The 144179-nt window shown below is 43.8% G+C and overlaps 2 protein-coding genes across 2 annotated transcripts; one reads left to right on the top strand and one right to left on the bottom strand.

Annotated features, from left to right (window-relative positions):
- The first annotated feature begins 31220 nt into the window (after positions 1-31220).
- Positions 31221-107556, top strand: SCAF4 (SR-related CTD associated factor 4). The gene is made up of 20 exons (XM_065405019.1): positions 31221-31294; positions 50683-50766; positions 51368-51412; positions 55312-55473; positions 56263-56398; positions 59500-59639; positions 60905-61081; positions 64985-65085; positions 66790-66898; positions 67489-67656; positions 72424-72509; positions 77369-77559; positions 80313-80413; positions 81512-81625; positions 82322-82478; positions 83535-83689; positions 94769-94943; positions 95071-95151; positions 95275-95463; positions 105130-107556. The coding sequence occupies exons 1-20, from the start codon at positions 31265-31267 to the stop codon at positions 105963-105965; spliced, it is 3237 nt and encodes a 1078-aa protein (XP_065261091.1). The 5' UTR covers positions 31221-31264; the 3' UTR covers positions 105966-107556.
- A 2399-nt stretch (positions 107557-109955) lies between these two features.
- On the bottom strand, positions 109956-119191 carry SOD1 (superoxide dismutase 1). The gene is made up of 5 exons (XM_065400814.1): positions 118993-119191; positions 116079-116172; positions 115259-115328; positions 112266-112383; positions 109956-110271 (listed from the first exon to the last, which is right to left on the bottom strand). Exons 1-5 carry the CDS (start codon positions 119065-119067, stop codon positions 110161-110163), a joined length of 468 nt encoding a protein of 155 aa, XP_065256886.1. The 5' UTR covers positions 119068-119191; the 3' UTR covers positions 109956-110160.
- Positions 119192-144179: the final 24988 nt, after the last annotated feature.

Genomic DNA, 144179 nt, shown 5'->3' with positions numbered 1-144179 from the left:
ACAGTCTGTTATCTCTTGAAACATACAAGGACACAGTCCAAAGCAATGAATTAACACTATATTAAAAAAGATCCTGTAGAAAATGTACTCTTCCCCAGGCAAAAGCACTGATGGATGGGTGGACTCTGAGGTATCATGAAAGGTTTGGCAGATGGGAGGTATTAGCCACAAAACCTTTGGTCTTGTCATCACTGCAAAAAAACATGTTCTTAACTCAAGCTAACTCGATTTTATTTTCTGTAGTGAAGACAAGGGGGAAGTCAGGAGGGTGGCTTATGATGGAAAGGGATTAGGAAGCTGGTCATGGTCCTGTCATAAGATTCAGAGAGGGAGGGGATCAGTCTTGTAACTGAAGTTAAGAAGTTGGTACTGTAAGAAGAGGTTGGCAATTGTGGTGAGGGCAAATGGGGTGCGGTTGGGTTTCTTTGATGGTGTGACCCTAAGAACCCTCAGTGCCAACTGGCAATGGGTTCATTGACAGGTCTGACAAACTCACTACACCTAGCACCCTGCTTTCATGGTAGTATATCCATAAATGTTGTTATGCAAGATCTTAAATGAAAGCCAGGACCATGCTGATCATTAATATCATTATGAAGTATATATACAGATACTATGTAAAAAGTTATAAATGTACAATGAAAATATGTTCCTAAAGTCTGAATCAAGGCAGGATTGACAAATAGGTTTCTGCCAGACAAAGGATGTATATTCACCTGTCTGCCTCAGTTCATATGTAAATTAAGCATTGTAAGGCAGCACCAGGGAAGCCCCATTTGCATCCAAAGTCAACATAAGGATGTGACGTCAACATGGAGTCAGCACACTAGGGAATAAACCCTGGTGGTCATCCTGACTCTGGGGACAAAACAACGAGTTTTGGGGATATAATGAGACAGCAAAAGGACACCTCTTTATCCTGCACCTGGTTGGAATCACTGTAAAGGACATGTAGGTGAGATAAGACTGCTTTTCGACAGATGGTTAGCCTGTTCAAGTTTAGTCTCTAGAAAGCATTATGGATTTTGTATAAGCTTTCTGTTTTCATAGTCCTTACTCACTATGTCTTAAATCTTAACCTTTGATAATAAACTAATGATTGTTTTCATTATAAAGGTATCTCAGTGCTGTGATGTTATGTAGGAGATGATCTTCAGTTGATTCAAACAAGCTGGTGTGCACACCATCCGGTATTTCTGTAAGTAGCCAGTGACAGGGGCTGGATATCATAGGGGAACACTACAAAGGGACTCAGGGACTGGGGTGCACCTATTGTTAACCTGCAAAGTAAAGTGAGGGCAAACATTGCACTGAAGAGATTGTCTGGGGTGGCTATGACATTCCAGGGTGCAATCCAGACCAGTGACGGGCTGTGTCCCCATTTGCCCTGTCTCACAATGCTTTGCTGCTGTAGCTCCCAATCTTGGTTCCTCACAAACCCCCAAACAGCATGCAGGCCACACCCTGAGTGTATGTGTATAGCCACAGCCTTGATCCAGCAACTCTGACTCCAGCAGCCTGTCAGCAAACACCAGCCACACTCTGGTTACTACTTGCAAGGTGACCCCAACACACTCCCAGTTCCAGATTCCCCCCCCGAAAATGTGTATCCTGCACTGTCCAGCCCTCTCCTGGACAGTCCAGATATATTAGGTCCGTAGCCCTTCTAAGGGGAATCAACTACTACCTTAAATGAAGTTACCCAAGCAATTTATAACACTGGGTTCGTTTTGATTAAAGCACAAAAAACTATAAAGAGAGAGATTTTAAGGGAGTACAAGTAATGAGACAATAAAGTCAGAAATGGTTTCACGAAAAATAAAGTTAAAATGCTTTCTACTTAACAAACCAGACTTGGTTTAAGATGAAGTCACATACCACATTTCTAGTAACACTGCTGACCAAATTCTCAAGTCCAATGGCTATTTCTTGTTTCTTTTTAGGTGAAAAGAGAGAGAAGAGAATAGGGAGAGATAACTTGGGGTGTTTTTGCCCCTCACTTTTATAGCCCAGTCCCCCTTTGAGATACGTTTTCCTGAAGGTTAACCCTCAAAGCAAAGTTTATTCAAACAATAAAGAAGGCAACATTGTCTGGTAGTGAAAAAGGATGTACGCTGTTTCTTCTCACCTCTGTTTGCTGAAGTAAAGATTTTCCTTGTCTCCTGTCTTCCTCCTTTACTATCTGAGGACCCTGTTTACAACTTATATGTAAACTGAGGTAAACACACATTCCTTTGTTCAAGACCTGCTTAACCAGTTCTGCCTAATCGTTACGACTTGGATTTGAACATGTGCCATCAACATCATTCAGGGAACATCCAAAATTTTACATATAATGTTGTTACATACATTTCATCATGATATTATTGACCAGTGAATGATTAGTTTTCAAATGACACCTCTCAAGGCATATTTTATATTAAGATTATTACAATAATGTGTAGGGTTTGATTACAGGGGTGCATTCGGTCACAGTGGCTAATAGGCTGGTGTTATCAGGAGCAGAAACCCAGTTAAGCATCAGCTAGTCTCTTTTGCAGGAGGCAGGGGGACAACAAGGTGACTCACAGTCCTGGGCACCCTGAGAACCATCACAGATTGGTCTGAACATATTGGTGTATTTGAATATCCAGTCACTAGGTACACAGGTTCTTGTTCTATATGACCCAAAATATGATGAGCCATTATAAATGTGTGAAATTTTGAATAGATATCTGGGGGAAAGTGGGGAAGGATAGATCAGCCTGGCTGCTTCTGAAAGAAGGAAGATATATGGAGGATAACAGTTCTAACCCTCCTTCCCTCCACACAACCCTTCGCCCCATATGCGCACCGCTCATATGGCAACTGAAGGAGCCTAGCAGATTTGGTGGAATTTCTGCTCACCGTCTCAGCCAAGTAATTCAGATTTCACATATTCTTAGGTGCAATGCATTCTGTAACAAATCATCAGAGCAAGCAACATTTTAGTTGAACGTGCAATATGATGATCATCAGTTTATAAAAGAAACCATAAGGAGTGATGGCTAGCCATGGTGTGAGGCAGGTCCTGTTTTTCAAGGCAGGTGCTTCCAGATAAATGCATTGTATCATGCAAAACTATTAGCCCTTCAGGCCTAGGGTTGCATGGGCTTTTAAATCACTGTTGATGAAAAGCATCACCACCATGACCTAGCTGGCTGAGTTTATAAGGAATGCTCAAATGCAGGATTCTTGGCAATTTCAGTGCCCTGCTGGCCCATAAAAATGGAGTTGGATTGGAACATGGAGATATGGTACAATGTGTGCACATGCATATTCAACATCATGAACAGGTGTACAGTTCCAGCAAACCTGAAAGCCTCTCACATAAATAGGAAGACTGTATCTGATAATCAAAATTAGTATGAAAGACCAATCACTTGTCTGACCGAGCCAGTAAAGATTATGTAGAAAGATTATGAGGAAATACCTAGTTATTAAATACACTGCAGCATTTTCAATCACTTACAGTTTTCAGTTAGTATATGTAAGCATTTTATGGAAAAGCAAGTCCCCTGAATCATTATAATAACCTACCTTAAGAACACATACAGATTAAAAAAAACATAGCCGTGGTCTACACTGGGGGGGGGGAGGGGAGAGATCGACCTAAGATACGCAACTTCAGCTACGAGAATAGCGTAGCTGAAGTCGACGTATCTTAGTTCGACTTACCACGCATCCTCACGGTCCGGGATCGACTGCCGCCGCTCCCCCGTCGACTCCGCTTCCGCCTCTCGCCGCGGTGGAGTTCCGGAGTTGACGGCAGAGCGATCGGGGATCGATTTATCCACATCTACACTAGACGCGATAAATCGATCCCCAATAGATCAATCACTACCTGCCGATTCGGCAGGTAGTGAAGACGGTAGTTTTGTCTAGAAATAAACAGAATAAGTATTCTTAAAGGAATCAAAAGCAAATATGATTATATTTAAAGGCTGATGTTCAAAATGGGCCAAATTCTACAAACCCTTACTCACGTAAGTAGCCCTGCTGAAGTAATGGGACTACAATACTTGTGTGCATAAGGACTACTGCTGTAAAGGTTTAAAGGATCCAACTCTATGGATGAAATCCTGCTTCCATTGAATTAGATGGGAGCTAGGCCATTGGCTTCAATGAGGCCAGGATTTCACCAATGTTTCTATTAATAAGGAATATAAAAAAAGATTCCAGCAAAGTTTCACAGTCAGCACAACAACAACAACAAACACAACAACAACAAAAAACAACGCTGCATTAACCTGGAGTTAAGGTTGTCAATATCCATTTCTAAATAACACATTACTAAAAATAAAGGAAATCCTGAGATAAGTTTCTCTCCCAAACTTTAGAAATAATATACTCTTACATAATATTTCAATCAATACGCTTAAGTACAAATAAGAAACCAAAAAATTACATAGCAATCTTTAACTCTGACCACAATATGAGTTCAATTTCCCAGTACATATAACTATGTTTGTATGCTTACATGAAACCTTTTCTGAAGAACTTTACATTCACAATCATAATTTTACATCATATCTCAAATTTGTAGGTAAACATTTGTTACTGAAAATAGAGCTTCACCAAAGTTATGGGTACATCAGAAGACATTCTTGCATTATATATATATATAACCACACCATGGCCAGGATTTTGTAAATACTACTAATAGTAGTAAAGTCAAGCATGTCTCTAAGGCCAGGTCTACACTACCGCGGTAGTTCGACAGCTGGCAATCGAAGTTCCGGGTTCGATTTATCGCGTCTGGTCTGGACGCGATAAATCGATCCCGGAAGCGCTCGCCGTCGACTGCGGTACTCCAGCTCGGCGAGAGGAGTACCGCGGAGTCGACGGGGAGCCTGCCTGCCGCGTGTGGACCGCGTCTGAACCGCGGTAAGTTCGAACTAAGGTATGTCGACTTCAGCTACGTTATTCACGTAGCTGAAGTTGCGTACCTTAGTTCGAATTTGGGGGTTAGTGTAGACCAGGCCTACGTGTTTTCAGGATTGGGGCCAAAATAATTATTGTAGCCAGAAGAAATGCTCTTCATAAATGTATAACAAATTAAAAGATAGAAGTATCTGATTTACATTTGTTTCATTAATTTTAAGGTAACTTTATATTTCAGATTTTTACTTCCATTTTCACACCTACATCTATGGTATTCCTACACAAAATAATGCATTAATCTTGAATTAATGACAGATTTAAGAGGCTATCCTAACAATACCTCTGACATATAAACTTCTTAATTGTTCCTTGAAATACAATATTACATCTCTGAAAATCTAGTGTCTCAAGTTGGGCACATAAAAATGAAGACACCCAAAATTAGAGCCCACTTGAAAATATGGACCCAAGTGAATTGCCCAAGTTCACAGAGCAAGTGGCAACATTGGGAATAGAACGTAGGAATCATAGACTCATAGAATTGTAGGACTGCAAGGAACCTCAAGAGGTCATCTAGTCCAGTCCCCTGCACTCATGGCAGGACTAAGTATTATCTAGACCATCCCTGACAGGTGTTTGTCTAATCTACGCTTAAAAATCTCCAATAATGGAGATTCCACAACCTCCCTGTGTAATTTATTCCAGTGCTTAAGTATCCTGACCGCTAGGAAGTTATTCCTCATGTCCAACCTAAACCGCCCTTGCTGCAATTTAAGCCCATTGCTTCTTTTCCTATCCTCAGAGGCTAAGGAGAATAGTTTTTCTACCTCCTCCTTGTAACAACCTTTTATGTACTTGAAAACTTATGTCCCCTCTTGGTCTTCTCTTCTCCAAACTAAACAAACCCAGTTTTTTCAATCTTCCCTCTTAGGTCATGTTTTCTAGACCTTTAATCATTTTTGTTGCTCTTCTCTGGACTTTCTCCAGTTTGTCCACATCTTTCCTGAAATGTGGCACCCAGAACTGGACACAATACTCCAGTTCAGGCCTAATCAGCATGGAGTAGAGTGGAAGAATTACTTTTTATGCCTTGCTTACAACACTCCTGCTAATACATCCCAGAATGCTGTTTGCTTTTTTTGCAACAGTGTTACACTGTTGGCTCATATTTAGCCATTGATCCACTATGACCCTCACATCCCTTTCTGCAGTACTCCCTCCTAGACAGTCATTTCCCATTTTGTATATGTGCAACTGATTGTTCCTTTGTAAGTGGAGTACTTTGCATTTTTCCTTATTGAATTCCATGCTATTTTCTTCAGACCATTTCTCCAGTTTGTCCAGATCATTTTGAATTTTAATCCTATCCTCAAAGGCACTTGCAACCCCTCCCAGCTTGGTATCGTCCACAAACTTTGTAAGTGTACTCTCTGTGGCATTATCTAAATATTTGATGAAGATATTGAACAGAATCCAGACCCAGAACTGATCCCTGTGGGACTCCACTTGATACAGCCTTCCAGCTTGACTGTGAACCATTGATAACTACTCTCTAGGAACGGTTTTCCAACCAGTTATGCAATGCACCCACCTTATAGTAACTCCATCTAGGTTGTATTTCCCAGTCTGTTTATTGATTGCCAATCCCCTATTCTAACCATATTTTCTAGATCTGTGTAATGTATCCTAGCCTTTTTCAAAGACAGTTTTCTGATTTGAAAAAAAATAATCCACATTAAATTATTTTATATGAAGGAGATTTTCAAAGGCACAAATGGCTGTGAGGCAGTTAATTGCCATTGGAAATCAGTGTGAGTTAGGTGCCTAACTGCCATCTATGGCTCTGAAAATCTGCCTCAATACTATCGGAAAGAAGATGGTCACCATAGCTTTGGAATCTTTCCCAGAAATGGTTTCTGTACAGGTGGCCAAACACTTTTAGATCTATCAATGGGATTGTAAATTACTAAGGCACACATTATCACAAAGATAATTTTTAACATGGCATCCTACATTTAAAATTATTGCTCATAATAATGTATCTGTCACACTAAACCTCTCACCACACTCCCTTCTCTATCCTTGAATGCTCTTCTGTTTTCAGTAAATAAAGATGATCTCAGGGTATGTAAAGTCATATTTTTCTTGGTGCTAACATTTCTACATGGTCATTTAATATTAGATAATATATAGTAGCTCACTCAGTAGCAGCTTCATGCAGCATTAGGAAATGAGGCAGACATTCAGGAGATCCTTGTTTATGATTGGTCACATTACCACACTAATGCCTGCATATTAATATAATCCAAACAATGGGTTATGCAAATTGGTATTAGTATTTAGTTGCCTAGCAACAGCAGAGTGGATACAGAAAACAAAATATTGCTATACTACTACAGTGAGCTCTCAAAAGACAGAGCACTGCAAAATAAAAAGACAAAATATACAAATACTACTCATTTTAAAATGTAAACAAAATCCTGAAAAATCAAAATTATTACTGTATTTTCATTAGACGCACAAAGCTGAGGTTAGGGGGAGCTAGATGCTTTAGGTGAGAGGAAATGGGATTATTGAGCCTTTCACTTCCAGATCTCTGTTCAAATCTAATCCAGGAGTCCTGTTCTGCATTTCTTGAACATTCTAAATTTTTATTCTAGTTATGGAGGTGTTTAGCATAAGCAATGCCAGATCAGGCCCCATGTCAGCAGTTACCAAAAACTGTTACATATCTGATGGCTATTTGGAGGTCTATGTGGTCTCAGTCCAAGTGTCCTCAGGAAAATTTTTCAAAAGCACCTAAGCATTTAGGAGCCTATGTCTCATTGAAAGTCAGTGGGATTAAGTGCTTTAGGACCAGTTTTTTTCAAAGACATTGAGGTACCTAAAATTGCAGATAGGTGGCTAGTGGGATTTTCAAAAGCAACTAAGGAGGTTAGGTACCTAACTCCCATTAAAAGGCACTTTTGAAAATCCCACTGGGCACTTAAATGCATCTTTAGGCACTTTTTTGAAAATCTGAATTTGTTGCTCTTTTGAAAATAGGATTTAGGCACCTAACTGACTTAGAAGCTTTGAAAAATTTATCCTCAAAACAAAAAACTGCCACTATCATAATTGGAACCCTACTGGCAATCTCACAAAAGGCTCAGAGACTGAACTACCATCTCACCTGTGCTGATGGGCCTTCTAGGTCAGATGTGTGGTACACTGGAAGGAAGTGTGCACGTCTGCTGACTATATTTCAGCTTTTCTGTGGAAAAATATAGGATATCACTCTATAGCAGTGTCTATCTGGCACCCTGCATGAGCATTCAATTCATATGCACACAATATTTTTTTTAAACTGAAGACCGTCTGCATATATTTTGTAGGATATTTTCTATGTCACTAATTCAAAAATTTAGCTCAAGAGCATATTGTCACTTTGACATGCCTATTTAAAGTTAATGGAACTGGAAGTTACACTTGTCCATCCTACCCACTGAGATGAAAATATATCCCTAAACCTTATATTGCTGGGCTTTCAATATATATTGGTGTTTATTAATGTTTTATACTTTATTGGATGTTTATTGGATGTTTTGCACTGAAAGATATATATTCTGATCCTTAGGTTAACAGGTCCAGAGAAAGATTATAAAACTTTGCAGTAATTTAGCACCTTCTATCTGGGGTTCTCAAAATACTTTATGAACATTGGTGAATTTAACAATACATAACCTCAAAGAGGTAAGCTATTAACCACATTTTATGGAAGGGGCACCGCGGCAGGGAGTATGTGGCAGAGCTGTGTACAGAAATCAGGTCTCCTGTCCCCCAGTCTATGCTAAACTCAGAATTCTATTCTATTCTAGTTCTTATACCACCCTCATCACTGTAGTATCTGAGCTCATTCCAGGACTGCATTAATTATAGCAGACTTGAGGACTGAAGAAGCTTGATGGCTTGACAGCAAATTGACACTTTCACTTCAATACAAAGTGCTTCACCCTTGCTGTTCTTATAAAAAGTGATGCAGTTGGGCTGAAGGAAGTCTTTGAAAATAAATCAGTGTTAAAAAACATGTGTGGTGGGGAACAGCATGGGTCACCCCATCCTGGATCCTGTACACCAGGTGAAAGGGCCAGAGCAGTGCTAAGAGGCCCTAAACACCTTGGTTCCTACCAGGGGAGAATTCCTCTGGCGCATGCACTGTGATAGACAGTAATAAATCTGCCCTACCAGCACCCTCTGGCTAACCCTGGTGTTGGAGGTGAGAGGGGCATGCCAAGAGGATACTGCAACATGCAACATTTCAGAGATTCCAGGCAGCGCTGCAGCCCACAGGGCAGTCTGGGGAGGCTACGGTAATTTAGGCAGGAATCCCTGGTTGCTTAAAGTATGCTGGGAGCCCTGGATCAGACCAGGATTGAGAGGGTGGAAAGGTGACTGCCACCATACCTTAGCTCCCCCACTATTCCTGGGTTGTGGGTTCTGTACTGGGCCTCTTAGTGCTTGTCTATACACAATAGCACTGCTTTAACTATCCCAGTATAGTTAAAGCAATACCACCCTCCTATATCTTCTTGCCATAAGCCAAGGGGAATAAACTATGTTGGTATATCTATGTCCACACTAGGGACTGTATCAGCATAATTATTTCGGTGGGGGAAAACTACACCCCTAACTGACTTAGTTGTACCAGTCCAAAATCTGTGTTTAGACCCAGGGCCGGCTCCAGCTTTTCTGCCGCCCCAAGCGGCAAAAAAAAAAAAAAAAAAAAGAAGAAGAAGAAGAAGAAAAAAAAGCCAATCGGTGGCACTTTGGCGGCAGCTCAGTCGCGCCGCTTCGTTCTTCGGCGGCAGTTCGGCGGCGGGTCCTTCACTCCCTCTCTTCCTCTTCAGCGGCAGCTCAAAGAGAAAGAGAGGGACTGAGGGACCCGCCGCCAAATTCCCACCGAAGACCTGGAGGTGCTGCCCCAATACTGAACGGAGTGCCGCCCCTTTGTATTGGCCGCCCCAAGCACCTGCTTCCTTCGCTGGTGCCTGGAGCTGGCCCTGTTTAGAACAGGCCTTACAGTTGCAGCCCAGAACCTTACCCAGGGTGGTGAAAGCACTGGAAACAGCTTTTAAATTATTTTTTTATTGACAAGATTTTGAACTGACAGTCTCCTATATAATAATTTCATTATTTAAAAAGAATAAACCTTACTGTGGAAAAGGAAAATACAAGTTTCTATGTAGAATAACACATTCCTGGACTTTGGTCAGATGGCTAAATCCCTGCTTTCAATGTACTGCAGACAGAAGTGGTCTTTTATCTTGTATTTCATTGTATGCCTGAAGTGTGTCTATCTGTAAAATGAGTAAGTATACTTACCAGACTCACAGTGCAAGTAATACACATGTTTATGGTCACACAGTGGATCATGTTTTAGGCCATGATCCTACAATTAGATCCAATACGTGGTAGACGTTTGCACTTGGTCAGAGTCCCTAAACTTCAATGGCACTTCATGTGGTGCAAAGGGCAGGCTTGCACAGATCAGCTTGCCGGTTTGGGATCTAATGCACATGTGTATAATATAGTTTATACTCATGTTCCTGTTCAAAAAGTTATTTTTGCACAGATATAAAATTTCAATCTGAAATAAATTACTTAAACCTTCAGGTCTCCTTTTCAGTGTGTACTCAAGTGCCATCTACTGGTCACCAGGGGGAATTGACTCAGTACACAGTAGTGGAAAACAAAGTTTAACACATAAGCACAACTCTTCATTAGTTTATAGAATTTAATTCTGAAAAGTTAAACCCATGTAATGACCAGAATGATTGTGCCAGTATTGTTTCCCTGTAGAAACCAAAGCAAATGTTAAAATCCCTTTCATGGCAGTTACTATGATAAGTAGAATTTCAGAAAATCTGACATTTCATTTGCTATGCTGTCACCCTGATGCGGCAACAGATCATGCTACAAAATTAAGTTGACTTAAGTTACCCACTGCAGTAATTAAATTGGCTCTTCACGTCCACACTACACTCCTTCTGCTGTGGTGTGCTTCCTCACCAGGAACGCTTGCACCGACTTGGGACACTGACACCTGGAACCCTGCCGCCCTGTGCGGGGCTGACACCCAGAGCCCCGCCATCCAGGGCTGACAGCCACAAGCCTCACTGTCAGCCCTGGGCAGCGAGGCTCCGGGTGTCAGCCCGGCTGGAATCTGGCTGTCAGACACAGCCCCTGCAACCGACAGCTGGAATAGTCAATAAACAAACACTTTGTCAACCTAAGTGCATCGACCCAAATGGTACGTCTCTCACAGAGATGGAGTTATTAGATCAGTGTAGTGAGCAACTTACATCAGCCGGAGCAACATAGTAGTGTAGATGATGTAAGCTGCCTTACATCGACCTAACTCTGTAGTATAGACCATGTGGACAAACTGCTACCGCTGCATGAAACCTGACAGGGCTCCACCTAGGACAGCAGTCTGCCCACATACACTCCACTGCAGGATTGGAGTCTATATGATAACATAAAACTTATTATTTTATATGCCCAAAACAGAGAAGAATCATTGTCAATTATCCTTTTTTTCCCAGTTATGACTTGATTTTAAATACATTGTACTGTGTGCAATTTGATTTTCATAGAACCTTGCTGATACCACCCAAGTGACGGTTACAGGCAGAGCTTTGTTCTACTGAATTGCAAAATCTTTATGTAACCAAATCAAAAGTTAATTAATTGGACATTCTCCCTTCATCTTTAATATTGGATAGCCATGTTCCCATAACAAATCCAGCATAGTTGCTAATTCTCATGATTTTATTGCAAATCTCATAATATTTGGTGTTTTTCTTAAAGTCACAGCATCTGGAGTCATAGGATTATGTGAGAATCTCAGCTCTCATTTAAAAAAAATATTTACGTTTCTAGTCTCCCTGATTGAGAGGAAAAGCTGGAATACATGATCTCTAAAGGCTCAAAAGCCAGAAGGAAAATAAAAATTACCCCAAAGTTATTATTTTAAATTATTTGTAAGCCATTCTTGTGATTTTGGGGGGGGACCTGACTCAAGAATTTTGAATGCCTGGGATTGGTAATGCTGAGTAGGGGAGTTTTTAGCACAATCCCAGCACAACAAACAATCACGTACGTAAATTACACACAGACAAAATCACTTCAAAAGTCTCCACCTGTTTTGCCCCAGAAAATAGTGTGTGTTTGTTATTGTTTTTAAGTATAATGTTCTGTGCAAATCACATCTAGACCTGAAACATGACTCTCTTTACTTATTGTTCATGATAATCACTGTGACAGGTTGTCCCCCATTCTGGGGTGCCACTTGATGTACTGGGGTTTCACTGAGCCCACCTGCTCCACCAGCCTGGGCTTCCTTACACTGTTTTGTTGAGCCAGGCTCTCCGGCATCCTCCAGCACACACACAGGTAGGGACATACCCAGCCGTAGAATCACAGAGTCTGCAATCAGCTCTCCATGGGAAGACTCAGCTAGGAAATTGCCCAGCATTCAAGTCCACACCCCCTCTGGAGAGTAAACCCCAAATTGTATTGTCTTGCGCTGCACAGAAGTCTATACAGCGTAAGCTCATGAAATTCGCTCCCTTCCTCAATGTGGAGGAAGATATACACAGCTTCCCCCCCCCCCCGTTATGAATTACACAAACTGGTTTTAGAATAAACATAAGGCAAATTTATACACTACAAAGGATAGATTTTAATTGATTATAAGGGATAGCAAACAGATCAAAAGATTACTCAGCAAATAAAACAAAACATGCAAACTAAGCTTAATACACTAAATTAACTGCTTAATAGTAGCAAATTCTTACCCTAAATGTTGTTTTATGCAGATTGCAAAGTTTCTTGAAGGTAAACTGCACCGCTAGCAGCTTAAATCTCCAGATATTCCTTTCACAGGCTAGACCTTTCTCACCTGGACTCAGCCCCTCCCCCCCAGTTTAGATCCTTTGTTTCTTCAGGTGTTTTCAGCAATCTTCCTTCTAGGGTGGGGAGGCAGTGGAGAAGAGCCTAGATTGGGGTGGGCAAACTTTTTGACCCAAGGGCCACATCTGGGTATGGAAATTGTATGGGGGGGGGAGCCATGAATGCTCATGAAATTAGGGGTTGGGATATGGGAGGGGGTCAGGGCTCCAGCTGGGGGTGTGGGCTCTGGGACGGGGCCAGAAATGAGGCGTTCAGGGAGCGGGAGGAAGCTCTGGGCTGGGGCAGGAGGCTGGGGTGCAGGGAGGGTGTGGCTCCAGCTGGGGCTGGGGACGAGGGGTTGAGGGTGCAAGGAGGGTGCTCCAGGTTGGGACTGAGGGGTTTGGAGGGTGGGAGGGGGAGCAGGCTCTGAGTGGCACTTACTTCAAGCAGCTCCCAGAAGCAGCGACATGTCCCCCCTCTGGCTCCTATGCGGAGGCGCAGTCAGGCAGCTCTGCGCCCTGCCCCGTCTGCAGGCGCCGCCCCTGCAGCTCCCATTGGCTGTGGTTCCCAGCCAATGGGAGCTGAGGAGGCAGCGCTTGAGGCAGGGACAGCGTGCAGAGCCCCTGTCTGCCCCTACGTGTAGGAGCCAGAGGGGAGACATGCTCCTGCTTCCAGGAGCCATGCGGAGCCACAGCACACGTGGAGCAGGGCAAGCCCCAGACCCCATTTCCCGGCTGGAGCGGGGAAAGCTCTGGACCCTGCTCCCCCTTGGGAACTCGAGGGCCAGATTAAAATGTCTGAAGGGCTGGATGCCACCCCCAGGCCATAGTTTGCCCACCTCTGGCCTAGATTAACTCACTTCCCAACCTTAAATAGGATTTGCATATGGCGGGAATCTTTTGTTTCCCAGTTTGACCCCCACCCCCTCTTAATGGAAAAACACTAGAAGTCCAAGATGGTGTCCAGCACTAGGTGACATGATCACCTGACCCTGCAATGTCAAAGCAGCATCCCAGGAAACTTCTCAGGAAGGAGGGAGATTAGCATCGTCAAAGACCTATTTTTCCCCCAATAGCCCATCCAGACTGTTTGCATACTGTCTGGTGGGTGGTCCCCAGATGAAAACACAGTTGTAATTGTTACATAGTCAATATTCCTAACTTCAGATACAGAAATGATACATGCATACAAACTGGATAATTATATTCAGTAAATTATAACCTTTCTAATGATATCTCACAATCCATCTTGCATAAAATACATCTTAGTTATGCCATATTTATATCATAAGCATATGTCTGTGAAGAATATGTGGCGTAATGTCACAATCACTATGGGGGAAATCCTTCTCCACTTCCTTTAATCGATGGTGTCAGTGGGAGTCAAGTACTGAGGAAAGAAATTAAGGCCTCGAATCTGCGACATCAAACCCCTGACCCTATGTGAGACCCCACTGAAGTTAATGGAGAGTCTGCCCAAATTGAAAAATCTGCAGGTTCAAAACCTTAATAAGGACCTCATGCTTTGATCCTACTAGAATCATTGGATTTTGGAGTCACGTAGGCTCTGATCCTGCCACCTACAGAAGCCAGAAGAGGTGGATTTATTGGCTATCTTTCATGTACACTTAAGGTACACTGTACAAGTTGAGAGCTAGTAACTAAACACAGAGGTCTTTTGCTTTTATTGACAAATATGATTTACTGACTATGGTGCAAGTTCCCTAATGCTTTTAATGCTTTATCTTTCTGGATATTAAGGTGTGAATATTTGATAAAAACAGTTGTTCTTAGCCTCCAAATTTAGCCCCATACTGTGTCAGGCTGAAACTATTAAGGTTAATCATTACACACTAATAAACATTTCTACATTTTCTTTCTTTCTGTGTATATCAAATTCAGAATATTTGTATTATTTATTGGTCAGTTAATTACATACTGAATTTTTTAAAAATGTTAATTGGTTCTTGCTTTATTGCTGTTTCATCTTAGCAAACCCTGTCCCCACCTTATTGATACTATGATCAGTACTATAGTTTTACGATATTTATTACAACTGCAGTTTCTAGCATTCACAGCAAGGCACATTAAAACCAGAAGGAACTGCATTCTAGTGCCAGGTAAGAAGTCAATCCTGTAAGCTATCCATGTGCAAAACCTCCATGTACTTCAGAAGGACTGGGCACACACCGAGAGCTTGCAGATCCTTATTGCAACTGAACTTACTGACATAATAAGGCAAGTCTCTTGTGCCTCACTAAATACCAGGGGTGAAATTCTGGCCCAATTGAAGTCAGTGGGAGATCTGCCATTGACTTCACTAGGGCCAGGATTTTACCCCACCTGCTATATCGGATCTGGACTTTCCTGTACAATTAACTTATGCATAGAAATCACCCCTTTTCAGATGGGATTCATGTTTTCTTTTTAATATTTGAATATCTAGGGTTTCCACTTTCTTTTATACATTAATCAATTCCAGGTAGATTCTGCCTTGCCTGAGGCCTTGTCTACACTACACATTTTTGTCAACAAGTCAGGTTTTGTCAACAAATCAGTGGAGGTGTACACACCACAGTGTTCCTCCCGCTGATTTAACTCTCCTGCTATGCCAACATAATAAAACCACCTTGACCAGCAGCATAGAGCTTTTTGCAACCAAGTTAGAATGACACACCATCAGTGTAGAGTAGACACTGTGCTTGCTTATGTCGCCTTAAGGGGACTCCAGGTGGTGTCCCACACTGCCCACCATGATCACTCTGGTAAGAGGTTTCTACTCCGCTGCCCTGCAGCCAGGTACAAAGGCCTGCACTCCTCCCCCTTTAAAGCCCTGGGAATTTTTGAAATTCCACTTCCTGTTTGACATGGACAGCTCCCAACCACATCTTCCCAGACGACCATGCTGGGTTTCCGCAGTAAACGCGCTCCTACCTGGAGTACACCAGAGGTGCTGGATCTGTTGGGTCTGTGGGGAGATGAGGCTGTGCAGTGGCAGCTCCAATCCAGCCATAGGAACTTTGATACCTACGAGCAGATTGCTCATGGCATGGATGAGAAGGGGCACAAATGGGACACACAGCAGTGCCATGCTAAGATCAAGGAGCTGAGGCAGGCATACTAGAAGGCAAGGGAGGCCAACTGTTGCTCTGGTGCAGTGCTAAAGACATGCTGCTTCTATAAGGAGCTGCATGCCATCCTTGGCGGCAATCCCACCTCTACCCCCAAGAAACCCGTGGATACTTAGAGGGGATTGGAGACAGCAGTCACTAGAGTCAACCCCGAGGACGAAGCGGTGGACAAGGTCGACTTGGAGGAGGATGTGGGACAGATGACAGGCTCGTCCGCTGGTGTGGCAAAACAGGACCTCTTTTTGATTCCAAAACGGTCTAGCCAATCCCAGCAGTCCAGCTTTGGTGTGCCTGAAGCGGGGGGGGGGGGGGGTCCGGTAAGTACTCATTTTGCTTTGATAGTGCACAGCTACATAAGACAGAAGTGTCCTTTATTTTGTTACATGGTTCACATGGGAGAAGGGATTTAAATTAACACTAGGTATCACAGGCGCCCCTCCACCCCAACTCCGCCCCCTCCCTGCCCCTATTGGACCGCTCCCCAAATCCCTGCCCCATCCCCGCCTCTTCCCCGAGCGCGCTGCGTTCCTCCTCCTCCCCCCTCTCTCCCAGCGCTCGCCGCGCAAAACAGCAAGCGCTGGGAGGGAGGGGGGAGAAGCAGAACGCGGTGGTGCGCTCAGGGGAGGAGGCGGAGCAGAGGCGACCTGGGGCGGGGAGGTGGGTCAGGGAGCTGCCGGTGGGTGGAGAGCACCCACTAATTTTTCCCCATGGGTGCTCCAGCCCTGGAGCACCCATGGAGTCGGCGCCTATGCTAGGTATTGTTTGCACCTGCTTCTCATTCACCTGTACAGCTACGCAGTGGGGGTACTGCGGAAAAGTCTGTTAAGGCACACCAAGATCTCCCGGAAATCCTCCATAGAGATCACTAGGAAACTTTCCTGCAGATACGCTGCAATCCTCTGCCGAAGGTTGATTGGCCTCTTACAATTGGTATGTGTACTTCCACCTTTTCATGTTCTCTGTATGTATAAATATCTTCTGTGTGTTTCACTCTATGCATCTGAAGAAGTGAGCTGTAGCCCACGAAAGCTTATGCTGAAATAAATTTGTTAGTCTCTAAGGTGCCACAAGTACTCCTGTTCTTTAGGCAGAACTAGTTTGTTTCCCTTCCCCCACTGTAGGAATCCTTGCTGCGCCAATCAGCAATGACTTCTGCAGGACCCAAAGTGGCACACAGGCGAGCAGCGCACAGACCCGGTCTGAAGCCGCATGCATGCAGAAGATGCCCTTGCATCTTCGGTTACTCTCAGTAGTGTGATTTCAGCTTCAGTTGCTCCCGCTTGTGAAAAACGGTGCCAGTGTTCAAAATAGTGGCCCTAGACGCTTGTACTGATCCCCTTCTGAAACCACCCTGACCCTTTGGGCGTGCGCGCACACACACATATGGGCCGAACTCACCATGTTTAGTACTCTGTCCGTGGTATGTGCTTGCCAAGGGAAAGTGAGCAAGAGGTGTATGTAACTTTTATCATTCAAGACTGAGAATGCACACACAATACTGACTCCATGTATTGTTTCTTTTGCTTCTTTCTGCAGCTGTGCCCTTGAGGGACTACACATCAGCGGAACGTCTCTGTCAGATAAGGAAGTGAACAAGGAGTAAGGAGGACATGTTTTGCAAAGGGCTGCAATCGTCAGATCAGGCCAATAGCGAGCATAGAACATGGAAAGACAAACGAAAACACTAGAAATGGATAGCCAGGAGAGGAGACAGGGGCAGAAGTGGATGAATCAGTGCTGCAGTCGGAACCCATGCATGCTCGACGCCCTCTGCAGCCCATACAAAACTGATTCCTTGCTCTCACCAAACTCCCCACACACATTCCTTGCACGTTCCCGGCCATGGGGACATTTTCTGTAATGACAGCTAGACTTACACCCAGCTGTGAGATCCTCATTTCAGAGAGTGCTGCTCACTGTCATGTCCCTTGTAAGAAATGTTAATCTGGATATTGCTGTTTAATAAAAATTTAGTCTTACATATCCAGTTATTCTTTATTTGTGACCTACACACGTTTGGTTGCAGCAGAAATTCATACACAGTGGCAATTGGCATATTTGCCAACTACAATTAGTGCTCAGGCAGGAATCATTACAAGGGTCCTTCAAGGTTGCAAGTAAACAACGCCTGGCTGAATGCATTACAGAAAGACACATTACCGGCGCTCATTGTCAAAATGCTGCTTCAAAGCCTCCCTGATTCAAATAGCCCCCCGTTGAGCCCCTCTAACAGCCCTGATCTCTGGCTCTTCAAAATCAGCCACCAGGTAGATCCATCCTGATGCTCCACTGCTAGGGAAACTTTTTCCCATTGGCTTCACAAATGTGATGCAGAGCACAGAAGGCTGCTACAATCATGGGAATATTTTCCCCAATATTATCCAAAAAGGCAATACCAGTGACCCTTTAATCTACAAAATGCACATTCTATACCTGCTGAGCCTGTTGTTGAAGTGCTCCTTGCTGTTGGTAAGATTTCCGGTGTAAGGCTGGAGTAAGGGGTAGGCTGGGTCTCCCAAGATCAGTATGGGCATTTCCACATCCCCTATTGGAATCTTCTGGTTTGGAAAGAAAGTCCCTGCATGAAACTTTCTATACAGGCCAGTGTTCCTGAAGATGCATGCATCATGCACCTTCCCTAACCACCCTGCATTGATGTCACTGAAATGACCCCATTGATCCACCAGCATCTGCAATACCATTGAGAAAAAGCCCTTTCGGCTGATGTACTCCATTGCAAGCTGGTCTGGGGCCAGAATTGGGATATGCATGCCATCTATCGCCCCGCCACGGTTAGGGAATCCCATTACCACACAGCCACCATTTCCTGCATATTGCCCAGAGTCACAGTCCTTTGTAGAGGAGGCGATTAATGGCCCTGCCCTGCATGTTTGCATCATCGCAATCCCCATGTGGACTTCCCAACTCCAAACTAATCTGTGACTGACCGGTAGCAGTCTGCCAGCGTCCACACAGCTTCCACAAAGTGTTCACCACATGCTTTTCCACAGTTAGGGCAGCTCTGATTCTGGTGTCCTTGCGCCGCAGGGTGGGGGTGAGTTCTGCACACAATTCATGGAAGGTGACTTTGTGCATATAAAAGTTCTGCAGACACTGCTCATCATCCCATACCTGCATCACAATCTGATTCCACCACTTAGTGCTTGCCTCCCAAGCCCAGTAGTGATGGTCCACCATGTGCAGCTGCTCCATGAATGCCATCATCAGTCTTGAATTCTTCCTTTCCATGGCACACAGCAGGGCAGGCAGCATGGATTCCTCTTCAGATTTGCAGCTAATGAAATGCTGCAGGATCAGCCGCATTGTGTTCATAACACTCATCACAAGACAGGTGATCAGTGCAGGATCCATGCTTTCAGGCACAGATGGTGGGCACAAAGTTTACAGGGGCAGTTGAAAAATGGCACAAAACATATTTGAAAGCCTTTGGAATTATGGGACAGAGAACACTGCCTCCTGGGGCGGTGATCCTGCCCCCATGATGTACTTCAATCCATTCCCAGAACCCCTAATGGGAGAAGGTGGCAATTTGCACAATGGGATCACTACCCACAGTGCACTGCTCCCTCTATTGGTGCTAGAGCACCAACTGTGGATGCACTCTGCCAACACAAGGAGCATTGTGTGAATATGCACAGTGGTTTATGATCGTTGACTAAATTTAAGTTGACTTAACTCTGTAGTGTAGTCATGGCTTAAGACTGTGAATTGATGCTATTTATCGGTAATCTTGATGGTGTGACATCTATGTGAGGCAAGATCAGAGGCTCAACCTTGGTTGCAAAACTTTAAAATGAACTGGTAAACTAAACATTGGATATATGTAAGCTATATGCTCAACGAATAGATACACATTAGCTGGAGTTCAGGAGACCCAAAGTTTCTTCAACAGATAAAAAGTATTAAATAGTTTGATTTCTTTCTATGTATCCATTATAGCATTATCTAGGCACACAACATAATTTAAAGTGCTCACAATAGACAACACAAACAGAATTAAGTCTCCACTGTCCCAACCAACTGTAAAAACCCAACACAGAGAGACTAAATCCTTGACCAAAAAAAGATATATTTTGCACCATGCATTTTGCAAGCAAGCAGTCTTTGGAAGACCACCAGAGGCAGCAAGTTTTGCAGTTGGAGAACCTTACATGAAAACATCACAGATCTAGGGTCTGTCCGCAAAAACAACTTCTCTGATCTCAGTCATAGTAATGGTGCATAGGGAAAGAGGCACTCTATAGGGTAGCCAGCTTCCAAACTTTACAAGGCTTTATGGATTAGAACCCAGGGCTTTAAGTAGGACTAAATATTTGGAACAGAACTTGAAAGCAGATTGAAAGCTAGTTCTGTTCACATAGCGTAGGCAGTTTACTCACATTGATCTGCTCCACTAACCAAGTAGCCAACTGCATGCTGCACTAGCTAAAGCTTTCAAGTGGCCTTCAAAACAGCCCCAATACACTGTGTTGCAGCAGTACTCCAACCTGCCAATAACAAAGGCATGGATGATTGAAGGAAGATCAGCATCAATAAAGAAATGCTATAACCTCTTAGCTAAGTGCAGACTTCTGTTGTAAGCCCTAAGGGCTTAGTCCTGCAGGGTGCTGATAAAGACCAAGAGAAAGCTGAACTCCCCTCTCACAGAGCTGCTGATAGCAGCGGTTTGATTCGCCACTGCCTTGCACCTTGTGTATTTATTTACACAGAAGGGTAATGTTTTACAACCACTTTGCACAGATGTGAATGACTACATAAGGTATAAAGTAGTACAGAATCAGGCCCAGAATATTTATTATTTGTAAACACATAAAATAATATTTGTTAGTAAAGAATACAAATCACAGTAAAATATAAAACATTGCATGCATACTGATTTTGACATTTACTTTAGAAGATAGGATTTCAGGAAATCCTGCTCAAGAACTTCAAACCCCATCAATTACACCGGTAAATGAGAATGTGACAGTGATGACAATGCCTCAGGTGATAACTGCTCTTTATCAAATGATTCATCAGAGTAACAATCAAAGGCAGATATGGAGAATCAAGGAAAAACATGTGAAAATAACATTTTTATGATTATCACCAATCATTTTGTCAATAATGACTTACAATGGTCATAATGATTTAGAAGACACGAAGGAAAGCTTAGGTTGCTCAGCACCTTGCAGCATCAGAATCTACTAATGTTACTTTGCAAAAAAAATAGATAAGAACCGTACATAATAATATATCTGTCAATGCTAATGTAAATTGAAGATCAATGAGGCAGAAAGTTGTATTATGGTAGAAAATGATAGCAAAGATGCCCAAGGCAGAGAACTATTTCAGAAATAAACAAGCTTGAGTAAAGAAGTATGGCCCTACAGCTGCTGATGAAATATGAGTAAAAGTCAAGAAGCATCAACAATTTTTCTGTTACATCAGATAACTGTGATTTATGTATAGCATACTCACGCCCAGGTATCTATACATCTTTTCTTTAGTACAGTCATCCCTGTGCTAGTAATATGAGCACACGGACTGAAACTGTGTTAAAAAAACCCATGTACAGGAGTGAATAGGGGAAAAAAAAGGGGGGGGGGAATCCTAAGCTTCCAAACAGATACAGAAACTGTATCAAAACAAAGGAAAAAAGTTAAAACTATAAAATATATGGATTAAAGCCATGTAAAATGTTCCATAAGCCATATTGTATTTCAAGCTCTTTGAGGCACAGACTGTAATTTATTATATGTTTGTATAGTACCTAACTCAGTGTGGCCCAACTGGATTATGGCCTTTAGGTGCTATCACAATATAAATGTTAAATAATAATAAAACTACAGTGAGCTTTTTACAGGCAGACTGGGTCATAAGTAATGCAGACATCCCAAACTCATGCTGATAAAACCTTTATGCTATACCATATGATCATGTATTCTATATCTGTGTAATGTATGAGACACTCTGGTTACTTTTTCCAGACCTGAAGAGCTCTGTGAAGCTCAGAAACTTGTCCCTTTGACCAACAGAAGTTAGTCTAATAAAAGATATTCCTTCACCTACCTTGTATTTCTCATATATGTATATCATCTACCATTCTTGATGTTTTACACATTTTGGTCCCGATCCTGCAAACCCTAAAGTGTATGTTTAACTTTATACACATAAGTATAAACTAGTCTCATGTGCAAAGTTGAGAATGTGCTTTAGAGTAAGCAGGAACCAGACCGTAATGTTTTGGTCTATTCATATCTTTGAAACATATAGGAGTTTTTTTCATTGTTGACTTTCTGCTATTAAATTGTACTGACAATTGTATAACTGTCAAATATATAGTTATCAATAGAACCTGATTTTATTATTCATATAATTTATATATAAACTGCCTCCTCTTCACACCAGTGTGGTTGGGGTACTGAAAAAGCAATTGCACATTTGAATTAAATCATCACAGAGCACCTGACCATTATTATAGTTGCAACAGCTCCTCCATTCTTGGGGGGCAGTGATATAAACCTAACAAAATGAGAACTTTTAAGAACATCAAAGTTTTGAGCCATTAAACTGCCTCCATGTAGCAAACAGGAGCTGCAAAAAGAGGAGTTTTAAAAGGGAGTTTGGAGAGGTAGATATACCTAACAAACATACTCTAAACGTAGACCACTAAACCCCCCACCAAAAAACAAAACAAAAAACCCTGCAAGAATAAAAATAATGCAGACTGAAGTCCAGCAGCAGAGTGGGGGGGCTATCCAGTTTGTTGCATTGAATGCATGTACAATTACCTGCCTCGTGGGCAGGTGTCTTATGTGTGCTTATGGTGAAAGCAGCTCTTGGCCCTCAGAGACACATAATGGGCTCTTTAGGCCAGAGTGGCTGAACTGGAAGAGCTAAGGGAGACAGAGAGGTATATGAGACTTTCGGGGATACAACAGAACGGGCACATCCCCAGTCTTATAATCTCTGTGCTATTAAGGGAGGATGAAAGTCTCGGGAAAGGAGAATATCAAGCTGGAGCAGAGGGAAACAATTCCATAGTTGGGACCCTCTTTCCAGATGATGTCATGGTTTTCCCTCACACTGATGCCCCTCTTGGGGAGGGAACCCCAGTTATTAGGAAGAGCCAGGTAATAGTAATGGAGGATTCAGTTATAAGAAATAGACAGTTGGGTTTGTGATGATTAGGAGAACCACATGCCTTCCGGGTGCAAAGGTTGCAGATCTCATGAGATTTCCAGACAGTGTATAGAATCACAGAAGTGTAGGACTGGAAAGGACCTCAATAGGTCATCTACTCCAGTCCCCTGCACTCAATGCAGGACTACATAATAACTAGAGAATTTCTGACAGGTATTGTTAAAAACCTCCAATGACAGAGATTCCACAACCCCAGTGCTTAACTACCCTGACAGTTAGGAAGTTTTCTCCTAAACCTCCCTTGCTTCAATTTAAGCCTATCGCTTCTTGTCCCATCCTCAGAGGTTAACAAGAACAATTGTTCATCCTCCTCTTTATAACAACCTTTTATGTACTTAAAAACTGTTATAATGTCCCGCCCCCGCTGAGTCTTCTCTCCTCCAGACTAAACAAACCAAAATTTTTTCAATCTTTCATCATGGGTCATGTTTTCTAGACCTTTAATTGTTTTTGTTGTTCTCCCCTGGACTGTCTCCAATTTTCCACATTTTTCCTGAAATGTGGCACCCAGAACTGGACACAATACTTCAGCTGAGGCCTTATCAGGGCGGACTAGAGTCTTGCTTACAACATTGCTGCTTACACATCCCAGAATGATGTTCACTTTTTTTGCAACAATTTTACACTGTTGATTCATATTTAGCTCATGAACCACTATCACCCCAAGATCCCTTTCCACATTACTCCTTCCTAGGCAGCCCTTTCCCATTTTGTATGTGTGCAATTGATTGTTCCTTCCTAAGTGGAGTACTTTGCATTTGTCTTTATTGAATTTCACCTATTTATTTCAGACCATTTCTCCAGTCTATCCAGATCATTTTGAGTTTTAATCCTATCTGCCAAAGTACTTGCAACCCCTCCCAGCTCTATATCATCCAAAACTTTGTATGTGCAGTGCTGGAGAGCAGACAATGGTCATGGTGCAGGTAGGTATCAATGACATATGAAAATGTAGGAGAGAGGCACTGGAGCAAAATTTAGGTTGCTAGGTTAGAGATTAAAGTCCAGGATCTCCATGGTAGCATTCTCTGAAATGCTTCCACCTCCAAAAGTGGGGCCTGGAAGACTGAGAGAACTGCCTGTCTCAATGTGTGGATGGGACAATGGTGTAGGGAGGAAGGATTTAGGTATATTAGGAACTTGGGAACCTTCTGGGAAAGGAGGAGCCTATACAGGAAGAAGGGCCACTACCTACACCAAAATGGAACCAGACTGCTGGCATATAAAATTACAAAGGTTGTAGAGGATTTTTTAAACTAATAGCTTGGGGAACACCCATAGGTGTGATGGAACACAGGGCTCAGGCGGAGACATCCCCTGGGGAATGAATTTATTAAAGGGGGAACTCTATATCCTAGTAAAGAGCATAGGAAATAAATTAGTAAAGTACAGGTAGGAGCCAGTGAGAAAGTCAAATGTAATAGAGTCCTATTTAAATATAACACATAAAAGCAGGCAAACGAACATTGACAAAATGTACAAGTACTTATATACAAATGCTGGAAGTCTAAATACTAAGATGGGGGAAAGTACAGTGCCTGGCATGAAATGAGGATATTGATATAATAAGCATCATGGAAATTTGGTGGAACGATGATAATCAACAGGAGATGGTAACACCAGGATACAAAATATGTAGGAATGACAATGTAGGTCATGCTGGTGGAGGAGTGGCATTATATGTGAAATAAAGTAAAAATCTTAAATGAATAAAACTGTACCATAGAATCTCTATGGACAGAAATTCCATGCTTGAACAATAGGAGTATAGCAGTAGGAATATACTACTGACCACCTGACTGGGATGGTGACATTGATTGTGAAATGCTCAGGGAGATTAGAGAGGCTATAAAGGCAGAAAATGCAACACCACCAGGGGTGTGACAGGTTGGATCACAGAAACCCTCTTGGGAGCTGCCACCTGATGTGCCAAGACTACTTCTACCCCTGCTTTCCCTGCCAGCTCAGGACCCCAGCACCCTGTCTTGCTGAGCCAGACACTCCCGTCTGCTCCAACAAAGACTCAGGGTCTGAATTACTTGCCCCAAAGCTGCAGGTTTACCTGAAAGCAGCTAACAGAAGTGTACCTGTCTTTAACACTCAGATGCCCAACTCCCAATGGGGTCTAAACCCAAATAAATCCGTTTTACCCTGTATAAGCTTTATACAGGGTAAACTCATAAATTGTTCGTCCTCTATAACACTGATAGAGAGATATGCACAGTCGTTTGCTCCCCCAGGTATTAATACATACTCTGAGTTAATTAACAAGTAAAAAGTGATTTTATTAAATACAGAAAGTAGGATTTAAGTGGTTCCAAGTAGTAATAGAGAGAGCAAAGTAAGTCACCAAGCAAAATAAAATGCGCAAATCTATGTCTAATCAAACTGAATACAGATAATCTCACCCTCAGAGATGCTTCAGTAAGTTTTTTTTCTCAGACTGGACACCTTCCAGACCTGGGCACAATTCTTTCCCCTGGTACAGCTCTTGTTCCAGCTCAGGTGGTAGCTAGGGGATTCTTCATGATGGCTCCTCTTCTTTGTTCTGTTCCACAGGGCCGCCCAGAGGGGGGGGCAAGTGCGGCAATTTGCCCCAGGCCCCACAGGGGCCCCCACAAGAATATAGTATTCTATAGTATTGCAACTTTTTTTTTAATGGAAGGGGCCCCCAAACTTGCTTTGCCCCAGGCCCCCTGAACCCTCTGGGTGGCCCTGCTGTTCCACCCCTTTATATATGTTTTTCATAAGGCAGGAATCCTTTGTCCCTCTCCCTTGAGAAGGAGGGGGTGGGAACCCAGAAAGACACCAGGTTAAAGATGGATTCCAGTTCAGGTGACATGATCACATGTCACTGCAAGACTTCATTGCCCACTTGCCAGCACACAGGTATACAGGAAGACTCACAGGTAAAACACAGCCATTTGCAGACAATTGTCCTGGTTAATGGGAGTCGTCAAGATTTCAAACCACTATTAATGGCCCACACTTTGCATAATTACAATAGGCCCTCAGAGTTATATTTCATATTTCTAGTTTCAGATACAAGAGAGTGGTACATTTATACAAATAGGATGATCACACTCAGTAGATTATAAGCTTTGTAATGATACCTTACAAGAGACCTTTTGCATGAAGCATATTCCAGTTACTTTATATTCACTCATTAGCACATTTTTATAAAACCATATAGACTGCAACATCACAAGGGGATTTCAACTATCCTCATATTGATTGGGTACGTGTCACCTCAGGAAGGGATACAGAGATAAAATTTCTAGACACATTAAATGACCACTTTTTGGAGCAGCTAGTCCTGGAACCCACAAGGGAAAGGCAATTCTTGATTTAGTCCTAAGCGAAGCACAGGATCTGGTCCAAGATGTGTGTACAGCTAATCCGTTTGGTAATAATGACCATAATGTAATTAAATTCAACATCTTTGTAGGTGAAAGAATACCAAAAAACCCATCACAGTAGCATTTAACTTTAAAAAGGGGAACTACACAAAAATGAGGACACTTGTTTGATGGAAATTAAAAGGAGCTGTCACAAGGGTTAAATGCCTGCAAGCATTGGGACTATTTAAAAACACTATAATAGAGGTGCAGACTAAATGTATACCCCAAATCTGAAGAGACAATGAGAGGACCAAAAGAATGTAACCAGGGTGAAACAGCAGAATAATGGAGGCCAGCAGAAGCAAGAAGGCATCTTCTAAAATTTGGAAGTCGAAACCTAGTGAGGATAATAGGTAGGACCACAAACTCTGGCAAGTTAAGTGTAAAAGTATAATAAGGCAGGCCAAGAAAGCATTTCAAGAGTAATTAGCTAAGGACACAAAAACTAACAGCAATTTTTTTTTAAGTGCATCAAAAGCAGGAAGCCTGACAAAGTCAGTGTGGCCACCATATGATTGAGGTGCTAAAGGAGGACTCAAGGTAGACAAGGTCATTGCTGAAAAGCTAAAGGAATTCTTTGCATTGGTCTTCGCTGCAAAAGATATGGGGAAGATCCCCACACTTGAGCCATTCATTTTAGGTGAAAAATCTGAGGTACTGTCCCAAACTGAGGTGTAAAAGCAGAGGAGGTTTTGGAACAAATTGCTAAATTAAACAGTAATAAGTCACCAGGACCAGATGGTATCCACCCAAAAATTCTGAGGGAATTCAAATATGAAATTGCAGAACTAATAACTGTAGTATGTAACATATCCTTTAAATCAGCTTCTGTACCAGATGACGGGTTTAGCTAATATAATGCCAATTTTTTAAAAAGGCTCCAGAGGTGATCCTGGCAATTACAGGCCAGTAAGCCTAACTTCAGTACAGTGCCAGTCAAATTAGCTGAAACTATAGTAAAGCACAGAATTATCACACATAGATGAATGTGTTATGTTTTGGAAGAGTCAACATGGCTAACAGGAAATCATGAATCACCAATCAATTAAAATTCTTTGAGAGTGACAACAAACATGTTGACAAGAGTGATCCAGCTGATTTAGTGTACTTGTACACCTCTACCTCGATATAACGCTGTCCTCAGGAGCCAAAAAATCTTACCGCATTATAGGTGAAACTGCGTTATATCTAACTTGCTTTGATCCACTGGAGTGCACAGCCCCCCAGAGCACGGCTTTACTGCGTTATATCCGAATTCGTGTTATATCGGGTCACGTTATATCTGGGTAGAGGTGTACTTTCAGAAAGTTTTTGACAAGGTCTCTCACCAAAGACTCTTAAACAAAGAAGGCAGCCATGGGATAAGAGGGAAAGTCTTCTTGAATCAGTAACTGATTAAAAAATAGGGAACAAAGGGTAGGAATAAGTGGTTCATTTTCACAAAAGAGAGAGATCTGGAAAAGGGGGGTGAACAGTGAACTGGCAAAATTTGCAGATGATACAAAATTACTTAAGTATCAGAAGGGTAGCCGTGTTAGTCTGGATCTGTAAAAAGCAACAAAGAGTCCTGTGGCACCTTAAAGACTAACAGATGTATTGGAGCATAAGCTTTCGTGGGTGAATGCCCACTTCGTTAGATGCATGTAATGGAAATTTCCAGAGGCAGGTATAAATATGCAGGCAAGAATCAGTCTGGAGATAACTAGGTTAGTTCAATCAGGGAGGGTGAGGCCCTCTTCTAGCAGTTGAGGTGTGAACACCAAGGGAGGAGAAACTGCTTTTGTAGTTGGCTAGCCATTCACAGTCTTTGTTTAATCCTGAGCTGATGGTGTCAAATTTGCAAATGAACTGAAGCTCAGCAGTTTCTCTTTGAAGTCTGGTCCTGAAGTTTTTTTTTGCTGTAAGATGGCTACCTTTACATCTGCTATTGTGTGGCCAGGGAGGTTGAAGTGTTCTCCTACAGGTTTTTGTATATTGCCATTCCAAATATCTGACTTGTGTCCATTTATCCTTTTACGTAGGGACTGTCCAGTTTGGCCGATGTACATAGCAGAGGGGCATTGCTGGCACATGATGGCGTATATAACATTGGTGGACGTGCAGGTGAATGAACCAGTGATGTTGTAGCTGATCTGGTTAGGTCCTGTGATGGTGTCGCTGGTGTAGACATGTGGGCAGAGTTGGCATCGATGTTTGTTGCATGAACTGGTTCCTCTTACTTACACATATAATTGGAAAAGTTGCAGAGAAGGGCAATCAAAATGATTAGGGGTGTGAAACAGCTTTCATACCAGGAAAATTTAAGAAGACTGGGACTGATCAGCTGAGAAAAGACAGGACTGAAGGGGATATGATAGAAATCTATAAAATCACAAATGGCATGAAGACAGCAAATCGGGAAATGTTATTTAGCCTTTCGCATAACACAAGAACTAGGGGTCACCCAATGATAATAATAGGCAGCAGGTTTGAAACAAACAAAAGAAAGTATTTCTTTACACAATGCACAGTCAACCTATGAAACTCATTGCCAGGGGATGTTGTGAGGCCAAAAGTATAACTATTTTAAAAAAGAATTAGATAAGTTCCTGGACAATAGGCTCATCAATGGCTATTAGCCAAGATGGTCAGGGACACAAACCCATGCTCCAGGAGTTCCTAAACCTCTGACTGCCAGAAGCTGGGACTGGATTTTAAATTGCCCTATTCTCTTTATTCCCTCTGAAGCATCTGGCATCATCCACTGTCAGAGACGGGATACTGAGATAGACAGACCACTGGTCTAACCCAGTATGGCCATTCAAATGTTATCATCCTTCCTTCACTCTCCCCAGACTGGTGGTGGCCTGCCTCCTTCACAATCCAAATCTGACCCAAGCCAAAGAATGTCAAGGTATTTTCATACCAGACCTGAACCCAATACCTGTAGTTGGGTTCTACAGGGTTTGGCACAGGTTGCAAACTTCTAGCACCCTGTTTTGATTTGAAAACTTCAAGAAATGGGAATCTACCATTTCCCTTGATAGTTTGTTCTAATTTTGAATCACCTTTCCCTTTGCCCTATGCCTTTCAAATGTACATTCCACACTTGCTGAATCTGTAGATGAACTACTATCCCTCAAGGTCTGTACAGACAAGGTGGATGAGGTAATAACTTTTACCGGACCAACTTCTGTTGATGAAAGAGACAAGCTTTTGACCTTACACAGATCTCTTCTTCAAGTGTGGGAAAGATTTGTAGTCAGGGTATGACTTTACAATCCAAAATAGCAATGGGTACACAGGGGTCTCAGGGAATCACTACTGCTCAACCAAGCATTCAAAAAATCGTAGGTCAGTCCCTCCACCTCCAAATGATGAGACTAATTATTTTAACTCATGATTTTTAAGCCAATGTTGGGTTCTATTTATTTTCCTTCTGGCTGATGAGCTCTTAGGGTGCTCAGAGTCAGCTTTTCTCTTCAACTTTGAGGGCTAGAAAGTTGCTTAAAGAAAAAAAAACTGAGCTTCTCCTGTAATCCACTGACTATTATGAGCTGGGGTGTTAAGAAAACACCAAATATCATGGAACTCACAATAAAAATCATGATATTTAGCAACACCAGAGCATCATGATGGGTGGGGGGGGGGGGGGAAGAAAAAAAAAGGCCCCCATTAAAAAGAATACTGTGGGGCCGGGAAGAACATCCCACTGTCTCTCTGAATAAACGCTGACTTCTCCAATACTCTGGCATCAGTACTTTCCTTGGTAACCCTACAAAGGCATCCAACAGAAAGTCACAATGGTCCCTCAAAGACTTACATCGCGATTGAAACACAGCCTTTGCTGACCACATACTCAGTATGACTTAGGACACAAAACGGGCCTCCAGCCTAGTTTGGGAAGCCCAAACGTACACATCTCTCTCTGTGACCCCGGGCACTTTGCTCACCTTACTCACAGCCCCCAGCGTACTTGGAGCTATTGCTATGCACGCCTCCAGACCAGCCCAGCAGCCCCCAGGGGCTCCCCAAATGCTAAACCCATTGGCCCGTATTCATCTGGGTAGCCACCTTCCTCGGGACACTTGCTAGTCTCTGGACACCGGGGCCAGCTGCATGCACAGGCAGAGGCAGAGCTCCCTGTGCTTCGGGAGCACTGGGCCATTGCTGGCCTTCTTGCACTGGGGCTCCCTCCTCCCTTTGCGGGGGAGGGGGACAGAGCGCTCTCTCGCTCTCTCCCCCCCCCTTCCTTTTGGCTAGGTGAACCTGACCCCTTTCTCCGCCAGGCAAACACCCCCTCTGTGCAGGAGGGGAGGGAAGGGAAGCGAGGGATTTATCTCCCCCCGCCCCGCCCATTGCCCCCTCTCCCCGGGGGCGGGGCCGCTGCTGACATGACGGGGCTCGGGATAGTAACAGTGGAGGGGGGTGGTCACGTGGCGTCCCCGCAACCGCGCCGCGCGCGCGCTCTCTCCTGTGGGTGGCGCGGGGCCGGGAGGCCTACGCGATCCCAGGGTGCTGTGCGCGGCGTGGGCTCCCTCCGCCATCCCGCTGGGAGAGACGATCTGTGCGGGGCCCTGCCAGCGAGACGCCGCCTGCGCGCAAAGCTCCGCCGCCGAACGGACATGTTAGCGCGGAGCCCCTGAGCGGGACCGAGCCTCCCCCCCCCGCGCGCCTCACGCCGCCGCGGGCACCCGCACCAGCCGCCGCCAACATGGAGGCCGTGAACGCCTTCAACCAGGAGGTGGGAGCCGGGGAGCGCGGGGGGAGGCCGGGCCCGGGAATCGGTTCTGGGGATCACGAAGCCGTTATCGCGGCCGCCTGCCCCGCTGCTTCCGGCCCCGGGGCGAGGGAGAGGCCCGGCCGAGGCCTCCGCGGAGACCCAGGTAGCGGCCGGCCTGCGGCCTCCCCTCGCTCCCGAGGCTGTTCGGGCCCCCTGGGTCTGACGGAGGCCGGGCGGCCCAGGAGCGGCCAGCGCCGCGTTACTCCGGGAGAGGCCGGGGGATCACCGCCCCCGCCCCCTCCCCCTCCCTGCCGCACGCACAGCGCGCGGGCCGCCCGGGAGCTGGAGAGCGCGGCCGGGCCCTCGCGCCCAGGCGTTACCCCGGGCGCGCTGCGCCCCGCGGGGGCCGGGCGGTTCACAGCCGAGGCGCCTTGTTCCCTGCCAGCGCTGGGGGAGGAAGCGACCACGTGAACGGGCGGCCGATAGCACGGGCTGGGCAGCCCCAAACGAAGGGGCTGCCTGCGATCGTGCAGGAACTTCTCCGTGTGTGGGTGCTGAGCAGCGTCTGGGGAAAGGGTCAGGTGACAAGCCCCGAAATGAAGCATGTGGCGGGTGGGGAGAAGTAGGGACCGGTCTCCTTTCCTGAGGCATGGAAGGCCCTTGTGCCATCTCCGTCACTCTTCTTTCGGCTGCTTCCGCTTGTTGCAACTCTGCCTGATCTGAAAACTCTCTAGCTAGGCAATAATATACCAGCGATTGTGTCTTCCAAATTGGACATCAAAATAGGCCGGATCCTGATGTCTAAATTTTTTTCCCCACCTAAATTTAAAATGAATGTGTAGTTGGAGAGAACTTTAAATATAAGTTTTGGTGCATAGAATGTTCTTGCAAATCATTTTAGGGCTACACAAGGTGTTAATTGTAGTGTGTTTTCATTGCAAGTAACCTGCCAAATCTAATCCTATCTTAAATGTAAGGTTTGCAAGACTTATTCCAGAATGTGTAATGCATTTTGAAGGTTAGTGTGCTATGAGTGGTTGCTGAACAGAAACAGTAAAAATGGCAGACTGCTCTCATGTGATAAAGTCATGCTGTGTAAAGTTCATTCCTTGCATCTGCTTGTCAGTTGCACTAGACTAGAGTATCATTATGAACACAATTACATATCTACATACCTTTACTCAATAACTGACTTTGTATTTTTCTCTTTATGGTATGATTTTTCTATTCTATTCGTGGGGTCTTTACATTTTGAAACAATACAGATAACTCCATAGCTAAGGAGTGAATTTTGAGTGTGAATTTTAACCAGCACTTTTCATTTAAATTGACACGTTCCTTATTTTGACACAATTGGCAGTTTGATGGCTATCCATTTTCCACATTTCAGGCATTTCAGTGGTGGTGTTTTTAAACAGAAATCTACTAAATTAAATTAATTGGAGTTAGATTGCACATATGATGTGCTTTCTACTCTTATTAGCATGTAGGACAGAAATAGCTTTTACCTGTCTAAATATCAGTGGAGATACTAGCAGTGCTTGCCACTTCATTCATCTCATTATATTGCTTCCTTGTACGGCTTAACTTTGCTGATATTGGACAAAATGCCACTCATATAAGTATACAAATTTTATTTGCTGACCCAAATGATTTAGGTAAATGTGTTAATTTAGATAACCATCAGTATCTCTTGGTATTTTAAGTAATCTCATTCCGATGTATTCAAAATGGATATGTCTTAAATAACACATCTGGGTGCCCAAGAAATAGTAAATGTATGATGCCTGACTCTGTCAATATTTTACTTCTGGATACAGAATAAAAAAAGAGTACTTGAAATTCTGGTAACTCTGCAGAATTTCAGTTTGATAACTTATGTGAAGACTAAATTGTATTAAAAAATGTATCCAGTTGAGATTTTAATATGATTTCCCTCACAAATGGCTTATTCTGTATGGTTCCAATTCTGCAGTCACTTGAGCAGTTGCTTAACTTTATGCTCAATGGGATTTACTCATCTGTTCAGTTCAACATTTAGTTTCCTGGCTTTCTTTTGATGCCCACAAGGAATTAGTTTATATATTTGAAAACTAAATAAAAAACTTGGCTCTTAATCCCTTCTCTGAACTTCCCAGTTTGTCCTTTCATCTATATCTGTATGTTGGATTGTAAACTGATTTGGGAAAACACTAAATTTTCTACAGCAATAAGCACATCGTTTGTGCTAAACAAACAGTTATTCTGCCTATTATATTTTTACTCAAATTTTGAGCAGATATTGCCAACTGGTGGTATTTGGTAGCCCAGTAATGTAGTGTATTACCCTTCAGCTAACTAGTTTGAACCAGGTACTCCTGAAACACTGAATTAGAATTTGTGAATTTTGTTAAAGTATACAGTTTTGTAGTTAAACATATAGTGAGCATAACTAATGGGTAACATGTTGAAGTGCAAAATCTTACTAACACATTTCTTGAGAAAACTAGTATACGAAAAAGATGACCTTGACACCCATGTGAAAAAAGCATGTAATGTTTCTTTTCCAATGTTCAATTCGGTTATATTTTGGTTTGGCAGTGTAGGTTTAGCTTTTGAATTTGAAAAAAAAATTGGTTAATTTAGCAATTATAAAAATTAGGGACCAGTACTGCTTATTATAGGCCTCTGCACAGTAAGGCCATGTCTGCACTAGAAATGCTGCAGTGGCAGTGCTGTAGCACTTCAGAGTAGACGTGCTACAGGAGGGTTCTTCCGTAGCTGATCCACCTCCCCAGGAGGCAGTAGCTAGAGCGATGGAAGAATTCTTCCATTGACCTAGCACTGTCTACACAGGGAGTTAGGTTGGCTTAATTACATCACTCGGGTGTGTATTTTTCACACCCCGAGTTATGTAGCTGGGTCGACCTGACTTTTTAGTGTAGACTTGGCCTAAGCTTCTGTACTCAGCTTTGCCAATGGAAGTAATATAAGAGCCAACAGACTGATAATTGTGCATTGTTATAATTTTATGATTGTTAAGAACCAAGCGGTGTCATCACTCACTTCTACATGTGACTCAGGGTGGTGATAAAGACACTGTACTTCAAGTCAGTAACCCCTCTCTCCTCTCCCCCCCCCCCCCCGCAAATGAAGAGAATGGATACTTGGGTGGGCATTTCTTCTTTGTCTACAACTGTAGCTTAGTTCTTTATTATTTATACCTGGGCAGTTGACCAGACAATTGAATATTTGATCTAGTATAGCAATCTTATGCTAATAATTGATCTCATTTTGCAATGTCAGTGTACCTCTATCTTTTCCTCCCAATCTTTTCCCTAGTCACTCACCTGTTATCAGCTAGCATTATTTCCTTACATGAAGAGCGCAGTATTATAGTGCAATGCTAGCTCTGCTATAATTAAAGTTAGAACAGCTTTCTGTTTAAAGCCTGACTCTTCTAAATGCTCTAAAATCCGCATCGTTACTTGGATTGCCTCGAAATTTGGTTTGCTCTGTGGAGATACAGAGTAGAGTAAGTGATCCAAATTTGGGGTAATTTGATCATGCGGGATACTGAGATAAAATCTCTTCTCCCCCCAAAAAACAGCTTTTCTAAAGGTTGATGGAGTCTGCCAACATATTTTTGTTCAGAGCCAAGGAACTGATCGTGCCCAAAATGGTCTCCATTGCAGGATATGTACTCCAGCTATTGCAGGGAATCCACTGCCCCTTGAGGGGAGCAAATTGAAAATAATAGCAAGAGAGTTCAGCTCTCTAGTTAGGCATATGCCTAACATTCAGGCTTACTGGCCAGCAAGTTTTCACTACAGCTGGGTAGCTAAAGGGGATATACAGTAGCCATTGAGCCAGAGCTACACCCAGCCAGTGTGAGTTCAAGTCTGACCTAGAGCAGAAATCTGAAAAAGATTGGAGGCATGTTGCTAAAGTATGTCTGTCAGGTGTGTTTTGGGGAAATGTATTGAACCAGAAAATAAATTCTGCATGCAAATGCTTGCTGGGATGGTAGTGGGGTTTGGGAGCGGAGGAGTGGGGGGGATAGGGGTGTGGAGCTGCATTGAGGGTGGCAGGAGGTCAGACACTGGGAGTGGTGACATGGAGGTGGGTGGCACAGCAAGAGAGAGGGTTTAGGGTTGGGGAGGTGTGGAGTATCGGTGCTCTACAGTTAAGATTGAGATGATTGAGTGCTATAAAATCCACATATGTACTTGTGTTGGCTTGACTTTTCCTGTGCTTCATGGGGATGTGAGGTGGGGACAGTGAATCAAATTGGGGTCATTTGAGCAAGAGGTTCCCAAGATACAGCATCCCTGAAAAATGTTTTTATTAAAGTTCACAGATTCTACCAGCATTTTTTGTGCATACCTGGCTTCTGAAGTTCTGATGGCTCGATGGGACAACAAGGGGAGGGTGAGCTGGAAATGATGGAGGGGGCTATATGTTGCTGGGGTGTTATCTATTCCCCCCCCCCCACACACACACATCAATTTTCTCTCACCGGTCCTTAAAGTTACTGTAACCACTGTGTAATAAAACTCAACTTTGGGGGGCATATAACATGTGTGAGACTTCTTTCACCGTCCCTGTTAGCAATTACACACTCCAAACATTTTAGAGCATGACCATTATTCCTATTCCACAATAACAAAGTGGTAGGGGTGATGTTGGCCAAGTCATGTAATTTCTGTGTGTGTCAGTTTCCCCATCTGTACAATGGGAATAGTGACATTATCCTCTTAGGAAAGTGGTGTTGAGATCTACTGATGAAAAGTGCCATGTAAGAACTAGGTACTATCCTTACCTGGCCACAGTAGCATCCTTACAGCAAACCTATATGATAAATACAGTTGCCTAAACGACCATCAACTCTTACCAATGACACATCTTTCTGTTTGTTTTTCTTTCTTTCTGTTGAAAAAACTAGAAAATTCACTGGCAAAAAACTTAATTAACATAGAGTTAAGGTTGCCCAGTGATGTATTGTGCCTTTCAAGAAAGTCAAGTTCAGCAAAACTCAAACATGTGAAAACCAAGTATTTCAAACTCAGACTTCTGAAAAGCAGGAAGTAAGTAAGGACTACCACAACTTTAACTCTCCCCTCCTTTGTGCTGGCAATAGCTTCTGGGAATTATCTGCATGCATTTCAGCTGCATTCATTGTGTTAGGTGTAGCTGTACTGAATAGTGGAGGGATTAATTGGAGTAGTTTGGAAGAGCTGTGATTGTGATATGAGAGGATCTGGAGGGCTGTGCCCGTGTAGTAGGGTGTCAGTGCAAAGGAAAGAGATGCATGTATACCCTGAGAGATCCAATATTCCTCCTTTCAAGTATTGAGTCATGTAGGTTCTGTCAGTAGCAGGGCACAGGCTGGTGGGAGATGAGTGTGATCTGTGGATTTAATTAAAGGAATGTTACATGGCATCTTGTGCATAAGGGAGAAGGGGTTATAGATTTTAGCAGATGAAGTGTTCTTTCTGTAGGGTAAGCTGTGTGTCTAAATGTAGAGCAGATGTACGTAGCTCCTGTTAGGTACCATGCAAAAGAGAATGCATGAATGTGTTATGGGCATATTGGGGCATCACTCAGAGAAAGCAGAGTCCAGGTTATGTAGGTGTGTGCCTAACCTCTGTATTTCCCACTTTTCAAAAGTTTGAGTTTGAAGCACCTTAATGCTTTATTTTCTGTTTTTTGCTGAACCTGGCATTCTGAAAAGGCATGATATACCACCAGGCAACCTTAGTTTCACGTTGACAAAGTTTTTGTCAGTGATTTATGTCTGCGTTCAAGGTTTTAAACTTGGTACAGAAACATGGGTTTCCTGTGTTCTGTTCCCCCCACTCCATACCCTGAGAGATCCTGCACAATATTTCCCCAGCTAGTGCAGTGGTATATGGAAACTGATGCAGTCCTAGTTATTTTATACTTTGTTGTATGAAAGAGCAGGAGAGGCACAGTTACCAATCTCTGATGCTAGGAGGAAAGACTAACATTGCTGTTTCTCTCTCCTGGCCATCTTGGTTCAAAAGGCAGTTGAAGGTCATGCCTTTGTTGCTCCTGCAGAAAGCATGTTTCCCATGTCTGCAAGGGCAGTAGAGTGAAACAGGCTAGGGGCTTGTCTACACTGCATCTCAGTGCAGACTATAGCGGTGTGAATTGCAGAGTACACCAAAGAGTATCTTAATGTGAACTAGGTACTTTTTAGTTTGCAGCAGTAGCATCCACATGGGGCAGTTAAAGCACAACTCTGGTGCACTCTGCAGTTCATGCCTCTGTAGTCCGCACTATGGCACTGTGTAGGCATAGCCTGGGATCATGCCAGTGTTACTCTCCAGATATCCTTAGGGGTTATTCTGAGTGCATAAGCAGCAGCAGTGGATGTACATTGAGGGGAGAGGGGTGCAAGGGAAGAGGAGGAGTAAATATATGCAGTTAGAAGGGTATGATAGTTGCAGTACATCAGAATTTGGGATTAAGCTTGGTCCTTCATTTACTGTACTACCAGGACTGAGATTATTGCAGCAGCAAATTCATCTTCTGGGGTAAGGAAGGTGCTTTGCATTGCTTTAGTGGCCACTTCAGAGCAACTGAAGGAACAGTATCAGTGTGATCCTGAAGGATCACATTCGTTCTGAACAAGAGACAGAGAACAAGAAAGGTGGAGGATCCTGTCAGAGACTAGCAGAAGTAAAAAAAAATGGGGAAATGAAGAGAAGCAACCTTCAAGGGGAGTAGGAGATTTATGAAGGTAGAAAGAAATTAATAAATTGATCTTAGTAGGCAGATAATGTTTCAGGTTTTGGGCTACTGAACTAAGTAGTTCATACCAAAACTAAATCCTCTCCCACATACTTTTTCATTTCCATTTGAAAGTGTTTATAAAGAAGTTTGCGCCAAATGGACTCCTAACTTTGTGAGTTTATCCTTCTAGTCAGCAGGAATACTTTAGTGGACTAAGTCTCATGTATGCTAGACTGCCCTTGATTTATCGCTGGACAAATTAGGCTGTGGCTTCATCTTCCAAAGAACATAAACTGACAACTGTGCAGTTTATGATGGTCTCTTACCCTTGTCAGCAGCTAGTAGTTGCTAAGCTTCACAGCTCACATATCAGAGGCTGATACTAATGATGGATCCTCTGAGCCACAGCCCAAGAGCAGAAATTTTGTAGGAATTCCAACATTTCTCTTTTCTCAGTAGCTCTGGGGATTTGTGGTAGGGTAAGGACCAGGCTTCTAGCCAGCAGGTAGACCCTGGACCCATTCATTTTTTATGTCTATCTCTAGCTGGACCTTTTCAGTCTGATAATCCAGTAGTATTACTGGTGCTTTGTTAGCATAAGTATTTTGTTGTTTTCTTCTTTCCTTCCTCCTCCATCCCTTCCTGCAAATATTCCGTTAATTTTGCATAGGCATATGAGCAAATATCTAAAATTGTATTTGAATAACCTATAATATTGTCAGTGAAAAATATTTCTAACTGTAATTCAAATGTATTCAACACACTTGTAGAAAAAAAATCTGTTCTTGGATTCCTTATGTGCTAATTTTTATGAAGACTTCTTATTTATATGTTTAGAACAAGACCGTACAAGCAGTCAAGCAAGCAACAGCATAGTACTGTATAGGAACACATACTTTAATGCAGGGGTCGGCAACCTTTCAGAAGTGGTGTGCCGAGTCTTCATTTATTCACTCTGATTTAAGGTTTCGCGTACCAGTAATACATTTTAACGTTTTTAGAAGATCTCTTTCTATAAGTCTATAATATATAACTAAACTATTGTTGTATGTAAAGTAAATAAGGTTTTTAAAATGTTTAAGAAGCTTCATTTAAAATTAAATTAAAATGCAGAGCCCTCTGGACCGGTGGCCAGGACCTTTGCAGTGTGAGTGCCACTGAAAATCAGCTCGCGTGCCGCCTTTGGCATGCGTTCCATAGTTTGCCTACCCCTGCTTTACATCTTATCAGGTGCTGAGACATTAATGTAGTAGGTTGATTTTATTACTAAAGGTAAAGATTTTTCAGAGGTGCTCAATGCATATATTGCTCATTCGCTTCAGTGGAGTTGTGTGTGCTCAGTTCCTTTGAAAGTCAGGCCCTGGCTGTGTATGTAGAAAGACATTCTTCTTAGTCTTAGATGCCCAGTTTTCAGCATTTGCTGCTGGCCAATTAAGTAACTGATATTGATGTGAAGAACTATTAACTCGGAAGTTTGAGACTTGTCACATCAGACACAGACCTCTTTTTCTGAAAAGTGGGTAATTGTTTGAGCTCCTTAAAGCAGTTTGCAAACCTTCACAGCTTCATGTTTGTGTGCCATGGTATTTAATACTGGTGGAAGCTACTGAACCTGAACAGGGTTCTGTTCAGTAGTATCGCAAAATGTATAATTATTTCTCACATTTGGTATTTCCCAAAAGATACAGGTGTATGTGGTACTTGTATTTTTTAAAGATCATGCCCAGCCCCAAATATATATTTTTTTCTTGTCTTTGCAAACTTCAGTTTAAAAACTTTCAGTGTTTACCACTATCCTTTGCCCTATCTTCATATGGGGATTCTTGGTATTTCTGCCTCTGTTGTTCCTTGTCAAAATTTAAAAAAAGTGGTCTATCTTTATCATTGTTTCTGGAATTGTCCCCTACTTCCTTGCTCTTTGATATTACGTTGTAGTTGATGTACTTGTGTGTGTGGGAAAACGCTTTCAAAGTCTGCTTCATTATATTTCCTTGATGAGTTGCCTTAAATTAAAACTTCCTTGTGCTAGAGAAGGTGATTTGGAACTTGTGGGTAAGTGGCAGTATACATGGACTATGGAAGACCTGCTTTTGGAGAAATTTTCTTCAACGTGTTTGTTGGAAAACTTAGACTCACTTAGGAACATTCTTTGATAGTCTGCTGAAGATATCTATAATATGTTGGACTATTTTCTCTTGACCCTAAACAAGGCTTGAAAAAAATCACCAGAAACTTAGTAGCCAGTAGTCAATATCAAAGTTGGGGGTAGAGGGTTCAAAGGCAATATCTTGTTGACAAAGGTCAGCTGCTGGTGTTTAAGCCTTGTCTACATTGCGGAGTTATCAATAAAAGTTATGCTGCTTTAATTAAACCACTGTTGCATGTCCACACTATCTGTGCTCCTTATGTTGGCAGAGCGCATCCACACTAGCAGCTCTTAGAATCATAGAACTGGAAGGGACCTCGAGAGGTCATCTAGTCCAGTCCCCTGCACTCAAGGCAGGACTAAGTATTATCTAGACCAGGAGTCTCAAACTCAAATGACCATGAGGACTAGTACATTGGCCCGAGGGCCGCATTACTGACACACACACCCCCCCGCCGCCCTCTGCCCCGCCCCCATTCCACCCCTTCCATGAGGCCCCGCCCCTGCCCCGCCTCTTCCCACCCCTTCCCTGCTCCCATTCCAGCCCCTTCCCTGAAATCCCCACCCGAACTCTGCCCCCTCCCTGCCCCCAGGGGGTGCAGGAGGGGTGTGGGGTGTGGTGGGGGCTCAGGGCAGGGAGTTGGGGTGTGGGGTGCAGGAGGAGTGAGGGGTACAGCCAGGGTGCAGAGTGCGGCAGGGGGTCAGGGTGCAGGAGGGGTGCAGGGTACGGCAGGGAGTCGGGGCGCAGGAGGGGTGCGGCATGGGGCTCAGGGCAGTGGGTTGGGATGCAGGAAGGGTGAGGGGTGAGGCAGGGGGTCGGGGTGCAGGAGGGGTGCAGGGTATGGCGGGGGTCGGGGAACAGGGTGCAGCAGGGGGTTCGGCTGCAGGAGGGATTCGGGGGGGGGGGGGAGGATCTGGCCCGGCGCGTACCGGGGGCAGGGCAGGCTCCCTGCCTGCCCTGCCCCCACAAGAGGCTGGAACGTGGGGAGGGGGGGGGCAGAGGGGCTGTGTGTTTCTGTTGCTTGAGGCACCGCCTCCAGCAGCTCCCATTGGCCGCGGATCCCCGTTCCCGGCCAATGGGAGCTGCTGGGGGTGCTGCCTAAAGCAACAGAAACACACAGCACCCTCTGCCCCTCCTTCCCCACATTCCAGCCTCTTCCCGGAGCAGTGTGGGGGCAGGGCAGGCAGGCATGGAGCCTGCCCTGCTCCCGGTGCACGTCCGGCCACCGCTCTGGTAAACACTGGGGGAGGGTGGGGAGACTGTGAGGGGCTCGCGGGCCGCATGAACAGAACCGATCCCTGCAGGACCCCACTAGTTATGCCCTTCCAGCATGACTGTGAACCACTGATAACTACTCTCTGGGAACGATTTTCCAACCAGTTATGCACCTGCCTTATAGTAGCTTCATCTAGGTTGTATTTCTCTAGTTTGTTTATGAGACGGTCATGTGAGACAGTATCAAAAGCCTTACTAAAGTCAAGATAATGTTTTCACCTCTCTCTACATCTACCGCTTCCCCCCATCTACAAGGCTTGTTACCCTGTTAAAGAAAGCTATCAGGTTGGTTTGATATGATTTGTTCTTGACAAATCCATGCAGACTGTTATTTATCACCTTATCTTCTAGGTGTTTGCAAATTGATTGCTTAATTATTTGCTTCATTATCTTTCTGGGTACAGAAATTAAGTTGATTGGTCTGTAATTCCCCGGGTTGTCCTTATTTCCCTTTTTATAGATGGGCACTATATTTGCCCTTTTTCAGTCTTCTGGAATGTCTTCCGTCTTCCATGACTTTTCAAAGATAATTGCTAATGGCTCAGATGTCTCCTCAGTCAGCTCTTTGAGTATTCTAGGATGCATTTCATCAGGCCCTGTTGATTTGAAGACATCTAACTTGTCTAAGTAATTTTTGACTTGTTCTTTCCTTATTTTAGACTCTGATCCTACCTCATTTTCACTGACATTCACTATGTTAGACGTCCAATTGTCACCAACCTTCTTGGTGAAAACTGAAAGAAAGAAGTAATTAAGCACCTCTGCCATTTCCACATTTTCTGTTACTGTCTTTCCCCCCTCATTGAATAACGGCCTACTCTGTCCTTGGTCTTCCTCTTGCTTCTAACGTATTTGTAGAATGTTTTCTTATTTCCTTTTATGTCCCTAGCTAGTTTGATCTTGTTTTGTGCCTTGGCTTTTCTAATTTTGTCCCTACATACTTGTGTTATTTGTTTATATTCATTCTTTGTAGTTTGACCGAGTTTCCACTTTTTGTAGGACTCTTTTTTGCGTTTTAGATCATTGAAGATCTCCTGGTTAAGCCAGTGTGGTCTCTTGCCATACTTCCTATCTTTCCTACGCAGTGAGATAGTTTGCTCTTGTGCCCTTAATAATGTCTCTTTGAAAAACTGCCAACTATCATCAGTTGTTTTTCCCCTTAGACTTGCTTCCCATGGGATTTTACCTACCCACTCCCTGAGTTTGCAAAAGTTTTCCTTCTTGAAATCCATTGTCTTTATTGTGCTGTTCTCCCTCCTACCATTCCTTAGAATCATGAACTCTACCGTTTCATGATCACTTTCACCTAAGTTGCCTTCCACTTTCAAATTCTCAACCAGTTCCTCCCTATTTGTCAAAATCAAATCTAGAACAGCCTCTCCCCAGTAGCTTTCTCCATCTTTTGAAATAAAAAATTGTTTCCAATACCTTCCAAGAACTTACAGGATAATCTGCCCTGGTGTGTTATTTTCCCAACAGATGTTTGAGTAGTTGAAGTCCCCCATCACCAAGTCCTGTGCTTTGGATGATTGTGTTAGTTGTTTAAAAAAAGCTTCATCCACCTCTTCTTCCTGGTTTGGTGGTCTGTAGTAGACCCCTACCATGACAGCACCCTTGTTTTTTACCCCTTTTATCCTTACCCAGAGACTTTCAACAAGTCTGTCTCCTATTTCTATCTCAACCTCAGTCCAAGTGAATACATTTTTAATATATAAGGCAACACGTCCTCCCTTTTTTCCCTGCATGTCCTTCCTGAGCAAGCTATACCAATATTCCAGTCATACATATTGTCCCACTGAGTCTCCGTGATGCTAACTATGTCATAGTTGTGTTTATTTAATAGCATTTCGAGTTCTTCCTGCTTATTCCCCATACTTCTCGCATTAGTATACAGACATCTAAGATACCAATTTGATTTCCCAGTTCTGTCTTGTCTCTCCCTTATTTCTACTATAACAGCCCATGCTCCCCCCCAGATTCTGACCCTTCTCCCAGGTCTTCATGTTTTTGACTTAACTGTGGGCTTTGGTCACCTGTTTTTTCACACCCCTGAGACAGAAAGTTGCAGCGCTGTAAATTGCCAGTGTAGACAAGCCCCACCATTCCACATTAATGGTTCTGATTCCTTCTTAGTTCTCCCACAGCCTCCTGAGCTGCTCTGTGAGCTCCCACACTGAGGAATGTCAAAGCTTCCAGAACTTTGAAAGAAGAGGGGCACATGTCTGCAAGGCAGCCGAGTTCAAAACAATGAGCAGAGCAGTCACGGCAGGCATTGTGGGATACTGGGGGAGGCCAGTTATGTCGACATAATGGCAGCGTGTACACTGATGCTTTGTCACTTTAACTTTTCTGAAAAAAAAACTCTCTCTCATCGAGGTGGTTTTATTTTGTCGCCAAAACTGAAGAGTTTTGTCACCAAAAGTGGCATTGCGGTGTGTATAGCTCCACAGTTTTGTCGGCAAAAGACAGTTTTTGGCAGAGGAAAGCTGACAGAATTCTTACGTTTTGTTTTGCTGCTCTTTTTGGGATCTGCTATGTACAGAGTTGGACTTTTTCCTTGGGGTTCTGAGATCAGGCCATGGGTAAAAAAATTCTTTTTCATCCTTTGTCTCAGAACACTGCTCCTCTACTGCTTCCAAACATAGTAGGTCCTCAAAATAAGTTGCGGAATGAAATTAATGCAATTCTTGTATACTTTGTTATGAGGGGAAATTTGTCGGGTACTTTTTTCAAGCTTTGGATGTGAGCCTGGACAGCTTTTACGCTGAGTTAGGAAAGACCTGGTAGGTCATCTAGTCCATTCTCCATTATTCCCTACATTATTTCCTCCTTTTGCACAGATATTGACATTTGTAAGTTAGTCAGTATGACTGTTGCCTGTTTGACATTACCTATTAAAAGTCCAGTAATGTTCATAAGTTTGGTTCCTCTTGTTTGGTTGTATTTATTAGCCTGGAAAATGAGGTGGTAACTCTTCTCCTTCTAAGCTTTGTGAGCATTGGTTTTGTGAATATTTTACCGAACACTTTATTTGCTAACAGTTTAAGGAAGAGTATGCAGGATTGCATATGAATTTAAGTACTTTACGTTCAGCTGGTTTAAGTTCAGTAAGCTATTTAATATTGCTTTCATTTTCATAGCACAGTAGGTTGCAGAAGTAGCAGTAAAAAAGAAAAGCAGGGCTTTAATTTCACTTGTCTGTAGAAAGGCTCTCATGCTTGCTGTACTCCCACCACACACTGACTTTCAAATTTAAATAAGTTTTGGAATTTCCTGTTAAACTCTAATTTGGGGATAGTATTTGAGACTGTGCAAAATAAAAATCACATTCTTTTCCTACTATTGTTACTAGTAACAATTAAGACTACTAATAAGTGAAAGGTTAGAGAAATTTTCTTTTCAGCTTTTTACTTCATGGATTTGACAGCATTTGTACATAGTCAGTTTTCCCTATTGTGCGAAACGCCCCCACAATAAAATGGGAGAGAGAAACACATATTTTAAAAACACTGAAATCAGCAGAATTCAGGAGCAGGGCTATAATACTTCAACCCTCCATAGTCTTCAGGCTGACAGTATCTCTTTTAAAATAAAGCAGCTTCATTTTACTTCTGTCTTCACCTTGACTTTTTTTTATTAACATCCTAGATGACGGGGGTATTTTTTTGTTTGTTACTCAGTTCCCTCCCCAGTGCCTCAGCTTGATTCGAGGTGTGGCTTTGGTTTGTCAAACTGAGTATCTGTGGCTCCAAGCAACCATGGGGAGAGGGGAGGAAATGGAACATGCTGAGAAGAGTTTGGCTCCACCTTTCATTTCTTTAGTCCATGAGGTCAGTAGCTGTGGATGGGGTTGGGGAACAGCTATGAAACCTAAAGTGTGATCCACATAGAATATGATTGGCTCCACTGCAGAGTGAGGAAGGAGGAAAATCTACTGTTTTAGGTCCAGTTGCCTGGGGGAGAGGATTATAGGGAAAGATCCCTGTTATGAAGTAGTCAATTTAAAGTACTCTCTAAAGCTTTAAATTGGTGTCTTTTTGGCTAATTTTATTAAATATTCATTGCCATAAAAAGTAAAAACTTCAGTTTTTACATGGTTATCCAAGTGCTGTTTCTTAAACTGATTAAGATGTTGAATTTTAAGACACTTTTCAAATTGAGAAATTTGACATTTCTTGTAGGTAATTTTATTGGAATGATGCTCTTCTCTACTGATTTGTGACAATATAACTTTTCTGCATGTACCCTGATTTGGGTTCAGTGTATATAACAAAAGATCCAAAGTTTAGCGGGACATTCCCACTCACATATGTGGAAAGGACATAAACCTTATTGTAACATATCCCTGTTGTAACAGTGAGATTTTACGCCAAAACAAATTTAAGGGGGTACTAACAAGGTTGGTAAACACACAATTTGATTTTTTTTCTTTAAAACATGGTTTTGCCACATTTTTATTTAACTTCCACAGTTTAGCAATCACAATCCACTCTAAAATTGCAAATCACTGTGTTTATTTTAATGGGGTATGTGAAAATTATTAGGGAAGGAAACAGATTTTTGTTTATTCCATCCCAAGGGCTAGTTACAAATTGTAGGTGCAGTTTTTAAAATAGCTTGTCTTCATTAATTTAGACTTGCATTTAAATTTGATCCATATCTTTCCACCCCCAATTTCCCCATGTATGCACTTTCAGAGTCCCCTTTGGGAATATTGCTTGTGGTATCCTCATCACTTTCACTCTGTTCATGCTGTTGTTGCTTGGGAAGTGCTATCTGCAGCAACACAGGCAGTATTCCCAAGTCCTCTGCCCAGCCCTGCTTTCCTCAAGGCCCTTGTTCATTTCTTTCTTTCTCCTGGATTATTTTACTAGGCCTCAATTCCTGCTTCTCTTGCTCCTTAGATAATGGCCCCATGTTATCAACTCCTACCTCATACACTTCTTCATATTTGGTTTCCCACTTCCTACCTGCTGGGTGCTTGCCTGCTCCTTGGATCCTTCGCTGGTTCCTAGCTGTATCATATCAGTCTCTAGAAGCAGTCTCCTGATCTTCAGGCCTGGCTCCTACCTCCTCCTGGGTCCATGGCTACCTTCTGCACTCCCTGAGTTCCTTGTTTTTTTATTACACTCCTGAAATAACTGCTGTTCCTGAGGACAGTGCCTTGACACAGGCTTCTTTTGCACTCATGATGGGAGGTTGGTTGCTTTCTCGGCTGGAACAACTCCTCCTTGGTCTATGGGAAGAAAGGTGGCTCCTTTATACAACATGGCTCCTTGTACTCTTCTTTCCTTCTGTCAGCCTCCTGGCCACAGCTGCCTCAAGGGAGTAGAATCTGCTCTTATGCCCTACCAGGAAGGGCAGGTGTGAGGATCACAATTTAGAAATCTCCATGCTAATGGTTACTTTGTCTTTCAATATTTTTATGTTAACATTCAGGAGAATCAGTGTTGGCATTCTCTTTGTTCAGCCAACAGTGACTTCAAAGAAGGAATGTGTAATAATTTAGCAAAAAAGAGACTGAGCTTCAAAATGATAAAGGGAAGAAACACATTCATTGTGTGAAGCTAACTAGCAGGTGACATGAAATGTTTTGTTAGCCATACTAATCCTTCCCGGCAGCCAGAGATGGATGCTAGCTTGGAATGTATCTATTGGTTTGAAATGTTGACTGGTTAAAGCCAATCTGGAGCTGGAATTTGCCTTGCGTGGAAGGGTTATCCAAACTCCTGGGTTAAAAATTATCTGTCTCAAAGGGCTGATGATAACACAGAGAGAATGGATTCAACAGCTGTATGTGGTGGCTGGCTTTTCTATGTTACTGGGCTACTAGCTCCTGAAGGAAGATGCTGTTGAAAGAAAAATACTTTCTGCACTAGGAATCTAGTTAAGGAAACAAGCATGTACTTGTTTATTCTTCCTGTATTTAATTACTGCCAATGTTGGGTTTTTTTGTTTTGGTAACTATGCTGAAAGCTTGGTGGTTGTTTTCTGTGACTACAAGTATTTAGTCCATAATTTTGTTATTTAACTAAACCTATTTACTTTTGTTTTTTCTTTCCCTTAGTAATTGAAAAGAGAGGAGAAATCTGTTTAATCTGACAGCCTCTGAAATGGGCTATTAAACATCTTACCAGGATCTCAGACTTTAACAATTATACTAGAAAAAAAGGGCTAATATGGTGGCTACAATTCTATTTTGGGTTAAACTGTCCAAAAGAGAATTCTCCATTCCTTTGTTGTGTTTGGCTAATGGGTTCTTATTGGAGATGAGGATCCTGGTATTAGGCCTTTTTAACTGGTATTTCCTAGGTCCTGATGCCTGTATTGCACAGCCCTGAGGAATAGAATCATTTTATATAATAGCTCATTTATTTTCTTTCTTTTTGAAATATAGCTGTATTTTTTACCTTGAACTCTCCCATGTGTATAGGATATTTTGAGAGTTGCAGGCTTTTCAATTACAAGAATCATGTCAATTACATACTTCTGCCCATAGTAAGCAGCAACTTAGGGCCTGTCTGCATTGCCCCACAGTTCATACTAAGGGGATGTGACTAGCAGGGCACACCAGAGTGCTGTGCTATAATTTCTCTGTGTGGATGTCCAAACTCAAGACCTTATAAGTTTGTGTACAGACGGGGGAGTTAGAGTGCAGCACTTTGGTGTGCTCTGACATTCATATCCCCTTAGTCTGAACTCTGGGATACTGTAGACATGCCTTCAAATAGCAAGGGCAGTGTAGGGAAGGAGCAGCAAACATTCATTTTAATAGACTGGGAGATCTAGAAATAGACTTAATGACAGAGGGCAGGAGCTAAAAGGGGGAGGATGAAAAGTGGTGGTGCACCTCTTCTTAGGTTGGAGGGGGAGCAAGAGTGGCATTGCCTCAAAGGGTACGTCTATGCTCCAGTAAAAAACGCATGGCACAGCCTGTATTGGCTGACTCGGGCTCAGGCTGTGGGGCTGTAAAATTGCAGTGTAGATGTTCGGACTTGGGCTGGAGCTTAGGCTTTGAGACCCCATGAGGGGGAGGAACTGAGAGCTTGGGCTCCAGCAAGCCCAAACATCTACACTTCTATTTTTAGCCTGAGCCAGCTGACCTGGACTGAGACTCAGTACCATGATTTTTTTTTTTTTTTTTTTTTTGCAGTGGGGCCTGGGCGAGGAGGACAGGCAGGAGGGAAGGAGCTTTTGGATCAGGGATGTGCTGTCAGAAGTGCTCAGTAGAAAATAGAAACTGTATCAGAGCCTGCCATCTCATAAGATATTGGGGCAACTTTGATGGTATAGTCTTTCTAGTGAATTATTCTTTGAGGTGACATAGATGATCTATGTGTATATAGACTTCAGTATAGTTATTAGCAAAAGCAACACAGTTTAGTGCTGGTGTGAAGTAGCTGTTGGTTGTTTCTCTTCTCTTCTGCACCTGTTTCTGCCCACCTGAACAGTGGTTGTCTCTAGGGCTTCACTGTCTTCAGCAGTCTGAAGAGTCAGTGTTATAGACGCTGAAGTACTGCTGTGTGGGCATTGGGAGAATTCTACTGTGATTAGGTGGTGGGTGAGGGTGGGGAGGAGTGCTGTTTCACCCCTTCTGTGCCAACAAGGAGAGAAGATGCTTGAACTTCCTCTCCTGTATCTGTTACTTGCTTTATAGTCTTGTTCAAATCACTTAGGGCTTGTCTACACTTACAGCGCTGCAGTGACATAGCTGTAGCACTTATTGAAGATGCTACCTGTGTACACCAACAGGAGAGTTTCTCCCATTGGCGCAGGTATTTCAGCTCCCCGAGAGGCAGTAGCTGTATCAATGGTAGAAGCTCTCCCATCAACATAGCGCTGTCTACGCTGGGAGTTAGATTGGTATAACTGTGTTGCTCATGGGTGTGGATTTTCCACACCCATGAGCAATGTAGTTATACTGATATAAGTTTGTAGTGTAGACCCAGGCTTAATCTGGGTTTATAAATTTCCCTCTATACAAAATGGAGATAATACTACTCTGCCTTTCAGGGTAATGCTCATCACCTTGAAGAGGTAGAGTACTGTGTGTGTGTTTGTTAAATACCTTGACTCTAAAAGAAAACGGTTCCATTAAGTTTTTAACCTTTCACACATCAGGTGCTGTTAAATTATAGAGGTGCCAGTTGTGGATCCACATTTTAAGGTTAAGTTGATTTTGTCCTTGTAGTAGTTTGAATCCCTGTTTTATTATGCATGGGGAATACAATGTATCTTCCCCAAATTTACAGAACATTTTAGGTACTAATGCATTTTCTTAGAACTTACAAACCCATTACAGTTAAAATTAATTTTAAAATAGGTATTTAAAGAAATTTAACACTGTCAGGCCTTTTTTTGTCTTTAATGGTGGTGGTAATAGAATAACACTGACAACTTTTAATGTACTTAAAACAGAAATCTTGTGCTTAGATTATATTTGAAGAAATTAGTTAATCCTGTAAATCAGGCGCTCGAGATGCCTCACATTGGTCATCCAAAGTCAGTAATTACTTTTGAAAATCTTGGCCCTGATTTCTGAGAAACTTATAAATAACTTTCCCTCTGGGTAATATTAGCATGAAGAGTAGTTCAGTGTATGAAAATTTCCAAAGCAATTGATGCAGTTAGTTTCTATGGTAGTATTTCACCCTTACTATTGCAAGAATGTTAAATGAAGGTATTTAGCATATATGCTGCTATACCTATATGTAACGGGATGAATAAGAGATGGGATATTGGTTTGTGATGGTCTCAATGGTTAAAAGTTTGTGCTCATGGGAAAACCTTTTTTGGACTCCGGAGTAGTATAGAAGTATAAACTGCAAGATCAAGCTCAAACTGATGATGATCAGGTTAATTAACTTTAAGTCAAACTACAGTTTATTCCCTGGGTTTCAGATTGTTTCCATGAAATAGTTTAGAATTTGGGAATTAATGTGTACCTAGTTTCATAACTGGTAAGTCAGACACAGATGAAATCTTCTGACAACAGCCGCTAAATCCATGGATGGGGCTTTTAAAAAAAAAAACCAAAAAAACCAAAACCTGACATTAATTGTACAACTTCAGACATTGGCTTTCAAGTCAGTAATTGCATTGTTGAAGTGGCTAATCTCTTGATTTCAGGCCTTGTTATAACACAATCTTGGTTGCATGACCGTTGCCAAGAACCTGCATTGATTGTTATGTTGACTGACTTGCTTGCTTCTTTCAGAATTTTTTTTAATGTTTATTTTCTCTGTTTAGCTCTTTTCACTCATGGAGATGAAACCTCCTATCTCCCGAGCAAAGATGATTCTCATTACTAAAGCTGCCATTAAAGCTATTAAGGTAAAGAAAAACAGAAAAAGACCACAAATTCAGACCATACCAGTAGCATTATTTTTGGATTGTACTTGATTTCTAAAAAATGCATATCTTTTACATGATTTCTAAAATTTTATAGCTTGGTAAAGATTTCTTTTATATGACTTTTGGAGGGTTTTTTTCCCCAAAGGAAAGTGAGTGAACGTTCTTTATCTTGAGTTATGCTGCCAGTATCTCTGCAAAACCGTAACACCAACTTGTTTTTAAGAAAATGACATTTTCTGATGCTATGGTTTACAGTCTTGTTATGATTTGTATATGATAAAATCAAAATGTTGTGACATGTAACTACATCCCATCGCATCAAATTTAACAAAAAAATGTAAAAACAAAGGAAAAAGTAGTTGTCACAATATTACTGCCTTCATGTTATGTATGTGTGATGTGAGATGCTTCCAATGGCAAGGTCAGTTTTATCCATGAAAACTTTTTAAGGAATGTTTGAGATGAAGTGCATCACACACTAGAATATATTTGTTTTCCTAATTGTTAATATGTACAAAAAATTAAAATACCTCTGAAATCATACATCACTGATTAAATAGATCACATATCTCTTTTCCAGCTCTACAAGCATGTAGTACAGATAGTAGAGAAGTTTATCAAAAAGGTAAGTGCTTTTATAGTATTTTTAATATTTAATATTTACTTAATGGGATCCTGGGCACTTAAACATCCACAGCTCTATCACTGTTTTTTATTAACTACAGTAACTCCTCACTTAAAGTCGTCCTGGTTAATGTTGTTTCGTTGTTACGTTGCTGATCAATTAGAGAACATGCTCATTTAAAGTTGTGCAATGCTCCCTTCTAACGTCGCGTGGCAGCAGTCTGCTTTGTCCACTGCTTGCAGAAAGATCAGCCCGTTGCAGCTAGCTGGTGGGGGCTTGGAACCAGGGTGGACCAGCAGCCCCCCCATCAGCTCCCCACTCTCCTAAGTTCCCTGTGCAGCAGCTGCCCAGCAGGCTATCAGTTGCCGGCAGTTCAGCTGTCCCTCCCCCCACTGCCATGTGCTGCTCCTGCCCTCTGCCTTGGAGCTGCTCCCCGAGACTCCTGCTTGCTGTGTGGGGGGGAGAGGAGGAAGAGGGGGGCTGATTAGTATCCCCCTCTCCCCTGCTCCTGCATCCCGCTTACCTAGGGTTACCATATTCAAACATTTAAAAAAGAGGACACTCCACGGGGCCCCGGCCCCCGGCCCTGCCCCAACTCCGCCCCTTCTCCGCCCCCATTCCAACCCCTTCCCCAAAGTCCCTGCCCCAACTCTGCCCCCTCCTCTGAGCACCCCGCATTCCCCCTCCTCCCTCCCGCTCTGATCTTGGTTGGGGGTTGCTAAGTGCTTCCCTGCTCCCCACTCGCCCTGCAGCCTCTATGCCCTTGCCTGCCCTGCTCCTCCTCACCCTGCAGCCTCTGCACCCCCCCGCCCCTGCAGCCTCTGTGCCCCCTGCTCCCCACTCGCTCTGCAGCCTCTGCGCCCCCTGCCTGCCCTGCCCCTGCAGCCTCTGTGCCTCCTGCTCCCCACTCGCCCTGCAGCCTCTGCGCCCCCTGCCTGCCCCGCCCCTGCAGCCTCTGCGCCCCCCGCCCCTGCAGCCTCTGCGCCCCCTGCTCCCCACTCGCCCTGCAGCCTCTGCACCCCCTGCCTGCCCTGCTCCTCCTCGCCCTGCAGCCTCTGTGCCCCCTGCTCCCCACTCGCCCTGCAGCCTCTGTGCCCCCTGCTCCCCACTCGCCCTGCAGCCTCTGTGCCCCCTGCTCCCCACTCGCCCTGCAGCCTCTGCGCCCCCTGCCTGCCCTGCCCCTGCAGCCTCTGCGCCCCCTGCTCCCCACTCGCTCTGCAGCCTCTGCGCCCCCTGCCTGCCCTGCCCCTGCAGCCTCTGCGCCCCCCCCGCCCCTGCAGCCTCTGTGCCCCCTGCTCCCCACTCGCCCTGCACCCTCTGCCTCTCCTCGCCCTGCAGCCTCTGCACCCCCCCACCCCTGCAGCCTCTGCACCCCCTGCCTGCCCTGCTCCCCACTCGCCCTGCAGCCTCTGCGCCCCCTGCCTGCCCGCCCTGCCCCTGCAGCCTCTGCGCCCCCCCGCCCCTGCAGCCTCTACACACACCCCCCGCCGCCTGCCCTGCTCCCCCTGCTCACCGGGCAGAGGGAGAAATGCAGGCTCCACGTGGACTCAAACACTGCCGGCTGCTCTGTGGGGGAGGAGGGAGCGGGGGAGGGGGAGGGACTCTGGCTGCTAGAGGCCCTAGTGGCTGCGAGCGGCTTTCAATCAGGCCAGGCGTCCAATCAGCTGCGCCACACTCCGCAGGAGGGGAAGGGGGAAATCCCAGACATTTCTTCTTGATTAGAAATCTCCCCCCGGACGGCCATTTAACACTGAAAAACCCGGACATGTCCGGGGAAACCCGGTCGGATGGTAACCCTACGCTTACCCCATCTTCCATAGAACAGGGGGGACACACGACAGGGCTTAGGACGGAGGGAGCTTGCTGGAAGCAGCTGCGGTCTCAGCAAGCTGATCTAATTAACAAGGCAGTGTACTTAAGAGTATGGTCAGCATACTTAAAGGGGTGTGTGTCTCTGTCTCTGTCTGTGATGCTGTCTCCCCTCCCTCCATTCCTGCTGCCTTGTAGAGTGTGAGAGTTAACCCTTGAGGGCTCAGCCAATTGCTAGTTCATCATTTAGCAGTAAGGCATTCCCTGGGAAATATCCCACCCTCTGATTCCTCCACCTCAACCAAGCTTCACAATCATCATCACTGTGTACCAGGATTAAATTGTTTGTTTAAAATTTATACTGTGTGGGGGGTGTGTGTGTGTGTGTGTGTGTGTGTGTGTGTGTAATATAGTCTTTTGTCTGGTGAAAAAAATTTCCCTGCAATCTAACCCCCCCATTTACATTAATTCTTATGGGGAAATTGGATTCACTTAACAACGTTTTGCTTAAAGTCCTATTTTTCAGGAACATAACTACAACGTTAAGTTAGGAGTTACTGTAGTAATACTACAAGTATTACCTAAGGCTACTTACTGTACTGAAAAATCAGAAAAAAACTCTATTTTTAGAGAGAACTTTTTTCAGCATTTTTTTTCTTTGTGCATTTGACAGCAATTTGTATATAGTCAATCATTTCCCTCTGTTCATGTGAGTCTTTCATACAGCATCAGGAGATTGAAAAAAAAGTGTGATTGTAAAACCACAGAAATCATCAGTGGGATTTAAGGATAGATATAGTGCTTGAAATGCAAATTCTTCTAATTTTTCAAGTTGATTGTGTCTTTTTACTACTACTGTTATGATTGATGTTTCCAGAAAATGTAACTTACACACCCTGGTGCCTGGAAACTTAGAAAAATAGGTTAAATACTTCACCGTCCACAAAAGTAGACCAACAGGCATGTTAATTTAAGTTCCATTAGACAAACCGGAAGAAATAGCAATATATGCCAAATGAAAAAAGGCAACATCAGAAGGATAAATACTTTTTTTTCAAGCATCTAATTAATTCTAAATTAGTGGAAGGAGACTGAAAAGTGAGTGAGAGCTAGCTTGATGTCCCAGTTGTGGTGGTCTATATTGGAAAGTAAGAGAGTTGTGTTCAGGTCCCAGACCCTGCTTCTTAAGGCAGCAAAGGAGACAGTGCATCTTTACTACATAAAGGCACACAAACATCTTTCCTCTATTCTGCCCTAGGTCCCAAAGTAACTCCTTCCTCCCTACCTCTGCCACCAATTAATTTTAGTTACATTTAGAAACATTACAGGACATAATGCATATGTAATACATGGAAGTCGTCTCTTTTTTACATTCTTGATTTCTACATTTGCTCATTTAAACAATTTTCATTTCACAGTATCTACTGTTTGTGGTCCTGCTTTCTCCAAGTTATTCCAACCTTTTTTATTACATACAACAGAACTAGCTTTTTGCATTATTAAGATCAATATCTCATGCACTACTTCCTCTTACATATTTATCATCTTAACTCATTTCAGTCCTTACATTGTCCTCCCCCCCAAATTAATTAGTATAAAATTGATTTAAATAGTAAAACTTTTGCTGCATCATGTGTATAAATAGGCTTGCTGCAGTTCATTCTTTTTCCTGTAGGTTGTCTTTCAATTAGTGGGAAGGCCTAGATAGTTATTGTTCATGATTAATCATATTTTAAGTATTTGCTTTATGTAAGTGTTTTTACTCAAGTTTAAATTGTATTGCCATGCCAGTCTTTCTCAAAGATAAATATTTTAGCTACTTTGTTTATCGGGGTACACATTACTAACACATTTTGCTATTAGATTTAGTAGTGTTAGACATAGCTCCTTGTACAGCCCTATAATACTGGTAAAAAGGAGAACTGTAAATAGTAGAATTCAAGTTTTCTATTGGGACCTGCAGGAAAATATTAAGTACAAGGTGCAGGTTGCTTGTAGCGATTCTGAAACCTATTGGGGCATTAGGGGGGTTATGCTGTTAATACTATATATGCTACCCTGCAATAACTGGGAACAATCTATCTTTTCAGTGCAAACCAGAATATAAAGTCCCTGGATTATATGTTATTGACTCTATTGTTCGTCAGTCTCGTCACCAGTTTGGAACAGACAAGGATGTTTTTGGGCCAAGATTTTCTAAAAATATAACTGCCACATTCCAGTATTTATATCTCTGTCCATCTGAAGACAAGGTATAGCTAAAACTTCTTGAATGTTTTGAATTGCTGAATTCTTAATTGTGTGTTCCTGCTTATATGAAAGCTAATTTGGTGGTTCTCTGCCTTGACTGCAATGCCATAGTCGTCTTTGTGTGGGTAGTGGTAATATTAGAGGTAATACTTAGTGGAGATCCTGATGATGATAAATTCTTTTTTAACTTATTCTCTGTTCTTTGTGTTCATGTCTTTGTCCAATTGGAGACCATGCCAAAACTATTTACTTTTCAGGGATCCTTCTCGTGAGGGACTTGTTGCAGTTGATTGGATTGGTAGCTGAAAGAAATGCAGATAGTCTTACCCACTTCAAAACTCTGTTCTAATATTTTCTTTTCACTTCCTTTCACTCCCTTTTGTCAGACTTTCCTACTTCACTTCTTCATTTTTGTTGTCTTTTTCTCACCTTTTCTTGGCTCTTCTCTGCCTTCCCCTTCTGGGATTCTTCCAAAGGCCACATCAAACTCTCCTGAATGGCCGTATGACTGGATGCAACTCTTAATTTTCTGTCACTGCTATTCTTTTGGTTTGCCAGAGGAGTTTGCTAGAGAGTGGCACAAGCTCTTAGTGTATCCAAAAAAAGGGGGGGGGTCCAGTAGTGTGAATCCTGCTAACCTGTGCAACAAGTAATCAAGCTGTGTCTAAAACTTGAACATGCTACAAGACCACTGATCCAGTCACCCATTTCTTTATGTGCAAGAACTAAATTTAGAGCCTGTGCATTAGGAATATTTTGTTCTATATTAATACTTTCTTTTATTTGAACAGAGTAAGATAGTTCGTGTCCTGAACCTTTGGCAGAAAAATGGAGTGTTTAAAATAGAGATCATTCAGCCTCTCCTGGATATGGCAGCAGGAACTAGTAGCGCAGCCCCGATGGCAGAAAACGCTACAAATAATGAAGGTACGAATGTCAGTACAACTTGTAAATTAAAAGTTATGGAACCAATGACTTGTTACTGTTTGGTACACTAAGGTAAAAGTACCTCATGTTTGTAAACCAAGTTCACTAGCACACTTCAAAATTCACTTTTATCACAAAAATTATATAGAAGAATCTGAACACATTCTGAATAAATGTTGCTGCTGTATATTTATACATATGTTATTGGAAATTATTGAAATTTGAGCTAATATGGCTTTGGGTCTTTCCATACAACTAAGTATATATAGACCTATTGAGTGTTGATAGTAATGTTCCCACTAAAAATGACTTGTATCTGTGAGACTTTTTATTATTTCCCAGTGTGTAATTCTATGTTCCTTTTTAAGCATCTGGTTCAGTAAAGTATGGAACATCTTACAATGGAGAAACTTCATGCCCTAAAGTATATAAAAATATTATTACCTACACAGCATATTTTTAGTGACTAGTATTTGTTGCAACACAAAAATCTTGAGGCAAGGTTATTTAGACTGCATAACGCATTGGTGCAAGCCATAAAATGCAAGAAAATAATTGTCACTCAACACCCCACCTATTCTCCACTCTCTGGTTCCCCTTCTCAATCTTTTGCCTTCTCTGAACTATCTCCTTCCACCATCTGCAGCACACATCTCCATCCTCATCCTGAATAATCAGTTTGTACTTCTGACACCCCTGATACAGGGTTGGTGTTGAATGGTGTGCAGTAATTGTACATGGTTTAAATTGGTATAAGTGAGGCATGGTGTCAGCTCACAAGATTTCTGTGAAATGTTTTTCAATAATGTTTAGGAAAACATCACCTATTGTCACTTTTCCTAAACATACAGAAAAACAGAGCTCAGAGACATCACTTGCTATGCCTAGTAACTCACTGACAGCCTTGCAAAACTCACTCCGAGATGTGACCATGATCTGTATTTTTTTCTTTTCCTGTACTGCCACTGGTAACTAGCAGACCAAACTCCTTTCCCTCAGATTTAGCTGTGCAATCTTACTGATTTCAGAGGGATTTCATAAGTGTAATAGGGGGAGTAATTTGTCCCTGCAGTAAACGGTTCTGTTAATGCATTACAGGGAAAAGAATCCAGCTGAGTCAGAGCACTGCAGAGCCTATCCAGCAAAGAGTAAAAAGTAGTAAACTTACTTGTGTCCCCTAAGCAAGCCGTGTAACTGAATACACACCATGAGCAAGTCTTGAGATGTAATTTTTCTGAGCAGAATCACACTCTTGGAAACATTACAAAACATTTAATCTTGCATTTGCCTTCTGGGAAAACAAATTTTTCAGAATGTTGTTTGCTTTCCCTTTCTGCAAGTCAACACTGCAGTTATTTAAACTGTCAACAGATCCACAGGTTCATAGAAATAAGTCCGGCATTGTGATATGCAATGTTGTTGTAGCTGTGTTGGTCCCAGGATATTGGAGAGAGAAAGTGGTAATATCTTTTATTGGACCAAGTTCCGTTGGTGAGATAGAGAAGCGTTCAAGCTTACACAGAGCTCTTCTTCAGTTCTGGGAAACTTACCCAGGCCTTGTCTACACTACAAATTGAGTTGACCTAAGTTAGGTCGACATACTGTGGTGGTTCATGTCCACAGTATGCTACCTCTGTCAGGGGTGCGCGTCCTCACCCGGAGTGCTGCCACTGATTTAACTTTCTGGGGGCACTGACAGATGGAGCCCCCTTACCCGCCACGGGGCTAACAGCCCACAGGTGACGTCAGTAATGCGAGACCTGAAGAAGAGCTCTGTGTAAGCTTGGAAGCTTGTCTCACCAATAGAAGTTGCTTCAATAAAAGATTATTACCTCACCCACCTTTTCTCTCAGATATTTTGAAGCAGGTGTATTTGCGTCATTTTCCCCACTTACAAACAGTATAGTAATATCTTTACTGTATTTAATTTTGTATTGAACCATAATAAGGAATCTACTAGAGTTCTCACTTTTTTTCCTGATACTTAGTGTTTAACCGTATCCATTAAGTATAAAAGGGTTGAAGTTTATATTATTTCAATGGGAAAAAAAAGTGCATTTCCCAATAAAATGTATTTATATATTTACAATGTGTAGGAATTGTGGATGAAATGTATCTGTTAATTTATTTTCTACCACTAAAACATTTGTGTAAGAATTAAGTGCAGAGGGCAGGCACTAAAAAACCAAAGTCCTAAACATAGCTTTTGCTATTAGATTTTCCTTATATTCCTATGCATATATTAAAATATGTTGAACTGATCACATAGGTTTATTAAACCCATTGTGAATGTGTCCTTTCCTGGAAGTAGTAGTATGAGATGTTTTTGCATTAGAGAACTTAATCTTATATATATGAAGTTTGGCTTGTACTACTGCTAGTTCCTTCTGAAGCAGTATAAGAAATATATACCAGGAAAGAGTTGCTCATAAGAAATAGATTAAATGAGATTTTTAAGAGAAACTAATCACTTGAACAAATGGCTGATAGCCATAACAGATCCTGTAATAGTTTCTGCATGGCTCTGTCTTAGATGGATGAATCATGAAAACTTTATTGTTTCTCCTTAAATAAACCATTGGATAGGAACCTAGAATAAATCATTGAATGAAAGAATTATTTAATAGTAAAAACTTAAACTTTGCAATTGGAACTTATTTTACAAATGTATTGATATGCAATGTTTCGTGCTGTTTCAGTAGGTAAGTTTTCACCTTCAACTCCTCTAAAAAAAATTGTAATACTATAAATGGAACATTGGGTCAAAGTTTCATGCATTGGACTCCCTCCTATGAGATCCAATATTCGTAGTTTTTTGTCATTGAATACAGAGCATGCAGGTGCTAGATAGTAAATGGGATATCTAAAGGAATGTTAGAGCATGTTGTCAGGGCTAGTTCACAGTGGTATAAACTGGAATACAGATGCACTGATTTGGCTGAATTTAATGTACATCAGCAATTCTTTTGAGGGGGATAGCTAAGTTTACAAAGTAATGAGTATTATCTCTTCATTGGAAGGTAAAATATTTTATATTACACACGTGGACTGTTAGTACGTTAAATTGTAGTGGACTGGTTTTCAATGTAATTCTCTTGCAGGTTCACCACCCTCTCCAGCAAAGGTTCTATCTGAACCCACCCAAGTCACTGCTAATTCAGTACCTACTGTATCACAATTGCCTAGTTCTGATGCCTTTGCAGCTGTAGCTCAGTTATTTCAGACAACACAAGGACAACAGGTAAGCTATCTGTATTTCCGTTACAATTGTAATTTTAATTCTCTCACAAATCACCTAACTTAGTTACAGCCGTTGCTTCTACAGCCTTGATACAAAATCTGTAATAATACTGTACCCCTCCCCTCCCCCAAATAAAACCCTTAAAAATACGGAATTTAAGAGTTAAGGTAACTTGTTTGAACAGTCGATGGTCTTTATGGGTAAAACCTCCAGTAATGTCAATATTTTTGTGGAAAATTCACTGACACATTCCAATAACCCTCACTGTTAAATTATCAAGATAGTTAAATTATCAATGTAATGAACAGTGTATTGCACTTATTATCCAGAAACCCTTTCTCTTCTATATTTTACTTAGCACCCTTCATCAAACATTTGCAGAGTGAGCAGGATCACTCAATCTTCCATTTGCTTCTGAAGTACTAGAAGGTGGCCTGTGGATCATATAAACTTTCTCTGCCTAGATCGTTGGATTAGATTTTATATTCAAAACAAGCTCTCTGAATTCACTCCCAACATTCATTCTTTTTAACACTGATAGGTTTTTAGACTTAACCTGATTTTCCAAAGCATCTAAGTTTTTCTTGATGACACCATATTTCCCTTAAGGGTAGAGACACCTTAATCCATTGAATTTGTTTTTGACCTGAATTACTCAATTTGTAAATCCTCCTCTGAATTAGAGCAAACAAAACTTCCAACCTGGACTTATGGAAATATTCACTCTGTTCATAATGTTCTCTCATATTTGTCATGACTGTGTATGTATGCTTTCATCTGTTCAGCTACAACAGACAACCCCTGTGACTAATAAATTGCATGTAGGGCATTGTTCACCTTCTGCACTTACAGCCATTTTACTAACTTTACTGGGGCTAGAGTGCAAAAACTAAACAAATGAGCTCTGGTGTGGCTTGTAGGGAGAATCTGTTTTTAGGAGGAACATAACTGATTGTCTCAGGGGAGGTTGAGCAGGGCCACACATATCAAGAATGTCTGTATGAATCTCCTTCTGCTTCCTAGTGACTTCCCGCCCAACAAATCTATTGTTGGTACCCATCTAACTATCAAGAGTAAACAAATGAGTGCAATACCTGCACACAAGTATGTTGACCTCCTCTTAAAACTAACCACCTGTCTAGTGTACATTTTTATATCTGTATCTGTCTTACAAATATTGTGTAACTTATTCTGTTAACAAGAGTTCAGAAATATTTTTTTTGAAATAGAAAAACTCATTTTGATTTAATATCTATTCTGTTAAGCTTCAGCAGATTCTTCAGACTTTTCAGCAGCCTCCAAAACCCCAGTCTCCAGTCATAGATAATACTGTAATGGCTCAGGTTCAGGCTATTACTGCTCAATTGAAGACTACGACAACACAACCACCAGAACAAAAAGCTGCTTTCCCGCCACCTGAGCAAAAAACTTCTTTTGATAAGGTAAGTCCTTTGTTGTTCTTTGCATTTATAAGGATCATTTTAACGTAGTAACTAATAGGAAGATGGAAATACAGGAATTTAAGTTCACCTTTGAGTGTTGTCAGTGCAGATCCCCAGTTTTGGGATGTGCCTGCGCCCTGCCCCAAAGCCAGGGACTCTCTGAAAAGCTCTGGTTGTTGGGGGCCACATGGACTTCACCTTGAGCTCTGAAATATTCCAAGTGATGTTTTGTGCAAAGAGGCGTGCAGCCACCCCCAAACGTCCAACTGCTAGAACAAAAAAATCAGAACTTCCTCTGGCCCCTTGACTTCCAAATCACTGGTTTTCTTGTTTTCCTGTATTAAGGATAGACTTTTTGCTTTCAAAAATTGAATAAAACTGGTTTTGAACAGTTAGATCTATTCTTTAAGTGAACTTTAATACTTCTTCAATGCTTGCTCATGTCTATTCCATTGTAGGTGTGTGTGCTCGCCACATGCGCTAGTGCCGGAAGTTTTTCCCTCTGTGGTATTCGTAGGGGACATGCTCTGGTGCCGTCTGGAGTGGCTCGTGTATGTCGCAGTATAAGGGGCGCTGCTGGCTCCCCCCCACCCTCAGTTGCTTCTTATCACCAGTGATGGTGCTGGAACATCTCCTTACCTCAGCAAGCTTACTCCTCTCAACTGCTCGTTGTAAACTTTGATGTATATAGTTGTTGAAAAGTTGATAGTTTTTAGTTCCCTGACTGTAGTTTAGTGTTAGCTTGTAGTCTCTGACGGGACTCCAAAGCCTGTGACTGTTGCAGAAAACCTATGCCAGTCAATGACCACAACAGTAGCTGTTTGAAGTGCTTGGGGAAACCCACATTAGTGACAAGTGTTGCATTTGTAAAAGTTTTAAACCTTGGACCAAAAAAGGAGTGGGACATTCGCCTCCGAGCACTTCTCATGGAGTCAGCACTTACACCAGCACCAGAGCCGTCCAGATCAGACTCCGCTCCTAGCACCGTGGCCTCGGTGCAGAGCGTGCCACCGGCACTGACTGCGGACCGGCCTCTATCCCCCTCCCCAGTACCAGCTAGAAAGCAAAGAAAGGCCGGGAGTGGAGGTTCTCTTGCGTCCCGTAAAGGGGAGGAGAGGGCCAGAGGGGAGCAAAGACCCGTGAGGGGCAGCTTTTCACCTCCGGACGAAGGTCAGGCCCCTGCTCCCGCTGAGTGGGCTAGCCCACTACAGGATCAGCCCGCCACCCCAGGAAGCGGCAGAGGCATTTGACACCTGGCGGTGCCATCCACACCGGAGGCCTTTCAGGCCACGAAGGACATTGTCCCTACTGGTGCCGGCCTCGGAGGTGCTCCGCTTCAGGAGAAAATCTGCCTTGAGACCCTTCCAACGGTCCCCATCAGTGTGACACCGCTCCTCACCACAGGAAGTGTCCTGCCAGCGCTCGCCTGCGCAGAGCCACCACATCCCGGTCACGGGTCAACCCACCCATCAGAGTCCTGGATGTCAGTCCCTGGACTCCAGGCAGCGCTCCTCGGGCTCGAGGAGGCAATCGCCAGTGGAACAACGCAGACCCACAGAGGTGCGGCACCCGTTCCCGCAGCCCTGGTGCCGGGAATGCCCGAGCCGCTCTCCCAGTGTATGGCACCGCTGCAGCGGTTTGAGCCACCGGTCCAGGGAGCCATTACCGGTTGCTGGAATGACAGAGCCATCCGCCTAGCCTGTGGTGTCTTCCTGCTACAGTTGTCTGCTGGGGTAGTACAGGTGTTGACAGACAACATGACCTCAATGTTCTGTGTCAACAGGCAAGAGGGAGTGCACTCGTCAACTCTCTGTCAGGAAGCACTCTGCCTGTGGGACTTTTGCATCCAGCACGCAATCCACCTGGAAGCTTTGCATCTTCCCGGCGTCCAAAACATGCTGGTGGATCGCCTAGGCAGGTCCTTTTTCTCTCACCACGAGTGGTCGCTCCACTTGGAGGTCGTCGGGATGCTCTTCCAGAAGTGGTGGGCTCCCTGAATGGATCTGTTTGCCACCAGACAGAACAGGAAGTGTCATCAGTTCTGCTTTCTCTAAGGCTTCGGCAGGGGCACCCTTTCCGATGCCTTTCTCCTGTCATGGGCGGGGGATCTGATGTATGCATTCCCGCCAATTCCGCTGATCAGCAGGATCCTATCGAAAATCAAAAGGGACAAGGCGCGAGTCATTATGATCGCCCTGGTGTGGCCTCACCAGCTCTGGTTCGGCACACTCATGGATCTGGCTGTGGCTGCTCCATGACCACTGCCCAGCTGCCCGGACCCACTCTCGCAGGACCCCGGTCGGCTTCTGCACCCGAACCTTCCCTCTCTTCACCTCACGGCTTGGCTGCTGCATGGCTGAACCCAGAGGAACAGGCCTGCTCTAGTCAGGTACAGCAGCTTCTCTTGGAAAGCAGAAAGCCCTCCCCAGAGCGACTTACCTGGCAAAGTGGAAGCGGTTGTTCTGCTGGGTGTCGGAGCATAGCATCTCCGCGACCCGGTTGTCTCTGCAGTCCATCCTGGATTACCTGCCCTACCTAAAGCACTACAGCCTCGCGCTTTCTTCCATCAAGGTGCACTTAGCAGCCATATCGGCCCTTCACCCGTGTGTTCAGGGCAAATCCGTGTTCTCGCATGAGATGTCTGGTTCCTAAAGGGCCTTGAAAGGCTCTTCCAACCAATCTGGGACCTGGTTCCCCAATGAAACCTCAACCTGATCCTCTCTAGGCTCAAAGGCCCACCCTTTGAGCCTATGGCTTCTTGTTCCATTTCCCATCTGTCGTGAAAAGTTGATTTCCTTGTAGCTATTACTGTGGCGAGGTGCGTATCTGAGATTAAGGCCCTCTCTTCGGAGTCTCCGTATACGGTATTCTACAAGGACAAGGTCCAGCTGTGACCTCATCCGGCTTTCCTGCCTAAGGTGGTGTCCCCTTTTCATGTGAACCAGGATATCTTCCTCCCGGTGTTCTGTCTGAAGCCACACTCAACCAATCAGGAGAGGCGGCTACACGCTTTGGATGTCCGGCACACTCTAGCATTCTACCTGGAGTGCACCAAACCCTTCCATAGATCGACCCAGCTCTTTATCGCCACAATGGACAGGATGAAGGGTCTCCCGGTGTCCTTGCAGAGGATCTCGAATTGGATCACCACCTGCATCCGGATCTGTTATGAGCTGGCTCAGGCCAAGCCACCACCTATAGTGAAGGCCCACTCGACCAGGGCTCAAGTGTCCTTGGCGGTCTTCCTGGCACATGTCCCTATCCAGGACATCTGCAGGACTGCGATGTGGTCTTTGGTACACACGTTCATGACGCACTACGCCATCACCCAGCAAGCAAGAGGTGACTGGATTTGGCAGAGCTGTGTTGCTCCTCTGGTGGTACTGCTTGGGAGTTGCCTACAATGGAATGGACATGAACAAGCACTCGAGGAAAAGACAGTTATCTTTTTTCTTAACTAGTGTTCTTCGAGATGTGTTGCTCATGTCCATTCCATGACCCACCCTCCTTCTCCACTGTCAGAGTTTCCGGCAAGAAGGAACTGAGGGTGGGGGGAGCTGGCAGCGCCCCCTATACCGCGACATGTGCGCATCACTCCAGAGGCCACCAGAGCCGGTCCCTACGGATACCACTGAGGAAAAGCTTCTGGCACCGGTGCACGTGGTGAGCGCACACATCTACAATGGAATGGACATGAGCAACACATCTCGAAGAGCACGAGTTACAAAAAAAGGTAACTGTCTCTTTCTTTGCTCCTTGGGTAAAATATCTTTCGCCTTTAGTTTCCAGAGTTGCTAAAATTTTATAGCAAGACATTTATATCCTTAATGTAATAGAAATATTTTAGCTGCTCATTATAAAATATTGAGGAAAGTGGAGTTGGCTCAATGTAACTTCTTTCAGAAGCTGCTAGATCGATTTGACTATGATGATGAGCCAGAAGCAGTAGAAGACTCAAAGAAAGAGGATTCAGCTCCGTCTCCTTCCATTTCTCAACCACCGTTGTAAGTTTTGTGATGCGTAGTAAAATCAAAATAATAAGATTCATATGAATACAAGAAAGCTTAAATTAAAATTCTAGGTTATGACAATATAGAAATAAAAAGTCTGCAAGTTTAGATATTGATAATTGTTTGACTACATTATTTTTATTTAAATGGTACTGTGTAAGAGTTTGGCATGTCACAGAATTGGGTGAAGAATCTGTTCTGTAGGTTATCTAACAGCTCATCTAGTTATAGGTGCAAGATTTCAGTTTTTTTTTTTTTTTTTTTTTTTTTTTTTTTAAAGCTGGGTATTTCAAGGCATTATTTTATTAATAAAATTAACTTGACTGCTTTGCTGGCTGTGGAAGAAACACAGAATTGCTAAAAGAAAATTGAGTTTGCAACCTTAAGCACTCAGAGTTAAGTGCATCCTTAATTCATGTGCAACTTCAGTTCGGCCCCTTTGTGCGTACACATTGTGGTAGTCTTTAATTACGTGATTACATACTTTTGCCTGTAATGGCCCTGCCTCATTCAGTGCACAGGCTGGATGGTACTCAATGAATGGGTAGTTACTAAGCAGCTAAACAAAAATATTGAATATGTGGCCTCATGTCTTATTTGTCACACACGACCCAAACTCCGCACTTAATGCAGAACTGTTAATTTCCTCATAAGCTCTTTTTATGGTGCTCGTCTCCATAGCATCTGAATGTTTCACAAATATTAATGAACTTCTCTTCACAACACCCATGTGAAGTAAATTGGTGGTAGTGTCCCCATTTTACAGGTGGGAACTAAGGCACATAAAGATTAAGACCAAAATTATCAAAAGTATCCACTAATATTGGGTGTACCTCTTGAGGCCATATTGGGCCTGATTTTTTTCAGTGCACTTAATGTATTTATAGCACGTTAAATGTTTAATACACAGCTCCCATTGATTCCAGTTGCAGTTGAGTATGTAGCATTTCTGGAAATCAGGCCCCAGCTGTCTCAGGTTGGGTAGACAGAAAATGAGAACTCACACTGAAAAGTTTGGTTTAAGTGACTTGCCCTATATCACAAAGGAAATCTGTGGCAGAGTCATGGCTAGAGTCCAGTTTTTCACACTTCCATTCATTACACACCTTCCAACGTCTGCAACAAAAGAGACAAGGGTTCTATAACACTCTTATTCACTATGAATATCTGGTTAATTTCCTGAGCACTATCTGTTCTGTGCACTGAATAAGGCATCAAAAGGCACTTCTCTGATCCCAGTGTGACACACATCCCTCTTCTCTCCCCAACCTCCCTTGGCCAAACTTCAAGTCCTGCTCCAAAGTGTGAGGGTATTAGAGTTTCTCAACAAAACATTTGTAAGATTTTTTTAACATGGGCAAAATGTTTCTCTAACCTCATTCTCAAACAGCTGAACCTTTTTTGCTGAAACATGGGTGTAGCCTGAGACAGACACCTGGCATGAAAAATCTCAGCCTCGATGATTAAATTTTGGCAAAGTTATCATTGAAAATGGGATCTTGTAATGCAAAGTTTTAGGTAGCCTTAACTAAAGAAATCACTTCCAGCTCTACCTGTAATTGGATGATTGGTTTCTATGGCGTTTTCAGCTAAATTTTTATCTAAATTTGAAGCAGCAATGAGATTTTTAAATGTAAAAACAGAATGTTTACATATTAACATGGCCTTGCTGCTGCACAGTAATTATCTGTTTTTTAGTGGATTTCCAGGAGAAGGTATGCAGCAGCCAGTATATCCACAGCTCCCAAATATAGACCCATTTCAACCACGACTGATGGGAATGCAGCAAGATCCAATGCACCACCAGGTAGCTTTGAATTACTTTTGAGATTAATTTCCTTTGGAATTCGTTACTTTTATTAATACATGTTTAGAATGTCTGCTCTTCATATGGAATCATTTAATATTTTTGATGCATGGAACTGGAAGGAAATCTGTTAAAAATGAAGAAATAATGTTTGTATACACCATTAGCTTTGGTAAACAACTTATACACATCCATAATTTCATGTGTGGTTCCATTGACTTCAGTTGCAGTACTTACATATAGAAAATTAAATGTGTTTGCAGCATCGGAGCCTTGTCAGTCCCCTAGAGTAGAAAATGTTTAGAACTAAGTTGCATTGTGAGTGCATGTTAATATATTTTACATATTCTAATGACATATTGCATGCTAAATTTTTCAGTTGAGTTTTGAAAGGGGCCACACAACTAGGGAGATATATAAATGCATGTATGAACACAAAGAGTTGATGTATATATGTGCTTTTTTCATATAAAACTTGCAATGCTGCTCTGAGCAAAATATGTGCAGCTTTCCATTAATCAAGCCAAGCTTATTGTTGAAGTAGCAATTTTTTCACTGAGACTGAAAACGAATGTTTTTCCCCCCTAAAGATCCCGCTCCCTCCTAATGGACAAATGCCAGGTTTTGGACTTCTACCTACCCCACAGTTTCCTCCCATGACTCAGCCTGTGATACCGCCAACACCAGCAGTGCAGCAAACTTTCCAGTCTCCTTTCCCAGTACAGAGTGAACCACACATACAGAAAACACATCAGCAGGTGAGGACTTTTGCCATCCAATACAATTTTAGGCTCCTGGTGGTTTAAAAGCACTAACAGGCAATCTGTCAGACTACTGAAGGCAACTATGCCCACAGACGTTCATGGAGGCAGCTCACTTGATAGAAGTTTAGGTGCGAAAGTGCTTCAGTAGACACTGCACCACAAGTGTTCTGCCTCTGTGTAGCAGAAGCAATGCTTACTTTTTTCCTGATTCTCTTTGGGAAAAGCCTTGGATTTGGATCTTGCAGCCAGTCTATTTATCTCTTTTCATCTCTCCCTCCACCCCCATCAAGCTGCAGGAATATTCTCTCTCCTCAAAGCCTTTGCGGCAATATCAGTCTGACTCTAATTCTGGAGGTAAACTATATGAATGAGCTCATTTTAAAGATTAACAATATATTTGAAAAAGAGGCAGACCCAAAAATTTCAAGCAATTCCCCTTAAAATGAAAAATAGTAGGTAAGGGATAGTTCCCTTATCTCAGAGGTTTTGGAGGATATTGTGGATTTAAAGTGACTGGCTTCTTCTACGAAGTGATCAGTGAGCAAATTCTGACTTATGAACGAGTATATACGGTAATTTAAGCCAAATATTTTTGGTAAAAAAAAGTGACGCATCAAAGAGCGGGGGTCTACACCAAAATTTGATGATTTTAAACTCTATGGAATCATTGAATTGAATATCTAATACTTTGTCGTTTTGTTTACCTGGAGTGTCTGCAGGCATGGAGCCCCGGGGCTCCGTGCCAGCAGACGCTCCAAGTAAACAAAATGTCCCGACCTGCCAGCGGCTTACCCTGACGGGCTGGGAGCCAAAGTTTGCCAACCCCTGAAATATAGGGTTGGCTTATGGAAGAGTCCTACAGTTCTTGCTATTTTTACCTAACCATCTTGGGGGGTTGGCTTATAAACGAACGGGCTAATGAACGAGTATGTACGGTATATAAAGTTCCTAAACACAAGAAGTCAAAATTTGCCATCTCTAAAATGGATTCTAAGACTTTATCCGTGAAAGACTTTTGAGGGAGCAATTTCCCTGAAGAACGTAGGGATAAGACTTGAACATTCTCTGAAAGGAGATTGAGTGCATTCTCAGCAGCCTTGTGTACTTATAGCCTGTGTAGTCACATCCAGAGCTTCCCTTTCTTTTATTAAAGACAGTAAATCATCCAAATGGAGATCCAAAAAACAATGTGATTACAAAAAAGAGGCTCTGGAATCCGTACCAAGTTTTCTCAATTTATGATGCAGTCTGTGATATCACAAGATTTTCTTCATGCTCTTTATTCTGTTCCACCACAATAGCCAGGATATACATTCAGTTGCAGTCCTAGGACATATGCTATCTTCAGAATCTATCTGATTCAGGCTCCCTTTATAATCACAAAAAAGTAAATTGTTGAGGCCTTGAATGTGAACAAGCTTTCTGTGCACAAAGACAAAAATGATTGCTTTCTTCAGGCTAAGAACTTTAGGGGTACTGGCAAATGCTAGAAACAATCCTTTCTTTCTGCTAGAGAGAGAGAAAGAGAGTGTACTTCTTAGGAGCCACTGAGCAGTCAGAGTGTTGATTCCGACTTTGCCTCCCTATCAGGGCTAGCTTGAGAAGGTTTCTTCTGTCAGTTTGGGCTAAATCCACTTGGGACACCAGTGTGTTTTGGACATTGTGCAATGTGACTACCACATTTTTATCCCCTCTAACCAAATTTCATGTCCCTAATTTGCTTCCCTTCAGCCCAAGCAAATGGGAAGCTCTTTAGGTCTTGGTTCATCACCAACTGTCCCTGTATGCAATTTCACCTGCCCCAACCTCTGAAGAAGCAGTTTGATATTTAAGATTTGCCTTGGTTCCCAAAAATAATGATGTGGGTCCGTCCCAATCCTGGTCCTGTTTCCTGTAAATTGTAAATTCTGGCAGTAAGATGCATGCTTGTGGATGGTGACCCTTTTTCTTCGTTCAGGACATCCAGCAAAGGAGTTGTTTATGTTGTGTAGATATAAAAATAATCCTGTATTTGCTTGTTTTCATTAATCTATCATGTTTCTAGTACCTGTGATTATTGAGATCATCACCATTTTCAGTATTTCTTCCCTCTCCCCCACCCTTGGCTTTTTTTGTCAGCTCCTTGTTTGTTCCCAAAATTTTAGTGGCCGTATTTACCTTCCTCAAAGAAGAGGGTATATACATTTCAGTCCTTTGGATGACAACCACCTCAGGTTTTGTAGCAGACAGAAGGTGATTCAGAACTCCTGGAGAATGGTCCATTTCTTCAACACAGTTTTGTGATCATCTGGGACAAATGCTCCTTATCATTTTTGTGGGACTTAACACACCTGAGGTTCAGGTTCTGCACACACTTTGAAAGGGTCATTCTTCCTGCAGACTTAGATTGTAAACTCTTTGGAGCAGGGTCTGTCTTTTTGTTCATTGTTTTTACAATGCCTAGTACAATGCCAGGACTGGGGCTCCTAGGTGCTACAATCATGTAAAATAATAAAAATACAATGACAAATTGAACAGTTGGTTCAGAGACTACACAAACACCCTGCTGCAACTATTTGGCAAGCCATTCATCTGGAATTGATGATTTATTGCTCACCTACAGCTGAGTGGACCGTCCTTTACAGTAGGTTTTTCCAGGCATTTCTTCTGTCGATAAGATCAGTGCCCGGTCTCTCTTCAGAGATCACCTTCCTCACTGAAGTTTTTCAGTCCCTGAGAAAATGGAACAAATCTAGCAACATGAGTGAGGAAAACTTCTGTCTAAAATTCTTAACGTGTGGTTTACTAGGGTTGCCTGCCTGATCAAGTGCAAATGGGAAGAAAAATAGTTCCCATGAGAATTCAAGAGGAGCATCCATTATCTGGGATTGTAGGCAGTTGGGAAAGCCATGAGACACATGGCTCCTCACAACTGCTTCCTCTGTGATTTAGGGTGAGATCTACCCCCTCTATTGTTGTGGAACACATTTTGAGTTAACTAGTTTCAGCTTCATATGTTCTGACAAAACTAAGGTTTCAGGCTGAGTGTTCAGGGGAGAGAAAACTGAGCTGCAGAATGATTCAGTCTTCCAAGAGTTGGGGACTCTGCTGATCAATTTATTTGCTTCAGGCATCAATAAGTTGGACCTTTGCTGCTCCTGTAGCTCTGAGAAAGGCAGGTGACTTCATTCAATTGGCCAGACTAGATGAACATAATTATATATTTTTTTACCCTTGAAAAATGAGAGAGTGGGCCTGTGGTTGCTTGATAACATTTAATCTCCCAATTCATGGAAATGACACCTTGCCCTCCCTGTAGGGATCTCTGACCAGAGACCTGATAGTAGAAAAAGTCTGAGAAAAGGAATATGGAGAGGATGGTGGAAGATTGGGAGGCATGGGAAAGAGCGGGATGGAGTCATGCTCCCTGCTTTTGAATGGAGAGGGAGGAGAGCGTGTTAAGCATTTAAACCTCAAGTTCTTAAAATATGGATGAGACTCCCCCTACTCTCCTATCATTCCATTATATCCTATACAATCCCCATAATCCACCCTGTATAACTTCCTCCTGTAGACTTTGCTTAAAGTCTGCAGGAAGGGGGAGCCCCATATTGGGTCTCATAAGACATTTCAGAGCAGAGTTTCCTTGTTGCAGACTGGGGGGTAGGGCCTCCCTCCAGACCCCACTTCCAGTTGTTTGTCCTTCCCCCAGTTAGTAGCACATGAGGAGTTCTCTGAGTAAAACAGACAAAAGAAAGGTCCTCTCCCCTTTCTTTCCCTTATGAGAGAGGAGAATCTGTGTGAAAACAAAGGCAAAAGTAGCCTGGATATCAGGCAGTCTTTCTGGATTCAGCTTCAGATTCTGGGCTTAGTCTGTCAGCAGGTTTGTTGTCTTTCAGTGGGGGCTACCTCCAGGTCCTCGTTTTGGGGGCGTGTGCTGCTTTGTAAGGGGGCAGTTTCACTGTCTCCCTTTTAGCTGGCCTGTCTCTGCTGTCAGCAGTCTCTGAGGTGGAACAGTCCTCCTGTTCACTGCCTCTTCCTGTGGCAGGTTTTCTCTTTTTTTTAAGCTCACCCTTCCATGCAGGACAAGCCTTGCAGGTGTGCCTCATTTGTGCTGAACAGGCCCGGAAGAGCTCGTTAGTCTCCTCCCACAAGAGTGAGGGCATGTCCCTTCATGCACACCTTGTTTTGCCAGTGATTTAATCTTTTGGTGCTCAATTAAAAGAAAATGTTCAAACAAAAAGTTATAAGTGGAGAATTTGAATTGACAGAGCAAATACCTTTTACTATTAGGGCATACTGTTGTGGAACACATTGTTGAGACACAGACTAGGTGACTTCGGACATCACTTGTAACAACAGTAGGTTTTAAAAAAAATCAACAAAGGTTTTTTTAGCTTGACTGTCATTAGTTATTCATACCCCATTCTTACTATAGAAACATTTATTATGCCTAATAACATAACATGCTGAAATTAACTACGTGTGGAGAAAAATCAACAATTTAAAAATTGAAGATAAGTTTTGTATGTTGTTTTTAAAATGTTGACATAGTAATAGTATTTATTACAAATGTATTGTGCTTATTATTATTTTTTGCACTGGTGAATAAAACAGTAAAATCTGTGTTTTGGACAAAATCATATGGTTTTGATTCTAGATATCTAACTATGAATTTAATTTCATATAACTTGTTTGGTAGACTAATTGAGTCTAGTCACAAACTGGAATAAAATTAATACTTGCAGTAATTACAGTAGTTTAACTTGTGGGGTATTTTAGGATATGGAGGTGGAACAGCCCTGTGTTCAGGAAGTTAAACGACATGTTTCTGATAACAGAAAATCAAGATCTAGATCGGCATCAAGGTAAGTTAATGTAATTTTTTCTAGCACTGGTGTGTGTGTGTGTATATATATATAAATATAACTTTAGCATATCTCATCAAAAGGATTCAAAGTGCTTTACTAAGTGTCTGTGTGTTGAGGAAGGATAGCCCTATGGTTAGTGTGGTAGCCAGGGACTTGGTGATCCATCCTGGATTCAATTCCCTGCTCTTCCTGCATGACCTTGAGCAAGCCACTAAGGGCTTGTCTAAACTGGGAAATTTACGGGTATAATTTTACCAGTATAGAGAGAGCAGGATAAATCCCTATGTGGACACACTTATTCAGGAATAAGAGTATGCACAAAGGATATATGGTATAACTGTTAGTACGTTTCCTGGTGTAGACAAGTCCTTAGTATCTTTATGCCTCACTTTTCCATGGGTAAAATGACCTCCTTACTTTACAGCATGTGTTGTGTTGATAAATACATTTAAAGATTGTGAAGTGCTTGGATACTACAATAATGGGGGGCCAAATAAGTAGCTGCAGTAGATACATAGGAATCACTCTTATAGCTCTGAAATGCAGTTACTACTTGAGTGGACTGAGACAGTCCTTCAGAACCATCAACATCACATTTCTCCTCTTCTGGTAGAAGTGAAGAATAACTTCTCCCTTTGCAGTTACTGGAGAAATCTTAAATAGACAGAATGTCATTATTTAATTTGTACCAGGATTCTAGAGTTCACAACACTATATTTGCAAAAAGATCCATAGGCTCTTGAATGATTTTGTGGGCTGTAGGTTTTGCCTATCAGAAAGACAGACAGCATATCCTAACAGAATCCTGGGATACTGGTTCCACGGTGGCTAAAAGCCACCTGTATTTATGTGGCAAATCTGCCTACTAAATTACCAGGGCCACTCCTTTGCAGCACTTTACTTGGGTTTTTTTTGGAGGATTACCTTGAAATACCTGTCAGGCCTTGGTTTGCTTAGCTTTAAATAATAGTGTAAAGTGCTTGTTCATGTCGATTCCAAGTAGGTGTGCGCATGCCGTGTGTACAGTCATTGGAAGGTTTTTCCCCTAATGGTACCTGTTGGGTCGGTGCCCCTTGGAGTTGCACCTTCATGGCGCTGCATATAGGGCCCTGCCGACCGCCACTTCAATTCCTTCTTACCACCCATGACGATCATTGGAGCTGCGTGTCTCTTCTCTTGCATTCCCCTAGTGGTTTCTATTATTGCATTTATAAATAGAGTAGAATTAGTGTTTTAGTAGTGGTTAGCTTAGTTAGTTTCTGTTTGGAGGGGGTTCCCACCCCAGTTTGTTTCCCCCCACCCCAGTTTGATTCCCCCTTCCCAGGGATCGAAGCATGCCTCAATCCCAAGAATTCAAGCCGTGCGGGACCTGCCATAAACCTACGCCAAAGGGCGATCCCCACAAGTCCTGTTTGAAGTGCCTGGGGAATCCCATCAGACAAATTGGTGTGGGATTTTCAAGGGATTTCGTCCTAGCACTAAAAAAGAGAGGGACTTCATACTTAAACATCTCCTCATGGAGAGAGCCCTTCGTCCCCAACTGGCTCTGGCAGTGGCAAGGATCCCGTTGAAGGCTGCCCTGGATGCGGCAGACTTGGCCACGCGAACAATGTTCTCCGCTATCTCCATGAAGAGGAATTCATGGCTGCAGGTGTCAGGCCTCCCTCCAGAGGCCCAACAAACAATACAGGACCTGCCCTTTGAAGACTTGGGGTTGTTTTCAGAGCAGATGGACTCCAAACTCCATAACCTGAAGGATTCATGGGCAACATTGAAGTCCTTGGGGCTGTGTGCACCAGCCACACAGAGAAAGCACTCTAAGTCCCAGCCTCCCGCGTGTTGTTATCCTACGCAGCCTAGGCAGGACTACTCCAGGAAGCAGGGCAGGAACAATAGACGTAGGCCTCGCCAGTCCCCACCCAACCAAGGCCAGCGTTCGGCGAGGCAGCCCTCCGGTTCCAAGCATGCCTTTTGAGGGTGCACCCGGGCGATGCACCAGACCACATCCTGGATCCTTCTCCCTGTTTCTTGAACCATCTATCCCACATCTATTGTGCGTGGACCCAGATAACTTCAGACTGCTGGATGCAGTGCACAGTAGAATTGGGATATTCTCTCCAATTCTGTTCCTCCCCTCCCTTCCATCCCCCTTCCCCGTCCCTCTTCAGGGACCGCTCTCACGAGCAACTTCTTATACAGGAGGTGCAAATGTTCCTAAGTGCAGGAGCAGTAGAGGAGGTTCCTCAGGAGCTAAAGGGAAAGGAATTCTACTCCCGATGGAAAGCCAAAGGGGGTCTCAGACCCATTCTCGACAGGCAAAACCTCAACAGGTTTCTGAAGTTTCTCATGGTATCTTTGCCGTCATCATTCCCTCCCTGGATCCTGGGGAACTTGTATGCTGCCCTCGACTTGAAGGACGCATACTTTCATATATTGACAGTCCTGTCCCACGGGAGGTTCCTCAGGTTCGTAGTGAACTGCACTCATCTTACAGTCCTCCCCTTCGGCCTGTCAGCAGCCCCTCGTGTGTTTACCAAGTGCATGGCAGTTGTCACTGCTTTCCTGAGGAGACGGCAGGTGTTCCCGTACCTCGACAACTGGCTTGTCAGGGGCCACTCCAGGGTGCAGGTAGAGGCGTATGTAAACCTGACGTGGTCAACCTTTGACAGACAGGGTCTATTGCTGAACGTGCTGAAGTCAACCCTATCCCCTACCCAGAGAAGAGAGTTTATAGGAGCAATCCTGGACTCCACTCACGCAAGGGTATTCCTACTGGAGCCTCGCTTCCAAGCCATTTGCTCCATCATAGAGGACTTCGAGCGTTTTCACACCGCGATGGCGCAGAGCTGCTTGAAGCTGCTAGGTCACATGGCCGCCTGCACATATGTAGTTCAGCATGCAAGACTGCGCCTCAGACCTCTCTAGGCTTGGCTGGCATTAGTGTACCAACCAAACAGAGACAATCTGGACAAGATAGTTTCACTCCCACCTCTGGTTATAGAGTCCCTCCTATGCTGGCTCAATCCTCAAGTGGCATGCACAGGGGTGCCCTTCACGGACACGTCAGCGTTGGGGTGGGGAGAACATCTAGGGGCCCTCAGGACTCAAGGCTTCTGGTCCTAAGCAGAGCTCTTACTTCACATCAATGTCAGGGAGCAGAGAGCGGTTTGCCTAGTCTGCCAAACTTTCCAATCCCATCTGGAAGGCAGATGCATATCAGTCATGATGGACAATACAATAGCGATGTTTTATATAAACAGACAAGGTGGAGCACGCTCCTCTCCCCTATACCAGGAAGCCCGCAAGCTGTGGGACTTCTGCATAGCCCACTCAATACACCTAGTGGCATCTTACTTCCAGGATCCTAGAATGAGCTGGAGGACCATCTAAGCAGGTCCTTCCACAACCACGAGTGGTCCATTCACCCGGACACTGTGAACAGCATCTTCCAACAGTGAGGGTTCCCCAGGTAGATCTGTTCATGACAAGACTCAACAGAAAGTGTCAGCAGTTTTGCTCCTTCCTGAACCACAGCCCTGACTCTATCACGGACGCATTTCTCCTTCCCTGGAAGGACCATGTGGTCTATGCTTTCCCACCCTTCTCGCTCATTCACAAGGTCCTGCTCAAGTTCAGAAGGGAAAGAGTGTCTATCATACTGATAGCTCCAGCCTAGCCCTGTCAACACAGGTATACCACGCTCCTGGAACTGTTGGTAGCCACTCCGATCGCCTTGCCTTTGGTGCCAAACCTAATCACCCAGGACCACAGATGCATCCAGCATCCCAACCTCGTCTCTCTCCACCTCACGGCATGGAAGCTTCATAGCTAAACCCCATGGAGTTGACATGCTCAGAGCCTGTAAGAGAGGTCCTCCTCGGCAGCAGGAAACCATCCACTAGAGCTACATACGTGGTCAAGTGGAAGAGATTTTTGATTTCGGCGATGCAGAAGGGTACATCTGATGAAAGCATCAATACCCCTCATCTTGCATTTGAAGCAGCTAGGTCTAGCGGTTTCATCCTTAAAGGTTCAACTGACGGCGAGCTCTGCGCTCCATCCAGGGGTTGACGGTTGATTGGTGTTCACTAGCCTGATGGTGGGCTGCTTCTTCAGGGACTAGACAGGTTATACTCTCAAGTTCACCATCCAATACCAGCATGGTACTCTCCAGGTTAATGGGGTCCCCCTTTGAGGCCATAGCAACATGCTTGGTCTTCTACCTTTCATGGAAGGTGGCATTCCTGGTCACGATAACTTCAGCCAGGAGGGTATCTGAGCTCAAGGCCTTGACATCCAGGGGGTTCCTGGACTGATCTGATAGATACCACTAGGGGAAAAACCTTCTGACAACTGTGCACGCAGCGCACACACACCTACTTAGAATGGACATGAGCAACACATCTCAAAGAACAACAGTTACGAAAGGTAGGTAACCGTATTTTTCACTGACATTTCTATTAATTTTTTAGTTGTCATCTTGTAAGAAAAGTTTTCCTCACTTATAGCTGCAAGTACATTCTGTGATGTAATAGATATTGGAGTTAGTGCCATAATACAAGAGTAAAATAAAAGTGATAGAGGATATCAGAAGTTGAAAAAATAATAAATTACAATAAATTTGTAGTATAGATAAAGTATGTTTAGTTGCTTAAGTTTACAGTTGGTATAAATACTTATTTGGGATACACTATGTACTGTTAAGTATAAATGTCTAGTGTGTTCACACTCTAATGCTTGATTTCAAAGTTTTTAAAAATGCAATTGTTGAACTTTCACTCCCGATGAGTCAAATAGATATTTATACTGTGTGTTTAGACAAAGCATTGTATGTTAATATTTTTATTTAAAATTAGATCTCCAAAAAGGAGACGATCAAGGTCTGGATCTCGATCTCGAAGGTCACGTCATCGTCGCTCTCGTTCCCGATCCCGGGATAGGCGCCGACACTCTCCTAGATCTCGGTCGCAGGAAAGGCGTGAACGAGAAAAAGAGAGAGAACGCAGATCAAAAGGCCTTCCTCAAATCAAATCAGAAACTGTTAGTGGTGAGTGCTCTCCTTCGCTCATTTTACTTTCAAAGGAAAGGAAGCTTTAGTGCAAAATGGTTCTTATTATAGCATCATTTCTCAGGTGCTCAAGATTTTCTCTGTAAACAGGTGACTTTTGTGAAAAGGTGAGGAAATTTCTTTTAGCAATTTGAGTTCTGTGAGGCTGAAGAAATTGCTACAATTCCAGACAAATTTTACACCTAAAACAGTTGAAATTTCAAACATAGAATTTGGCTTCTAAAACCCTTAACTAGGCACAATGCCTTTGATAGGTTTGAGAGATTTGGGGATGAATTATAAATGAGTGAAAAATCACTTTTGAGCATTCTCAGAAGACCCAAGTATTTTGCAATCTAATGATGCCTGCCACACTTGACCTCATTGCATGTTGTGTGGTCAATATGACAGACTCGGGGGGGGGGGGGGGGAGAATGAGGGACTGCTGCTTTAACTGTTGCTGCCTTAGTCTGAATGAAATAACTCTTACAGAAACATGCCAAAATCAAGATTGGATGTTTTTCTAAGAGATGCTCTAGGAATTATTTTAGGGAAGTTCTATGGCCTGTGTTACACAGGAGGTCAGACTAGATGATCATGATGGTTCTCGTCTGGCCTTGAAATCTTTGACTGATGTGAAGCCTCAGACAATGCACTTTCAGTAAGTGCTGGTGTCAGATTGCTCTCAGTGCTGGAAAGTCATCCATGCTATTTGAAATTCTAATGTGTCAGCACCACGAGGGCTGACTTCTTAGTGCTGATGGTGGTCCTAGATTTGACTTGGTTGCTATTCCCTTTTGACAATGGTGCTGTGCCACTGTCTCATCTGTTGGTGCAGTTAGACCTGGGCTGTCAGATGACCTTGGGTTCCCTCTGATCTCTACCATCAAATATAAGAGGAACTTTGAGGTGAGGGAAAAAAACAAAAACAAAGACCTGGATCTGAGGGGGGGAAATGTCCTCAAACTGCAGTTGCATCTCCTGATGTTGCCAATTCCTCAGATGAAGACTGGGTCTCCTAAAGATCATGGGAACTCTCTTGTGCCAGGGTTGTTGCCTCTTCCTCTACAAGGGCCATCTAAAAGGCCAGACAAAGGGATGAGTCTCCTCCATGTCGGTCTCAGTGCTAAGGATTGCCTGGGTTAAGCTTGGTGCCATCTGGGTTGGGCTTTGAGGTTTGCGTGGATGCATCCTGGGAAGAAACAATCCCAAACCATAGTGGGATTCGTCTCTCCTCCTATTCCAAAGCTGTTTGAGTGAATTCATGCCATCTCCTTTTTGTGGGTCCTATTATACTTTGATAGTGTAGCCTTATTTGAATACCTCTATACCTTGGGATTCCTCAGGCTGTGTAAAGAGGGAAGCCAAGTCTGCACCCAGTCTTGTTCTTTGGCTTCTCCCAAGAAATCTGCAATTCTCACACTGTCTGCCTTGACGAGTTGAGCAGCCTGGTTCCTCTTCTCTACTGTTCAGCACTGTAGATCTGTCTGAATCGGAAGGACTTTGGCGTGGAGGATGTGGGAGCTGATACTGAACCTTGTGTTGTCTACATTTCTAGATTAAAAAAATATGGAGGCTTTTTCTACATTTTCCCTGGGGATATGAAGTAGTTCCTGGAGTCAGTAGACAAAATAAGAGACCTTGAATTTAGTGTCGGTCCAGGAGAAGACCTATCCTCTTTGATATCTGTGGGTAAAGGCTGAAGCAGGGTTACTTTGCCTGTTAATGAGGGACTTCTTGACTAGCCAGACGCATCTGGGCAGCGCACTTTCAAATGTTTTTATTATTAGAGGTGAAAAGACCTACCAAATGCTTCAGGTGTTTAGGTGCTGCTTTTCCAGTCTCTCTCCCAATTTCTTTGTCATGTCAGTTGCCACTGGGAGATCCAGGGTGTCTAGGGTTAGCCATTCTATACCTGCTTGCAGGGGAGTGGAAAAGGATAGATGCCATGAGTCAAATTCTGCCATACTTACTTTTGGAGTGGTGGTTGTAGAAGCCTGTATTTTGAACTACTTCTGTTCCATTTTCAACCTAAAGAACAAAGTTAAAAGTAATAAATTTAAACACACTAACCAGAGAAGGGAACCATTTAAGAGGAGGGATCTGTCATCCATTCTAATTGATTTATCCTATCTGGTGGAAGGGAGGCCTTTTATCTTGTGCCTGCCAGATACCACCTTGCTAGCAAGATCTTTCATATATGTATTGTCACCTATCTAGAATCTGTCACCCTGGCCTGCAATTGAAGTGTGAAACATTGGGAGTCAGTATTTGCCTTGTTGGGGTTTATTCACCATAATTTGTTGGGAAATCCACAGGTCTGCCCTGACACAGGAGTAAAAAAAGTTTTTCCCCTTTCTATCACGAATTTTAAAATTCATGACTCTTTAAAATTCCAAGTCAATTAAGCATTTATTTATAATTTTGAAATCTGTGTATACATTCTAACAATGGTTGTATGTATCTCTACCATCAAATATAAGATGGTATAGAAACATACACGGCTAAACAGAACCCTGAATTCAGCTCCTGGCAGGTAAGAAAAAAGGAAATAACTTTCAAATGTTTTTGTTTTAAAAGATATTTATTTTGTAATATTATAAATACTTGAATTATAAACATTTTTCTTTAACAAAAAAAAAGCTTCAATTTATCTTTAATGGCCATTTTAACGCAAGCCTTTATATTGCAAAAGTAAAATTTAAAAGTGCTAATAGTAAAGTCCTAAGTGTCAGACTTTATTTTTCTTCTAGTTTGTAGTACTACACTCTGGGTAGGACAACTAGACAAAAGAACAACTCAGCAGGATGTTGGAAGTCTTTTAGAGGAGTTTGGCCCGATTGAATCTATAAATGTGAGTATAAATAGTGAAATACAAGCAAAGGTCATGATAGGCCTTTGTTATAAAGAGGCCTTTTATTTATAAACAACTCATTTATTTAAAACAACTTTTTGTTTTAGTGTTCATTCCCAAGATCAACACTTACCTTTTTCTCTATACCATCATCTTTTTTGAACTATTGCCACTGTTAGATTTGTGGAAAATATGAAGCGGTTGCTACAAGACACTTGCTTTTAAAAGCACCATTATTCTTGGGGTTAACCCAGAAGAGACCCCCAATTTCATGAGCACCATGCTTTGTCTTAGGAGACCCAAGTGAAAGATGGTGGATGAGGAGCTTGCTTTGATTGTGTGGAGACCCCTTGATTGCAGAACCTTGTTTATGTAATATTCTGCTAGTACACTTTTCTTCCCCTTCCTTTAAGCTTACAGCAGTCTCTCTTAATTTTTTTTTTTGTTATTTTGATATAGCTTATGGTCCTACTAGCAGTGAAACTTAAAAAAAATAAAAAACAAAAATCCATAATTTGGCTGTAGTTTCTCTCTGCTACCTCTAATTCCTCAAAACAAATTAGAGGTAGCTTTGTAAAATTAGATTTTAAAAAATGACTATTCTTAAAACTATTACAACCATTTGAAGAGAAAACTGAAAACAGAGATGTAGGTGGCAATTTGTAGTTTTTAGAAAAACAAAAACAGAGTGCTTATGTATTGGAGAAAAAAGTCTCCTGCAACCATTAAAAATGCCATGATTTTGGAGTTAACTTATGTATATGCTATTCTCAGCCATATTCAGGATGGAGTACTTTTCATCAGCATGTTCCCTCACATGGAATATCTACATTGTGGCATAAGCACTCCTTGTTTACCAGGCTACATTCTCTTTAAACAGGAATTTTAGATGGATAAATATTAATGTCTGTCTTGATAGTAGATATCCTTTTAAACTAATAATAAGTATTAGATCTGTTTATGCCTCTAACTCATCCAGAGGTCTTCCTGACATGCAAGACTGTTGTTTCAGCGTACTTCTGTTTAATACATTGGTTACCTTTTGTTTTACCAAGTGTAGCAGCTTAAATAATGTTGTTCTTGTACATGTTGTAACAGATGATACCGCCTAGAGGATGTGCCTATATTGTAATGGTTCACAGACAGGATGCTTACCGTGCCCTACAAAAACTGAGCCGAGGCAACTTCAAAGTCAATCAGAAATCTATAAAGGTACTACTTTGAAAACTTTTATAATAGATTCAAACAGTTTTAAAACTTACCGTAATCTTTAAATTTAATATTTTATATATAGCATGACGTTCAGTAACTTAGGTGAATGCCCTACTTAGTTTGGTTATTGGTGAGAATTTGGTATATGGAAATTGATGGAATTTGGATCCTTTCTTCTCTTCCAGGTCACTAACAAGGGTTTCTCTTAAGCTGACAAAAGGGTGCCTGTCTTAAATTCCCTTTGTCTTGTAATCATTTTGGAGAAACCCTCAAAGAAAATAGAGTACTAAATAAAGTGAAGCTGATTCAGTAGTGGCATTCTTTCTTCTGAATCAGTATTAAATCAGTGACCCAATATCGTTTTAGAGAGTTCGGTGCTGTCTTCTTGAATGACACCGAAATGAAGTGCTGACCATTTGGGATCATTTAAAATAAATCAAAATCTTATAGCATCTTTTACAAAATATATAGAAGAATTAGCCCAGACAATCTGATTAAATTCCAGTATTTATAATTGCCTAAATTTCTCCTGCAGCTCCGGTTGGACACAGTATCCTTCTGTTGCTTCCTGACCTATGTTGTGATGCTGAATGCTGTTTAATTTTAAGTGCATATTTTCTGACTACTGAACAAAAAAGTTAAAATGCAGTTGGGCTCTGACCTTTTTTTTTTTCTTCCCCCCCACCCCCCCTTAAGATTGCGTGGGCTTTAAATAAAGGAATTAAACCAGACTATAAGCAGTATTGGGATGTAGAATTAGGTGTTACCTACGTACCGTGGGACAAAGTGAAGCCTGAAGACCTTGAAAGTTTTTGTGAAGGAGGAATGTTGGACAATGAAACTCTTAGCCCAGGTAAAATACACAGATTTTTTTAAATCATCTTCAAATGAATTATTTTGGATTGTGACAGGGAGTGTGGGGGAGAGAGAGTGCTTTTTGGAGCATGTCATCTCTCTATTTTGCAAGTTCCGAACTCCCGGCCCCCTGCTCATTCATTCACTCACTCAAAGCAAGCTGCAAACTGTTTGCTTTTCTCTGTGGTACGAGCTTTGAAACCGGCACTTCCGCATTCCTGCAGCTGGTCACAACAATGGAGAGGATTGGCCGTTTACACTCACACCGGTGAGTCGTAGCCACTCCGCTGCAGCTGTTGTTCCTCTCGGAGATGTGGAGTACCTGCAGCGATGTACCCAGGGAGATACAGCGCTGTAAGTGCCCTGCCAATGTGGACGGGGAGTGAGTTACAGTGCTGGGGGAGGCTTTACAGCGCTGTAACTTGCAAGTGTAGCCAAGGCCTCAGAAAGCATTGATTGGCAATAGGGACCTCCCCTAAATATGTCCTCATTCCATTATAAAATGAGTTTGGAGCTATAGCAAATGCTTCTCTAGTGGTGCTTGACTAGTGTTTTCTCTTTTTGTTTTGCACAGGAGTGTGTTGTACCACACAGTAGCAATACAATATTAGTGTTCCCAACATGGTGATTATCAGAGGGAAAAGCTGCCTTTGCCTTGCCCTGGAATAACTAATTATGCGTACTGACTGCAGAGCTTGTTCCAAGCAACATCCCACTGTTTTCATTGTCGCTAATGTGCTTCAGAATCCTTTGCAGAAATGGAACAGCAGTTCTGAATGCAAAGAACTGAGTCACATCAGCTGTTAAATGACTATTGGAAGAATTTTTTTTTATTTTACTTGCCTTGCTTTAGTGACTGCTTGTTGTACAGTCTGTATTTACAGAGATTTTCCGTTTGTATTTTCAGAAACCCCTTTACATACAATTAGTTTATAGGGACAGCTAGCTGATTGTTTGCAACATAATCTTCACATTGGCTTTACTTAGCAGCAGTCGATAGTGATTAAATATTCATACTCTTTCAACTGAACTGGCTTCTGTTTATTTCCTGTAGAGTGGAAAGGAATTTCTAAGAAATCTGAAAATGAAGTAGCTCAAAATGGAGGTGCAGAAACTACACATAATGAACCAGTGTCACCTATCCCTAAAGCATTGCCTGTTCCAATTCCTGTTCCCATACCGGCACCTATAACAGTACCTCCTCCACAGGTGAGATTGTTTACTCGTTTCTCTCCATTTGCTGCTGGATAGCTGCAACTAGAAACATATTTAAATCATAGTTCAACTTGTCAGTTCATGAATTAATCATAGAGATGGAAGGATGGGGGAAACAGAAGTCACAGAGTATCTCAGGTAGTGTTTAGCCTTCTTTTATTCTGGTATGCCTGTCTAACTGGTAACCCTGGCAGTGTGTCTCACATATAATCTTCTTTTCCCACATCCAGCTTCTACCTGATACCAACTGCTTGAATCTTTTTTTACCAAAAAAAAAAAAAAAAAGCAGTGCAACTTCAGCCTAGTCTCACTTCGCAGCTGAGCACACCTTAGCAAAAAGCAACTGGTCTGATCCTAGCTGCTGAACTAAGTCTCAATGATAGTTACAAAAGAACTTGAAAAATCACAGAAGATGGAGATGAGGTATATGTGACGGGTTGGATCACAGAAACCCCCTTGGGAACTGCCAACTGATGTGCCAAGACTACTTCTGCCCCTGCTTTCCCTGCCAGCTCAGGACTCCAGCACTCTGTCTTGTTGAGCCAGACACATCCGTCTGCTCCAAAACCAACCCAGGGTCTGAATTACGTGCCCCAAAGCTGCAGACCTAACTGAAAGCAGCTTACAGAAGTGTTCCTGTCTTTAACACTCAGATGCCCAACTCCCAATGGGGTCTAAACCCAAATAAATCCATTTTACCCTGTATAAAGCTTATGCAGGGTAAACTCAAATTGTTTGCCCTCTATAACACTGATAGATATGCACAGCTGTTTGCCCCCCCCCCCCCCCCACCCCAGGCATTAATACATATTCTGGGTTAATTAATAAGTAAAAAGTGATTTTATTAAATACAGAAAGTAGGATTTAAGAGGTTCCAAGTAATAGCAGACAGAACAAAGTGAATTACCAAGCAAAATAAAATAGAACACGCAAGTCTATGTCTAAGAAACTGAATACAGATAAAAACCTCACCCAGTAGAATTTGAACAAAAATTAGTGTTTTCGATACTTCACAGAGTTAGCCTTTGAGTACTTCACTAAAAGTTTAGAAAAATCTATTGTTATGGTGCAGTAATGCTGCTTCTTTGAGGAGTGTCCCTATGGGTGCTCTGCTTCAGGTGTGCATGCACTGCATATGCCTTCAATCCGAGCCTTTCATTAGCTGTGTCAATTCACCCCGTGCATGCACCCTACACAACCTCATGCCCCACCCCAAGGCTATAGAGGGCTGCCTGGGTGAACCAACCATACTTCCTTCTCAACTGCCTTGGCCTGAGATGGAGCTTAGTATGTCCACCTTGAGCGTGCCTTGGCTGGTTTTTTCTCCCTGATTATTTAGTTTAGTTTTTTAGTTTAGTAATTGAAAGGATTAGTTTTGTTCCTCTGTCCTCCCTCTGGAGAGACTTCCTTTCCTTGGAAGGGCATGCCAGGCTCACCAGGGTTCAAAGTGTGCTTCCCTTGCTGGGAAGCCATCCCTGTTAGTGATCCTGACAGTCACTGTAACAGTGGATGCATCCCTGTTGGGAGGGAGAGATCCAAGGCAGATGGTCACTTCAAGAAACCAGTCTTCACATCAACCTATTGGAACTCAGGGCAGTCAGGAGTTCCTGCCTTCATTTTCTGCCTCTCATCAGGGACAAGTCAATCTGTGTCATGCAACCTACAAGTAGGAATGAGATCTCCCTCTGTGCGCCGAAGCAATACAGCTTATAAAAAGGCAGCCAGTCGCAAACCTAGGGAGCAATGAACCGAGAAGAAGCAAACACAAGGAGTTTGCCTTGGAGTTCTCCTAGGGAGAGAGCACAGACTTTTTGCCTTTCAGGCTTCCGGAAACAACAAAAACATGGTCTGAAGAGGCTCTTGATACATTACAAGGAAGAAAATATGGGTAGTGAGGTATCGGCTATTGTGACCTGCACAGGATATGTTTGGTTTTCTCCTGGAGGATAGAAGCGACTTCATCTGTATGAAGTGCAAGCCAGTCTCCCTACTGGAAGAAAAGGTTAAAGGACTGGAGGCCCAAGTAGCGATCCTGCTTTGCATCAGAGAAAATGAAGACTTCCGGAATAAAAGTCAGGATTTGGTACTGTAGGCACAGCATTCTGAAGAATCAGAGAAGGCAGTGCAGGGGGGACTGAAGAGCAGTGAAGAAAATTGGCAGTGTGAGACCTCCAAAAGGAGGAGGGGAACCGGTATACCTCCAACACAGAGGTAAGCAACCATTTTCAAGCTCTCGGTACAGGTACCACTGTTGAGAATGCCTTTGAGTAATCTGAGGGAATGGATCAGAAGGAGACCCCTGTTGACTGGAAGACACGGGATACATTGTCTTAGGAATAGGGGTTCCACTACTATCATTCCCAAGTGGAGGAGAAAGGTGGTGGTGGTCAGGGACTCCTTCCTAAGGGGGATGGAGACATTCATCAGCCATCTGGACTGGGAATCCCGAGAAGTGTGCTGCTTGCCTGGAACCTGAATTCAGGATGTGACAGAGTCTGCTGAGACACATCAAGGCCTCGGATTGCTACACCTTCCCATTTATCTGCATCAGTGATACCGCCAAAAATGACCTTGAGCAGATCACTGCAGACTACGTGGCTCTGGGAAGAAGGATAAAAGAGTTTGGAGGGCAAGTGGTGTTCTCGTCCATCCTCCCTGTCAAAGGAAAAGGCCCAGGCAGGCACCATCGAAGCATGGAAGTAAATGTGTGGCTACACAAATGGTGTCAGCAAGAGAGCTTTGGTTTCTCCGACAATGAGCTGATGTTTCAGGAAAGAGGATTACTGTGCTGGGATGAGCTCCATCTATCAAATACTGGGAAGAGCATCTTTGGTCATTGTCTGGCTAATCTTATAGGGAGCTTTAAACTAGACCTCAAAAATCTGGCCAGTGCGCATCTAGGCTCAAGTAATGAAGACAAGGGGAAGGGGCTAAATTCTGGAAAAGAGATTAGAAATGACAACTGCATTAGAGAGGCAAGAAGAAAAATAGGGCAGTCTGTGAAATATCTTGTGATGCCTGTATACCAATGCAAGGAGTATGGGAAACAAGCAGGATGAACTGAAGTCATGGTATGTGAAGAAAATTATGACTTAATTGGCATTACAGGGACTTGGTGGAACAACTCCCATGATTGGAGTACCAGCATTGAGGGATATAGCTTGTTCCAGAAGGATAAGTATGGGAAAAAAGGAGGTGGTGTTGCACTGTACATCAAGAATGTATACACTTGCTCCAAGGGCCAAGAGGAAATGAGCAGCAGTCCTACTCAGAGTATCTGGCTGAGGATAAAAAGTGAAAAGAATAGTAGTGATGTTACGGTGGGAGGTATTATGGACCACCAAATCAAGAAGAGAAAGTGGATAAGGCATTCTTCAAGCAGGTAATGAGATTAGCTAACAACATGAGCTAGTATTAATGGGGGATTTTAACTTCCCTTATATCTGTTGGAAGACTAACAGAAAAACATGCTATGTCCTGAAAGTTCTTAGCATGTATAGGGGACAACTTTCTGAATCAGAAAGTTGAGGAAACAACTAGGGGGTCATCCATTTTGGATCTGGTTTTGACCAACAGGGATGAATTAGTAATGAATGCAAAGGTGGTTGGAAACTTAGGAAGAAGTGATAATGATCTGATAGAATTCAAGATCTAATGGAAAGGAGGACATGAGAAGAGAAAAACAAGGACACTGGGCTTCAAAAAGGCAGATTTCAACCAACTCAGAGAAATAGTAGGCAAGGTCCCATGGAGAGACCAGTTAGGAAGAAAAGAAGTTGAAGAGGGCTGGCAGTTCCTTAAAAATGTAATACTAGAGCAAGGGTGGCCAAACCATGGCTCGCAAGCCACATGTAGCTCTTTTACAGTTAAAGTGCTGCTTGCGGAGGCTCCCCCCTCCCCCCAATTCTTCACCTACCAGACATTGGTGGGGGGGAGCAAGGGGCCTTCTGCCCTGTGACAGGGTGGTGGGATTAGGGGCTTCTGCCCTGCAGGGCATGTCTGCCGGGGCTTGAGCTGGAGCCCCAGAAGGCGCCTCCCCACATGGCAGAAGCCCCAAGCCACGACAGGCACACCCAGCTCTCAAACTTCTGAAGATTATCATATGCGGCTTGGAGGGTCAGTAAGTTTGGCCACCCCCGTATTGGAGGCTCAACATCAAGCTATTCTGATGCAGAGGAAAAATAAGAAGAGCACAAGATACCAATGTGGCTGCACAAGAAGCTTTTCAGCTATCTAAAAACCAAAAAGGATGGATACAGAAAATGAAAGGAAGGGGCATGTCACTAAGGATGTATACATATAAATAGCACAAGCACATAGGGACAGAGTCAGGAAAGCCAAGTCAAGAAATAAGTTACAACTGGCAGGAAATGTTACAGACAACAAGAAGGGGTCCTACAGATGTATCAGACAAAAAAGAAAGATCAGGGATGGTGCGGGCCCGTGAAGGTGGTGTGCTGGTAACAGATAAGAAGGCAGAGCTGTTCAGTGCCTACTTTGCTCCAGTCTTCACACACACAATAACTTTGCTAGTCATCCAGTCACCTGTAATCATAGACAATAAAGGGGAAGAGATGCAGATTGGGATAAGTAAAGAACATGGCAGAGATCTTCTGATTAAATTGAATGAATTCAAGTCAGCAGGGCCTGATGCTATTCACCCCAGGGTCTGAAGGAATTAGCTGAAGAAATCTTGGTGCCACTGGCGATAATATTTGCAAACTCATGGATGACAGGAGATGTCCTGGAAGACTGGAGAAGGGCTAATGTAGTGCCCATCTTTTAAAAAGGGGAAAAGGAAGAACTGGGGAACTATAGACCAGTCAGCCTGAGCTCGATACCTGGGAAGCTATTAGAGCAATGAATAAAGCATTCCATTTGCAAATACCTTGATGATGAAGGGGTGATCACTAGCAGCCAGCATGGATTTACCAAGAACAAATCATGCCAAACCAGCTTGATTTTCATCTTCGACATGGTAACTGATTTGGTGGATAGGGAGAATGCGGTGGACATAATATATCTGGAGTTCCTCAAGGCTTTTGACACAGTCCCAAATAACACTCTCATGAGTAAGCTGGAGAAATGCGGGCACTGTAGACCTACCATTAAATGGATACATAATTGGTTAAACAACTGCAAAGAGTAACTATTAATTGAATGATGCCAGATTGGAAGGAGGTCTCAAGTGGGGTTCTACAGGGATCTTTTCTGGGCCCGGTGTTATTTAGCATCTTTATTAATGACCTGGATATAGAAGCATATTGATCAAATTTACAGATGAGACAAAGATGGGGTGGTTGCAAACCCTTTGAAGGCAGAACTAAAATTCAAAGGGGTCTTGATAAATTGGAGAACTGGGCTATAAATAACAAAATAAAATTCAACAAAGACAAATGTAAGGTGCTACACTTAGGGAAGAACAGATCACAACCTCAACATGAGTCAAAAATGTGATGCTGTTGCAAAAACAGCTAATGCAATTTTGGGTTGCATTAACAGAGGCATAGCATGCAAGTCACAGGAGGTGATAGAACCGCTCTATTTGGCACTAGTTAGGCCTCATCTGGAGTACTGTGTCCAATTTTGGTCACCGCTGTATAGAAAGGATGTAGAGAAACTGGAAAGGATCCAGAAGCAAGTGACAAAAATGACCAAAGAGATGGAATGCAAGCCATATGAGCAAAGGCTGAAGGAACTGGGTATGTTTAGTTTGGAAAAGAGGAGATTAAGGGGAGACATGATAGCAGTGTTATGCTATACAAAGCACATGGGATCTTTTATAGAGAAGAAGGCAAATACGCCGCATTTATTGAAAATACAACAGTTAGCATATGCTTTACACACTCTCACACTCCTGCCAGTTGATGTTTATAGTTACCAGTCTGTTGTAGCTCGAGTCAATCTAATGGCCTGTTAGATTGAGCACGAGTGTGGAGCTGGGCTCTATCGGTCGCGATCCGATGCTCCAAGGCTTTGCAGGACTGAACCCATAGTTCCATGGCAAAACACCCCAGCTTTATAGTTGTAAATTTCCATTTGAGTCCATGCATTTTGCAATGTCATCCTGTCCTTAAGTGGTGTTAATCTTGGGGTTTTCTGCTGTTATCATTTTATGGTTATTGTCGGGCTTCCCATCGTTATCTCCTATTTGTTGTCTCGCCTTCGGGGGTGCCTGCCTCACTTCTTGAGGTCGTCAATGCTGCTAACATGTTTAGCATCGGATACAATGGATGTTTTCTGATTGTTTCCTGGTCTTTCCAAGTCTCTCACTTTTTCTTGACCATCTGGACATTTGTGATGGCTTTCACACCTTATCTTTTCCTGATGCATGCATTCCTCATTCACACAAACAATCTCTTACAGAAACCTTCAAAGGTATACAGACAGCAGTATTTTATATTCAGCAGAATACATTGTAAATCAAGCCTTGGTAAATCTTATAACTAAAACAATTCACACTGGGGCTTCAGGCCCTCAACATTCCTCTAATCTCCTTAACATAGATACAATACAAGATCCTGTCTCTTACTTACTAAAACCTTAAAACAAAGAAATATATATTTAACTAGAGTGCCTAATTTGTAATACATATAGAAAACCATAGTAGACATTATAACTTATCCTAAAATAAAAGGGTGACCATAATCAGTCATAAGAATTGTTCTGGTCTGTCATTCCTTTCTGCTATTCAAAAAGAGTGGCTGGCAGGATGAAATCAAATCATACGTTAATTCTCATAGTACAATTATAAAATCCTGCTCCTACAGTAGTCTTCAAATACTTTAAAGGCTGCCATGTGAAAGATGGAGAAAAATTGTTCTCTCTTGCCACAGAGGGCAGGACAAGAGGCAATAGGTTCAAACTACAACATAGCAGATTTAGATTAAATCTCAGAAAAAGCTTCCTAACTGTAAGAACAATATGTCAATGGAACAAACTGCCCTAGGGAAGTCATGGAATCTCTTTCACTGGAGGTTTTCAAAAAGGGGCTGGATAGCCATCAGTTTAGACCTACAACAAATCCTGCATCTTGGCAGGGGGTTAGACTAGATCAGTGGTTTTCAAACTTTTTTTCTGGCGACCCAGTTGAAGAAAATTATTGATGCCCGTGACCCAGCGGAGCTGGGGATAAGGGGTTTGGGAGAGGGCTCTGGGCTGGGGGTGCAGGAGGGGGCTCCGGGTTTGGGGGGTGCTCAGGGCTGGGGCAGGGGATTGGGACGTGGGCTTACCTCAGTTGGCTGTGGTGCAATGGGGGTGCTAAGGCAGGCTTCCTGCCTCTCCTGGCACCGCGGACTGTGCTGTGCTGCGCCCCGGAAGTGGACAGCAGCAGGTCCGGCTCCTAGGCAGAGGTGTGCTGCTCTCGCCTACAGGCACCGCCCCTCCTTGCCCCTCCCTGCCCCCCAGCTCCAGAGTGCGGAGCCGGTGCTCAGGGCGGGGGCAACGTGCAGAGCCCCCCTACCTAGGAGCCGAACCTGCTGCTGGCTGCTTCCGGAGCACAGCAAGGTGTCAGAACAGGTAGGGACTAGCCTGCCTTAGCCGGGCAGCACTGCCAACAGGACTTTTTAATAGCCTGGTCTACAGTTCTGACCAGAGCCGCTGCGACGCAGTGCCTTGCATTCCGTGACCCAGTACTAGGTCATGACCCGCAGTTTGAAAACCACTGGACAAGATGACCCTTGCGGTCTCTTCTAACCCTATGGTTCTGTGATTCAAATGTTCTTTTGTCAAGTTTTAAAGTACAAACTGTTTTAGTAGTTAGTGTCCACTAGTTAATAATAGTGGTATTTGGAAACTCATTGTTATGCAATGGGCAACTTACCTTAGTTGAAATTTTTTTCTAAATCAATGGAGTCTAAACTTTCTTGTCTGAGTATCAAACATTTTTTAAAAGGACTAGGGCTACAATCAGTACTTTGAAGCAGATTCTTTGCCTTTTTCCATTCCTTTCTAGCAGCGGCAGCTCCAGGCACCAGCGCAGCAAGTGCGTGCCTGGGGTGGCTAGCCATGGGGGGCGGCCTGGCGTTTGCTCCGAGGGTGGCAGTCAGGCCACCTTCGGCGGCATAGAATCATAGAATATCAGGGTTGGGAGGGACCTCAGGAGGTCATCTAGTCCAACCCCCTGCTCAAAGCAGGACCAATCCCCAACTAAATCATCCCAGCCAGGGCTTTGTCAAGCCGGGCCTTAAAAACCTCCAAGGAAGGAGACTCCACCACCTCCCTAGGTAACGCATTCCAGTGCTTCACCACCTTCCTAGTGAAATAGTGTTTCCTAATATCCAACCTAGACCTCCCCCACTGCAACTTGAGACCATTGCTCCTTGTTCTGTCATCTGCCACCATTGAGAACAGCTGAGTTCCATCCTCTTTGGAACCCCCCTTCAGGTAGTTGAAGGCTGCTATCAAATCCCCCCTCATTCTTCTCTTCTGGAGACTAAACAATCCCAGTTCCCTCAGCCTCTCCTCATAAGTCATGCGCTCCAGACCCCTAATCATTTTTGTTGCCCTCCACTGGACTCTTTCCAATTTTTCCACATCCTTCTTGTAGTGTGGGGCCCAAAACTGGACACAGTACTCCAGATGAGGCCTCACCAATGTCGAATAAAGGGGAACGATCACGTCCCTCGATCTGCTGGCAATGCCCCTACTTATACAGCCCAAAATGCCGTTAGCCTTCTTGGCAACAAGAGCACACTGTTGACTCATATCCAGCTTCTCGTCCACTGTGACCCCTAGGTCCTTTTCTGCAGAACTGCTACCTAGCCATTCGGTCCCTAGTCTGTAGCAGTGCATAGGATTCTTCCGTCCTAAGTGCAGGACTCTGCACTTGTCCTTGTTGAACCTCATCAGGTTTCTTTTGGCCCAATCCTCCAATTTGTCTAGGTCCCTCTGTATCTGATCCCTACCTTCCAGCGTATCTACCACGCCTCCCAGTTTAGTGTCATCTGCAAACTTGCTGAGAGTGCAGTCCACACCATCCTCCAGATCATTAATAAAGATATTGAACAAAACCGGCCCCAGGACCGACCCTTGGGGCACCCCGCTTGAAACCGGCTGCCAACTAGACATGGAGCCATTGATCACTACCCGTTGAGCCCGACGATCTAGCCAGCTTTCTATCCACCTTACAATCCATTCATCCAGCCCATACTTCTTTAACTTGGCGGCAAGAATACTGTGGGAGACCGTATCAAAAGCTTTGCTAAAGTCAAGGAATAACATCCACTGCTTTCCCCTCATCCACAGAGCCAGTTATCTCATCATAGAAGGCAATTAGGTTAGTCAGGCACGACTTCCCCTTGGTGAATCCATGCTGACTGTTCCTGATCACTTTCCTCTCCTTTAAGTGTTTCATAATTGATTCCTTGAGGACCTGCTCCATGATTTTTCCAGGGACTGAGGTGAGGCTGACTGGCCTGTAGTTCCCCGGATCCTCCTCCTTCCCTTTTTTAAAGATGGGCACTACATTAGCCTTTTTCCAGTCATCCGGGACCTCCCCCGATCGCCATGAGTTTTCAAAGATGATGGCCAATGGCTCCGCAATCACATCCGCCAACTCCTTTAGCACCCTCGGATGCAGCGCATCCGGCCCCATGGATTTGTGCTCATCCAGTTTTTCTAAATAGTCCCGAACCACTTCTTTCTCCACAGAGGGAGGTCCGCCGGTCCTGCGGCTTCGGCAGCAATTCGGCGGCAGGTACGCCAAAGGCGCGGGACCGGCGGACCTCCCGCAGGTGTACCGCCGAAGGCGGCCTGACTGCCGTGCTTGGGGCGGCAAAAAAGCTAGCGCCACCCCTGCTTTCTAGGAAGTAGATACCACCCAAAAATCCACCATTGGTCAGTAACTACATGTAGTCTTCCAAATGACCCATTAGAGATCTTTTTAAGTCTCTCAATTAATGAGGCAGCCTTTTTAAAACTTAAATCTTCAGTATGTTTTAGTAGTATCATGGCTATTACTATTGGGAATTGGGAAAAGAAAATGCTCTCCTCTTATTACTTGGTGTAATATACTGAGAAAGTTTTGTTTCGCTTATGTTTGGGATCTAGTTTTAATAACGAAATTAATGCATTAAATTAAAACTCAACAAAGAGGACAAACATCTATCATATGTAAACATCAGAAGTCCTTTTATTTTAATTTTCAGATAAGATACATTAACCAGATGTAATGAATGAGATGTTGATTTACACGAAAAATTCCAGTGAAAATGTCCATGTACACTAGCAGGAAATACAGAAAACTCTCATAATACCTTTATGAAAACTTACTAATGACTGTATCTAAGAAATATAACCAAAACAATACACACAGTAGGAAGGAAATGTAAATTAAAACTAACTTTTATAACATTTTAAAATAGGAAATATTATGTTGAGTCATATTTCAGGGAGAGTCTAAACTTAAATGAAAATAAATTCACGTCCGCTCTGAAAAACAAAATTATATTTTAAAAAAAGTTGTTATGAGAATGGTGGGATGGGGTTGTATGTTCCTCTCAATCTCCATATCAGATTTGCTTATTTTATGGCAAAAAGACATCATCTCTGAGAGATAGCTCATGCAAACTCAGCTTAGGATCTGAGAGTTGAGCTGGGTCTTCCCTTCTTGTGCAATTGCCCTGTTTCTTTCATTCATTCTCTCTGAAGCACCTGGCATTGGTCGCTGTCGGAAGACAGGATGCTGTAGTAGATAGACCATTGGTCTGACCCGGTATGGTGGTTCTTATGTTCTAAGGAATACAGTTCAGTTAAATCAAGAGCTATTATGGGTCTCCAGTGCTATTAGGAGTAAAAAATACCTACTCAGATGCGACGGAATCCGTGACCAAATCATATCCTTATTTATAAGGTGCCATTTTTATCTAGTCACTTTTCAGAGCAGAACTGCAATTTAATGTGATGGTGTTTTGTGTGTTCTCCAGTGTTTGAGTAAAATCACAGCCATCTGTGATCAGTTTGTTTTGACAGTAAATTTGTTACTTTGTCTTGTCTAACAAAGTAAGCACAGCAGACTATTTCTCACCAAATGCATGTGGTTTTGAGGCTAACTCTTCCTTCCTTCCTCTGTAGGTTCCACCACATCCATCGGTTCCACCACATCCATCAGGTCCACCTGTAGTTGGTGCACTTCAGCCGCCTACTTTCACGGCTCCTTTAGGGATCCCTCCTCCTGGGTTTGGCCCTGGTGTACCACCACCACCTCCATTTTTGCGACCTGGATTCAATCCAATGCATTTGCCCCCAGGTATATTAAGTACTTCCAGAGAATATACTTTGATTTAAACTTATAACCATTAAAAGTGTCTGCACTAAAACATGATCTAAAAGATCACAGTGTTAACATTTGTCAATTTTTGTGTTTGTTCATATAGGTTTTCTTCCTCCTGGACCGCCACCTCCTATAACCCCTCCAGTATCTGTTCCTCACACTCCAGGAATAAGCATCCCAAATTGTAAGTGTGTGTGTGTGTGTCTGTGTGTGTACATTGATTAAGGGGACTATAGAGAGAAGGAATTAGATGTATGCAGGAAAAATTACATCTAACTTTTCATATATTAATGTAATTGTTCTTCAGCTACTGTGGCTGGCATAAATGAAGACACTACAAAAGACTTATCTATTGGAAATCCCATTCCAACTGTGGTTTCTGGATCGAGAGGGAATGCTGAAACTAGTGATGGTTCCAAAATATTTGGGACTGTTCCACCACCTGTAGCACCTACTAACATACCTCCACCTGTCACCCAACCTATTTCACTTCTTGGTAAGTTCATTTTTTATTGTTTGCATATTTTTCAATTTATGCTCAGTTTGTTTAAGAAACAGGGTGGTTGTTGTTTTTTTTTTTTTTTAAAGTAAACTAGGAGGTTTATGCTTCTTTCCTTGTTATCTATTTAAAATTTATGGGAAACTAACACAGTTCAGAGCAAGCTGTGTACTGAAAGTTCTGTCTTGTTTATGTATGGCCAGTACTGGCCTTTTTTATACATTTGGCTTGGTCTAGAACAAGCATTTAAACTTTAATTTTGTCTTCTGTTTCCTCATAAATGAAGACCCTATATTGTTAATCTAATTCTAAATCTTGAATAAAGTTTGGGACTGACTGACTCAGTCTAATGTTTAGACTGTTCCAGCAAATATGTACACTCATCCAAATAAGACTTTTAATTTAGCAATTATCTTTATGACATCCAGGTGTTTGGTCATATGGCATGATCTGTGCTCTAAGCTCGAATTTTGTGTGCATGGAGGAAATTGTACACATCCATTGAAAGAATGCTATTTTCCTGAAAATAAATTTTAAAAAATCTGAACAATTGGTATATTATTTTTGTCTACAAAAATGGTAATTTTATATATATTGTCTTGACCTAGCTCTGTTGTATGCAAAGCTTTAGTAACTGCCTGTGGTACATGATCTCTTACGTGTTAAATCTTAATAAATATTTACATTATAGAAGAAGAGATTTGAAAACATATTAGATTTGTACATACCAAAGTTGGTTTACTTGATTATTTATTTATTTTTTAAGTACATGTGAATACATGCAGATTGTAAAGGTAATTTAGTTTTCTACGGGTATGTTAAGAATGTCTTTCACATACCCCTTACTTGTTTCTGCCAGTATGGGTCATTTTATCACATATTCACTCAAAAGTCTGCTTTAATTTTCAGATTGATTACAATAAAATAAAATACTTATATTGCAGCAAACCATCTTTTAAATTTGGTTGTGGGAGTTTACAAAGAAGAGCTTTGCATGAATGATATAAAAGGATAACATTATTTAGTATGGTGTCCAGAAATTTGCTGAGTGCGTTACAGAAGTAGAAGTAGAAGAATATGGACCTTACCCTGAAAAATCTCATAGTGGACATGGTGGCCAAGATCTTTAAAAGTGATGAGTGATTTTTTTTTTTGGAGGCCCCCACTTGGAAGCTCAAAAATTGAGATAACTTGAAGAGACCTGATTTTCAGAAAGTGCTGAGCACACGCCCTCTGAAAATCAGGCTGCTTTAAGGTGCCTCTAAGTGGACATTCAAAATCAGTGTTCACTTGTGAAAATCTAGTCCAGTGTGACAAGTGGGGGATAAACTGTAGGGAAGGTGTGGCTTGAGAGAGGATGGTGGTTATAGTGATAAGATCACTTGGTTATTCAGTCAAGGCATGTGGACATCTTGATGTCTCGATTTTTTTTTTTTTTTTTTTAAATAACTGACTCAATATAAAAATGTGGGTTTTTTAAATCTGTTTGGTAATGGAACCATAATGTATAACCTAGCTCTTACTCAAAACAATTAAATTTATTAGAGTATTGTACTGTTTGCTGTTTGACTTTGTATATAAGGGATTTTATTTAGTGAAGTGAAAACCAACTTCATAAAGGAAAATAAATTCAAGTGACATTGTCAGCTTTTAAACAAAATCAAAACATTTCTGAATCTTTTTAATTGCTGTGTTTACATGTGAAAGAGCTTAGAGAAATTGACTCTGAAAATTTTTTCTCCATTTTTATCAGTTTAACTTCATACATTGACAGTACTTTGCATACAGGAAAAACTGTGATGCTGATCTTACAGTCAGATTAGTTTATTCCAACATTCTGGATATTTACTGAGTGGGGTGGGGTGAGAAGCATTTTTTGAAAAGTGATTGTAAAAGCAGAATTTTTCAAGCAGGCTTGTTTCAGGTACTATACCTGTCCCTATTTTGCCACTACTAAAAATGACTATTTCAAGTTGATAGGTGTCCCTTTTACATTAGAGATTATATATACCAAGGAATTATGCACGAACATGCAGATGAGACAAAAAACATCACAGGACCAGAGGAAATAAATATATACAAAGAGATGCATGCATTTTACAAATTAAAAGTCAGAAATTAACATCCTTGTTGTATTTACTAACTGAAAATCAACTGAAATTCTTGCACCCTTAAAAAAGGAATATTCGAAGTGCATTACCCCTAGAGCAGGGGTGGCCAACCTGTGGCTCCGGAGCCACATGTGGCTCTTCAGAAGTTAATATGCGGCCCCTTGTATAGGCACCGACTCCAGGGCTGGAGCTACAGGCGCCAACATTCCAATGTGCCAGGGGGTGCTTACTGCTCAACTGCTGGCTCCACCCCTTCCTGCCCCCGAGCCTGAGCCTGCCATGCCCATGCTCCTCTTCCCCCCCTCCCCCACTCCCGAGCCTCCTGCGCGCCACGGAACAGCTGATCTGGAGGGACGGGGGAGGCACTGATTGGGGCTGCCAGTGGGTGGGAGGCGCTGGGGGGTGGGTGGGAGGGAGCTGATTGGGGTCTGCTGATGTATTTCTTTGGCAATGTACACTGGTAAATTCTGGCTCCTTCTCAGGCTCAGGTTGGCCACCCCTGCCCTAGAGGGTTGAGTTCAGTACTGCTGTGTGAGAGAACCAGACTTGGTCTCTTGTTCACTAGACTAGCAAGAGACTGGGTGGGAAGCAGAAATTGTTCTCCTTCACTTAGGATAGTAAAGTAGAGTGCCTTGCATAACTCTTCTGAATTATTATCAAAATGGGAAGGGTATTAGAAGATAATACAACAGGCTGTAAACAGTCACCTGCAATTAGCTATCCATTGCCATGGAGAGAAGCAGGCAAGGGGCATCAAACACCTTGGACAATAGAACCTTTCATTCTTGAATATGGGGTGTAGCTATTTGGAATAGACATTGACAAATTCTACATGAAGGCCCTGTCCAGCTTCTTCTGGGCCATGAGGTGGGCCTTCAAAATTGAGAGAAGTGGGGAAGCAAATAGATGGAAAGATTTTCAGATCTTTCAAGACCATCATGAAGGTCCATCTGAGGAACTAGGGGTGATCTGGGGGGGGGGGGGGAAGGAGGAGGGAAATGATCTTCAACGATGTGGACAACATAGAAGAACATATCTCAGCCAGTGGAATTTAAGGAAAGAAGATTGTTCTGACAAGATGTTCATAAAAGTCTAACCCTAATAATCTTGCCTGGGAATACTTTAAATGTAATCTGTATAAAGGCAGGGTCTTTCTTCTGATATTTTTGTAAATTAAAATGAAGCTTATTTATCTGTTTGGTTTACAAAAAACATGTATTATTGTATATAGCGTTCTAAATGGATTAATTACTGTAAGCTGTTTTACAGTGATGTCATAGTTACGTTTTGTTCTGTCACTCCAGTCACCTATCCAGTTCACATCTGCAGTATAGTTCCCTTCTCAACAGACACAGTTTTGGTTCTGATTACCTTTATAGTCACATTGTGTCTGAATTTTATGTACAATATTAATTTCTGAAAGGACCTTTTTGTGCACTGTGAGTCTCCATAATGATTTGAACTACCTGAAGATCTTTGGCCTTAACATAATATTTAACCAAATAGTTCACCTTCAGATGCACAGATTATTTCATGTAGAAGATACAAAAAAGTAGTCTTGGAAGAAAAATTGATACACAGCCCTAATTCTAGTAGCAGTGTGTCATTGTACCACTGTGTTCAAGTGCTGATAACTCAGCTTCAAAATGAAAAAATACATTTTTTGGTGTGATGTCTACATATGAGAGCAGTTTTTTAATAATTTTAACAACCAATCACATTTAATATAATTCTCCAGTTTAAAACACCCTTGACTCTTTAGGCAATACAGTGGCTAAATATTTCCACCTTTTCAAAATATCTTTTTTTTGGAATGGAACGTCCAAAGCACTGTTTATTTCCCCAACATTAAGTGAAGATTTACAACCATGTCAGGGTGGCTTTAATTCAATGGATGCTCCTGATCATATCTACTTTCATGATAGTATTCTCAATCTGAGCAAGACTGTAGAAACACAACTTCACTTTGATGTTTTTGGTCTCATCCAAACTGCTCATAACATAACTTGGGATGTGATGTCATAAGTTCTCATATGCAAAGCAGATTTTTAGATCCTGCCAGAGATCATTGATCTGCCTCCTGCAAGAAGTGGTGGTCTTGACTCACTAGGTGGTACTTTATTATTGAACAAATGCTCTAGCTTTAGTAGGCATGTCACTATTGAACATATGTTTGAGATGGATGTTAAAAGGCTCTGACCTGACTTTTTTTATGCTAATTGAGATAGTGTGTCACACTTGGTATAAGTAGAAATGTTCTGGTGACCATCAAAATTCCAACTCTGGCACTTGCATTCTACCCTAAAACAAATTTTGCTATAATCAACTTCCTGATAATATTAAATGTGTGGTGCATATCTCTTCTCTCACCCTCTGCCATCCTTCAGTGATGTAACTGCATATTAGTGTAATCTATGTTAATAGAGAAAAATAAAGTGTAAAACTCTGAGAAAAGATAACTCTATTTTGAGCTAAATAGAAGCAGTGAATGTGTATTACAAAGTGGCAATTAGGAAAGGAAGTTTATTGGCTATTTTTAAAATTTACACTGTGCTGGTGACATAACTGTACTGCTAGACTTTTTTTGTGATAACTCATTGTTACAAAAATACAATAAACATTTTATTTTTCTCCTTAATGTAGTAGCAATACCAACTCTCAAGACAAGTGACCAAATGAGAAGTCTAGTAGAATTCATAGAATATTAGGGTTCAAGAGACTTCAGGAGGTCATTTAGTCCAATTCCCTGCTCAAAGCAGGACCAACACCAACTAAATCATCCCAGCTATGGCTTTGTCAAGCCGGGCCTTAAAAACCTCTAAGGATGGAGATTCCATCACCTCCCTAGGTAACCCATTCCAGTAAGGGAGGGAGAGCTCTCAAACACCATTCCTGTAATTGAACTCTACCTTAAATTAGTCACATGACATGCTTTGATTTCACTAACAAATGTTTTATAAAATCAATAACATAATTTATATATTGGTAGCCAAAGCTTGATACGATAACCAAGATTTTTTAAAAATGATGCCTAAAGTTAGGCTCTGAAGTTTGTATTTGGGCACGTAAATAAGTACCATGTTTTCAAAAGTGCTGAACATTCAGCGACTCCCATTGGCTTCTGGGGAAGCTGTTGAGTGCTTGGCACTATAGAAAATCAGACCAATTATTCTGGTGCCTAAATATGGATTTACAGCCTAAATTTAGACATGCAGGCTTCTTTAAATCTTGGCCTGTGTTAATGGATACGACAGAAAACTGAGAGAAACAAAACTTCTTGGTTTCAGACATGGACTCAATCTTGAAAACACAAGAAGCTATGTCAAGTGAAATTGTGCATAAAATTATAATAAAGGAAATAGTGAAGTTGGGAGGAAATGACTGTTTACATCATTTAGAAATTTTTGCCGTGCAGCACCATTTTCATGGATTTCATGACAGTATTTAACTTTCCAATTTTATGGTGAGCAGTGTTAAGATCTTATCAGAGATTTGCAATGCAAAATCTGATAGTTGTTGGAAATTAAACATTTTGAAATCTTAGCAATAGCCTCCATCTTAAACATTTGACCTGCTGATGGTCTAACAATGTCCCAGAATTTTGAATCTCAATATTTATATGTCATCCTAACAGATCTCCAGAAGAGGGTGTGTTTTGGAGCAAAAATGGATAAAGTTACACTGGACTTTGGACTGAATATTGTTCAGAGTTTGGTTTTTAAAACAAATGTAATATTTTTCAGCTACTTTAGAGTTACAAATGCTAAACCTACCAAAAGAAACGTGGATTTGTAAAAACTGCTGGGAGGAGATGAACAGAAGTGGAATTACATTGGCCTAGAAATCTAGCTTTATCATTCATTACAAGTATATTAAAATGACTATATTAACTGTTTTAGTATATTATATCTGACAAACCCTGGACTAAAGCTGCTTATACAAAACAAGGCAATTACAGCATTTTGAGGCATAGCTCATCTGTGAATGAAGTCGAGTATCACAAAAGCAGCTTTTGATACTACGTGTAACACTACTTCACTGAGGCAACATCCATGTTTCTTGTTGAAGAACATATTTCAGATACATTTTATTGCTGAGCTCTTTGTGTTGTATACTTTTAAAAGCTCCTGTCACCTTAGTATATATTGCTGGTAAAAGCTATGTAGGCCATTAATATTTTTTGTCCATATGTGTTGCATGAATGAAACCTGACTCCTCACATATTCCTCATATAATAATGGCAATTAATGTCTGTTATGAGTACAAGCCATGTTCTAGCTAAGAGATGCAGAATGAAGCATGTAGTTAACCCATCTGGAGAGTTATAAATGGCTATATGTAATTTAAACCAATTATTAACAAAAAATTTACAATAAATTTGTGTGGTTAAGATGTGATTTTTCACCATTGTCAATAGTCATGGATGGGCAAGTAGATTTTATTCCAGGGCAGGTAAATTTTCATGACTACCTACACAATTACTGGTGGACACTTCTTAAGTGTGGGTGGGGTTGTGATTTTTTATTTTTTTAAGTAACTCACATGTTGCTTACAAGGTCAAATGTCTGTAGGGGGAGCTTTGGTACTTCTTTTCACATTTGATGATTAACAGTTTGACATTGAAATCCTGTTTCTACCCTAAAGGATTACAAAGTAAATTATACCAAAAGTTGTGTGTACAATCAGAGTAGTGTTCTAATTTTTATTTAGCACTTAGATATGTAATTTATGGACTTTAGGCTTAGAGTAAAATTAGTCTGCTTGAGTCAATTCAGTAAAGAAATTCTATAGCCTAACCTTGTATGGTGCAAGGCTAAAACATCCAAGACGCTTCACTTACAGTGAAATCTATTCAACTACTCTGGGATGATGAGTTGGTCCAAGCTGGAAAGAAAGGAACTTGCTGACCATTTTATGTTCTTACACCGTGAGAAGACTGGGGGTGGGATAGACACCACTGCATTTTCAGTGTGCTGAGGATGAGAAATTAATGAGCAACCAAGACTTCAAAAATGGAATTAAATTTTTTCTTGTCATATTAATGTTTCTAAAGTTTGTTTCAATGTACTCTCATCTGTCCTATGCCAAATATAAACCCAAGGCATCTACCTACCTTTTTTAACTCATTACATCACAGATTTGGATTGTTTTTTATTTGTCACATTTATTCTCTATGCAGTAACTTTGCCTCACAATATAAACAACCAACCATAGACTACACAGAGATGCTGGTTTTATGGCTCATTACAATAATTTGTAGCACACACTACTGCCTGCTAACCCTGAATTGCGCACTTCATTTTAAGTGGTCCCAAAGAAGAGTTTAGTGAGACTCAAAAGCTTGTCCCTTCCACCAGCAGAAGTTGGTCCAATAAAAGATATTACCTCACCTACTTTGACTCTCAGGCATTCTTTGACATTTAAGAAGAATAAAATATGTATTAGCATGTATTGACTATGTGCTGAGCATTGTACAAATATGAGAAAATGGAGTCTCCTGAGCTTAGTTTGTTCATAAACCAGATAATAATAGGCACAATTACAAGAATGATATGGTGAAGAGGTTATCAAAATACCCTTCTTTGGGAGACAAAAAAACCACAACTCAAGCTAGCTTTTACTGGTGGATTCTTTATCAAGAATGTCACAGTATCAAACTCTGTAGTTAAAGTATCTGGTTGGAGAGGAAGGCAAGAAGATGGACGACCGTACCATGGACCAGTACAACAGCCAGCTTCTTTATCATTCCTGCAGTAGACTCTTGCTATCTAGAGCCTTTAATATCCATGCTATAAGCAAGGAAGATACCATAGTGCTAGGTGTCAGAGATGGATGACCCTAGTTCCAAGGAATTTAATCTAAATTTAGTTACCATAACTGGAAACAAGACTGTGGGTACTGTGAGATGAGAGATTGTTCTTGGGAAAGCATTACACACTACTGATCATTAAACATGTCATGTTTACCTGGGGCAGGGGGAGAGGACTAAATATAGTCAGATTCACACTGAATTGAGTTGATACTGTAGCTGAAATGGAGTTGAGGGATGTGAAACGGGGGAGAGGTCACTTGATGTGTCTTTTTCCCTCTGCTCACAACAGTGGCTTTAAAATTCAGGCCTTCTGTAGTGGTACTCTTAAGTAATTTAAAAATGTAATACATGGCTTTTGGTTAAGGTTTCTGGTTATTTGTCTCCCCTGGAAGAGCAATCTCAAAACATCTATAAGTTGCGTTGTTAGCTTTATGTTCACTTAGTCTAATTTTCCTGTGACTGTTTTTATGAATAAAATCTATTATCGTCATGATGAAAAGTTTAAAAACAAAAGAATTAATGAGACAAATTAAGATCAATTTACATGTGTTATGCTGAATGAAATCCTGCCAATATTCTGATTAAAGTTGAGTCCTGGAGGTTCCTTTCCCTTGAAGTAAAAATATTTTTGTAAAATATCTACATCAGTTTCTAGCTGTAAAGAAGTATTTTCAGACAAGCTTCTCAATGAGCAGAATACAGAAGTGACTGAAATGAGTCACAGGGCTGGGGTTGTAGATGCACTATAAAAGCTAAATAACGGGCCAGCCATGTTATCAACTGTAAACAAATGGAACTGTGCAAGATAAACTCCCACAGTACATGTTTTAAATACTTGGCTGTGACTGTTCTTGCAGTCTGCTCTTTTTTGGACTCCCAAGTACGGAGCGTATGGATGTAAAGAAGCTCAGGACTGAGCCTGCTCTAGTGGGGTGTTCTCAAGTTTTATACTTTTTCCTTACATCTGATCACAGCATTCAAATAGAGCCCAGATTTAAGAATGAAAAACAGTTGAGCGAGACTGCTATAAAGTAATTTAAAGGTTAAAATTTGGCCAACACCTGGCAGTTGCCACCTTAAAGAACAAAGTAAAGTGAGTTGTATCTACTCTCACCACCTGCCCAGGTCCCCAGTTCTGGCCACACCCCCATCTCAGGAAGTTATTCTGCACCTGCTGCCCCTCCCCCATTCACTCAGACTCTCTCCCTCCTGCCTAAATTCTAATCTTAACTATTTTCAGTTGGGTATGAATTTAACTTTTCTCCTGCTACTTTAACTACACTTGCAGGCTGGATAGTGGGGAAGGTGCTGCAGCTGTTGTGAAATATGTGGAATATAAATTGCTAGGAAGTTGGAGGTGTAGCCAGAGCAGTGCAGGGAGGTGGGGATAAACAGCCCACTTCAGTCTCTCTCCTGCACAGTAGCAGCTGCCAGGCTTTGAAGGTAGACTATGAAAAACAAAAATACTATTTAGTATTGACTATTTTTAATGCAAATGTATCGACACAATCTCTATTTAAAAAATGGTGTTTTCTTTTACAGTGTTCAGTATATAGCAGATGTGTATTTATGAGACTTAAACTACAAGGAGTAAATAAAATTCAAATAGTATGTAAGCAGTTCTGATTTGTCCAGACTTCCTAACCCTACTGTTTTTCATAAGCTTTAAGGGGGTAACTTTCATAAGAGACTCTGAGGTTATGGTCTTTTTATAACAGATTTACTTTTTTTGGTTTGCAGGTACTCAAGGGGTTACACCACCTGCTCCTGTGATCGGGCTACAGGCACCATCTACTGGCCTCCTTGGTGCACGGCCTGGTTTAATACCACTCCAGCGACCTCCAGGAATGCCACCACCTCATCTACAACGGTTTCCCTTGATGCCACCTCGGCACATGCCTCCCCATATGTTGCACAGAGGTCCACCTCCAGGACCAGGGAGCTTTGGAATGCCTCCACCACATGGAATGAAAAACCCTTTTCCACCACCTGGTCACTTTGTCAGGCCTGGTGGGATACCAGGAGTTGGAGGACCAGGTGGGCCTGAAGATAATAGAGATGGAAGGCAGTTTAGGAATGATAGGCAGACATTCACTCCTAATAGAGACCAGGAAAGGTTTGGAAGGAGGTCTTTTGGAAACCGGGTAGAAAATGAGCGTGAGCGCTATGGTAACCGCAACGATGATAGAGATCATGAGCGACTTGGTAATCGTGAAAGGAGAGAATGGGGAAGAAGAAGCCCTGAACGTGATAGACATAGAGACTTGGAGGAGAGAAATAGACGGTCCAGTGGACACCGAGACAGAGAGAGAGATTCTAGAGATAGGGAGTCTCGTAGAGACAAGGAAGAAAATCGAGGAAAGGAAAAACCTGAGCTGACAGACAGGGCAGATGGTGACAAAAACCATGAATCTCATAGTGGCAAAGTGGAAAATGCAGACATTGTTTCAGAACTTAATAAAGGGGAGTCTGAACCTACAGGTGTAAAACCTGATGAAGAGTTAACATCTGAGGCTACCTCATCTGTTGAGCAAGCCGAAAAGGATACCGGCTCAGTTGTAGAGGCTCCTCGCTAGAGACTGGAATTTGTCAAAAACGTGACAGTGACATTTAATGGAGTGTAGAGCTTTAGAGTTGTACAGTACTGCTGTATTATATTTGCTTCTGCTATACCACAGCCCCTCAGTAGTTTGTGGGGAATTGTAAGCAATTTGATTGCTTCCCTTCTATTTAAAATAGTGTCAACATAACACAAAATACTGAAGATATGAATATTACCCATTTTTGCTGTAACTTTTTTAAAGTTTTGACTTTAAAAAGTTTACAAATCAGAAGTAGAAGTGCTTTCTATTTTTTTTTTTTTTTAATTTAAGAAAAGGTAACGGTGAAAGCTCCTCAAAACAATAGGGATGTGTTTTTAATAAACTCTATTTTCGTAACAAACTTTAACGTGTGCTATTCTTCCTACACTGCACTGAAGTGGAAAAGGATTGTTCAACATCTTAAAGTTTGAACTGTTAATGCTGTACTGGAGTCTAAATTAGACTGTTTTGTTTATAATTGTTAAAAAGAAATACATCTGTTTGTGTAGCTATTCACAAAAGCAAATTTTTATTTGTAATAGTTATTTTGATTTTTAGATTGCTGCATTTTAATGATCTACTTGACCATACTAGGTAAAGGTTAGTGGTTTTAAAATGTTATTTGAAGAGGTAATTGTTTAAGTGTTTGCAATGCAATCAAGGTTTTATTTTTTCTCCAATTGGTTCTATAATAAATGTTGCCCTAATTAACCTTTAAAAATACTTACTGACAAAGCAGACCACTTCAGAAAGTCTGCTCTGCTTGTAATGTTATATTAAGATTGTGTGTGGTGGGCTGGGGAAGCACCAGTTCAGCATCTTTTGTACTTGTAATTCATTAATGCTTTTTGGAAAGGGGGGGTGGGAGAGAAATCAGAGACACCAAATCACCAATTTAAAATGCTAACCTATTTTTTTTAAGTGGGGATGGGAAGTGGTGGTGGGGATATTCAAGGGTTTTATAAAATGCTGTCTGTTCCTTCACACAAGTCTAGCCAATTACTATTGTTTGTTTATATTAAAATTGCCTATCTCCTGTACTCTAGCAAGAGGTAGACAAACTTTTTGCCCATGTGGTGGTGTAACTATCAAACTAATGGAAGAATACACATTCCTGTATTTGTGTAAGTTTAACTGTTTTCTCCCTCTGACAAATTATTTTTTTGTAAAATAAACTACAAAAGGGCAAGTACTAATTCTAATAGCCCTTCTGCTGCAAACAATTTAGAGGCTGCCAACAATAATCTGAACCAAATCCCAAAGAATTCTACATCTGGAAGCTCTTTCTCCTTCATTATCCTGTGCACAAGAAAATGAGGCTTATGTTACACAGAGGTTCAACTGAAGCCTGTTGTACTATAAAATGTAGTGGGAGAAAAAAACTGTATGAATCTTGTCCATGTTCAAATGTTTTTCCCCTGGAGGTAGATGTGCTCTGCATTTTAAAGTTGATTTTTCTTCCTAAGTGAAGGGCAGCTGCTTTCTTACATCAATACTTTTTCATAGCTGGGATTTTTTGGGAGGGAGGTAACAGTAGGGGGAGGATTTGGGGGGGGAAGAGGACATATATTTTTTGTTCTTGCAATAGCAGAATAAAGAAAAAAAAACTGTTTACATACTTGCAGTGAACTCAAATTCCATGTGTTAAAACTTGTGTATCCTTAATGTTTGTTCCATGGCAGGCCACTGGACCTAACCTTTTTTTAATATATAAGAACACATTTGTCTAAGTTTAAAATGGTCTTAACTGTCAATTCTCCCCCTCCCTTATAGGTCTTTGTGTGGATACCTTTTATCAAAAGACATGGAAATAACCATTTATGTATTATAGGTTACATGAGTCAGCCTACACTTCCACCATCTCCATTTAGAAATCAGATTTTCAAACAGTCAACAACTTACTGTTTGCAATGCCATTTCTTAATGGTGTCCTGTATACAATTTGTGTGCCAGTAACATTGTGAAATAGTGCATATTTTAAGCTAGCCTACTTTCATTAATATTTAACTGTCCAGTTAACCTTTGAAATCTCCCGTTAGGATGCCTGTAATATGAGTTACTCAAATCAATGCAACCAGCCACTGCTGAGACGGTGCTGAACTTTTTCCTTTTTGTGAACTTAAGTAATTGGTGTGGGTCATTACTTTGGAAAGGAGTATTTTGATAGTAAATAGAACCTATGCCTGATAGTGCCCCATTTCCATATATACTATTCTGTTTGGTCACTTCACCTGAGTTTTTTTTCATTATAGCAGAAAACTGTCATACCATCTGATACTTTATAAGAAAAATTTGTTTTGAAAGTAAATACCTGCCCCAGTTGTATAAAAGCCAGTTATTCTATAAAAAGTAGGTTAGCCTGTAGTGAGTAGAACTAGCGGATGATGCTGTGCAAGTTTCCCTGCTACCATGGATCAATCCACATCTGCAACAGTACAGTGCCTAATACAGAGTTGACCTTTTTGGTAAGCTGATTTCAATTATTTTATGATTTAGACAAAACTGTCTTCACTCCTGAAGTAAAATCAAACTTAGGCACATGTTGTCCAATAAGTTGATTTTAAAGGAAAGGGTTGTTGGGGGAAGATGACGGTGGTATTGGTACACACCTTATTTCAAAGGTTCAGCTGCTGGTGGTTGAATGCTAAAACCCTGAAACATCCCCTCACTAGTATCAGTACTGCTATCAGACAAGTCATGTGTAGAACAACAGACTGGTAGAGTTCCCTACAGCCTGTACATGATTGTTTGCACCTCTAAAGAATGAAAGCAGATACAGTTTTATTGCTATTCAAAGAACCGTTCCATTTGTAATTAGTTACATGGGAATCTAGGTGGCTAGAAGTGCAACCAACTACTTCCACAGCTCACATTTTATATATTCAAAATATGAAGGAATGTTAAGATCTTTATTAAAATTCTTATGAAGAGAAATAGAATTGTGTTAAAGTAGTATATAGCAGGAATTACTGGGCCCTTGAAATGCCTAGTTACTATAATATATCTGACACTACCTGGAGAAGAAAAAAGCCTTACATGAACTTCATATGGATGGTGCCCTTGAAGTGCATGGTCATTTCACCAACATGACCTGGGCCAAGCCAGTTGAGTTGGTAATAAGTGAGCTATCTTCCCAAGCCAGTCCAGCTAGTCAACCTAATTAGTTCAAGAGGTATGATATAGTTTTGGCAAATGCACTAAGTATCTTATGGATCTATCCAAAAGACAAGTAGTGCCACATAATACTACACTTTGATAAGCAGGTAAGGCTTCCAGCCTAGATGATTGCCCTTGTTCTCACCACCACCCCTGTAACTGAAGTAGCAAAATAAAGCCCTTCTCTGTGCTATGATAGTATGAGGTTTGTTTTACTTCCCTCCCATCCCAAAATGCTGTATAGCTACAGCTTGTAGAAGAAAAGATTATATATTATATGTAATTTCAACAGAAAGGACAAGTTTTACCCTTAAGCAGTCAGAACTGAGCATGTTGTTTTAATCATTTAGTATTGCTGCAAGTGAATAGTCAAAATGCTGTGCACAAGAAAGGTGTGCCCAGCATTTGGTTCAATACCACCTCCTTTCAACAGCAGCAACAGCAATTCTATAAAAAAAATTAGAATAGTAAGACAGTTTTGTTTTCAGATATTTCATTAAGATTTAGTGTTCTGGTCTTCCAGACTGGACTAGAGAAGTGGATCCATATGGGGAACCCTGTTTACATGATCAATGATGCTAAGGGTTGAATGAATGACTGACTTCCAGTGTAGCTGTTACCCTGGTGTACAACTATGTCCCTTCATTATAGAAGGTTTTACTGTTATTATTACAGTGCTCACTCAGGCCTTAAGTAACTTCTGCACCTGTTGAGGGTTTAGGAACTGGAAGCCACTACATACATGCATGTTGATATTGACCCTATCCATCTTTAGGAGTGTTTTAATCATACAGAGATGACTTTACAACAAATTAACAGACAACTACATGTATTTCCATCAACATTTTAATTGCAGTACACATTGTACAAAATTAAGTCAATCTTTATACTGTTTTAGCCAATACAGACAAAGTAGCAGTAAGATTAAAGAAAGCTTGCCAGAACAAGGCCAAAATATTGATGTTTTCAGTGAGATGTACATGGCTATATAGCCTACTTATTTCCACTTTAAGTGCTTCTAAGTAGTCAATATTTAGATCTTAGCTATTCCAATAACACCACAAGCCAGACGACTACCAGCATTGCCAGTTTTTAAACTCTCGTCATTTCCTCCGTTACCCAAGTCATCTTCTTTCTCGTGGACCTAAAGAAAAAGCAGTGTTAATTCTTAATCCATTTAAAATGGCAAGATATTAACATTTCAACTTTTAGCCATGCAACTTGAGTGGTAGTGGTTCCCTCTGAATTCTAGTTCATATCACCAAGGCAAGCTAAGTTTGTCATCTAGTTTTTATATATTAGATGAGGAAAGATACTTCTACTTCCCTCATGTTGCTGGAAACAGTGTCTTAGAAGTTAAGCACTTCCAGATAAGAGTTTAATTAGAGTGAGCAAGGTTCAAATAATTCTGTGCTGAATATTAAAGTGCAACTGACTGCTCATAAGTACTCAGCATGAGTGTCAGTAGTATTTCCTTAAGAACTGGAGGTTACTCTTATGGCCAATTGAGACTTATTTGCAAGCTGAAGTTCCAATCAAGTTAAAATCCAAATTTAGAAAAAAATTAGGCTTAATATCTTGGCACCATTACCCAAAAGGAGTATTAAGCTATTTAAGATTTAAATTCATCCCTGCAACAGGGACCCAAGCCAACAGGAAGATTTCAATAGCCAATAGTAGGTTAAAGCATTCATAGCTAGTGCCTGTGCTGTAAACCTAATGGATGGCACAAGTCATTTCTCTGCTTGGTCAAACACTGATGCAGGCCAATACAACAGTGGTGATTTTACAGTGCACTCACAATCCAGTGATGCAACTGCATCACACCAGTTACCTTGCACAGTATATCTCCTGAACAAGAACTTTGCATTAAGTGATAGTAGTCTACAATAGAGATCCAGAGTGACTGAATACCCAATTAAAGTGTTATGGCACTAATTAAGTTAGCAGCTAACACAGGTTAGCAGTGTCACTATTAAGTCACTCTTTAGATCCTGGCTGCTAGAGTGCCTCTTGTCAAATCCTTCACTGAATCAGGTTACCTGTACTCAAACCAGTTACCTGAAAGCCATGCCTAAATACTAGAGGAAGCAATGCAGACACCAGATCCACAGTTTCCTCTAGCCAACTTTTTTTAGTATCTCACCTATTGAATGACACTTGGCAGGAGAGAGTTGGAAAGAAGCAAAAATTAAAGTGAAGAAGGAAGTGAGTGAGCTTCAGAATCTAGCCTGCCAGAAGCCATCTGCCAGCCAGGAAGACACCACTTGCAGAAATCAAGTAGTTGGAGTAGTCTGTGTGACAAGTGACACCAATTCATCATGAAATCCTTTAGGTGACATCAGAAATCAGGGAAGGACTACAAATATGTAGCTCAAGAGCTCCAACATGTTCAGCATCTTCCCACCTCTTCCTTTAAGGTGCATCAAGATTTTCCAGTCCTTTGAAGTGCAAGTAGATTTTAACCTTCCACCTTGAAACTGGTATCTTCTCCCCTCACACACAAGCCTTCATTATGCAACTCATACATCAAGTTTGCCATGTCTCATTTTAAATGAGGCTTCAAGTTTTGGAACTACAGTTCATGCAAGAGAACTACTGCACATGTTTTAAAGTCAATAATGCAGATCAGCTTAAAAGTTTGAGGCTGAAAAGTCATCCTTCAGCATGACTTGTACACAGCTATGGCTGCTGGTTATTAGCAGGTGTGTTCACACAAATTCTGCAAAGCTTCAGGTAACTTCATTAAACAAAAATACAATAACCTGCAGTCTGAAGTCATGACACTGTCCCTGTTTTTAGGGCACCACAGATTCATGCTGGCAAAAGCAGAATTGTTGCAGTAGTAATCTATAAAGAGATTCTGAAACCCCAAAAAGTTGTTTGAATTGAAGAATTAGTTAAGATATCCAGAAATGCTAGTGTTGACATTTAGCTTGTCCTTAGACACCTAATTTAGATTAATAGTGCTGTTCAGTTAATACTACAGGGTCCATTTACAAATGGTCACTGAATCAGCTTATTTGGTTCAGATTTTTCAGTCAAAGAATGATAGATTCTGTAATATGGGGGCACTGTACCAAATGTCAGTCTCACAACAAGAGACTTTAGTACAGATACTAGTCAGCTGATACTTACCACCATGGTGCGTCCAATAATAGAAAACGGTCCCGTAAGAGAAATTAAAGAATCTTTAATTGACACTTCTGCCACACCGGCTTTATTAGCAATCACATTGCCAAGATCTCCAACATGCCTAGAATGCACAGAAATAGTCGTTTGAGTCTTGAGACATTAAGTATTAGTTTTTCCATGTAGTGACTGACATGGTGTTAGATTCCTGGTTTCTTGTTTAATACAAAAGTTGAGTTGTCATTTGTACCAGGTTTTGAACTGAAATAGTGAGTAAAGCATGCCACTTAACCCCATCTTCTCCAACTTAAGTCCTCACAATATTTAAAAGAATCAGATATTTAAGGATAAGGGAGCTCTGCCAACATTTTGGCAGAGAAACTGTTCAGTTTGACTTCAAAACACTAGTTATGCTTTGTGGTCTCCAGAGCTCTGCCTGGGACTGAACATGCAGATGTTGAAAACAAACAAACATGGCTTAACCAGGACAGATGGTAGTCCAGCCTACAAAAATCTTTGCAAAACGCATCAAAACTCATCAGCTGGTAAAGTTGATCTGCCCCCATTTACCATACTAACATTTTCCACTTAAAAAGTTATTCATCTCAAGTAGGCGGAACTCTAAGCTGTCTTACTGACAAGGGCACAAGTAGACACTTAAAGCTTTTGATGCAGTACCACAATACTTGCTGTCAACAGCTATTTGAATCAAAGCAAGCTGCCAGCTGAGAGGAAAAAATTAGGTACCTCAATGATCTGGAATATAAAAATCAGTGACCATTTTTTCCTATTCTATTCTTATGAGCAGTGACCTTATCTGGCATTTTCCAGGGCTCTGGCCTACTGTGGAACATTCTCCCTAGCATGTGTTTCCCCATTATCTGATTCTCAATAATTAGGACATGCATCCATAAGCAGTGGGGGGGGGGGGGGGGGGGGTCAGGAGGAGAGGAACAGGTTAGATTTGTTTTTGTTCTTTAAAGTCCAGGATTTTCCAGAAGAATTAGGATTTCCCCGGGGGGGGGGGGGGGGGGGGGAGAATGTGGAATACCCTTGGTGTACAATTTAAATTAGAAATGTACATAAACTCACCATGTCCAAATATCAATTTGAGATTGTTAGTGTTTGGCTGTATTTTGCTTGTACTAGCATCATTGCCTGTACTATTTCTTTTCTGACATCTGTATTTTATGAATTGCAAAATAAACTATAGGCAAGACACTAAGACTTTGTGCTTGCTCTAGTTACCCAGGAATTTGAAAATCTAGAAGTCCATCTTGAGATATAATTTGGAGACAGATGAATATCACTATTCTGACTAGTAATCAAAATACCAGACTAGACTAACAGCAGCCAATACCAGAAGCTTTTAAAGAGAATGCTTAGGTCAATAGTCTCCCCCCCCCCCCCCCCCAAATACTTTTTGCTAAATCCTCTGGAGTTTTAGTTGAGGCATACAATTTTCCTTTAAAATTGCTATGCTGTTTGTTTTTTTTTGGGGGGGGGGAGGGGGGAACTATCTAGAAGGTTTTTAAATGGTCTTTAACTTGATACTGAAGGATTTTTTTTTTTTTTTTATAAACAGTGAAGGCTCAGAAGTCTAATTTTCCAGACTCCTATTTTGTAACCTTTTCCAAAGATGCTTACAAAACTGACTACATAAGCAATAAAAGTTTATGCAGGCCACTACAGCCAACACCTAAATGCTGAAGTTAATCACACCCACTTCTGCTAGAACTATGGCAGAAATTTTAAAGGGTTGGTAAAAGCTCTGCTCTAATGCAGAAGTGGAGTCAAATGAAAAATAGCTTGGCTAGTCTGACAATTATAGCCATGCTTATGGTGTGGCTGACTTTGCTAGAAGTTTATTTGGGACACTCCTAGAAGTTATGTTTAAACATTTGGAATGAGTGACCACATTTACTATAAACCCTAAATGAAGTATTTGATCAATAGGATTAACTGCACAAAAAAGTGCACATTCAGTTCCTATACAATAAATATTTATTGAATTAGATGCTTACAACACCTGCTACAGTGCTGTAGTCAAGTCACTTTTGTGAATGTTTACAAAAGCCTAACTCCTTCACTTTTTTGGCCTCACTCCACTTGCCACCATTATAACAGATCTAGATGCAACTCCACAGTGGCAGTTCTGATGAGAGGGTGGTCCTCTCAAGTACTGGACACACTGTCATTTGTCAATTATTCACAAGGGCATCATACAGGACAACACAATTGGGCCTCTGGAATTTCTAAGGAACAAAACCTGGCTCAACTTGGTAGTGTTAGGTACACAGAGCTATCAAGCCTCTACACTGATCCTTAACTTTTATGGCCCATAACTAAACAGCAATTCCCACTTCACATATTGATGTGCTTTTCAGAATGGTATAGGAGTTCACTTAAGGCCTTTTCTAAACTAGAGATTGATATCAGCTAGTTCAAGTGCACCTTGTGGCTACACACAGTAATACTTAAATTGATTGACATGGGATATAGCCCTCAGCAAATTTGTACCAGTGCGAAACATCCATATAGTTGTGTGGTCAACCCTGACAGCTGTCAAAGATTTCTATTCCTGTAGGTGAGCTCCCTTAGTCCCCACTATGCCACCTTCACCAGTATCCTCCCAGTACCACTCTCCCCAGACACTCCCATTCATGGTTCCCCACTCCCCTACTGTGCAGTTCCACTGCACATATAGTGCAAGACTGCAGTCTGCTCTACTCCTCACAAACAGTTTCTCCCTCCTGTTTACTAGGGGCAGAGAGCATCTCCCAGCTCCTATCACAGGCACTGTGGGGAAGTGGAGCCAGATATTGCAGTTCCGAATCGCCAATAGACTGCAGTGGCTGAAGACTGAGGAAGGCCAATGGCATAGGGTGAACTTTACACTAGTTTCAGGGGGACAGTTGGTGATGGAGCAACTGGTGTTAAGACCAGCTTATCTCTAGTAGAGATCCATAGAATGCAAGAAGTTAAATACTGATGCTCACCTCTCTTCATCCCGTGGTCCACCATGGTTTTTGCCATTAGGGTTGAAGTGAGCACCTGCACTGGTACATCCTGTAACAAGTTACAGTCTTCAGTAAAAAGTTAATGCAGAACAGAGTAGTCTTTCTGATGCATAAATTTACCTATTTCCCCAGCAAGATGTCTTATACAAGTTTAATACAACTCAGTAACCATTTCCTGTAAGAATGATGTTACACTTTCCACTCAAATTTGGTGGAATGACTATTGCCCTGAACACCCACTACAGTTTATTCACAAGAGATGTTTCAAGAACTTCCAGAGTGCTTTATCCATGGTATCTCAAGAGTACTGTCAGGACAAGCTTCCTCAGATTGACCTACATAGATATGGAAGGTTAAATCTCCAGTGAGTCAATCCTTGCTTCAGCCAAAAATGATACTTTGAAAGTCTATCCACCCAGCTGTGGGCACAGACCAGTTAAACATTCAAATTTGAGCTAGCTGACCTCACATTCCATTCCATTGCCTATTTGCTTTCAGATTTAAAACTACTGTGTTAGAATACTGGTAGCTCAGATGCAGTGGTCATATACCATCAGTTTCTTAAAGTGAGATACTGCTATCAACAACTAGCAGACAGACCATTTTATATTGCTTTCCTTTTATTTCAGTACACAGAAACTGAATTTATACACGAGTTTGATTCCAGTACAAGTATCACTACAGTAGTTTTATAGGCCCACAAGACATGATATTAAGGATAATCATGTCAAGTGCCATAAACTTATAGCTAAAGGTGTCAGAATGCAGTTTAACAAGAGAGCCCAGACAAGAACCCTACCATTTGTGTTGTCTCCAAATTCATGGACATGGAAGCCATGTTTTCCTTCAGTCAAACCTGTAATCCTTCCCGAGAGCGTTACTGGTCCATTATCCTTCAAATGGAAAAAGAGTTATTTCTTTGTTAGTCTAACAACATTTAGCTGGACTTTTAGAGTTTTAAGGCAGCAGATAAAGCTGTAACTGAGGCTTGCTAATCAATGAAGAGAATACCTCTTGCAGTCCCATAGTTTGTACAGCACTTTGTAGTTGTTCACAACTGTCATGAAATATAGTCAGTCCATCCAGCAATACAGGTGCTAAGACTTATTGATTCAAGCCTCAAATGAAGATACAAAGCAGTCTTTTGACCTGACCACTTATACATAAAGTAGAATTGGTTTCTATATTATAATCCCACAGCACAATCACTGTTCAAGAAAGTTATCTTGTTGGCATCCATATTTTAAGACCCTTGTCGAGAGGTATTTGCCTTTTCAAGGAAGTGTATACACTTTACCTTATTTTCATGCTTTAAGGTGTTCTTTTAAACTCTGCAGTATAAATACAGTGATTTTCCTTTATATGTTTAGCCTGGAAGTAATTTTAATTAGCTTCAGTTTAGTCTGGAAACTTATGTAAAGGATATTGTAACCTCTGGATCATCATCATCTCTGTTTTCAGCCCTCTTAGATAGGCAGTTTAGTAATTTCTATCTGCAGAAGAATTTAGGCTCCTGCAGGTGCTACTTTTGATCATTATGATTGAAGACAAGAGTTTAAGCAGTATGCTGTGCAAGAAAGGTTTGCCATGGTACTGAATACTGCTTAACTGCTTTAAATCTGTACAACACTTTCAAAAAGATGAGCCTGGGAGTTTAAAATCATTACTTTGCTAGACACTAAAAATCATGGACTGAACAGACACCAGATAAGCACCCCACCCCCTTTTGTCCTATAACTGCACAGGCATTAACAGGCCACTCTATCTTGAATGGTCCCTTACAATAGGTGCTCACTATTTATGCTAATCAAGCCGTTCCACCTTGCATTTTGCTAAAACAACAAGGAGTCTGGTGGCACCTTAAAGACTGGGTGCCACCAGACTCCTTGTTGTTTTTGTAGATACAGACCAACATGGCTACCCCCCGATACTTGCATTTTGCTGTCACTCTTCCCAGACCTGCAGAAGAGCTGTGTGGCTCAAAAGTGTCTCTTACCAACTCCTGTTAGGCCAATGAAAGCTATTACCTCACCTGCCTTGTCTCTTTAGTTTAATAGGTCAGTTATGAAACTACATTTTGCATGCACTGTTTTAAGTGGCCCTGTTTACCAGGAATCATTGTTACACACATTACTATTGGAGTAACATTTATGGATACATGCCCTCTTCAAGTAAGGAGCACTAGCACACAAAAGTCTTGCCAAGTACTGGTTGCGCGGAGGGGTGGCCAAGATGATCTCAGAGCAACACTGGCTCGGTGAGGTGGCATGGCTGCTCTTCTCCTCATTTACATCGGTGTCAAGTGAAATCGACGGCATCGTGCCAGCACAGATACAGGAGAGGGGGTGCCAGTGCCCAACTGCAGAGAACACTCAAAGCAAACTTGTTCCCCGTTTTCCATACTATTGCATAGTTCAGCCCATAAGACACTTCACATCCAGAGTGACTCTACGGCTTTGTCTATACTGTCACTTTCAGCACTAAAACTATAGTCATTGGGGGTGTGAAAAAACACCCCCACCCCAAGTGACATGTTTCAGTGCTGAAAAGCGCCAGTATAGACAGCTCCGGATGATAAACCTCCCCGAATGAGGGGTGGTAGCTTTTTTTTTTTTTTTAAAAGCTGAGCTCTCCCCCAATGATAAAGCGTGTCCTGCACTGCCCATGTCACAGCGCAGCCGTGCTGTAACGTGGGCAGTGTAGACATACACTAAATGGTCTACAACTGGTGTAATAACTAGTTAAGGAGACAGCCTTTCAGCAGGTTTAGTAACTCAAAGCTTAAGTTCAACTGCTGTTTTTGTCACAAATATGGATGCAGACAAACTGAAGTGATTCAGTCAGTCCTACCAATAGTGTCCCCTATGCACTGGTGGCTTTGCTAAGTCTCCCAGAATGCACAGAGCCTACAGCAACCTAGATTTATGCAAGTGCTACTGAGAACATGGGCAGAACTTGAAGCTAGTTAGTAGAGCCAACGTAGACACACTGAAGCACTTGCACTTTAGCCAGTTCAGTCACAAACGGTTCAATTCTCTAGTGCGGCTCTGTCCCCACTGATCCCAAGTGGCTAGAGACTGGCTCTTGAAAGCCATTTCAAGCAGTACCATGGTTCGCTATGTAGGTGGACGTTCAGCAGCCTGACTCAAAGAGCTTCCATCCCTACGCCACAGGCAGCAGCAAAGCTTATCAGGGCCCGTTTTCAAATCCAAGTCCCTGAAGCCATTAAAGGAGTGGGAAGAGCTCGTACTTTGGAACCACCTTTCTACACCGCCGCTCGCAGCCCAGCCACACCGGGGAGCCGGCGCGTGTCGACTGACCGCGCACGTCTCTTTGTAGCCGCTGCTTTCGAGGGTGTCTGCCCAGCGGGCTGCGGTTACCCGAGGACGGGCAGCGGCTGGTTGCGGGGCAGCGCCCCGCTCTCCCCCAGGACAGCGGCGGCACCGCTTGTTCTGGCTCCCCGCATCCACACACCCGAGTAACCCCGGCAGCCTCTTAAACCCGCAGCTCAGCCCCAGCCCCAGCCCCAGCCCCGCACAGCCAGCGCGGCTCGCCCCGCCCCGCCCGCAGTGACTCAGCACTTCCCACCCGCCCCCCAGAGCCCCGCCGACCCCGAGCTCCCCCCGCCCCCCGCGGCACCCCGCACCCTTCCCCCTGGGGATTACGCGAGCCCGCCCCAGGCCGCGGACAACCCCCCCTCCCTCGGGCCTGACCTGCTGCTCGAAGTTGATGACGCCCGTCACGGGGCTCTCTCCCTTCAGCACACACACGGCCTTCACCGGCGCCATGATCCCGCTGCTCAGTCGCGCGCCACAACCTACCACACGCCAGACACAAGAGATCAGCACCAGACCGACCTCTCACCAACGCCTGAGTCCCCTCCCTAACCCCTGCCGCGCCTCTTATAGCAGCCCCGCCGCCGCGTAGCCAATCACAACGCTCGCCTGCGCGGCTCTGCCCGCCTCGGGAGAGGCTCGACCAATCCAGGCGACCGAATCCGCCGCCCGAACCCACCAATCGGGAGCGGGAGCACTGTCGCCCTCCCCATTCTTAATCACTCTGCTCCCGTCATTCCAGGTGAAGGGTGCAGGGAAGCCCTGGGGCCATGACAGAAGGAGTGGAAGAGGCCAATGTGGAGGCAGGGCTAACGGGCCATGTACCTCTGCGTAGTCCAGCCTCCATCAATGGCTAGATTCTCACTTACCTCAGTGTGTGTCCCTCTGTCCCTTCTGCCTTTGGGGAGGAGGCAGTTCTTTTTCTTAGCTACGTTTGGCTGGGTCCAAGGCTGTGATCCTACAAAGTTACAAATGGCTGGAACGTGTTGCACACAGCAAGCTGAGCTTTCTGAAGGGTCAGCAAAGAGAATGGCAGAGCCTCAGGGCTTGTTACATAAAAAAGGTTACAAGCTTGATTACAGGGTCTTTTATAAAAAAAAATTACCTCATCACTACACTTGCATTCTTCCACCCCCTCAGCCTGTGGAGATAGGCCTAAATTGCAATTATCCCATTTAGATTAGGATAAAACAAGAACTCTGTTTGCTGATACTTTCACAATTTGAATCTCTTAGGCCTGGTCTACACTAACCCCCAAATTCGAACTAAGGTACGCAACTTCAGCTACGTGAATAACGTAGCTGAAGTCGACATACCTTAGTTCGAACTTACCGCGGTTCAGACGCGGTCCACACGCGGCAGGCAGGCTCCCCGTCGACTCCGCGGTACTCCTCTCGCCGAGCTGGAGTACCGCAGTCGACGGCGAGCGCTTCCGGGATCGATTTATCGCGTCCAGACCAGACGCGATAAATCGAACCCGGAAGTTCGATTGCCAGCTGTCGAACTACCGCGGTAGTGTAGACCTGGCCTAATCAGACAGCAGATAGTTAGGCCCATCTACCCCTAGTTGGAGATGGATTTTATTATTGTTCTTAGCTGGGCACATCTCATCCAGCTTCTAGGCTCATCTGCTTGCTAATAACCCAGCTGACACATATCTCCAACTCTCATGGAACCTTTTTGTCCCTTCATTCCATCTCAGCCAGATAGTCAAAGCAACCCTCCTCTATATCAGTTTCACCATGAATACACGAGATGTAAAATCATGCTCATACTATTTTGAAAATCTCTTACCTCCTTAAAATTGTCAAAGAGAAATGGGACAGAGAGGATGTGATCCAGCCAACTTAGGAGGGAGGCAAACCAGCTTAAGTTTCCTTGAGTTTTGAAAAAAAGAAAGGCATTGTATTGGATGAGGGGTAGCAAGTAAGGCCTGAAGATGACAGAGGACAGGGAAGACAGGGTCTGGTCCTACAGTCCCATGTCAGCAAACATTGAGGGTGATAAGTGTGCACTCAATCTCACAGGAGACGTTGAAGAGCATAGAAAGTAGTCTGGCTACATCCAGGCAGAAATTGTGAAATGTAGAGAAAGGGGTTTACAAACACCATCAGAATTCAAGGGCACTTGCCACTGCACAGTACCCTGGTGTGAACAGCACTGAAATGATCTGATTCTCCCTTGCCCTGCGCTTTCTGTAGTCATTTACACCAGAGGTTCTCAACCTTTCTCTTTCTGAGGCCCCCCAACATGATATAAAAATTGCCTGGTCTACCTATGCCACAACAACTGTTTTTCTCCATATCCAGTAGATTAAAAGCCAGGGCTGGCATTAGGGGGTAGCAAGCAGGGCAGTGGCGTGGGGCCCAGTGCCACAGGTGGCCCTGCAAAGCTAAGTTGCTCAGGCTTTAGCTTTAATCCTAAGCGGTGGGGCTTAGGCTTTGGTTTTCTGCCCTGGGCCCCAGCAAGTCTAACACTGGCCCCGCTTTCTGGTTTATTTTAGCAGACCCTCTGAAACCTGCTCATGGCCCCACAGGAGGCCCCGGACCCCTGGTTGAGAGACCTGATTTATACCAATGCAATGTAGGTATACAATACACTGGGGCCAGGATTTTACCCATAGAATTCAATGGCATAACTGCCACTGACTAGAAGGGGGCGAGGATTTCATACTACCATTTTTCCAAATATTTCTTGCCAGAAAGGTACTAGATACTGACTGTTACCACTCTAATACTGAATTAATAGTGTTTTATAATGAGCATACAGTCAAAGAACCATTATATTTAGCAACACAAAACATTGGAACTTGCCAATCATTTTGGAGCTTGTTCAGTTGCTTGTCAAGTGCTTCTTTTACAGCCCTATGGCCTTGCCTTGCAGAACACAGACACCTCATGGGCTTTTAATGTGACATGATTTAACAAAGAGGTCCTTTCAGGGCTGGCTCCAGGGTTTTTGCCGCCCCAAGCAGCAAAAAAATAAAGAGCCGCGATTGCGATCTGCGGCACTTCGGCTCTACCACCGCCGCTTCAGTCTTCGGCGGCAATTCGGCAGCTGGTCCTTCGCTCCGAGAGGGAGTGAGGGACCCGCTGCCGAATTGCTGGACGTGCCGCCCCTCTCCATTGGCCGCCCCAAGCACCTGCTTGCTGGGCTGGTGCCTGGAGCCGGCCCTGGGTCCTTTATCTCACACCCTCTTACACATAGGTAAATACACGTGAACAAGAACAAATAAAAAACACAGAGTTTAAAACAGTCTGATTAAAAATGCCTTCCTCACTCAAGCCTCAGCTTTCAGTCCCTTGTGTTTTGTAATGTCACAATTTCATGCTGCCATAAAATCTTCCAGGGTAGACAAGACCGGAATGTCTACTGTTAAAAACAAGCTGAACCCCTCGTTTCTGCTTCATTTTACAAACATTTCTACATCATGAGCCTAGAAGCCTGTTTGTTTTTTTTCTTTGAAGGCCACCTTTAAATGACTCTGTGACAGAGTGGGATATATCTGTATCTAATTATGATTTTCATTTTGCATTATGAGTTGAACACGTTTAAGCTTGCCTGAGGGCAGCCTTGTACTGCATTCCAGACAATTGCCCTGTCCATGAAAGGCATTTTCCAATTCATTGATAAGCCATCAAAACCACAATCTAAGGCCGGTTACTCTGATTTTGTTTCCCAACTGCTGGACCAGCCAGCCATGGAATAATGTTATTACTACACAGGGGCCCACAGGTGAGGCAAACGTGACAAAGGAGAGATGGGGGCTTCCCAGCTCTGCTGAAGCACATGGACCAGAGACAGAGGCTGTACGTAAGAGCTGGGTTAGCTCTGTGCAGAGGGTCAACCATTGCCACATGTAAGAGAAACATGCAGGAAACAGGCCAATCCTTGCTTACAAACAGCCCCCCAACCTGAAGCAAATACTCACCAGCAATTACACACCACACAACAGAAACACTAACCCAGGAATCAATCCCTGCAACAAACCGCGTTGCCAACTCTGTCCACATATCTATTCAAGGGACACAATCATAGGACCTAACCACATCAGCCACACTATCGGGCTCGTTCACTTGCACATCTACCAATGTGATATATGCCATCATGTGCCAGCAATGCCCCTCTGCCATGTACATTGGCCAAACTGGGCAGTCTCTACGCAAAAGAATAAATGGACACAAATCAGACATCAAGAATTGTAACATTCAAAAACCAGTAGGAGAGCACTTCAATCTCCCTGGAGACTCAATAACAGACTTAAAAGTGGCCATTCTTTAACAAAAAAACTTCAAAAACAGACTTCAACGAGAAACTGCAGAACTGGAATTAATTTGCAAACTTGACACCATCAAATTAGGCCTGAATAAAGTCTGGGAGTGGCTGGGTCACTACAAAAAATAAATTTTCCCTCTGTTGATACTCACACCTTCTTGTCAACTATTGGGAATAGGCCACATCCACCATGATTGAATTGGCCTCGTTAGCACTGACCCCCCACTTGGTATGGCAATTCCCATCTTTTCATGTGCTGTATATTTATACCTGCCTACTGTATTTTCCACTCCATGCATCTGATGAAGTGGGTTATAGCCCACGAAAGCTTATGCACAAATAAATGTTAGTCTTTAAGGGGTGCCACAAGGACTCCTCGTTGTTTATGCAGGAGAGAGCGGGCAGAACAGACTCTGGCCAGCCTGAAATGATGGCAAGATTGAGATCAGACCAGGCGAAGTCTATCTCAGCCTCAGGATTGCTGTTGTTTTCAAAGATTTGTAAGGCCATGTCTACAATACCAAGTTTTGTTGACAAAAGTGATGTCGACATCCAAAAGTCAACATAATAAAAATGGGAATCTCATGTTCACACTCGCTCCCTCTGTCGGCAGAGCGCGTCCACAGTGGGAGCACCATCATCAACAGTGTGAGCAATGCATTGTGGGTACCTATCCCACAGTCTAGCTTGACATCTTCTGTCGCTAGGTGTTGTGAGAAGGCAGAGTAGATCACGGCGCATCCTGGGACTGGGCTCAATGTCCCGTGATGCATTGCTTTTTGTCTCAGTACTCCATGGACTTCTGGCTTTCTTTCGCAGCATTTTTGCAATGGCCCTTCTTTGCTGTGCACCCGGCATCTTTGTGAGAAGGGATGTATCCTGCACTGCTCTTCTATACTATGTTAACTGTCATGAAGACATCGCGGAGGGCCGTGCAATGTATCGTGAAGTTCCTAACTGAAGAAGACTCACAGGTGCCCAACGTTCTGCATGATATGGATAGGAGCAACTTTAGATTGCTTTTGGCATTCACAGAACAGCTGCATACGGTAGACCATCACTTTTGAGCTCGGGAAACAAGCACTGAATGATGGGATCATATCATCATGCAGGTGTGGGATGACAAGCAGTGGCTAAAGAACTTTTGGATGTGGAAAGTCACCTTCCTGGAACTGTGTGCGGAGCTCGCCCCAGCACTACAGCGCAAGGACACCATAATGACAGCTGCCTTATCAGTAGAAAAGCATGTGGCAATAGCTATGTGGAAGCTGGTGACTCCAGACTGCTACTGTTCGGTCGCGAATCAATTTGGAGTAGGGAAGTCGACCGATGGGGCTGTGTTAATGCAAGTGTGCAGGGCAATAAATCGCATCCTGCTATGAAGGACCATGACTCTGGAAAATGTGCGTGAAATAGTAGACCGTTTTGCACAAATGGGTTTCCCTAACTGTGGAGGGGCAATAGATGGCACACATATTGCAATTTTGGCACCAGATGGAGCACCTTGCAACTGAGTACATCAATAGGAAGGGGTACTTCTCCATGGTGTTGCAGGCACTTGTGGATCACTGTGGGCGTTTCACTGACATCAACACCAGGTGGTCTGGGAAGGTGCATGTCACATGCATCTTCAGGAACACTGGCCTGCACAGAAAGCTACAATTGGGGACTTTCTTTCCAAACCAAAAGATTACAGTGGGGAATGTTGAAATGCCATAGTGATCCTGGGAGACCCAGCATACCCCTTGAAGCAATGGCTCATGAAACCTTACACGGGACACCTGGACAGCAGTAAGGAGCGGTTCAACAACAGGCTGAGTAGGTGCCGGATGACAGTTGAATGTGCATTTGGCAGATTAAAAGCTCGCTGGCGATGTCTTTAAGGCAGGTTAGACCTTAATGAAGATCATGTTCCCATGGTCATAGCTGTGTGCTGTACGTTGCATAATCTCTGTGAAGCTAAAGGTGAAAGGTTTGCTTGGGGGTGGAGTGCTGAGGCAGACCGCTTGGCTGCTGATTTTGAGCAGCCAGATACCTGGGCTATCAGAGGAGCCCAGAGGGGAGCAATTTGAATCAGGGAAGCTTTGAGGCAACACTTTGAAAATGAGAACCAGTAATGCATATCTCTGTGATTGGTGCTGCAATGTTACATTACATGTAGTTTTCCTAGGAAGCAATGGTGACATTTGGGGCCTTATATTCCAGTAAGCAAATGATTAAAATACCTGTGCGTGTATTGATAGTGCCTGCAATCTCAATTTGTAGAAAACAAATAAAGTTGAGTTACCGTTTGAAAACGTTGCTTTTATTGCACAAAAAACAGCACACACAAATGCACAAAGATGCTTGCTGGGAAAAGAGGAACCAGGGAAGGGCAAACTTTCACAGCTGTGTTTAGGTCCAGTTATCATTGTGAAAGTTGTCAGAGGGTGTGGAGTAAATGGGAAACTGAGAAGTTCCAGAAAGTGGAAAGGAATGTACAGGCAGAGTTGGGAGGTGGGCATAGAAAAGTGTTCTGAATGTGCTGCAATCTGCAGCATTATCAAGGACTTCAGCATCTGCGATTGCCCCTCCATTACTTTAATCATCCGCTCAGTTGCGTCCTTAACAAACTCCTGATTCTCTTTTTTGTCCTGCCATTCAGCTTCCCAGCACTTCTTGTGTTCCCTTTTCTCTGCAGTACCTCCCGGACATGTCTTCTTTGCTGTGTCTTGGGTGCTTTCTTATCTGGCAGAGACTCTCAGCTGGGGTGCATGGGATGTTCCTGAAGGCCACATCTGGTGAAGCACAGGGGACAATGCACAGAAGCAGGATTGCTAAAGTCACACACAGCATTGAAACATTTCAGTTAAATACACCTTTTGCAACATTGCAATCACTTTCTCACTGACCCTTGCCAGGCACATATCTCTGCGAACACCCAAAGCATGGTGAGTGTTGGCGGGGGTGGGGGGCGCTCCACATGGGGAAAAAAGCACACACTCTGCAAGGGTTGTGGTGCAGCATACTAGGAAAAAATTCTAAAATTCTCCCACACTTTTCCACAGGCAGGGGTCATTCTAGCAGACATCTCACTGCTAAGGGTAAGTAGGGAAACAAGGGTACATCTACTCCATGCTTGTAGCTTCCGCCCTGCTCCCTATGCTGCTCACCTATATGCCGCTTTGGTCCCTGCACAAGTGATTGCTGAATGGTGCAGGAAAGTTTCCTACAATGGGGAAAGGAACAAAGCTGCTCTGCCACGGAACCTTCAGCAGAGGATTACTGAGTACCTACAGGAAATTTTCGTGAAGATCTCTCGGGAGGATTCCATGAGATCTCGGTGTGCATAACACTCTGTTCTGCTATACCAATCAGCCAGCCTTTCACATTTCTACACCCTGAACCCACCTCTGCACTACACAAACCACAACCACTTACCAGGCATCTCCTCTCCTGCTTCTTGCTCGCCAGAGAGCAACTGCTGAGACTGGCTAGACCTCTCTGAATTTGAGAACAGTTCCTGGCTGCCTGCCCCACCGGGTGACCCCACTGGGAGCTGCACATCGTCGTCTAACTCCACCTCTTCATCAATAACTCCGTCTTCTAGGTTAGGTCCTCTTTCCACCGCCTCCAGGCCCATCAAAGTATCCACAGGGCACCCGGCGGTGGAGGTGGGGTTGCCACCGAGGATAGCATCCAGCTCCGTATAGAACTGGCAGGTCTTAAATGAAGCACCAGAGCAATGGTTTACCTCCCTTGCCTTATGGTACGCCTGCCTCTGCTCCTTTATCTTCGCTCTGCACTGCAGCGTGTCCTGATCATAGCCCTTTTCGCACAAGCCTCGAGAAATCTGCCCATAGGTATCAAAATTCCTACGGCTCAAGTGCAGCTGTGGCTGCGCCGCCTCCTCTCCCCATATACTGATCAGATCCAACAGCTCACCAGTGGTCCAAGCGGGAGAGCATTTCATGCGATAACCCGCCATAGTCACCTGGGAAGATGCAATGAGACCTCCATGCTGAGCCAACAGGAAATGGAATTAAAAAATTTCCCGGGGCTTCTAAAGGGGAGGAGCGGATGGTTGTTTGGCTGCGGGGCAGTGGAGTTCAAACTGCTGACATGAGCGGTCACAATGGGCATTGTGGGACACCTCCTGGAGGCCAATTAAAATGATGAATCAAGCGTGGTGTCTTATCTACACTAGCACTTTGTTGAGAAAAATTTAGAGGAAAAAGACGTATGTCTCTCATTGGGATGGTTGCATTTTGTCACCAAAAATGGACATTTTTTATCAACAAAAGGCAGTTTTTGTCGACAAAACTTGGTAGTGTAGACAAGGCCTAACTCTCAAGTGCTTAAGAGTAAAGTGACTGTGGTTAAAGAAGTTCCTCTGCTCAAACTGTGCTCCTGGCTTTCCTGCTACATTGTCCCAGAAGGAGTTAAACTAGAAACAAGAGCACCACAGCCTACGTGGGATACAGCACCACAGCTCTGGGGGATTGTTTGTAAGGCTATTTCTACACTAGCACTTTTGTCAGTAAAACTTTTGTTGATCAGGGGTGTACAAGAGTTTGCCGGGGCTCGACCCTCTCCGGGGCGACGGGGAGCCACACCGACTCACTACACACCGGGGCTGGGCACTCTGTCCGGCGGCAGGGTTTCCCCGGCGGTCCTTGCTGTCCTGAGAAACACGATAAGCCCGACCCTAGCTTCGGGCGGACACCAACGTTATGTCCGGGCTCAGACCCTCGGTCGGGGCTGAGCAACAGTAAAAAGGTATTTAGGCCCAGGCCCTAGGTCAGGGCGGGGCAACAAACGCTGGGACAGGCGCTCAGGCCCTCAGCCAGGGCTGAGCAACAGTATAAAGTATTTAGGCCCAGGCCCTAGGTCAGGGCAGGGCAACAAACACTGGGACAGGTGCTCAGGCCCTCAGTCAGGGCTGAGCAACAGTATAAAGTATTTAGGCCCAGGCCCTAGGTCAGGGTGGGGCAACGAACACTGGGACAGGCGCTCAGGCCCTCAGTCAGGGCTGAGCAACAGTATAAAGTATTTAGGCCCAGGCCCTAGGTCAGGGCAGGGCAACAAACACTGGGACAGGCGCTCAGGCCCTCAGTCAGGGCTGAGCAACAGTATAACCTAAGCCTCAACAGGCCTGGGAGAGGGGGAGACTGCCACCCACGGGTTGGGTGGCAGGGGGGACGCAGGCCCTCCCACTCCACTGCGTCCCAGCCCGGGGCCCTAGCAGCGGCGGAAACGCGCTGCTGTCAGTGGGGATCCTGGCCGCAACACACTGACATAGGCTCTGGCAATGCTGCAGCCAGACTGGGGTCGGCTGCCCCCGGGCTACTTCCACACTCCCCCTCTGGGCCTCCCTGGGGGCTGGTGTCGGCCTCGGGGGGATCCTGGACCATGGGTTCATCAGGCCAGGCGTTGTTCGGCAAGTCCGGCAACTCCTCCAGGTAGTGGGCGCAGGGCAGGCCCGGCGGCTCCTCTGGATAGTAGGCACAGGGCAGGCTCGGCGGCTCCTCCGGGTGGTGGGTGCAGGGCATGTCCGGCGGCTCCTCTGGGTAGCGGGCGCAGGGCAGGCCCGGCGGCTCCTGGCAGCCACCCCGGGCCGCGGAGGTTTCCCAGTCCCGAGCTAGGCGGGAGACATCTGGTCTCTTCGGCGGCTGGGGCCTGACTGAGTTCTGAGGGCCAGCCTTTATGCTTCCGGGTCGCCGCCTGACCCCCTGAGGGGCGGGCTCAGAGCTCTCTGGCTCCGCCCACTGCAGCCTCTGGATGGGCTCTTCCCCCATCCGGGGCGACGGGAAGCCACACCGACTCACTACACACATCCCCCCTTAAGTCTGGCTCCCGTTCTTCGGGGCCAGACCCTTCTGTCCCCCCTAGGCGGGACAGGAAGTCTGCGTTTGCATGTTCCTTGCCAGCCCTATGCTGGATGGTGAACGCGTAGGGTTGCAAGGCCAGATACCACCGCAGTAGTCGGTCATTGTTATTTTTCATTCTCATTAACCATCGGAGGGAGGCATGGTCTGTGACTAGTAAGAACGGTGCCCCAAGGAGGTAGTATCGTAGGGCGTCACAGGCCCATTTTATGGCGAGTGCCTCTTTCTCGACCACGGCGTAGTTCTTTTCACGGGGAACAACTTTCGGCTCAGGTATAGAACCGGGTGGTCCTCTCCATCAATTTCTTGGGATAGGACAGCCCCCAGCCCTACCTCTGAGACATCCGTTTGCAGGATGAACCCCCGGTGGAAGTCTGGGCTGTATAGGACCGGCTCCTGGCAAAGACACGTCTGGAGTGTCCGGAAAGCGTTTTCACAATCTGGGGACCACCGCACCTGCCGGGGGCTGTCCTTTGTCAACAGTCCGGTTAAGGGAGCCGCGATGGATGCAAACTGGGGAATGAACCGTCGATAGTACCCGACGAGCCCCAGGAACTGTCGGACTTGGCGTTTCATGGTGGGGGTCGGGCAGGCTGCCAGGGCTTGTACTTTCCCGACGAGGGGCTTCACTCGTCCTCCCCCTATAGTGTACCCCAAGTATGTGGTCTCCTGCCATCCGATGCGGCATTTCTTCAGGTTGGCTGTCAGTCCCGCCTGCCGCAGGGCTCTCAGGACCGCCGCCACCCATTCCAGGTGGTCTTCTCAGTGCCGGCTATAGATCACGACATCATCCAGGTAGGCGGCCGCATAGTCATGATGGGGCCGTAGAAGGCGATCCATTAGCCGCTGGAACGTCGCCAGGGCCCCATGGAGGCCAAAAGGCATCCGGGTGAACTGGTACAGTCCCATAGGAGTGGCGAATGCGGTCTTTTCCTTAGAGGGGTCATCGAGCGGGATCTGCCAATACCCCTTACTGAGGTTGAGGGTGGTGATGAACCGGGCCTCGCCTAGGTGGCCCAGCAACTCGTCCACCCGGGGCATCGGATAGGCGTCGAACCGTGAGATGGCGTTCACCCGTCGGAAGTCTATACAGAAGCGTCGGGTGCCGTCAGGCTTGGGCACCAAGACCACCGGGCTACGCCACTCACTCTGAGATGGCTCGATGAATCCTAAGGCCAGCATGGCCTGTACCTCTTCCTCCACCTCCTGACACATTCGCTATGACAAGGGTCTGGTCGTTTCACGGATTACCTTCCCTGGCTCGGTCTGGACCGAGTGATAGACCAGGGTCGTGTACCCGGGTAGGGCCGTGAAGGTTCTTGGGAAGGCCTGCAGGAGACACTTGGCCTGCTTGCGCTGCTCCTCCGTAAGAGTGTCGCCGAGCAGGGGGGCAGGGGGGTCCTCGGTCCGGCGTGCGTGGGGGCCGAACTCCGGCTCTGGTGGGTAAGGATTAATCAGCAGGCCCTCCCGCTCCCGCCATGGCTTTCCACAAGTTTACATGGTACCGCTGCGTCTTCTTGTGTCGGTCGGGCTGGCGGATCTCGTAGGTGATGGGCCCCACCTTCCGAGCTACCTCGTAGGGTCCCTGCCAACGGGCCAGTAGCTTCGACTCGCTCGAGGGCAGGAGGAGCAGGACCCGATCACCGGGTTCAAAGTCACGCACCTGCGCCTCCCGGTTATAAGTCCGTTCCTGCCTGTCCTGGGCAGCTTTTAAGTTTTCACGGGCCAGGGCCCCAGCCTGAGCAACGTACTCCTGCAGCTGGAGAACGTAGTGCAGGAGGCCCTGAGTTGGAGAAGGGGACTGCTCCCATGTTTCACGCATTAAGTCCAACAGGCCCCGCGGACGGCGCCCGTACAGCAGTTCAAATGGGGAGAACTTGGTTGAGGACTGGGGTACCTCGCGGATAGCTAACAGCAGGGGAGGGAGTAACTGATCCCACCGGCGTAGCTCCTCCGGGGGGAATTTCCGCAACATTTCTTTGAGAGTCCAGTTAAATCGTTCCACCAGCCCGTCTGTCTGCGGGTGGTAGACGGAAGTCCGTAATTGTTTGATCCCCAGGAGCTTGCAGACCTGCTGCAGCAGGCGGGAGGTGAAATTAGTGCCTTGGTCCGTGAGGATTTCTCGGGGCAACCCCACCCGAGCTAAGACCTTCACCAGTTCTCCGGCGATGGTCCAGGCCGTGGTGCTCCGCAACGGAATGGCCTCCAGAAAACGGGTGGCGTAGTCCACGATAACCAGGACATACTGGAACCCCGATGCACTCTTGGGGAGGGGTCCCACCAGGTCCATGGCCACCCGTTCGAATGGTGTTTCCACTATAGGCATGGGGACCAGGGTGCCCTGGGTACACGTTGCGGAGCGGCTACCTGGCACTCCGGGCAGGAGCTACAATAGTTCCTCACCTCCTGGTGAACACCGGGCCAGAAGAACCGTGTTAGAATCCGGGCAAGGGTCTTCTCCTGGCCCAGATGCCCAGCCGCCGGGATGTCGTGCACCAGCTTCATCACGGCGCGCCGGTGACACCGCGGAACCAGCAGCTGCGTTTGGGGCTCCTTCGTACGGGCGTCACGGTCTACCCGGTAAAGTCGGTCCTGGCGTAATTCGAAGTGGGGCCACTGGGTCGCCCGCTGGGGGTCGATGATGGTCCCATCGACTGCCGCTAGTTGTTCATAGGCCCCACTAAGGGTGGGGTCAGCTCTATGGTCACGGCAGAAATCGGTATGGAGGAGGGGCTCAACCTCGGGCCCAGGCTGGGGGTTGTCGGCCTCTCCGGTTCCTGCCTCGGGTTCTGGGTCCTCGGGCTCCTCTTCCGGTAGTGCCCCCTGGGACTCCCCCTCCAAGGCTGGGGTTGACCGGAGGATCTCCTCAAAGGCGGGCCAGTCCCGCCCCAGGATCACCGGGTACGCCAGTCGAGGGGCTAAGCCCACCACGATTCGGCGGAATTGAGCGGCATGCCGCTGCTGCTGTAGCTGGGCAGCGGCCTGCTGTTGTTGATGTTCAAGCTGGGCAGCTGCCTGCTGCTGCTGCTGAACGTGGGCGGCCTGCTGTCGCTCCTGGCTCTCAGCCAGCAGTTGAAACAGTCGCTCCATCTCCATGGTTCTCGGGGGGGAATCTCCCCCCTCAGGCCCTTCTCACAGGGTCAAGGGATCACCTCCCCACTTCTGGTACCACGTGTACAAGAGTTTGCCGGGGCTCGACCCTCTCCGGGGCAACGGGGAGCCACACCGACTCACTACATACCGGGGCTGGGCACTCTGTCCGGCGGCAGGGTTTCCCCGGCGGTCCTTGCTGTCCTGAGAAACACGATAAGCCCGACCCTAGCTTTGGGCGGACACCAACGTTATGTCCGGGCTCAGACCCTCAGTCGGGGCTGAGCAACAGTAAAAAGGTATTTAGACCCAGGCCCTAGGTCAGGGCGGGGCAACAAACGCTGGGACAGGCGCTCAGGCCCTCAGTCAGGGCTGAGCAACAGTATAAAGTATTTAGGCCCAGGCCCTAGGTCAGGGCGGGGCAACAAACCCGGGGCCCGTTCGGCAAGTCTGGCAACTCCTCTGGATAGTAGGCTCAGGGCAGGCTCGGCGGCTCCTCCGGGTGGTGGGTGCAGGGCATGTCCGGCGGCTCCTCTGGGTAGCGGGCGCAGGGCAGGCCCGGCGGCTCCTGGCAGCCACCCCGGGCCGCGGAGGTTTCCCAGTCCCGAGCTAGGCGGGAGATGTCTGGTCTCTTCGGCGGCTGGGGCCTGACTGAGTTCTGAGGGCCAGCCTTTGTGCTTCCGGGTCGCCGCCTGACCCCCTGAGGGGTGGGCTCAGAGCTCCCTGGCTCTGCCCACTGCGGCCTCCGGATGGGCTCTTCCCCATCCGGGGCGACGGGGAGCCACACCGACTCACTACAAGGGTTGTAAAAAAACACTCCCCTGACCTCTTAGGGGAAGCTATCCCCGGCTCTGCCCCTTTCGCCCACCCCTCTCCCACTGCCGGGGCCACAAGTCCCCTGTTGGCCGGAGGAGTCCGTAGCCCTGAGCCTCCGCCGCCCCCCCCTCCCCAGAGTTGCCCCAACGTCCCCCCATACCTACCCGGAGCTGCCCCGGGTCAGCCGCAGCCATGCCGCACCTTCCCTCCCCAGACCCCAAACTGCTGCAGGGAAAAAGCCTCTCACTGTTGCCAAAAGAAGCTTTTGATATACCCATGCAGCTTCCAGGGCTGCTGAGGAGGTGGTATGTGCTACTCAGCTTCCTGGGTCCATCAGTAATCTCCCTGAAATCCAAAAAGATTACTGATGAACCCAGAAAGCTGAATAGCACATCCACCTCGTCAGCCGCCCCGGAACCTGCACAGAGCATAATAAAGTAAAAATTCCCCCCAAAACCCTGCAACTGGGGGTCCGGCGGCAGCACCAGGGGAGGCACAGTCTCTCCTGGCCTATTATACCTGCCACCTATGCTCCTTAGTATTCCCTGTGTCTCATTATCAAACTTGTGACATATAGCCTGTTTCAATACCATCTCCCTTAATGCCCACTCCTGCATAAAATTGCTGCCTTCTTTCGGAGTGTGTGTCAACCAACTTCTTTTATACCCCTCCTTAAAAATCACTTTTTTCCCTTAGCCTTCCACTGATGATCACTTTGCCAGTGCTGTCTCTTACAACTTAATCTTTTTTCTAATTTACATTTCAAGTCCCTCAGGACAAGGGCCTTGTCTTCCTAGATGTATGCAAATTGTCATTCACACCTATTTTGCTATATAAATTTTAAACAATAATTACTTTATAGTATGTGGCAAATGGCCTAGTGTGTCTGACTCTTATCTTTGATAATGTTGTCAGTTTGTCTCGTGTGTTAGAGGATGAACAAGGGCAGATTTTGATAAGTCAGGTAATTACAGGGAAAAATTATGTAACCCTGTTTGACAATATCATAGGCAGATTTGGAGTCAGGCCTACAAATTATGTAAACATATAGCAAAGCTCTCAAGATATTCCTTCTTATGAAGGAATGCATTGAAAATAAATAGTGGCACACTGCTTGTGGGGGAGTGGTTTAAAATAGTTTGTCTGCAAAGTTATTAGCTTGTTATTACGGTAAATATCTGTGGCTTCAGTGCCCTTATGCAACTAATCAGAGGTTAGATATGCAGGGCTCTAGAATGTTATATCATTCAGTTTCTTCTAGTTCTTATTACAATGTCTCTGGTTGCAATAGGCTTGATGTGCATAAAGCATGCATAGTTTTGAAACTAAATTATTGTTACCCCTTTTGACCTGAGTGGTTAGCAAATATTTGGAGTCTTGTGGGTTATTCGTGTGAAGACAGTGTTTTCCTCAAAGTGCCAAAGCCTCTTTTCAGCTAACACTATACCCAAAAGCAGTCTCGCAGCTTTTCCTCAGGGTCACACTACAAGTGCTTCTCTGACATCCTCTCTTCCTTCTTTTTGAGTTTCTGTGGTCTTCCTACTACTTGCATGTGGTCTAGTCCTTGGACAGGGGTTTTCCACTGTTTCAGCTATCACCAAACAAAGGAACATTTAATTGTTCCCCCATTTAGCCACGGGCTAGCCTCTCCCAGCCAGCGGTTCACCCGCTGCCCATGTTTGCAAACATAGTTGCAGACAGCTCCCTTCCAGAAAAACTTCCTACAGTGTAACAGCACACAAGAATGTCGCCAGTCACATCCAGGTTAAAATATCTCAACCCTCTCCAGCAAAAAAACTAACATTAACTCAATTTTTACAGCCCTAGACCATACCTCTGTCATGAGCTAATATTCTGTCAACTCTATCTAGGTGTTTATGCCACATTCATGACTGAGGCGTATTAAGTGCTTTATTATACCATAGTATCAAACCTATTCAAACAGATTTAGTCTGTTATTCCCCTTCACTTGGTTATGGCCATAGGCTAAAGGCCAGATCCTGTTATGAAAGTTGTTGTTCTGGATTTATTCCAACATAACTGAGCTCAGAATCTAGCTAAGTGCCTAAACAGATCTGATTATGCAACACAGGCAAGCGTGGATGGGACATACAATCTCACTAAGCTGCAGGCATAACAGAACGATTTACTTTTAATATGCAGTTACTTATTAAATATTGTAGTGGGGCTCACTCACTCTTGGAGCGCCACTTTGCATCGGGGCAACATCCTATGCCATCTTTGGCGCCAGCACCCCCTGCCGCCGCCTGCCTCTGGCCCCAGGTCTTCTGAGTCTCAGCCCTCCCACCAAGTCACCTAAGTTCAGACCCCTTCCTGGGTATCATAAACCAGTTACAACAAAAGTTCCAAATGAAACTGAATAGTTGTTGTTCTCCCCTCTTGGACTACTGAAGTCTTTTCTTCTTTACTGACAGACCCTATCTGAGGACTTCCCTTGAGGAAGCCTTCGCTGCCCCTGTTGTCTCTGCCTACGTACCCTAATGTTGGGCTTCTCTCATCCAGAGAGACCTGTCTCCTCTGCCATCTCCCTCAAGTGAGCTCCTTCAATCTACTTACTATGGATTAGCTCTGCCCCCTCTGACCAAGAGCAAATTAGCTACTCACCTCCTCAGGGGCAAAGCATAAATAATGGGGTGCATTGGCTAGCCTTGTAGGTGATGGGGGTTAAGCTCCATTTCATCCCCTTTCCCCCCCCCCCTCCAAGGTAGTATCCATCAGGGTACTCTCTCCCCACCACTGTACAGGCCCCTGTAGTTGCTCCAGCTCTTCCTCTAAGTCATGTACTTGGGTAAACAAACAATTTTTGTCCTCCTGCACATCTTCATAACATTCCTTCCAGTATTCTCTATTTTGGACTGGCATTTGTAGGGCCTCCACTGCAACAGTTAATCTTTCTCAAAGTTCCTGGATCTCTCCATGCATGGTCTGGCTTCCCTCAGTTGTCCTTGGGGTGATGGGTTAGGGTCCACAGTCGAGGCAGCTTCTCCCATATCCTCATTCAAGATGTTCATTCTCCACGAACTCACCCAATCAGCTTCCTTTTCTGCAGGGGCCTGTTCTTGGCTTCTAGAGGCTGGGGCTCACTTGTCACATGTTTCCCTGGCTTGCAGTCTAGCTAGCACCTGCTCAAGCTGCTGCCGACAATTATTTTCATACGCCAAGTCTAGTGTTGTCTGAATCAGTTCTTGCTCTTGTTTTGTGGCCTCCTCTGTTATTTTCTGTCATGAGAATTTCACCTCCTCCAGCTCTTGGTTTATCATGTGTAACTGTGTCTCCTGGGCCTGTAGTCAACTTGGCGTCTCTTGTTCGACTCTCTTGACTAACTTCCCCGAGTCTGCTGAGTCCATTCACCTCAGCCCTGCCTCTGGGCTGCCTGGCCCAATAGCCCATGTCTGAGTAAGGGTCACCTTATGGTTAACTTGTTTTCTCTCTCATAATAGGGCTGGGAAATTAGGCCAGTCTCTGCCTACAGTTATGGGCCAGGGGCGGTCTTTTACTGTACCAACTTTCAGCTTGTTTCTCTGACCTTGCATTTCTATCTCTACCTCCGCTGTTGGTATCCATGTCTCTCTGTGCACACACGAGATATGCACCTGCCGATCTATTTTCACAGTTGGGAGACTACTCCCTTGAACTAGTGTGTGCCCACACCCAGAGTCAATTGTTCCTCTCAATTTGTGTCCAGCTACATTAGCAGTTATTGGTAGGCTGGTGTGCACCCCCTACCAAGGGAGCATCCCATGCTGCAGACTGGGCTGTGTAGTAACAATCCAAATAGCCACACTTCATGAGTGGGCAGTCCTTTCTTATATGACCCGGTTGACCACACCAGAAACACATCACCACGTTTTCCTGACCAGTTCTCAGGTGCCTGTCTCAGGTATCTAGTGACGACTGAGGCACCACTCCCTCTTCTCGTTTCTTAGGTACTAGATAGCCCAAGAACTTCTTTCCCTCTATGTCCCCCTTGCCATCCCAGGGTCGGGGTTCTTGGTCACATTGCTTCCCTCAGAATAAAATAGCCCCTTGAACTAACTCTTCATTTGGGTGGTTCAGTATTATCAGTAGAAGTCAGTTGAAATCTCCAGATACAGCTGTGGGCTCCAGCAGGCAAAACCTTTAGGAATTGTTCTAATATTACAAGGTCCACCAACTTGTCTAATGAGTTCACGAGGGGCTGTAACCACTGCATGGCCGGGTGCTGTAAACACTGTGCTGCCACTCCAGGGTGTGTGGCACACACAGAGGAAAGGATCCATCCTAAACTGATGCTGGTATGCTTCCAGGGTCAATCCCGGCCTATCCAGAATGGCTTCATTCACAATTCTGTAGGGCCGTGCCTGCTCATCGGACAAAGCTCGGTAGCCTGCTTGAGGTTCTCCTGAGAGGAATGTGGCCACTTGAGCTGCTTTGGAGGATTTGCCCCACCCTGCTGCTGTTGCTACCTTCCAAAAAGTGCGCAAGAATGCCTCTGGCTGATCACCAGGACCCAATTTTGCCAGACTGGGTACTGGTCTGGCAGAATTGTCTTCTCCTGAAACTACCTAGGGCTCTGGGGTCCACTTTTCTAGGCATTGCTGGAAACATTTTTGCTGAGCCTGTTGAGGCTCTTGCTGTTGTTACTGCCCTTGTAATAGATGCAACAAAAGAGCATATGTGTTTGCTCCTGTAGGACTGCCAGTGTGCAGACTATATCCTCCATATTCCCCAGACGGAAAGGAAAAAAAAGGTCTTAATCTGTTCGTCTGCTTCTCACCTTTAAGGTAGTTGGTATCTTCCTCTAAGGTGGGATCCCCACAACCCCAATATGTGGCAAGCCTCTCTCACCCCCTTGCTTTGGTGTGGGATGTTGCCACTATCTTCAGCTCCAGCACCACCTCCGGCTGCCTGTCTCTGACCCCAGGTCTTCTGTGTCTTAGCCCTCTGGACAAGTCTCCTAAGTTCAGACCCCTTCCGGGGCATCATAAACAACTCCAAACAAATGTTCAAATGAACCTGAATAGTTCTTCTGCCCTCTTGGGTTATTGAAGTCTTCTCTTCTCTACTGACAGACCCTATCTCAGGGCTTCCCTTGCAGGAGCCTAAGCTGCCCCGTTGTCTCTGTCTCTAACCCATGGCTTCTCTTAGCCAGATCTCACCTGCCATCTCTCCCTCTACTGAGTTCCTTCAGTCTACTTATTATGGCTTAGCTCCACCCCCTCTGACTATGAGACAATTAGCTACTCACCTCCCTAGGTGCACAGCATAACTAACTGGATGCATTCACTAGCCTTGCAGATGGTAGTTAAGCCCCATCACAAATATCAAAAGATCCTTTCTGGAAGACAGATAAGAAAAATCAATGGTGCTAATCATATTTCAGCATGTAAGGTCATTGCCATACTGTTTACTGTTTTTTCTATCAGTGTTTGTTTTTCATGCATTATACAAGAAACACAAAAGTGTTGGCTTACATAAGTACTCTTTTATAGGAATCTTATACAAGATGCTGAGAACAAAAGAAATGTTCTTTCTTCCTTCCTATAGATTTCTTATTCACTTTGTTAACTCTTGCTAATACAAAGCAGCCTTTATGAAAATAACCAAAGAACAGGCAGCGTACTTAGCAGCAACTTCATTACTGAACATATCTTTGGTAATATTGCAGTTGGTGCCATAGTCAAAGCCAGAAAGATAAAGAATGAAACAAGAAAAGGTCAGTCAGATGGGCACTGCTAACTACGACGATAAAAGCTACAATAAGAGAGAAGTGTGACAGGTAGATATTGACGGGGAAATACAATGCTTCCTCTGATGATTCAGGTACCTGAGCCTGACAACTGAAGCCACTTTCATCAGGGGTCGGCAACCTTTCAGAAGTGGTGTGCCGAGTCTTCATTTAGTCACTCTAATTTAAAGTTTTGTATGCCAGTAATACATGTTAACATTTTTAGAAGGTCTCTTTCTATAAGTCTATAATATATAACTAAACTATTGTTGTATGTAAAGTAAATAAGGTTTTTTAAATGTTTAAGAAGCTTAATTTAAAATTAAATTAAAATGCAGAGCCCCCCGGACCGGTGGCCAGGACCCGGGCAGTGTGAGTGCCACTGAAAATCAGCTCGCGTGCCGAGATTGCCTACCCTGCTCTACAGCCTCTTTGTTACAGCTAGACTCAGAGGGCTCTGCATAATCTCTATAGGAACCCTGGCCACAAGGAAGCATTTCAGAGTGAGCTAGAGGCAGGATAAGATTGAAGCAGAGGTACGAAGGATTAGATCAGGGGTGTGAGGAGGCAAGGCCAGGGCAGACCTGTGTTCCCACTACTTTGTGCCCCTGCAGAGGCCTATATTGTGCCCATTGCAGTAGGGGTTCAAGTTAGGGCAGCCTTTAGTGTTGATCAGTGGGACTACTCACACTACATAAAGGCAAACACAGATGTAAGGCTTTGAAGAAGTGGGATTCAAGTTAGCCCTTGCTGTTTCTTCACTTGTCTGTTTGAATGGCTAATTTCTACAAATTAAATTGTTAATGTCTGATGTAAATACACAGAACTCTTGCTAATAAGTTTCTAGACATGTGCAAAATGTCACGCAAAACAAAACAAAGAGCCCTCTAACTTCTGTGAAAATACATGATATATCAAAAATAAAAACCTGCAGCACATGAACGTGAGATTTTGGTTGAGATTTGACATGAACAAGAAATTAACAAGTTCAAAGTTACGGTTCCCACAATGACCATAACTCTGCCCCTAGTGCAAATGTGTAGTATTTTCTATCTGTGACAACTCTTTTGGCTGAATATATAAGTGTAATGTGGCTGAGTAATGGCTGCTGTGGGAAACCATAATTTTAAACTTCCTGAATTTGTGTATATATACTCTTCATCATCAGTATTATGGTCCATAATACTGAATTAACATAGCATTTTATACTTAATTTCTTTACATTATGTAAGAAAAAAACAAAACAATGATCTCAGTGAATAACAATCCTTTGTATAGGATCATATTTCATTAAACCTACATCTCTCTTTGAATGTTTGATCACTGTAATAAACACCGGCATGCTTATTACACTGTGCAGGAACTTAGGCAATCACACTTTGGGCCCAATCTTCTTCAAATAACAGGAGATCTCTGTAAGGTAAGCAGAATCCCACTCCCAGGCCACAGTGCAGGAATGGAGTCAGTCTATGCTCACTGCTCCAGTCTTAGGCCTGGTCTACACTACGCCTTTAATTCGGATTTAACGGCTTTAAATCGAATTAACGCTGGACCCGTCCACACAACGAAGCCATTTAATTCGAATTAAAGAGCCCTTTAATTCGATTTCTGTACTCCACCCCGACGAGCGGAGTAGCGCCAAAATCGATTTTGTCAATTCGAATTAGCGTTAGTGTGGCCGCAATTCGATGGTATTGGCCTCCGGGAGCTATCCCACAGTGCACCATTGTGACCGCTCTGGACAGCAATCTGAACTCGCATGCACTGGCCAGGTAGACAGGAAAAGCCCCAGGAGAATTTGAATTTCATTTCCTGTTTGCACAGCGTGGAGAGCACAGGTGACCACAGATACCACAGATACCTCAGCTCATCAGCACAGGTAACCATGCAGGCTGATAATCGAAAAAGAGCAACAGCATGGACCGCACAGGAGGTACTGGATCTGATCGCTATATGGGGAGAGGATTCAGTGCTAGCAGAACTTCGTTCAAAGAGACGAAATGCCAAAACTTTTGAAAAAATCTCCAAGGGCATGATGGAGAGAGGCCACATGGAGAGAGGGACTCAGATCAGTGCCGCGTGAAAGTCAAGGAGCTCAGACAAGCCTATCAAAAAACAAAGGAGGCAAACGGTCGCTCCGGGTCAGAGCCGCGGACATGCCGCTTCTACGCCGAGCTGCATGCAATTCTAGGGGGGGCCGCCACCACTACCCCACCTGTGACCGTGGATTCCGGGTCGGGGATAGTCTCATCAGCTACACCTGAGGATTCTGCGGATGAGGAGGAGGAGGAGGAGGACGAGCTTGCAGAGAGCACCCAGCACTCCGTTCTCCCCAACAGCCAGGATCTTTTTCTCAGCCTGACTGATGTACCCTCCCAAGCCAGTACCCAAGACCATGACCCCATGGAAGGGACCTCAGGTGAGTTTACCTTTTAAAATATAAAACATGGTTTAAAAGCAAGCGTTTTTTAATGATTAATTTGCCCTGAGGACTTGGGATGCATTTGCGGCCAGTATAGCTACTGGAAAAGTCTGTTAACGTATCTGGGGATGGAGCGGAAATCCTCCAGGGACATCTCCATGAAGCTCTCCTGGAGGTACTCCAAAAGCCTTGCCACAAGGTTTCTGGGCAGTGCAGCCTTATTCCGTCCTCCATGGTAGGACACTTGACCACGCCATGCTTGCAGCAAGTAATCTGGTATCATTGCCTGACAAAGCCTGGCAGCGTATGGTCCCGGTGTTTGCTGGCATTCAAGCAACATCCGTTCTTTATCTTGCTGTGTAATCCTCAGGAGAGTGATATCGCTCATGGTAACCTGGTTGAAATACGGGAACTTAATTAAGGGGACAGAGGTGGCCGTTCCTACTGGGCTGTTTGCCTGTGGCTGAAAAGAAATCCTTCCCTGCAGTTAGCCAAGCACGGGGGGGGGGGGGGGAGGGGGGGGGAATTGGCCCTGAGCTTTTCGTGTTTGGCTAGCAGGGATCTTCCCTGTTACCAGCCACGCGGTTGGGGGAGGGGTACATTGATCATCCCAGGGAATTCATGGGGGGAGACGGGGGGGTGAGTTTGGTTTCTGCAGGGATCTTCCCTGATACCTGCCACGCGGTGGGGGGAGGGGTACATTGATCATCCCAGGGAATTCATGGCGGGAGGGGGGGGGGGTTAGTTTGGTTTCTGCAGGGATCTTCCCTGATACCTGCCACGCGGTGGGGGGAGGGATAAAGCGATCATCCCAGAGAATTGGATGGTGGGGGGGTTAGTTTGTTTTCTGCTGCTGAAGGTTAACAGGAAAACCGCAGCAGTCAACAGGCTTTGCTTGGTATGTGGGAAAGGAGGGCGCAGAAGCCGAAAGACAATGGCTTACCATGGCTGCCTACAAGCTGAATTCTGTTGCCCGGACCTGCGTCTGTGATCTCTAACACCAAAGCCACAGGCACTCAATATTAAGATGGAAAATGCGACCTTGTACTGAAATCACATGTGCTATGTAATGTGAATAGTGTTTTTCACCATGAAAGAGTATAAGCATTGTTCTGTAAAATGTATCAGTTTAAAAACTTCTCTCCTTTCTTTCAACCCTCCCTCCAGCAGCTGCAAATTTTTCAAGCCTCCCTCCTCCGTCCCGAAGGCTATCTCAGATAAGGAGGCGTAGAAAGAGGACGCGAGACGAGATGTTCACAGAAATAATGGAATCCACCCGCAATGAAAGAGCTCATTTGAATGAGTGGAAGGACACTGTATCTAAATTTAGGAAAGATGCCAGTGAACGTGAGGTCTTGAGGGACGCTCGAGATGAGAGGTGGCAGGCTGCAACGCTGGGGCTGCTGCGTGAGCAAACGGACATGCTCCGGCGTCTGGTGGAGCTTCAGGAACGGCAGCAGGAGGATGACAGAGTGCCGCTGCAGCCGCTGTATAACCTCCCTCCCCCCTCACCATGTTCCATATCCATATCCCCCTCACCCAGACGTGTAAGAACGCGGGGGGGGGGGGGGGGCTCCGTACACCTTCCCATTCCACCCCAGTGGACAGCCCAACCAAAAGGCTGTCATTATATTGAATTTATTCAGTGGCCTTTTACTTCCCTCCTATCCTCCTCCCAAACCTCACCCAGATTACCTTCTTGGTTCTCTTCCTATGTTTATAATCACTTAATAAAGAATACATGATTTTTAAACGGGGAGGGTGGGTTCCTTACAGAGAATGAATGAGTCAATAAAGGGGGCTGGTTTTCATAACAGAGTGCCGCTACAGCCCCTGTATAACCCCCCTCCCCCCTCACCATGTTCCATAGCCTCCTCACCCAGACGTGTAAGAACGCGGGGGGGGGAGGCTCCGTACACCTTCCCATTCCACCCCAGTGGACAGACCAAGCAAAAGGCTGTCATTTTTTAAACCATTTTTTAATGGCCTTTTCCTTCCCTCCTCCCAAACCCCACCCGGGTTCCCTCCCTCTTTTTATAATCTATCAATAAAGAATAAATGATTTTTAAACGATAGTGACTTTATTTTGGTTTGAAAGCAAGCTGGGGGAAGGGGGAGGGTGGGTTCCTTACAGAGAATGAGTCAATAAAGGGGGCGTGTTTTCATGAAGGAGAAACAAACTGAAATTTCACACTGTAGCTTGGCCAGTCATGAAACTGGTTTTCAAAGCTTCTCTGATGCACACTGCTTCCTGGTGTGCTCTTCTAATCGCCCTGGTGTCTGGCTGCGCGTAATCAGCAGCCAGGCGATTTGCCTCAGCCTCCCACCCTGCCATAAAGGTCTCCCCCTTACTTTCACAGAGATTGTGGAGCACACAGCAAGCAGAAATAACAATGGGGAGATTTCTTTGGCTGAGGTCAGAGCGAGTCAGTAGCGATCTCCAGCGACCTTTTAAACGGCCAAATGCACATTCTACCACCATTCTGCACTTGCTCAGCCTGTAGTTAAACAGCTCCTGACTCCTGTCCAGGCTGCCTGTGTATGGCTTCATGAGCCATGGCATTAAGGGGTAGGCTGGGTCTCCAAGAATAACTATTGGCATTTCAACATCCCCAACGGTCATTTTCTGGTCCGGGAAGTAAGTCCCTTGCTGCAGCCCTTTAAACAGAGTAGTGTTCCTGAAGACGCGAGCATCATGAACCCTTCCCGGCCAGCCCGCGTTGATGTTGGTGAAATGTCCCTTGTGATCCACAAGTGCTTGCAGCACCATTGAAAAGTACCCCTGGCGGTTTATGTACTGGGTACCCTGGTGCTCCGGTGCCAAGATAGGGATGTGGGTTCCATCTATCGCCCCACCACAGTTAGGGAATCCCATTGCAGCAAAGCCATCCACTATGACCTACACATCTCCCAGAGTCACTAGCTTGTGTAGCAGCACCTCAGTGATTGCTTTGGCTACTTGCATCACAGCAGCCCCCACAGTAGATTTGCCCACTCCAAATTGATTCCCGACTGACCGGTAGCTGTCTGGCGTTGCAAGCTTCCACAGGGCTATTGCCACTCGCTTCTCAACTGTGAGGGCTGCTCTCATCCTGGTATTCTGGCGCTTCAGGGCAGGGGAAAGCAAGTCACAAAGTTCCATGAAAGTGCCCTTACGCATGCGAAAGTTCCGCAGCCACTGGGAATCGTCCCACACCTGCAACACTATGCGGTCCCACCAGTCTGTGCTTGTTTCCCGGGCCCAGAATCGGCGTTCCATGCCTATAACCTGCCCCATTAACAGCATGATCTCCAAAGCACCGGGTCCCGCGGTTCGATAGAATTCCATGTCCATATCCTCATCACTCTCGTCGCCGCGCTGCTGTAG

The sequence above is a fragment of the Emys orbicularis genome, chromosome 1, assembly GCF_028017835.1.
Source record: "Emys orbicularis isolate rEmyOrb1 chromosome 1, rEmyOrb1.hap1, whole genome shotgun sequence".
Classification (NCBI taxonomy): Eukaryota; Metazoa; Chordata; order Testudines; family Emydidae; genus Emys; species Emys orbicularis.
Note: the sequence above shows the minus strand (reverse complement) of the source record. Positions and strands in the feature narration are given on the sequence as shown.

What these genes read in the sequence shown, in the direction of transcription:
- SOD1 (XM_065400814.1), bottom strand. Translation starts at nt 119,067, where the DNA reads ATGGCGCCGGTGAAGGCCGTGTGTGTGCTGAAGGGAGAGAGCCCCGTG. An exon ending in TCATCAACTTCGAGCAGCAG is followed by an intron (nt 116,173 to 118,992) that starts GTCAGGCCCGAG and finishes TTCCATTTGAAG; the next exon opens with GATAATGGACCAGTAACGCT. An exon ending in GGACCACGGGATGAAGAGAG is followed by an intron (nt 112,384 to 115,258) that starts GTGAGCATCAGT and finishes TGTGCATTCTAG; the next exon opens with GCATGTTGGAGATCTTGGCA.
- SCAF4 (XM_065405019.1), top strand. Translation starts at nt 31,265, where the DNA reads ATGGAGGCCGTGAACGCCTTCAACCAGGAG. An exon ending in AAGATCCAATGCACCACCAG is followed by an intron (nt 66,899 to 67,488) that starts GTAGCTTTGAAT and finishes TCCCCCCTAAAG; the next exon opens with ATCCCGCTCCCTCCTAATGG. An exon ending in TCAATCAGAAATCTATAAAG is followed by an intron (nt 81,626 to 82,321) that starts GTACTACTTTGA and finishes CCCCCCCTTAAG; the next exon opens with ATTGCGTGGGCTTTAAATAA.